The 144,179-nt window shown below is 30.8% G+C and overlaps 1 protein-coding gene and 1 non-coding gene across 4 annotated transcripts; both read right to left on the reverse strand.

The window, feature by feature from the left end:
- Nucleotides 1-1,541: 1,541 nt before the first annotated feature.
- On the reverse strand, nt 1,542-117,560 carry LOC129957647 (ETS domain-containing protein Elk-1-like). Of its 3 annotated transcripts, XM_056070084.1 has the most exons (3): nt 117,332-117,560; nt 51,396-51,452; nt 1,542-3,541 (listed from the first exon to the last, which is right to left on the reverse strand). In XM_056070084.1, the coding sequence occupies exons 2-3, from the start codon at nt 51,430-51,432 to the stop codon at nt 2,490-2,492; spliced, it is 1,089 nt and encodes a 362-aa protein (XP_055926059.1). In that variant the 5' UTR covers nt 51,433-51,452; nt 117,332-117,560; the 3' UTR covers nt 1,542-2,489. The 3 variants fall into 3 exon arrangements, with proteins under 3 accessions (XP_055926059.1, XP_055926058.1, XP_055926060.1); XM_056070083.1 differs by lacking the exons at nt 51,396-51,452; nt 117,332-117,560 and adding an exon at nt 29,955-30,148; XM_056070085.1 differs by lacking the exons at nt 51,396-51,452; nt 117,332-117,560 and adding an exon at nt 4,352-5,029.
- Nucleotides 117,561-131,775: 14,215 nt separating this feature from the next.
- Trnar-ucu (transfer RNA arginine (anticodon UCU)) lies at nt 131,776-131,848 on the reverse strand. The gene has a single exon. It is a non-coding gene; the product is annotated as a tRNA-Arg (tRNA).
- Between the last annotated feature and the right edge of the window lie 12,331 nt (nt 131,849-144,179).

Here is a 144,179-nt window from a genome sequence, read left to right on the forward strand (position 1 = left end):
CTGAATAGAAAGTTGTAAATTTTTACAAAGATTTCAGATTCAGCTTATTTTATTATCAAATATAGTGCATTTATATTGTTGCCAGAATACTCATGCAAAGAAATATTTCAAATTAGACAAATGATATTTATCTAACGTTTGTACATTTACACGTGAGCTGAATATCCAATTTTTTATACTTTTTTTTTTTTTTCATATTTCTTATTTAGTTTTATTGATTAATTTTTTTCTTCATTTTAAAACGTAGCAATTTTTAAATTAGCATATTAAAGATAATTGTCCAATCTTAAATACAGACAATTTCAGCACAGCAAAAATATTACGTCATTTTTTTTTTCTTTATCATATGATTTACAGAGTATGAAACCACCTGTGGTGATAAGAACAGCACAACTTTTTTTTTCACGAGTAAAAGTGAAAGGTTAACATACAATATTATTTCTAGACAACTCACAAGTAATTCAGAATAGAATACAAACGGAAAGTAACATATTGCACGATTATTTTAAAATCCCAGTAATCCAGAAAAATTATACTATGAAAAAGTATGATTGTATGAATAACTGAAAAATGAATTCTACAAAAAAAAAAAAAAAAAAAAAATCCAGTGAAAGTAATATTTTACACTACAAAAAGTGAAATATTTTCTGAAAATATTTGTCGGCAAATCCCTCTTTATAATGGCCCTCCTTATAACGACGTTCACATACATATTCTTTCAAATATTTAAAATTTAAAAATAAATGACATTCCATACAACGGTTTTTCCTTATAGCATCCAAGGCCATTAAAATGAGTCTATACTAGCATTCTCGCCTACATATATGATATACTGAGCAATTGTGATTTTAAATGCAGGTCCTTACAAAAGTATTCCATAAAGAAAAAGGAAAATCTTAGTTACTAATAAAAAAAAATCGAAAATACAGAATTCTATTTTTTTTCCAGGCACTTTCTTGATTATAGCTATCTAATCACTTGAGCAGGGGAAAGCCTGTGAGGTAGAAGTCAACGCCCCAATTCCATTCTTCTTTCACATTATTAAACCCCGATTCAAATTTCTATCAAAGTTGACAATGGCAAATAGTAACCGAAAAATCTTTAGCTTTTAACCAGTAAAATTATTTAACAATTTATCACAAATTATCGAAAATCCGGGTTAACTATCCGGAACCGGTCCGGATTATTGACTTACGCGGATATTCAAAAACTTCATACAACTTAGCTCCGAGCGAAAATTCCTCAGTTGGAAATTAAATGCTACACACCAGTAGCATTTGATATAATGAAATAAAATTATAAGGTGCTTTTAAAAATTCAGATTTAAAAATTTTTTGCAGTAGTTAGAACAATTTGCAAAAGTCAACTTAGGTTAAAATTTGAATCAGAATATACAGGAACTAATCGGGCACTGGATCTCACCAGCTGTACATTCTTGCATTAAAAAAAAAATACATATTTTGGTCCATTCTGATGAAAAAACTATAATACAAAGATATTGGATTTTACACCATTCTCTCCATTTTCTTAATGGTGGATGGAAAAGAAACTTCAGTTAATTAATCATTCTTTTTTTTTTTTTTTCACTTTACTAAAGCATTATCAACTGGCTAATGTCTTATTTCTGAAGTTCTTATTATCCTACCATCTAGTTCGACTAGCATTAAAAAAAGAATCCTCTGAAGAACAAACACCCCTGCCAATATTCGGAGGCCATGTAAAAAAAAGTGCTGAAAATAGTTAATAATTTTTTTTGTTTATTTTTATCACAGAATGATGACAGTTCTTGACCCACGTGTTAATAAGAGTAGAAAATTTTTTTCCCAAAAAATTTCTTGATCCTGAAAGCTCTGATAAAGTAAAGCTCAAAACAGTTAAAAGTTCCATTGCTCTAGTACATTCAGGTTTGATTTGTCGACATATTCCATGTTTGAATAATACTGTTTCGTTAGCTGGAAAGCAGTCAACAGTTCTAATCTGATGAATGAGAGATGGACGCGACCATCTTTTTTCCACTTATAGTAGATGCCTTGAACTGTTTTGTTGCGAGGCAAAAATAGAAACTTTTGTAGAATGGTTAACGAATCAAAAAATAGCTACTCAAAAGAACTGTGAAAGTTATTGGACGTGGCAAGAAACAAAGGCACAGTTTTGTATACCGTAATCTTTCGAGGCACTGTCAATCATGTAAAATAGATCCAGAAAATAAATGTTTTACAGATACAGTTGGAATCGCCAACAAAGATTATTGTGCTTTGTCAAAATGACGATGGATGGACAGATGCTTCGTTTAAATCGAATCTACGAGATAAGACCCTTTAAAGAGGAACCGATACAGAAGCTAGGCCCATGGTCCTCTGAGTTGTGCATGACTTTCTTTACCTTTAGAGTTCAACACTGAGATAATCCACAAGATACAAAAGCTGGGTGAGCTTGATGGTCTGTCACAGCCAGGAAAGTTGGTGCAGAGGCATCTTGGAACTATCCCTTCACTGCAGGACAGGAATAGACTTTCCAGGTGTCAACAGTATACTGGGGTCGAAATGTGGGAAATTGTGGCTCAGGAAAGGGCTGAGAGGTGAGTAGGGCAGACCCACAGGGGTAGTGGGAAACTGGAAGTGCGTACCCGAGGTGCTTGATGCAGAATAACCCCTTGGACTGGGCAAGGGCAGTGGGGTCCAGAAAGGCACCACGAAAGGAGACTTGTTCTGACCCAGGAAGGGGCTTGGAGCGAAGCTGATGATAGGTGTCTGAAGGGAGCTTAGGCTTCCTGAAGCTGTGGTGCTGAGGGGTCCAATCGGTGGAGGCTTGGGCTTGGGTCGAGGAATGGATATAGTTGTGCCAGACCCTGTGCTACTACCACCAATGGAAGGAGCAGGGCTACCACTGCCAGACGAAGCTGAAGGTGAATGACAGGAATCGGTTTCAGGGTCTGACTTGATCCTCTTAGATGATCCGTTGGTGGACAAATCCCGAGGTCCGTCACACGATCCTTCATCGTGATCCTGAAGGGATCCAGATGCATCGTCGTCGTCATCACTGAAAGATCGTTTTGTTTCTCTGCGAACAGCAGCTGGATGCCTTGATGTCATCAACCACAGACTAGCTGCTCTGGGTGATAAAGGCTCAGGTTTCGGCAGATAGTGAGGGCTGCCACTGTGAGCTTGAGGAGGTGGTGGGGAAGTTCTGAAGGCCTGAGGTTGCTGCGTGGCGGTTTTGCCTATAGTCTCCATCTTCACATGAAAAGGGATCTTGTTTTCCGTTTTCACTATTTCTGGGAAAGACACAAATCGGTACACAAATTTCTGTCCCAACACTTTTCGAATGATGTTCTTATCGTAATAATATCTCAGTGCTCGAGAGAGTTTATCGTAGTTCATGTTATGCTTATTTTTACGAAGGCCCCATAATCGAGCGACCTCCTCTGCATTGAGAAGCTTAAATTCTCCGTCATTGTTCGTCCATGTGATGATGTGTGTATATTGATTGCTGAGTAGCAACTCCAAAAGGAACTGCCAGAGAGTTATATTCGTTTCCATCCCTGCAAAGAATTAAAAAAATGGCTTTGTAAGACAAATAAGCAAGTGCATGATAAATTTCATTATTATGGTGTAATCATATATTTTAAAATGATGGATAATGAACAAGCAATTTGCCTGCATTTACTTTTTGAATATAGACGGAAATTTGGGGACAAACGCAATAAACATGTTTAATTAATATAAAAATGTATACGGTATAAAATTATATGGCATAAAATTTCAACACGTGCAAGCAAAAAAATACATACACTTCCTTAAAACATAGCCTGCAACAGAATGCTCTTTAAATTCATACGTATTCTGTATGTTTAACAGGAAAATAAAATTCGATATACACAAATAAATCATATATTTTCTTAATAGTCAATAAATTATAAATTGTATACTTAAGAAAGAAAATCATTTGAAAGATTTTTTATAAACTTAATTATGAATGCAAATTCACTCAAAAAAATGTAGGTTCGTCAAGCTAATTTTGAAAATAATATGAAAATAATTTTTAAAAGACGATGATGAAAACGACATCCTTATTATTAAAACACTTTAAAAGTAAGTGGAACTAGGAATAAAATGATGCAACAAGTTTATTTGAAAGAAGAAAGTATGAAACCATAAATTAAAAAAATGTTCGGAGAATTTAATTTTCTACAACTGAGTTTGCATATTTTCATATACATTCAATATACAAAAATTCATTTCAAAGTAAAGCCACTATAAAAATTATTCAAAATTATAACTTTTGCAAAAAAAAAAATTTTTTACAAAGGAAGCTGTAAACAAAGTTAAAACAAACAAACTTTATTTTTTACCTGCACTTTCCCACCACATTTTCTTCTAAGTTCCAAGAGATGCTACTCTCTGAATTCGTTTAACAAGACCTTTCTTTAGTCAGCATCAAACATCACATTTTATTATATTTCAAGATTAACACCTCACATTAGCATTCATCATGTACAAGTATCGATCGGATATCCTGTGCAGTATAACAGTTCCCGAATCACTCTTTGAAATACCAGTGATTCGACAGTCACTGAATCCTAAGCAGTCACTGGCAAGAAGTGCACCGCTGGAGTATCATAAACAGATGAGCCAGGGCGTGACATACCGTTAACGGAAAAGGACACTTAATAACCAGAACTTGTGTGTGTTTCAAATCAGGGTCTGCAAAAAGGCAGAGAGGAAGCGGCTGTTAATGAAATGCGCTTCCTGGGGTAGAGGAAGCTCTGGCGGGAAAGGAAGCACCCCATTACCAGTGGGGGATGTTCTCAATTGGAGCATCCTTCTGCAAAGAGTCCAGTCCGCGGTTATGGGGTCTTCGGATTTGCAAACTACAAGTGCGTAATTGACCATTTAATGCGACAGCATCAATCACCAGCATATCACGATGATCCAGAAGCAGGAAATCATGCACGAAGTTATATGAGTTGCAGCTGGACGCATTAAAAGCGTTCCAATCCGGCCACAAAATTAAATTATGGATAAAAGAGTGTGAAAACATCCTTTTGACGGTGAAAGGGCGGGGCGATTTGTGTCCGAAGAGGAATTCGGTTAAAACAATAGAAAGGACTATTCCATGGTCGTTTATACTGCTTGATGAACCAGATGACGTAAAATCGGGAGAAGGAAGAAAAACATTTTGGAAAGAAGGAAGAAGAGAGAGAGGTGGATGGAAGGGGTTTTATTAAAAGACAGTCAAAGCAAAGAGATTCTCCAAATCAATTCTAATATCAGCTGGCAAAAATTACATTGCTTTTAGAACAGATTATTAATTTTTTTTTTTTTTTAATTATTACGTCAATTTCATTTTCTTAAGTTTTTAAGTATGGAATAAATATAAAGACAGAAACCAAAAATTCTCTAAGATTAGATTATATATATTTTTTAAAAAAGGCAGATACTAATCCACAGACACGTATAAGGCTAAGTAGTTAAAAAAAATAATATATTTAAATATAACTGATTCACTTTTGTTATAGAATGTTTACACAAAATAAGTATTCCCTGCTGCCATCTGTTGAGAATATTTGTAAAGTTTTGCAGCATTACTTTAATATAATTTTATTCTTTAACAAATAATTTTTTCATTGAAAAAATTTTCATAACTTTGATAAGCGGTGTCAGAAATGTTACTGCTTTCTTGGCATATTCGCACTGAATTTCAAAACAATTAATGTATTTACAACATTTTTCATCTAAAGCTTGTAAATGAAAATAAATCATGTCATAAAAAAGAAGGGACAAGGAAATTATTGAAGAATTATTTTTAAAATATCGATTGGTTTTGAAGAAATCATTTTAAAGTACATCTTCTATCACGTAAAGCCATTTTTTTTAAATCATAGAAACCTTATATTCATTTAAAATTTTCTTATGAATTTATGCACTAAAGATGAACAATAAATATGTATTTGTTTATGTACTTAAAAAAAAATCTTAAAATCAGCTATCATAAATATATTTAATCAAGAACATTTAATTAAGAAATAATGTTTGATATAGTTTAAACAATTTGTTATAAAATATACATTTCCAAAACGCAGCTGATAGGTCGTGCTGCCATCTAATGGAGAAATAAATAAATTACAATACCATAATAACGAATAATTATTTGAAAGAATAATAAAGCAATTCGTTAAGTTATTACAGTTTATAAGGCTGAAAATAATTTATCAAATCAAAATTTTGGGATTTTTTCATTATTTTGAAATGCATTTCTGCATAATCCTTGTACATTCGACAATATAAAGAAATAATATTAACAGTTGAAAAATAGAAGACAAATCTGGACATAGAAATTAAAAACATAATTAAAGTTAGATTTTTTTTTAAATGTAAATGAAATCCATACATAAATATTTTAATTAAATATTTTTTATCGAAATTAAATCTGGAAACTTAAGAAATAATGAATATTATTTTAAGGAAGAAAATTAATATTAAAAATTAAATAGCAGCAGCTATTAAGAAGTACGTTCAAAATCAAAGTAATGCTTAAATAGCTTAAATGCTTTTCTGAACCCCAATATTCAATAATAGTTCTAATTAAGAAAATAATATTTATTTAACTAATGTGTTAATTTTTTTTATGGCGCTTCAAAAGATAGCCAACAAAAACAGAATATTTTTCCCACAGAAAGATTTTTCAATGTGCAGAAGAAACCAGTTCCAAGAAGTAAATTTTATATTATTTCTGAAACGTTTTAAGAGCGTTTTTAAACATAAAAAAATCCTAAACAGTGAAATAAAATATTTTATTAAACTATTTTCATAACTATTAACTGAAAACTATCTATTTAAGCAGATAATTTTCTTCTCTCGATTAAGGTTTTTCATTAAATTAAATAAGGGGCGAAAACGCTTTTCACTTCGTGAAAGTTCAAGCTGACAGTGAATTTATTTCACAAAATTAAATTTAGAGGAATCAAAATGTTCATACATATTAATATTAAACATTAAATAAATTAATGTTAAAAAAACGTCATTAACACAAAAGTTTCTACACTATGTGACGTCTTTGCAAAATGCTCAATAGATTCCAAAATAATATTAGCGCACCATTTTTCACGTGTGTCACGTGAGTTTGAATCAATTCTTTTTATTACACAATCGATAAAAGAAAAAAAAAATGGCGCCATTGCATTGATTTTCAATACAAATAAATTAATAACAAAGAAAAAACACAAATGCCGAATTGTAAAATATCATTATTACCCTTATTAAATGCTAAACGAGGGCATAACATATTTGCGAAACTAGTAAACAAATCCATGGTTTTGAAAATGATATTCTAAACGCACTATAATTGGTTAAATCCACCAAAGAATTAAAATAACACTATACCGATTAGTTAAGACTCATTATCAAATTTAAATAACAACATGGAAATGATTTGATCCGCCATTTTTTTCCTTTCCTTCATTAAACACCGCAAAGAAATTATTTTATAAAACATTTTCCTGTCCTCATCAAAAATATTTCCTGGTGGTTACGCACTTTTAAAAAAATTATTTATAGTAATCTCTTTGTCAGACGATTTTAGAGTTTAGTCTGCTTAGAGGAAATGATCTTGAACCTTCAGTTTACCATGACGTAACAAAAGACAAATGTCCACAAGAGGAAAAAACGTAGAGGAAGTAACTCGTTTTTAACAATAAGGTAAGGAAGATTATATGCGGAAAACAGAGTCGAAACTACGGCTCAAATGCAAAAAAGCATATACATAAATAAATAAAAACTCTTTCGTCAAGTACTTCGAGACAAGGTCTATCGATTGTAATGATGCATATAATAAAAGGCTATTCTGCACTTTAATTTCAACCATAGTGTGCAACTGTTTTTTCGTTAATGATATGTGTGAAGTTGATTCACAAGAATGGTATCAATGAAATTAAATACAAACTACGTTATCTAACCATTTTGGAAATGAAATTAACATATTCTGTAGTTTCAATGGCTGTTTTGTACCTCTTAGACAATGTTTAGCAAGAAGAGTTCTACATTTTATCTTTAAATTAAAGAATTAAGATTTAGATCAGACAAAAAAAAAGCAATGATGTATCATTTATATTAATGCGAGAACTCGTTTCAGTTTTTTACGAAAATGCGTATAGAATAAAAAAATGCATATAATAAATATTTCCATGTCTTAAAAATGTATATATTATGTGCTGCTATTTCTCTCTCTCTCTCTCTTTACATGTCTTTTAAGACCATTTAAAAATTTCAGCCATAAAACAAAAGCCCCCCAAAAAATGTATCAGATTTCAGTAAAAATAAGTTATGCTAAAACAAGAGCAACTATTAAACACTCATGTTCAAAATTTGTTTTTTTTTTTTGTAGTCGACAATTTAAGGAATCCAAGACTTAAATGAAATCGCATTGATGTCATACATCTTTTTCTGTTTAAATACAAGCTTTGAATTCGAGAATAAGTGATCATAAAGTGAGCATTTTTTCCAACTCACGCAACCACAGAAACAAAAAGACGTATATTTGTTTCTATTTTATGTCTTTCTTGTCGATTACATAAAATAAAATAAAAATAAATTTAAGCCAATGATCTAAACAGCGTCATTTTATACACAAATATATAATATTTATAAATTGATAATCCTACAAAATAAATGAAATTTATAGAAGCAAATAAACACTCTAAATATAATGAAGAAAATTCAAATTTGTAAGTAAATAAACCGAAATAATATAATCTGGTCAAGGGAAAACTTCGACACACACTTATGAACCGACACCGCTAAAGCTTCAAAAATATTCATTGATATTAAGCGTAAGCCTTTTAATTCTGTACAATTTATTAATACTTACATTCGCTTGATAAAGAGTTGTGTTTAAACATTATATTATATATATATATTCACAATGTACCCAATACCTAAACTTTAAATATTATGAGTTAAATACAAATTTTGATCATTAAATATTTTTATATTGTTATAATAACAATGAAACAGACAGTGAAAAACAGATTACTTCTATGAACAAACAGTGATTTAACAAATAAAAAATTTCGACTTAAAAAAAAACGTTCGGCTAAAAAAAATTTAAAAAAAGAAAACTATTATTAAATAGAAGAAAACCTATTAAAAAGAATAATAAAAAAAGAATAATAAAGAATTTTTAGAGAAATAAATACTCAAAATAATTTATCAAAATTTAAAATTCAATCACTCACTAAAAGTATATTCCAAGGAAAATTGAAATACAGAATAATTTAATGAAATGCATTCAGTTTACCTGTGCAAGCGCACTGCTATTGCGTACATTTTAAGTGAAGCAACCCAACGGAACATCAGATATGCCGAAATTATGTAATGCACTTGATTGTTTTTATTCACAGCATCCTTCCGGTGCATTACGAAAACGGAAAAGGTGTTCGCGACTATTGTTCGAAAGGAAGCAGCAATTGCCTAAACGGAATATTCTGCCAAACGGAAATCATGAGAAAATTTTCGATTCAGCTGAATAAAAAAAAAATCTCAAATATTTTCTTTTGCTTTCTTATATCAGCCTCATAATATGGTAAAATAAGAAGATGCAATGAAGTTTTGAATAAGAACATAATAAATTGGCTGTGTTTTTATCAATTTTTAAAAATAAAATTACGATATTAAGGTTTATAAGCAACTTGGTATATTAGGAATAGAAATCTATTCATTCATTATACCTATCATACGATCATTCTAAATTCCCAAGAAAAATGCAAGAAATTCGAAGAAAACAGATTTCTAAAATAAAGTTCCACAATTTTTTATTCCATTACATGCTGTATTATTTTAAATAATGAATAAAATTAATTCTCGTTAACCGAATCACACATTAAAATAAAATCATTATTTTGAAAACCTTTCCTCTTTTTATTATTTCAGCTAGCAAACGATTTTTTTCAGCAATATTTTTTTATTTATTATTACCAGGATTCTAAGATAGTCGGAAATATTTTCATTACCAGATGATTGGCAACATATTCAAAAAATTCCAAATCATTTGAAAATGACGTAAGCCTCAACAAACTGTATATATTTTGAAAAATTCTTTTAATTGACTATGTATTTAATTATCAGTTTATTTTATTAATCATTCAACTAACTTTGGTTTTAATGGAATAGAGAGGATAAAAATCTGAGCTATATGAAAATTCCAAAATGGGTCAAAACTAAACTGAAAATTCTTCATTAAACGAATTCACTTTTTTTTTTTGTTTTTTTTAAGCGAGTGATAGTTAAAATGCAAATAAAAAATATCGTTCTTTTTTTAAACCCGGTTATTTGAAGATACGTTACAGAACAATGAAATTAACGTAAACAATGCAATGACGGTTACAATTTTGGACATGAATCTAATATATATAGCTTATTAAGTAGCTTTTTTCCTTCGGCTGGTAGAACAAAAAAGAAAAGTTTCTTTAAAAAAACGCATAGCCCTGGGGAGATTGAGCGATCCTATCGAGCAATGCAGCTTCAAAAGAAGCGATGAGGCCTCGCAGAATCCCGGGCAAGGTCACGCGCGCCCCAGGAATCTGCAGAGTTCCGGCTCGAAATCTCATCCCTCCTCACTTTTTTATTTTTTCCCCCCTCAACTGCAAACGAGAAACGAAGTGGCAGAGAGGAGGGAGGGACAACTCTGTATGAGCTCAGCCGAATTTCCACAACCGAAAGGGATGAAAGCGAACGATAACCGATTACGACACGCCGATACGCAGAATCCTCGATCCGTCACAGATGTTTCTTGGAGAAGCAACAACTCAACTCTTTTCAGGCAGACGATAACTTCATCATCTAGAATACTAGATTATTTATGTTTTGATTTCCAGCATTTGGCTGTGAAACGTAGGAAATCGTCTGAATAGGGCAAATATCTTTTCTTTGGCTTAGAAAAAAATTGATATAAAATTTGTATAGTTCTAATTTTTTTAAAAATTACAGAATCACAATAATATATCTTCATGCGTTTTAAAAATAAGATCTTGTGCTTTTAATGACTCAGTTTTAATTCCAAAATTATGATTTTTTTAAAATCAATAACGCCATTAGTTCTGCAGAATTAAATATAAAAAATAGTTTTCTATTAATAAGCTATTAAAGTGAAATTATAAGCAGTACAATACTGATTCTGCAATCGATTTTAAAATAGTAATGAATATAAATAACAACAGTTTGCATTCGTGCCATAAAAAAAGATATGCAAATAAATCATTATGCGATAATTATTAGTTTACTTTTCATTTGAAGAGTTTCTTTCTCAGTAATGCACAATTTTTTTTTTCTATAAATTTTCACTGACTTTACTAATGATCTAAAGTAAAGAACAATGCAATTATTACATAACTGTATTTCAAAAATATTCTTGAGGTTGAATTTATTTTTTTAAAAAGCTTAACAAGAAAATATCAGTTTAAACCTTCACAGAATATTCTTTCAGAGTAACGAATTTAACAAATAAAATCTTGTAATAGTTAAAATAATTTTGATATATCAACGACTTATCTTTTTTTTTTTTCCCCCTTCTATAGAGCTGCATTCACAAAGCTTTATACGATTTAATTAACACATTAAACAAAAAAATTAGCTCAAAAATTTAAATGCTAATATTTTTGTGATAAGTGAATTAATTCTACGCATGATGTAATCAGATGTGTAATGATTTTAAATGCGTATAGTAAAAAAATGCTTTGAAAAAAAATCATAGTCACGTTTGCTTCTGATTGTATTTAACTGTCCAAACTAATATTTCTACAGCAATAAAAATATAATAAATTAATCATAGTTTGAAAATATTCCCAGCAATTTACTTGAAATTTTAAAAATCCTAATTATTGTAATCTATTATCAAATCTCGCAGACAATTTTACTGATGGCAGCACATTTGCAAAAAAAAAAAAAAAAAAAAAAAGGGTTTTTAGCAATTCAGTAATTTTACCAAACAATTTGAACAACTCATTTTTTTCTGTAACATAGACATTTAAGAGCAGAAAGGGATAGTTAGTATTTTCAATGTGCATTCGCAACGTATTATTGATTTATAGAATAATATAGGATTTATGCTAAATTATGCATTACAATGCATTATTTGTTGCCCTATCAAACCTATTAATTGTTGGTTTCAAAATGAAAATGTATTCCTTCAATGGAAATGAATAAACAAATGTAACTTTCTTTTTAGATAATGCATAAATAGTTTTGGGTATTTATAACAACATTAAAAAAAACATGATTATATATAAATAATGAAAGTCATAGTTTAATATTGAAGAAATCATTGTCATACGGATTGCAAAAAGGAATAAAATCAAGAAAAAAACCACCAGTAAAGTAACCCCCGCTTTAAATGAAATTGTAAAATCGCAATGTGCAAAGCTAACTCGCCAAACTCTAGCAACCCTCTCACCCACAGGCCCGGGACGAACCGGAACTGGGCTGTTTCCCCCTCGCAACTATTTCCGTTACTTCCGCCTATTTGGCCACCGCAATTACAACCCGGAGTCATCAGTGAAGTTCTTTTCATTAACGCACCACCGCCCGCGGCCATGACATAATCGGCCCGTCGAAGAGTCATCTCTCGCTCAACGATGACTCCACTGTAGATCTCGCCCGTAATTAATAACTGTAAACACAGACAAAAGGGAACATTTTATGGACCGTATCTCTTTTGAAATGAGTATCTGGCTATTGATATGAGGCGGAACTTGACGTCCTGCATGCTTGCACAGTGGAATATCATTGCCGATGCAAATTCGACTGTCAATCATGGAGTTGAATGCCATTGCACGTTTAGGGTTACGATAAATGGAGTTTTAATTTTTTTAAAATAAAATATCACAAAAGAATATGTATTAGCTATCTAAATAGCAAAATTTTAATATTTTTCTGCATCATAATGTTTTATTAAGTGGTCTCCAAACCAAATCGCCTTTTTTTTCTGTAAAATATTAAAAATTTCAATCAGAATGTTTTTTCGATATAAACAATATCTTTTTTTTTTTTCCTTTCTTTTTTTTATATTGATGTATTATTTTAGGTAGAGATAAACAAATTACACTATTGAAATTTACTATCGTTTGCGATCACTACGTCTTATTATATCATATACATCGGAAAAACGCTCACATCACACAAGAAGTACTTTGTTAAAAAACAAAAATATAATCACAGATTAAGTATATCTGACAGAGATTTCCCAAGATAATATCCTTAAATAAACACCCTTTTCGATGATGTTTCGTCAATATAACGGTATTTCGAATTTTAAATCATAAATAAGAATATTTGTAATATTACAAAATAAGAATTTTTTTTCAGGCAGCATTAATTATTTTCCCAAATTAAAATGGCAATACTTTGGAAAATCATTAGCAATGCAGCAATATAAATCATGAAATAATAGTGATGCAGCAATATAAATCATGGTGGCAGTTTTGACAATACCAATATTATTTAAAAGGATACCTTTATATAGTTATTTATGATTATTTAAAAGAATACCTTTATAGTTATTTATGATTATAAAGAATTACGATTTAGTAATTATATCGTCTTTCATCATAGATTTAGTAATCAATTCAACAATTAGTAAATTTGAAAATTTATACTTATAACTTCTACTGAATTATTAATATCATAAATTCTTATTCATATTTTCAATTTCTTTGGAAATTTTATAATACAAGTATTCTCATCAATCGAGTCAGAACACGATACTACGAAAAATATATATATGTTTCATATACTTTTCGTCTGTATTCTGAGAAATAAATTATTTTTTTCAACGGATTTACCTCATGAATTAGCAAACCATTAAGCAAGCAGAACGCGTATAATTTTGATGGTTGGAATAAACAAAGAATAGCTTCCTCGAAAAATTGCATAATTTCTAACCCTCTTGACTGCTCATTAATTACCGTTTCCAATGCTTGCAGATGTGAGTAAGCTTTCATGATATACTCAATAGAATAAATTAACATGAATAATGATATTTAAACCGAAAAGAACTTTTTAAAAAATGATATAGAAAAAGAAGCGATGAGTCGGTTTTTCTTCCTTTTAACGCTTCGTAGAGGTTAAGCAGCTGTTATCTAGGTTCCGGTAAAGCGATCACATTTTTCTATTTATTCTTTATTATTTTTTTTTCCTCCCCTTCCCTCTCCCCGTTATTCTTTTCATTCTTGGCTAAGAAGACAATTCGAAGTTATGATTCGACGCTTCGGAAACCGTCGCGTTCCTGTGCAAGCGATTTTATGACGTGAATCGGAATCGAATATTCGGGACGTACTTTTCAACGCGTCCCAGCAGAATGGAAAAATTTCGGAAGTTTGACTTTTTTTTTAATATTTTTATTGCCATTATTCTTTTTTTTTTTTTTTTTTATGCTTCCGCAACAATTCTAAAGCGTCGTTCTCGATGACTGATTGCGGATTTCGGCATCTCAAATGCACAAAATGCATTACATGGGTAGAAAGAAAAAACACAATTCTCGAATAATTTTTTTTCTTATGCTCCTTTATTCGCTTTTATCAGCGCTATGTAGATGATAATTTGCGCAATACTTGCCAGTAAATTTCAGATATTTCGGAATTCATTGCAGCTGTAAAATCATGCCGATACAATGCATAATCTTCATTTATTTGAATCATTTTTAAAACTGACAAAATACTCAAATAAAAGACTTCATGTTTTAAAATTTTAGCTGATACAATAATTATATAATGTTTAATTAATAAATAATGCAAAGAATTTTAACTTAAGTTTACAAAACATGTTACAAATTAGGAAATATTTGCAGAGTATTTAGTGGAAAATGAATCGACTATGTGCATCGGATACAAATGGCAATGCCAATGAAAATGTCTGCAATTATTTTTTATTTATTAAATCGTTTGCAGTTTGCATAAAAATTTTACTATAAAATGAGATTTAAATAATTGTGCCTTCTTTAGTGTTTGTGTGTGGGTTCTGAATAAAGGGTTTTTTTTTTTTTTTTTTTTCCCGTCTGAAAATGCCAAAAGGTGAAAAGCTATTGAGGCTATGCTTGCCAAACAAAAAGTAAATGATAAACGAGCTAAATAAATCATGAGGATAATAAAATGTAAATACTGATTAATGATTCTTTCCGTTCTTACATAAAGGAAGAGAATTTAAAAAATTTCGATGTGTGACTGTGGTGTCATTAAAGCAGATTAAAAAAAAACATAACCGCAACTAACAGTAAGTATTAAATAAAATTCTTTAATTTCAAAATCCAAAACTTACTGCTTCTGGTTTCAATTCTTATGAAATTCCTTTTATCGGATACACTCGACTTAGCTAAGGAATTAAAATCAATTTAACATTCAAAGCAAATAAGCTTACTTTATTATAAAAATAACAAATTCAAATTTTCACACTCGAGGCAAGTAAGCTAATAAATTCGTATTGCTTCCGATAAGAGTTTTGACATGAATTAAGTCCTTTTGCGTGCTTACAATACAAATATTTTTTTTTTTATCAGTTCCGTTCGCACATAACCATCGCATATTAAGATAAAAAAAATTTTTAATCAAATGAGGCCATTCTTTTTAAGGGTGACCTAGATTTTGAAGTTTATCATCTGTGGAACTGGGTTAGTGATAGCAAATTTCTCAAAACATTAAGGTTCTTTTGTTTCCTAAAAAGACCCCGAGGATTTTTCGATGAGGAATAATCTGGATTATTTTGGTATCTGCAAGAAAGCATGGATAATTATGGGTTCGATGCAGTAATATTCAAGCATAGAGATATAATAGAATGTAATGTCAAAATGTGATTTTTTTTAAAGCCGGTCCATAATGGATCAAAGCAACAAAAATTAAAATAATATAAAATGGAGATTGAAAAATGTAAATGCATCATCAAAAAGGTGAAAAAATTTCAGCCATACTAGAACTTTTGTGATGTTTGCATGCATCTGTTCACAATAAGTAGCAGGTCGTTATGCATATCGACGTTTCATTAATATTATACTTAGAATACAAATCCTTTTATTGTCAACTTATTTATTTTACATATGGCATACGCTTCTGAAGATTTTACAGAAAATATATTTCTCATACAGCAAATTTATAAAATGATGAATCAGCTGTTTGGATGTGTGATTCTTATACTGATCATAAGATAGAATTTCTCACATCCATAACTTATTTGCAAAGCTACAGAATAATGAAATCCAGACACAATAAACAGTACAGTATAATATAAAAAACTTATTGTATTGCAGTCATTACAGGCAAGATAAAAAAAAAATCCATAAATTTATAAAAATGTAGCATATTCTTTGAAAACTGACTATATGGGATCGATATGTTGAATCATTAATCATAACGAACAGAATTTTTTATATAAATGGACGGCAAAGGCAACGCTGCCTTAAAAAGTTGCTGCTATAAATATTTGAAACATCGTGCTTCTGAGAATTATTACTAAACTAGCCGCCTATTGCAACCAATTTGATCGCCCAGAATATTGGCTTTTTTTATATGTAGTTCAAACTTTTAGTATGCAATATATTTGTCAAAATTTCATTTTGTTATTTAATAAAACTGGAATAAAATCAATTTACAACTAATTACCACTTACACAAAATAAAATATCTACATTAACGTTAAATTACATAATTCATTTATTTTATAGAATTCTTGCTTACTTCATGAAATAGCCGATCTATCAGACATTTCATATAAAGAAACTTCATGATTTATGTTATTTCAAAGAATTTTTGTGGTTATTTCATGAAATACATTGCATAAAGTAACGGATTTCATGCTTTAACGATCATGTCATAGTGATTACTTGTATGGCGACGGTTAACTAAGATTAATTTTGCTTTGCTTCTGCTTGATGCTAGATTCTTGATTTCATTTACATTTCTTTCCTCTGACTGAACCCTTTTCCAAGCGATTCTAATAATATTTTATAGTTCCAATAATTAGCTAAACGAAGCATTAAATTAAATGCAGTTGTGAAAGTGTTCAGTGAAATTATTTAAAGCGTTGGTTTGTTTACATTTGATTGCTGCCATTCGCCAAAAAGTAATAAGGATCATTTCTATATCATGAATCGTTAACATATTATAAATATTTACATAGATCGATATGTTATTAAAAAATAGTGTGATCATATTATTAACATCATTCTTAATCGGATACTAAAATAATTATCAAAACAATAATACCAATCTCTGAGCCTCAACCACTGTTCCTATTCCCTGCATTTTTATTTCATTTGAAATCTCTTGACATCCTGATATGTCAACAATGGTCTGCCTCTTCCAGTTTCGAAACACAACATTATGTAGAATTACGCGAATCAAAAACTAGAATTTTAAAAATCAGAGAAAGAGGACTTTACTTTGAAAGATAAAAGTATCTTAATTTTTTTTAAATTATAATTTGCAAATAGAAGAAAAGGCTGATTATATGGCTATGATTGAAAATTTTGCAAGGGTTTTTTAATGCAAAAATTGAGTATTTGAAAATTTATACTCTTCTTATGCATATATATATATATATATATATATATATATATATATATATATATATATATATATATTATACTGTTATATACTACATAACACTATATACACTGTACGCTTATATTCATATATATTGCAAAATATTTTTTAAGTTCAGGACATAGGAATCAACAAAGATCATAGCGTCTCAGAATGAACGACCACAGGGCACCGTCCTGAACTCCAAAAATATTTTGAATTTTCACGATATACGCGGTAAGGGCGCATTATTTTGAAACTAGGGGGTCATCAACCTCTAACCCTGGAATGAGGGGGATGCTCCCTCTACACCCCCGATTCCTGGGGTTTACCGTCACAACACTGCGCAATGGATACCGCAAAAGAAAAAAAAAAGCTTCAAACAGAACAGGGGGGAGAGAGAGTTAAGAATTCGACATGAGATCGAAAACGCCGGGGAGAATATAATAAATAAAAATACAAGAAAAAAATTACGGCAACCCCGAAAGGGATGGGGGGGAGGTGCTCAATTCGTGTCGCTCGCTCTGACCCGAAGAAGTGACCCGGATGTTGGAGATTGGCGCCTCCCCAAGGCCCGGGCAGAATCTCAAGACCCGTTCTGCTACGGAAGGTTTCTTTTTTTCTTTTTCACGACTTCGCTGGCATTTTTCAGAGTTTTTTTAATCCCACTTTCGTGGTTCTTTTTTTCTTGCCTCTCATCTAACCCCTTCTAGGCCCACTACCACCAGATGAAGAATCTTATCCCTCTCCAACAGTCAGTGGTGGTTGCTTTCCTTTTTCTTATCTGCAATGCATTGCACACATAAGAAGTATTAAATTTATTTTTCAGTGCTGTTGAAAGCCTTGTGGTTTTACATTGTTAATTTTGCAGTTATTTGGTGCAACGATATCTAAAAAGACACAGTTTGTATCTAAATGGCTTTAAGACATTGACAGATGATGCAACAAATGCATTAATCTTCCAATCGTTTTAACAGCAATATGTTCAATTGGTATTTTATTAGTAACATTAACTTATTATAAGTAAATTGCTCTCAGAAAAATACTTAAATGTCTGATTTTTCGTTGAATATAAGGACACAAATTATTGCTTCGAGAAGTGAAAAATAAAACAACATAAATAGAATTTTTAATAAGAATTGATTCGTCACTTCTTAGAGCTCTATACGTAGGTATTTATCGCAATAAAAGAAATCAAGAAAAGCTAAAATGATGCACCATTTAGAATTGTCTTCATATGAGCTACCCGAGTGCACAAAATTACTTTTGTTACTCGAAACATACTTAACGCTGTTTTTTCCTCCTTAAGAAATGTAATTTTCTATTCAAATAATATGTATTATTTTGACAGTTTATTGTTTGTTTTCTTTCAAATTCTTTCGAATTAGGTAGTTTGATCGAATTTAGCTGACTTTTATGAACGAAGTGTAAAATTTTCTTAACGCTTATATTTCTTCAGAAGCAGTAATTTACCCCAGTGCCCCTCCCATTCAAAATTGTGTCCCTCATAAAGTGGAAGAAGTAAAAACGTACCGAATAATTTGGCTAACTTGGAATTCCAAATGAAATAAATTTCGGGTTAACAAATATCGTGAGCATTAACACACTAACTGCTGTGTGTATAATTTCTCGTTACCACAGAAAACATCATTCAATAACAACGTGGTCAAGAAAGGACAAAACGTGATCTTCGTGTTCCAGTGTTTTGGACACTAACTGTCACAGAAGACGTGAGGTAAAAGGGTCGCCGAAAAAAATTTCTCCTGAAACACTGACCCACAACGAAATTAAGAAAGAAAAAGAAAAGAAAAATACCCTCTACTTTCCTTAGCTGCGAACACTCGAAGACAATGGGAGAGACAATTGGCGAATAAATTGAACCTTCCTCCTCACCCCTAGCCCTGCAAGCGAAATTCGCGATTTTCTCCAAAATGCAGGAAAACGACGATCCATCAGAAAAACAATGCGCAGGCCACAGTAAATCACACCACGTACCTCCCGATCATTGCATGCACACAGCTACATGAAGATGACAAAAAACTCCGGTGAAAAAAATGCAAATAAAAAAAAGGCAAATAATAAACGATCCGCACACAATCTTCTCTTTCTGCAATATTCCACAAGAAATATTCGAAAATGTATGCAACCTGTTGAATATTTTTTAGATGTCCTGTATACACAAGATATTGCAATAATAAGATAGTAAAGGTGTCGGGGAAAAACATCTGTAAATAAATGTTAGTGTAAATCGGTAATTCCAACAATTTTTTTACAATTATAAATATCTTTATCCAGTGTTGTTAAAAATATGAAGAAAAAAAATCTGCACATCAGAAAGGATTCGAATTTCTTAATATTTATCGACTGCAACGTTCTTTAGGATCGTTCTATCCATCACATAGTTCGAAACTTTCGTCAATTCAACGAGTTATGCAAATGTATTTTCTACCATGCAATTACCATGACGATTTAAGTAGAAATACGTCTCGCCTCGAAGCCTAATTAGCTCCAAATGCTTATTCGGTAATGTCTTCAAATCCATTTTCTTTTTGTCCCATCCAAGCATCATCTCAGACACCCGTCAGAAGTCAGAAGCAATACTAACTAAATTAATATTATAATGTATAAAATGATCTTGTGGTTAATGATATAGGGGGACTAGTTTGACGCCTTGAGGAATCGTGTTTCTTGGGGGGGGGAACTCTTGGAAATACTACGAACTTCTATTCTGCATTCCTTAAAACTTTTGTTTATTTCATCACTTACTATGCTTTAATTTGATAGAAAATAGAAGAATTTTGTATATATTTAGAATCATGAAAATGCATTTTATCGTTTTTAACCTTTAAAGAACGGATTCTTACTAACATTTCACAAATATTAGGAGCAAAATAAATAAAAATTTAAAGAATTATGAAGCAGAATATTATAAAAAATGGAATTCGTCGTCAAGATGGCATTCGTAAAGTTCTAAAAACGGAAGTTTAAACATTCCTCCTTCACACCCTTAAACAAACCTTTTATGCACTAATTTCAGAACAATAAAACAACAATTTTAAGCCGGTTCAAATTTTAAATAAAACATTAAGGAACATGTTCGTATGCGATTTAATAGTCTAGATTAAAAATCTTAAATGTATGAATATTAAGAATAAACTAAAAGAATATGAAATAAGAGAATTTAAAGAATAATAATTACAATTCAAAATGAAATAAAAGGCCTAAATAAATAAAATACAGGAAAAAAAAGCTAGTTATTTCACAAAAATCGTTTGTTTGTTTATTCCGCACATTTCAATGATTCAGACGATAAAAATAAACAAAAACTATCAGAAAAAGTGATGAACTGATAATCGTCTGATCCATTCATCAGCGCTTAAAAACGAACTAAAGTAAGAATACCAGCAAGAAGAGGAAACGAAATTTCTGAGAAAATCAAAGTTTCGAAACATTTTTTTCTTCTCTGCAAGAGCGAATGCAGCCGTGCATTCATTGTTCTGCAGGGCGTAATTAAAGAACTCGCTTTTCGCTACAGGAAACACTTTCGCAAAATAACTCCTTTTCAAGGTGAAAAAAAAGTCCCAAAAAGTCGTCTGCAGAAATGATGACAGCGGATGATTTCCTGCACGAGAAATCGACCGTCCGGTTTCCCGTCTATCACTGCAACTGTGATTGATAAACGCGAATGCCATATTGGGTAATTAGAAGAAACCATAATCCTCGAACAAATTTTAGAATGTTCCTGCGGAGCAATGGAACTTCCTTACACCGCATTACGCGAACGTCATTATTCGTAACATCATTACATAATTAGCCTACGCAAAAGAATCAAAACATCTAACATACGATTATCTTATCAGTAACAAAAATCTGTAATCGTAAATTTTAAATTATCAGAAACGCTGAATCCTTAATATTTGAAATAGAAATATCGTTTGACGAATTTTATAGCGATTTTTGAGGCGCCTTCTAGTGCATACGAATAGATTAAAAATAGCAATAATTTTTTTTAATAATAAAAATAATGTAAATGTATTTTCTCTTTTTAATTCTGCATTTCTAGGAAAGGTATACGTTAAATGTTAGTTAATACAGCTTAAACTTCCGCCATTCTTAGTTTCTCGAATACGATGTGCAGTCATTATCATAACATTTCTGAATCAGGGGGGAAAAAAGTTTGGAATCATGTCTGTTGGTCTGTCTGTGAATCTGATAAAAGCGAAACGAATTACAAAGAAAGTAATTTGATAAGCAGTCTATATATCAAAATTCTGGATTGCAGCGAAGTTATGGTCAAAATCTGTCTACGTATAGTCTATCTGTTCTCTTGACTGAATATGAATGCGATTATCTTAAAAACACTAGAAGACGGATGTCTGTAATTTATCATATGATTTTATCACTGTAAATGCTGTTGTGTATGAAATTTTGTACCAGTAGCGTTAATAGGTTGGCCGTGTTCCAGCTTTTCTATTTGCAAATATGTGAAACAATAACTAACTCATCGACGAATGAAATTTGGGATATGCTTTTATCATCTGAATTATATATTAATATCAAATTTTGCACCAGGTCGTTCAAAACGTATTCCAAAATCAAACCATTCTTTTTCACAACAGAACAAATCACAAAACAAGCGATGTTGTTTATTCTTTTTACAATGAAACAACTTTCCACGACGTAAATGCTAAAAGCAGAAGATCGCCTACAATCGCCCGAACTGTCATTTTAGGGTCAAGCGTTCTTGTGAATAACACTATACATTTTTTATATTTACAAACAATAATAGTGACGTCAAATCACGTGATGATTCAATTACATAATACTTGTAATTGAGCAGGCCTTCTAGCTTATGTACTAGTTTGTCAGCTACTAGGTAATCAGAAATTCCAAATTTAATTACTTTCGTCGCAATACCCGTGTTTCTAGCGACTATAAATAAAATTTATTACATTTTAAAAGCTTTTGATTGACTTAAAAAAACTGTTGATAAATTTCAAATAATATAATTAACTTAAAATTTAACCACTGGTTGATTTACAGCATTTTATTTATACAAATCAAGATTCAATCAATCTTAACAAATTAAAAGTTGCTTCGAATCTCTTGGTAGTTTGGAAGATTGAAATTAGATAGAATTACTTAAAAGTTCATGTCGAAAAATATACTCCACATGAAACTGATTGGTTTTAACATGTAAATATTTGCAGATCATTATATTATATAAATTTATCACCAATACCTTACTTAGCATCAGCTAAAATTCCAAGTACCCGATTTTTTTTTAAATAGGTTGTCCCAGCAAACCTATTCTACATTGCACTTATTTTTTTTAAAGAAATATTAATCATGTGAGAACTTGATGTTATTTTGAAAACGAGAAATTTAATGTTCAAATATAAAGACCATGTCCAGAAAAAATTATTCAGATATAAAAGCCATAAATCATTGAAGTTATCGACTATGGGAACTGACTAGCACTCGAAACTATAGAAAACGTAATATAACATATAAGATTCCTAACTCAAAATGTTTGCCACCATATATTTATAATTTTAACCCCATTATTGAAAATACCTCTGCAGAAGGGTTATAGCTCTATCTACTTTTCTACAAATATTTCGGATGATTTAATTCATCAGTGCATTTCTTGTGGTCATATATGTTTTAGAAATTCCACTTTCGATAGTCAAAATTTATATTGGGAAAAAAGACGTGCTCACATGATAAATAGCAATTTGCAATACAGATTTCCTTTTTTTTTTTTTTTTCTTTTTTGTTAATAAATCGTTTGCGAAAATACCACATTATTACAAAAGACGCAATTTCTGATAAACGCTATCAATTTGCGAATAAACTGAAAAATGTCAAAGTCAAATAACATACATATTATTAAGAATTCACATTTCGTTTTACTTAATTCTTTCCAAGAACTCTGAATTGTTTTACAGGAACACGAGCTATTAAACTGTCCGTGAAATGTTTTCTAACAAACCACACTCCATACAGAAAGAAACTGGTGAAAAGAACCACAAATTAACCTTTTTTGAACTCAACCACATACACCACATATAAGTGAGTCCATATCACTTTCAAAAATAAAATAGCTAAAAAATAATAACCGCAGGAATCTAATTATCGGAACTAGCCCGGGACAATTAGTTGCTGACGTAGACAAAAGTCAACAGGTCACGTGCTGGTCGAAATCACATGATTCGTTAAGTGATTATTATGTTTTTTTAGCCGTGTGTTATGCAGTTCTCTCTATATTTGCAAATTAGAACTTAAAAAAAAAAAAAGCAAACTAGGGTTTAAATAAGTCAAATTTTCTAATTTTGCATATGAAACAGGAATCAAATACCATATGCATGGTGCACATCAAATGAGACGGTTAATTAGATTTAAATTTTTAGGCGAGGTCCATACAAATTTACAGGGCTATAAAGCTTCATGCCGGCTTTGTATTAACCCTTCTCAAACTTATAATCTGAAAATAAACCGTTCAAAGACATTGTAAGTCTATGCAGAAATTACAATTAAACCGTAAAGACCTCAAATTTTTGAAGGATTCTTAATTGAATTAGTAGAGCAATACATTCCACGGGAAGCGAAAACTAATTAGATAATTATAAAAAAACAATTAAAGTGCAAATTAAATTTGTCATAAAAAGAAGGCTAGTTTTGATAGATTTTAATTTAATTTAATATAATAGAACAAATAGAGGAAGACGCTAGAGCAAGCGTAATCTATTAAAATGCAATTAAATAATGGTTTCTTTAAATACAAGAATATATTCCGTGCAAAAACTGTAATGCATAATTTTTATTTTCTCCTTGCCTAAAATAGAAGGTTTGTATAAAAATAAATTTGTTATTAAATGTTGCCACAATTTTTCTTAAAACTACGAAGATTTATATTTATCGATTCAGATTCTTTTTAATTTTCATTTTGTTCAAATTAAGAAAAAGCATTTTTTTTTCTTCCTATAAATTTACAATAAGCGTTACTTTGGTCAATATTATTCTTACTAGTCATATGTGACAATCAATCTGCTAGCCATGGATATTACTTGTTCCATATCAATTATATCATAGATTCCCGCTTTTCAAGGCGTTTGAAGTTCCAGATCGAGTTAAATATTTAATATATCTTATTATATGTTCGTATTCCATGAACACCGATTAGTTGAATTTACATTATTTTCGAAACATGGACAGCAACAACAATAAATGTTAGGTTCCAACGGACATAGCAAAATTCCTAACGTCTTGAATGTTGCCATCAGAACGATGTAAAAATACGTTTTTATAACCATTTATAAATTGACTAAATTAAAATTTACATTATTTTAAAAGTATGAGCAATAACAAATGATGGATGTTAGGTTTCCATGGATTTCAGCAGAATTTCTTAAGTCTTGAATGTTGCCATCAAAATTATATAGAAATATGTTTTTATCATCTTTGATAAATTGACTGAATTAAAATTAATTTTATTTTAAAACCATGGGCAGTAACGATAATGGATGTTAGGTTCCAATGGAATTCAATAGAAGTTCTTATGTCTTGAATGTTGCCATCAGAATTATATAAAAAAGCTTTTTATCTCCATTAATAAATTGACTAAATTAAAATTTACATTATTTTAAAACCATGGGCTGTAACGATAATGGATGTTTGGTTCCAATGAAATTCAACAGAATTTCTTACGTCTTGAATGTTGACATCTACATTATATAAAAATACGTTTTTATTATCTTTTATAAATTAACTGAATTAAAATTAACATTATTTTAAAATCATGGGCAGTGACGATGATGGATGTTCCACGGACTTCAGCTAAATTCTTTTATGCCTAGAATGTTGATATGAGAATTATATACGAAAAATATTCTTTGATCATCATTTGCAAGTTGATTAAATTAAATATTTAAACAATGGTAAAACATCGGATGTCGGATTTGTAGTTTTACAATTCGAATTCAAGTTCTTCCAGCAGTACACAGATCATAGGATTTCTCGGTGACAGTTACCGAAAGGCACGTGATTATTAACTGCTAAATAATCTTCATTTCTCGCAACAAACCGATCACGTGATGGGACTAAACGATGTGCAAATGAGTGCGTGGATCATCACCAAACGACCTCGAAAAGGGGATGTTTGACGCAACGGGCGGGTGTTGCACACGCGGAGGGACACCAGGGGCGGGAAGTTCGGAGAAAAAGCTCGCGTCGGTGGTTGCCGCACGCCGAGAGCAAACGATACACAAAAAATCGTTCTTCTTTAAGATTCGGTATTGGTTAATTGGCTGGCTTTCTGCATGTTAATCTTGTGTCTCGGTTGACGTAAAAGGAAAAAAGGGCGGCGAAGGTGTTAAAGATTGCCAAGTTTTTGCACAGAGGGAATTTCACATGACTACCTCTTTATGGTAATGGGGATGTGACGGGAACTCCGTAAGTGGTCACAGATTTTCGTCAGGTGGCACGAAATGTTAAAGATAAGTATTAAAAAACGCAATACATTGAAAAATGGAATATATGCTTAGCTATAGAAATACAAAAATATTCGGAAATATTCTATTAATTCATATTGCATTGAAGACAAATCAGTTATTAAAGTGCTTCGTGATTTAGTTGGATCCGACCTGGGATACAGGTTAAGGACAATAGCGGATATACGACTAGGCAGCTACCTAAGGTAGGGCCACTAGGTCGAGAGGGAGGGGCCACAAGCAGGCTGATTTTAAGCCTTTATTCTCCTAGTTGCCGAATAAATTGGTACAAAAAATTCAATGAATGATAAAATATTAGGATAAATTAGGAATAAATAAAATATTAGGAAACTTTTATCAAATATGAATGGTTAGTTCCTACATATTTCATTACGTGTATATAGGTATGAGAATGTTATTAAAATCAGACATCTTTAATACTGCGTAAACACCAAAATGCACGGCAGTCTGAAGGGAAAATAAATAAATGTAAATATGTATTCAAAAAATTACAAAAAACTTTTTAACCTAAAATATATCCTTAAGATGTTAAAAGAGATGCTGCATTGTGAAGATAATTATTAATGGCCATATTACAATATGCATTGCCAATATTCGGTACTCATTAAGGGGAAGAGTACCTTAATTGTTAATTAATAAGCAAATACAAATAAATAATACATTGTAAAATCAGAGGAAATTAATCAATAAACGAGACTTCTTCATTCTGAAGAGTCGAAAAGCAGAATTATGTTGGTTGATCGGAGAAGTTAGATCACTTTTATACGTACAGCAAAAGATGGACTTTAAAATTAGCAACAACTTTTAACAAAATCTTCAAAATTTCGGCACAAACCTGGACAGACTATCAAAATTCGAACCAAATACCAGACATTTTTTTTTTTTAATCCGGATTTGAGAAAGTGAGCAAACAGTGAAAATTCCTGATTGAACTCGTTAATATGTCACGTCTAGTCCCAATATTCGTGACCTAAATCTTGGATAATTTTACATAAATGCATTGTGGAATATTTTAAATGTTTAATCCTTAATTTCATAACTGTACTGATTTATTTTTTATGTATTATTGATTTATTTTTTATGGTGCATTTAATAAAAAGAGAGGGAGATTAAAATTTCATTAACTTAAATTAAACTTACTTAATACGGACCTGCAAAGGAAATTTTAAACTTATCTTAAATCAGATTATAAGAAACAAATCAAATTAGCATCAGCCAAAAATCCTAGTTAAAAGAAAGGTGTTTTAAAGGATTAGAGAAATTTATTTTCTGCATGCATCAAATGCTGTGAGACTTTTAGAAAATTATCAAAATTATTATGTCAACTCATTATCTCATTAATTTTTTAAGGGGGGGGGGGAGTCCTTGAAATTTTAGAAGGTTTCATCCCTTATAGATTATGTCGTCGTTCATTGAAAATTACCAGAAAAAAAAATTTGCACTGAGTTGATGGATTTTTTTTTTTTTTTTTCTCGTTCCAACTCTTATAAATTGAAGTTCACATTGAACCAATACTCTGAACAAGCTTTATTACAATAAAAGATCAATAATTTTCATAACTGAATTGAGTACAAATGTCGAATTCACACATTAATCTAAAATAATTATTTTAGAATAAATTCTTTAAACACGGCAAATTAATATATCGACACACACACACATATATATATATATTCTGAGCTTTCAGTATTGCATTTTAAATTAAAGAATAAAAATATTACGAAAAAATAACACGTCACCTTATTAAATATAATTCCAAATTCGATGCAAATTTCTTGAGCATGCAATTCCGAAGTGTAACAGAACAAAAATTCGGAAAATTAATTCCGATTAAGTTCGTGCACTGAAGTGAAGAGAAAGATTATGCAATTAATGCACACTCCAGTAGTGGGCAAACGTTGTTCGAATACTCATAGCATAATAAATTATGCACCTGTCACTGATAACCTTGCAATAATTGCATGTAAAGTTAGGAAGTAAATAAACCTTGGGATGAATGTTTATTGGACGCTTAGCACACTTAATACTTTCCTGCTAAAACTTTGACAAAATATTTCGGCAATGAAAAATGCTGTCCAATTGAAATCTGTATCTATATAATTGATTTATTTTTTTTTTCAGAAATTTAACATACTTCTTTTTTTGGATTTTCCAAGTGGCAATGGGCTTAAAGGATGATTCGATTATTATTTTTTTTATCTTCATATATAATCCTGCAATTTAGATTAAATATCTAGCAAATAGTTTATAATCGAACATGAAATAATCCTCGCAGTCAATTAATCAGTCAGCTTGTTCTACTATTCTAGTTTCGGAAAAAAAAAAAAAATGTGGAACACTTTTCAACGTTCAATTTCTGCCTTGGGCAGGATGCACTTAATTCCAAAAGAATTGCTTCAATTTTATTATGATATATAACCTTATTTCCATAACAGTTTTAACGATAATTTCTTAATATATCTGATTCTTATAACTGTCAACAGCAATAAACACATAATGGGATGCAATTTATAAAAATTGTTATAATATTTAAGCTCGTATAGTTTCCATACAATGATACGGATATTATCTGGAAAGCTGGCAAGAATTTTAAAAATATGCAAAATAAATAAATAAACGTACAAAATGTATAGAAAAATGAAATTAAAAAAACATTATTTCAAAATCTCAATATTCGTAAATATATATTATTTGCAATTATTTATTTTTGTTTCAGAAATTTCAGATATCACTAACGTTGACGTTTGTGATCTAAAATATTACAGAAAACACTTCAAAATTTCATTATTAAAGTTTATAAAATTTTACCCCAATAAACATTTTCAAATAAGAACTAGACATGTTACTAGGGGGGGGGGGATATTGGAATTGCCAAACAATTGGAACAGCAAATTATTATGCAACGACAGATGGCACTTCGATTATTTACTAGCCCTTACGCAATTTAACAGACAGTAGAATAAAAGTACAATTCTCCCCCCCCCCCCGCTTTTGAATCGCATGTATAGAAATATTTTTTAACTAAAAAATCGCAATATATAACATTTTTGACATTAATATTTCTGTCAATACGAAAAACCAAAACCAAACATCTGCCATTCTTTACAACTAAAAACTTATTACATTATTGTTTTCCAATATTATTATCAGATTATATGCGGAATAATTTTTAAGTGCACTGAAATAAAAGTATTCGAATTAAAATTAAGGAATATACACACAGAATTTTCTTCTTTTTTTTTTTAAATTGTTTACTTTCAATATTCCTTATACATGATAAAAAATATTGCAAGAAATGTAGAAATGTAAGCATCGTATATTACATTTTCCGTATCAATTAAATAATGTTTTCAAAACTGCAAAAATAATAATAATAATAATAAGTAACGTCTAATTAAATTTCATAATTAAATAATATGGAGATGTGTAAGTGGATCAATTTTGCACAAGATATTTTATTTTCAATAATGACACTATTTGTCAATATAACATTGAAAAGGCCAGTGCATATAATTTGCAAAAGGCTCAAAAAAGAGGAAAAATCGACGAACTAAATAACGAAACAAAAATTCCAAAACCTTTTCCAACGGAATGGGGGGGGGAAATAGTTGGTCGGCGATAACTGCGTCAATTGTGACACCAATCTCTTTCATCAACAGGCTCAGTCAGTAAATAACGAGCAGATCGTCTTTTCATCCTATTCAATGACGTCAATTTGCCGTGACCTTGCTTGGCGAGTGAACTCGCCAAGGCCGTCGCCGCTTTGGCGACCAAAGCAGCTGATCCAACATTGAGCATTCCAAACATAATGAGAAGAGAAGCAATATATAGAGAAAAAAAAAGAATATAAAAATTCCTACTGCAAAAAATAATCATAATTCTTACCTTCGGACCGCAGATCTAAAGCTGCGGATTCTGGGCGATGCATTTGCGCTTTTAAGTTTGCAACAATCACTTATGTATTAATCCAAAATCACATTGCACTGGCAACACGAGTCCCCATGCTGTTTGGATCAGTTGGATTATCTACCTAGGAGCAGTAGCAGTAACGTATCCAAACGACGTTCCTTCGCGCTAGCAAATCGGCGTATGACGCTCGACCTAGAACTTCATTTCGACTCGTTGACTTTCTTTGGCGGCGCCATCTATCGGATGCTACCGTAATATAGGCAAAGGGAAAGCGGTTTCGGAAAATTGCAGCTAGTGTCCTCAATACTTTCATCACAAAAAAAGAACACGGTCTAATTACACGGAAAGAAAGAAAAAAAAAAGTAAAAACATCTTCTCTTTCCTCAATGCAATGAAAAATCTGTAATGTCTTAAGGGCGTGAACTTATTTTTAGTAGAAATGAGCCGTGAAGATCAAATAGTTGGTAGTAGAGGGGAAAAAATACGCGTAAAGGTATGCCCGATTATAGATTCGAACCTTCGGACAGTTCGGATTTAATGAGACACTTCCGAATTCATTGCCACGATACCAATATTTTAATATCTTTTATAAATCTTAAATATAAGTAGAAAGATCGGACATCGAATAGCCTAGCCTATTTGTTTTCTTTAAATTAACCAAAATTTGGGATTCATTGGAACGTTTCAATTTTAGAGTTTGAAAAAATATATATATATTGCGGTGCTGTTTCAATGATGTGTAAAACTTTCATGTTTTATGGTTTTAATAAGATAGTTCAAATTCATATTTAAAAAAAAAGAATTAATTAGATTTCTAAAAATTATTATATAAGTATCAGAATCTGTGTCAGCGTTAATTGAACATCAAGCACTTATGCTAATTTAAATATACTGCGTTATGCTTTTAATGAAATAATTCATAATCTTATTTTTTAAAAATATTTTTAGATTCAATTTTTAACAATTAACTTCAGAAAAATAGTAACCTGAAAACCTTGAAAAATCGCTTGAATTGTTTTCATACTTTTAATTCATAAAATTTTTGTGCATGAAAGTATGAGTTCTTATATATGAAGACTTGTAAAATTTTCATACATCAACCGTGCGCAGAATTGTTCGATGGGGGACGTGAAAAAAAAGTGTATCGTTTTTTTTTTTTATACTATATTTTCAGATATTTTTATTTTTATGAAATATAAACAAATGTCTGCTCACGGAACATGCGCACAATGCGGCGTGCTGATTCAGTTTTGGAATCCCTTGCAAAATATTCCGGAGGAAAGAAACATCAAACAACAGGTTGTAGGTAGCATACTCAAAAAAAAAAAAAAAAAAAATGACTAATTTAAGGAATTTTTTTTATTTGACTATTTTCTCATATATCAAGTATTTCTCTCTATTTAAAAACAAAACATTTTTAGAATTATGCCCATTTGTCAGTTTATGTACACGATAATTCAAAAAAGGAGCTAGCTAGATAGAGGAAATTTTGTATTTGGTTTTAAAAGTGAAATTGTAAATAACAGCAAAATTCCTATTAAATTTTGAACCTTGAAATAGACAAATCGAAGAGCAGTCTCTTCGTCTCTGTGCAAGCGAATGCTATAATTTAAAAATCCAATATCTACGTGGCTGAAATTCATTATATAATTTTGACTCCAAACTCTATATCTACTATATCAAAATTTGCACTCTTTTGATCACCTTAGAGAAATCTAAATGCAGTATGCATTATCTTTACGCGAAGATATACCAAATGCGGCACTTCCGGTATGCTGATGGGGTACATATTTATTCTTGGACCCAACCCAACCCAACCCAATTAAATTATTGTGTTGGGTTGAAATTAATTAAAGAAAATTATTAAGAAATTAAAGAAATTAATTTTTAAATTATTAATTAAAGAAGAATTTACTCCGGGTTACAAGTTGACTAATTTATTCGACAACTTTTCGGACATGACCAAACCGCAAGTAACGTAATGCATTTTCTTCAATTAGCCACGCGTACTGGACAACATTCCTTGAAGATTTTCCTCGCAGTACCTAAAGGGAAAGGGGGACTATTATTGATATAAAGGTGAAGGCGTTACACCCCGTTTCCTATTGTTGACGGTCAGCCAAGAAGGCGTGAGGGTGATCTGCAGGTATATTGTGTAGAAATAGCTGGCCGGTCTTTTGAATGCTGACCGTGGGAAACTCTTTCAACTGCAAACGTGGAAACGTTTCTACAAACTTGCAGAATCTTGAAGCAAAAATGAAAAGATTCGAGATTTAAGTCTAAATTATAGCAGCAGGATAATATTTTTGTCTAGATTCTTTTACGTGTATATTATTCTTTTTTAAATTTGTGCTTAGTTTTATAGCAGTAATAAAAAATACACACACAAAAATGTAATTAAATGTAGTCGCAAAGTGTATTTGCATAAAGTCGATAGCCGAAACAAAGAAAAGAATTGTAAAATATATTTAAAAATGCTTAAAAAATTTATCAGAATTATAGAAAACAAATCATAGGCTTGCTAAAATATTGTCATTGAAAAGAAGAAAAAAAATTAAATTTAAAGTGTTATAAAAGTTATTTTTATGCAGTACTATGCTCCAAAATTATTGAGTAAGAATTTTGATACGCATACATTAGTTTTTTCAATTCTTTATAAGAAAAAATTGAAAATTCTTTTTTAAATAGAAGGTATAAATGCCATTTTCATTCAGCTTCTCTGCGCTTTTGAATAACTATTTTCACATGAATGCAGACAGACAGAGAGACAGACTTCCCCAAACAGTTTTCGCTCCAAATTTGGCAAAAATTTTCACTTCTGAGGGGAAGATCATGTTCCAAATTTCCTCCGTATGTCTAGCTGTGTTACTGTATTCAAACACAGACAGAATTCCATAAATGGTATTTTCGTGTTCTGTAACACGGCTAAAAAGCGGAGATTCATCAAAATATATATCAAATACATCAAAATCAATTACAGTACTTTCTGTTTCTTTACTCTGTATAAGTTAAAATAGAAACTTCTTACATACTTCAGTTTTGCCACTTTATTTGTTTTTAATTAATATTTATATGCGATATCACAATGGACGTATTGCTACTATTATATCAAAATGCCGTATGTCAATTTTGCCAAAACATCTTATTGATGCAAATACTCGTATAAGTCTACTACATTTACTGTGTTACTGTATTTTGTATGTGATATGTAATTGTTGTATGCTGCACAAAATGCTGTATGTCGTTATTGCTTCCTACTGTTACAACAAAATTTTGCATTTTTTTGTTGTTGTTGTGTATGCATCATATGGCATGACATACGACAGTTTGATATAACAGCTATAAATAATGTAGCAATGCATGATATTCACATTAAAAACATAAACAGCATTAAGCGCATTTCATTTTAAAAAGACAAAAAAAAATGTAAGAGTCATGAGATATCGTGATCTTTTTTTATTAATGTTGTTGTCAAGCTGTTAATGAATCAATTTTATTTAGTTAATTCTAGCTTTAAGTATATTCTTGCAGTGACCACTGTGGTCAAGGGTTATATTTTTTCAATTCTTGCAGTGACATAATGGCCAAAGTAGAATGCAGCAAGTGGGGACAGAGGAGAGGTATAGTTAGTTACCCTAGGCTTTAATCCAGAATTATTTAAATATCATTCTTTTTTTAGAACAGGGTTCCTAAAATTGTGGGTCACGATTCAACTTTTTGTGGATCGCCACAAGATCTTAAAATTATATGCATCTTTTCCACAATTTGCAAAAAAATGCGAAGCGATTTGGAAATCTTCAATTCTCCACACATTAAAAATAATTTTATAAAATTATACTCAATAACTATTGATATATCAGAATTGCTCAGAATTGCTCGTGATTAAAATATTATCATGTATTTATATTTTATATAGTTTAAAATATTATTATGCATATATTTTTAAAGTAAAAACTACTTTCATATAAAATATTTTATAGAAGTCTTTGTTTTTTTTTTGTTTTTTTTTTTCGTTTGACAGACTTTTTCAAAAAAACTTTTACCTGAGAATATCAATTCAACCAAATGATTTTTTTAAAACGGTTAAATAATAGCTAATTTCCACCATATCAGTAAAAAAATTCAATAGTTTAATTTTATATAAATTGTTAACATCTGTTCTTAATCTTTTCTTAATGTGTTTTTCTAGAATTCTGCTTATATGCTGTGGCAATAATTCTTCAGTTTTTTTTCCCCCCTTATTCTTCAAGAACAAAAAATATTGTCATAAATATTACTCAAATTGTTTTTTTATACTCTGCTTAGATGTTTAAGAGATATGGAATATACATAACGACTTTATTTATAATAAAATGATATATATTTTTGTTCTTGTTTTATAAATGTTTATTTTTAGTCCATAAAACCTCTTTTAGAAAGAAAAAAAAAAAAAAAAAAGCGCGTTGTTCGTTTGTGAAAAAAATTCAGTACCTCAAAGATGAAATGAGCCAATATAGATTTAAATTTCTAAAAAGTGGGTCGCAATGTTTAAAAACTTGAGAATTCCTGCTTTAGTAAGTCAATATTTTCTAGGATTACCCACTGCGTGTCTATACAGATCACGCCTTTCCAGTTCCTACGCGTAGGTAGTTTCGAAATGGGGTGGGATGGGGGGAGAAGCTGTCTTGTAACCATTCATGAATAAGAAACATCGCTTTCAAATACTATCCTCTTTTTTAACTCCACCCCTTCTACGGTACTGCCTTAAAATAGAATCTTCTAATTGATACGGGTTCTACTTGTCGTTTAAGAATTGTTCTCCTTCTCAAAATTGAGAGCCCAATTGCTTTTTTCAAAAGAATATTCCTCCCGAAAGCCCAATTGATTTTTTCAAAAGAATATTTATCCCATCAGCATTTGAAAGTACCACTTTAATCACTTCATATTAAGACTATTTTTTGTTTAGTTTCGATTAAAATAGTAAGCAGTCCGACAGCAATCAGTAGGTTGCAGTGGAACGCAACAGTAAAATTTGTAATTATCAATTAATGAGCATCATAATTATCAATTAATGAGCATCATCAAACATAAATGAGCATCTAACATCTAATACCATAGTCTAATGCTTTGCTGTGATATCAAGAGAATTTTTCTCCGCGATGTGCAATGGATTTCAAAATTAAATTGGACTGCGCATTTGATGCGTATCATGTGACCAATATAACATTTTTAATTCCTGTTTATTTAATAGAGCTTTTTTTAAAAAAATTAAACCTGTGATATTCGACATCTTTTGCGCATTAAAGTGAGGATCGTAAGAAAGTAGAGGGGTTAGTTATTATTAATTAAAATTTTATGGCCAGATTTGGCAATGCAATCTCGCATATTTAAATGTTATTTTTATTGAATATTCGAAAATTTTAAAAATTTGGTATTATGTTTTGATAAACATAATACCAAAATACCTATGTTAAGTCGTATTCGCTTTTTTTTAATTCGATGTTAAAACTAAAATTTTTACAAAATTAGTTTTATTTCTTAACTGTTTTCTTTATTGCGCAATATCCACACCTTATGTCCTCAGAAATAATAAAAGAATAATTCTTTAAATCGCATAATTCATTCGAGGGCTTTATTGCTGCGCAAAATATTCAATTTCAAGAACACTAAAAAAAATCTGCTCTTTTCTTTAAAAAAAAAAAATATGTGCTAATTCTATTATTTATATATTTTGATATTCTGTTAAATAAATTTTGTGATCATTATACCAAATAGTGTTTGTTTAGTAAATTTATTTATAAAATGTATTTAATTTTCAATTGTAATTATTATTGTATTATTAAGATGACTTACTGTATATTTATTATGCATTATTTATTAATATAATTAAATACCAAAAATAAATATTTACTTCCATTTTTTAATTTAAATTCTTCACTTTTTTTCCTATCCAGTATTCCACTTCAGATAATATTTCGCAAAACAAATTTTGGATCAATCGAATTTTTACAGGGGTTATTCAGTTTGGAGCAGATGAAATTCCATTAAAGTGCAAAAGTAAACTAAAGTTAAAAATCAGAAATTAACTTGAATTTCCTTTAGTCAGTACATATGACGTTCTAAATATCTCCATTCGAGACGCATTTTTTATTTATTCGTTTACGAATGACAGAATGCGATCTTGACGAAGTATTTTGGGAAACCGAACAAAAGGCATTATTTTAGACCACTATTCCCGGAACAGCTCTTCAGAGGAATGTTGACTTCCAAAAGGGACTTCTAGGGGTGTATGCGGGAAATTTGCTCACACCTGAACAAACCAGGACCGTCTTGCACAGGTGTCCGTTGGCCTTAGGTAAGGAATGGCAAATGATAAATTGGGGGGGGGGCTGTTTCAGACTCGGACTTGACGATTTACGACACCCTTTTCTGCAACATACTACAGAATTTAGCAGAATACAGATTTTAAATCCTTCCGCACCCCACCCCGTTTCCGGGTAACCGCGCCATCCGACCGCGGTTCAAAATTACAAAGTCCGTCACAAAATAGCCCTAGTGTTCCTTTAAAACGGGACTTTAACATAACTATCTAATCTAAACTAACCAATATGCATTTTGTTATAAGTTTTTTTTTCCCCCTGCATTTTTACGAAAATAAGATTCTGCCTTTTTTTTTTTATACAATGTTTAAAAAAAAATTAACTCCCCATCAGCATTGCTGTAAGCAACGATTCGGGAAGAGGATATTTTCCGTGGTTTTTGTAGTTTTCCCTAATTGTCCACTATATATCCATAATTCCATAGTTTTCACCTAATTTCAGTAGAAACTATGAAAATTTCATGCCGTTGGAGAGTATGGGCATGGGTTAGAATTGACATACAGTACATTCCCGATTATCCGGTCCATGATTATCCGGCTTCCGTACTATCCAGCCTAATTTTCTTTTATCGTAATTAAAATTTGTGTAATAATTTATCAGTGAAAAATAAAACCATTTCTTTGAGTCTATTTTCTTAAGATTTAGGCCTAAGATTTGCCTTAACGTTTTATATATATTTCCTGCATTTATGTTAGACATTACAGAATTTATGTAAAAATGTGAACAGTTTATATCCTTTAACTTAGTTTTTCTCTAATGAATTCTAGAAACGTGCAATGCAGTATATAAACATATTTAAACTACCAGTTCAGAGTTTTCTATTTTAACTCGACGCGTTGCCGCGGCCGCGTTTTCACATTAGACATGGCTTGAGATAAATGAAAGGCTTAGTGCTCAATAAGAAGTGAAAAAATACGTATTATGTAAAACATTTGATATAAGAACTTGGTCTTTTGGTATTGGTCGGCAAAAAAATGAGTTCATAGAATCTCGGCCTATCCGGTTTTTTCGTTATCTGGTCTGCTCTTCCGCCACATTAAGCCGGATACTCGAGAGTGTAAACAGCGCTTCCAAAATATAGATAAATATAACATGTTTGCTTTCGATTTATTCGGATCTAATATATACAGTCATCGAAATCTAATCATTTTCTGGCGATTGCATTACTTTGATTACGAAAAAAGTAAAAACAGTCTAACAAGGCAATTTTTCTATTCAGTATCCTTTAGTCTCACCTCATACAACTCTTGAGAGATATTTCGAATGAAAAGATTTAAATAAAATGTATTATATTTAAAAAAAAAAAAAACCAATTGGCAAAACTATTAAAAATGCTACATGTTCTAAATTGTTTCCACTTCTTCAGACGTATTCCAAATGAAAAGAAAATTAAATTAAATGTATTATATTTTTTAAAAATAACGAATTGGCAAAACTATTAAAAATGCATGTTCTAAATTGCTTACAGAATTATATATTATGCTATTTCAGAGCCAATAAATGATTTCTGAAGAAAAAATTACGTCTGTATTTTTTACATAGCCCTCCCCTTCCCCCAAGTTCGTGTTAATTGTCCTTGTCCTCCGCTCATATCAACCGATTTAGAAAAATGCGCGGTTGATACTCAGAGTTAAAAAGTTTTTAAACACATTTTTTTTTAAGATTGAAATTCTGTTTTATTTTAAAAAATTCGTAGTAACTTACAAAAAAAAAAAAAAAAAAAAAAAGAGAGAGAGAGAGAGAGAGAGAGAAAAGAAGAACAGAAAAAGAATACATTCTCACCATCCAACTGACCTGGCACACTGTGTGTTCCTCCAATCCTTTAAATAAAACCACAATAACCAAAACAAAACAAAAAAAATCGTTTTCATTCGAATTCTTTCACCACAAACACTCGCACAGCTGAAAGAAATAAATAAAAAAAGAAGCAAAAAGGAAACGAATTGATTTTCGCAGAATCCGATCTCCCTGCAGGTGGTAGCGCTCGTGCCGCTGTTGTGAGAGCAGATCATTAAGTCCCAAACATGGGTCGTCTCTTGTTGGATCAGCTTTGATTCCGTTGCCCGAGGAATCCAGAGTGGTTACCTAATTGTTTGTGAACGACAGGAATTCTCCTGGATGACAACGGTTCTGGAAACAGGTTGGCACGAGTGCAGCATTTTTAGACTTTTTGGACTGGCAATTATGAATTTTCACCCAACTTCTGCAAATGCTTTGAAATTACTTTTTATTTGAAATTTCAACAGCGATCATACATGAAATCCATTTCAGTTGTGGTTCTGTAACTGTTAAAGTAGACATATATGCTTTCAAGTGTGCCAAAAAGAGAGAAAGAAAGAAATGCTTTGAATGTCTTAAAGATTTATATGTTAGGTTGTTCCACTCAATAAATATACTGTTTAAAAATTATGATGTCCATACATTTATACGCGTTTCAGCTCTTATTAGTCATATTCTTGACCCTAATATTTTAAGCAAAAAAAGTTAAATTTATCTACGACTAAAAATGATCAAATTACGAAGACTTAAAATTTATATATTTTAAGAAAATTAATAGCTGCCTTTAAGAATCGCCGTGTATTGTATTGATTTGTGCATCCTCCTAGAGTGACTACTGAAATGGTCTAAAATGGTTTGAATCTTATTATAACAATAAACAAGTGTTGCTATAAATTGTATTTAAAAAAATGTAAAAATTCATAAAGATTAAATTATTAAAATTTAAAAATTCAATAAAATAATTGAAAAATTCATAAAAATTAAATTATTGAAATTTAAAATTCATTAAATTAAATTAAAAATTCACTAAAATAAAAAAATCAACAAAATTAAATTATTGAAATTTAAAAATTTACTAAGTAAAATTACTAAAATTGAAAAATTCCTCATAGTTGAATATTTATTGAAATTCTATTACTAAAATTGAAAAATTCCTTACAATAATTAAAAATTAAGTTATTAAAACTTAAAAATTCATTAAAATAATTCTAAAATTTATAAAAATTAAATTATTGACATTTAAAAATTCGTTAAAATTGAAAAATCAACAAAATTAAATTACTGAAATTTAAAAATAAACTAAGAAAAAATTACTAAAATTGAAAAATCAATCAAAATTGAATAATTCATTAAAATTATATTATCGAAATTTAAAAAAATTCATTTAAATTAAAAAATATAATACCGAAAGTTAATATTTTAATATTTTTTTGTGCGATATTATGCTTCAAAGTTACTGAGGAAAATCATTTACGCATTAATTAATTAAATTTATCTATTCAAATTTTTGGAATACCTTTCTTAATGATGATTTAAAAAAAAAGGCCTAGAAATAGCAATAAACGAAATTTGGCAACTACCGAACTGAAAAATTACCCTATTGAGAGTTTCATTCTTAGCTTAACTAATTGTACATCAGACAAATTATATATATAAAAAAATGCCAACCTAAAATAGTATCAGGAAAAGGAAATTAAACTAAACCGGCATATACACAGAATTACAGTGAAATCGAAGCTAATATTAAATAAACTGTTTTAAAAGAAATTAATCGTTTGGCATTCCCCCATAAGGAATGACACTTGTTAACCGTGTCTCCGCTTCATCACAATCACTAGGTCTCTGGAGAAGACGCAAAGGGGGTGGCTGGAGTCTAATAAGACAAGACATGGGGGGGGGATAAGATCGAAGGGAGGATCTTCAAAGGATGAGCACAATGGGAAGGGAGGCACGAATCCTTTTTCCGTTCGGGGATCGGACTCCGTGGAACGTGTCGGTGGGAAACGGGTGTCAGCATCCGGTGCGAATCCGTCGAGTGGATCGAAGCGCAAGAAGATTCGGCCTTCTTCACCAGCCGACCACGGCTACCCTCCCACGCACCACCCCTCCCTCCCTCCCCACCAACCTCTTCGGACATATTCCGAAAAAGCTAGGTAATGCGCAGGAAGTCATCAAAGGGTGCTTAAAGAATATTCTCGGCAAAAGTGATTGGTCCATCAGATTTGACTATCTGTAGTACTTGGAGATGTGTGGCTTCGTTCGGAAAAGATGGAACCACATGGTGATGCGGTTGCGTAATGTAGGATTAGTCAGAAAAATAATTTTCACACATGATATTCTTTATATCATGTAAATATTTTTAAAATTGCTTTTAAATTTCGGGTTTATTACTATCAGATGACAGACAATAAATTGGGACAGTTAAGTTAAATCGCCATTATGTTTTAAAGCTGCAAAACTGCAGCGCCGGATTAAGACTTTTAGGGGTCCTTTGGAAATTCAAGTCCCAGGATCTCCTGTGCCCTGCCCTCCTCCCAATTTCTAAATACAAATATTTTTGTATTCATTTTAATTTTAATCTGTTTTACTAGTATATTGGCACTGACTTGGCACTCAAAAGTCCAGACAAACTTTGTATCTAATTATATAGAATTTCTTTTTTTTTTTTTTTAAGTTATGAAAAAAAAGTCAAATTTTGTCCCAGAGACCACTTGATACTGCTTATAAAATTCCACACCATACCAACGTAAGGGCATTTCATTCACGATAATAGATTTAACTCATCCTTTGGCGTGTTCTCATATGCTTTTGGTTTAGTACCGCGATTTCTCAGTTCACATGCTTTTTTATCATCTTCAGCGTCTTAATCTTTAATAACTAAATAGATAAAATACATTTATTATTGCATGAGTTATTTTATTTCCTTGATTCAGCAAAAATACTCTTCACATAATTCATTCTCATCACAAAGATCGCACTTCCCAAATGTTCGTCGTGAGATTTAAATTATTAACACTTGTCGAACCGATTTTAGACAAATAATTAGTATTTTCTCAAAAAAAAAATTATACACTATGTTAAATTCCTTTTATACTAAACAATTACAATAGTATATAATTTATAATAAGGAAATAAAATTACCAAAAATGAAGAAAATGCTGTGAATTTGGAATTTGATCTGAGCTTTTGGCGATAGGTGATTGAAGACTAAACTTAGTTAATCAATTTTTGAATGGCTATGGTAATAGCTAAAACGATGGGAAATTATCGCGAAATCATTTTCTGTGTATTTTAAAAAGTAGTTGGGCATTGTAAGAGATTTTCCGTGCCAGTCGTACAGGGTTAACTTATGCAAAGATCTTCATACGTAGATTTTTGTAAAAGTTAAGAATCTTCAATGATAACGGGGAAATGGGATTAAATTAATCACCAGAATGTGAAATCTTCGAAACATTGAAAGTGCCTTTAACCCCTTAAGCAGATTGTTCGCAATCCGGACATGCATCGATTTATTAAAAGACTATAAGAATACATAAATATCTCGAGTTCTTATGAATTTTTATTTAATTAAAACTTCCAAAACTTTCCCCAATAGTCCATCCATAAAGAAAACGAGCCATCTAATGGGTTAAATATATTAAAATAGCATTTGAATTATGTCAGTTTAATATAACTAAACCATTAATTGTTTTTTTATCATTAATTAGATGATATTTTCTGTTCCGGTAATATGTTGTTTTACAGATTTAATTAAAAATCCATAAATTACTTTTTGTATATTATGAGTAATTTTTATATCTAATTATAGTGCATTTTAATAATATATCAGCTTCTAAATTTGAAAAACGATGATTTGGTGCCCGTATCATAAATGGACAAATAAGAAGTTAAGAAAAATTTTAGATTCCATAGATTTTTATTATATATTGCTATTATTTATAACGGTTCAAGTCAGTTTCGAACATGGTTTTAAAAAAAGGGCGATTATTTAAAACATGTATATACTATATTTATGTCAATAAATATAGTTTTAGTATTATTAATAATAAAAATGACAGAATGAAGATTTTTTTCCCAGTACTATTAAAGAATTTGGGCGTTTTACTAATTTCCATGACATAAAATAGTATCATTTGAACTGAAAACCAATGGAAAGAATCTTGTGCTCTATTTGTTGTCAACTATTTTTAGCCATTAAACTAGTAAATTAGCCTAATTCTTTATTTTTTTCCTCCAACCTTAACGTTTCGTCTCAAATATTTTTTCATACTTTTGTGATGCACGATTAGCTGATGCATAGAGCACGCAGTGGCTGATTCAGTTTAGTTTAATTTAGTTATATTAATAACCTGTTTTTAAAACAAAACGAATGATGTTTTAAGAGTGAAAAAAAGCTGCATCTTAAGGTGATACTTGTTCTGTGAAAATGCATCAAACCAGTATACATGGCAGATGTTTGATAAAATCGGATTTGAACTTGTAATCCCCCCCCCCACACACACACAGGGTTACATTATAAAATAAAATAAAATAAATAATTAAATAGGAGTATATATTTGGAATTCTTTGTCTGTGAACACGATAAATCAAAAACGCTTTGAGCTAGACGGATGGAATTTGGTACATGATCTCTACTCCAAAATTGTAGATTTCAATCAAATTTTGATTGAAATCTACAATTGAACTGTCTACCCAACTGTTCGAGCAAAAGCGAATACGACAGTTATAAAACAAAAAAAATTAAAGAAAAAAAAAAACTTGGTACACGGATTTAACATCTAAAGTGCAGACCTTTATCAACTTTTGAATCACCTCTGTCAAAGGGTTGACCGTCTGTCTGTACTTTCACAATTATGTAAACATAATAACTCAAAAATGCAATGATTTAAATATCGGAAATTCGGTCTGTGATTTTGTTGCGACGATTGAAGTTCTGTACCAGCTTTTTGTTTCAATCGGTTGTAAAAAAGACACCCAAAATAACGTATTCAGGTTTCCAGAACTTGTATTTTAAATGCATCCCAGCGAATAATCACTAAAGATTGTATATCAACAGGCTCTTTCGCAATTATTTGCCAATCTTATGCGATTAACAATACACAACTACGTTTGTTAGAGAACATCCGAAAAATTTCGAAGACACCATGCACGCTGGTTTTTGGAATGAAATTTTCATACCAAGTGGTACAACATAAAAGGGGAAGAGGGGAGGGAGTAAATGGCCCGAGTATCAGTCTCAAAGAATCCCATAGAGATAGAATGCAAGTGCTTTTATAGCAATCTTAGTCATTTTTTTTTCTCTTTCTTTTGTGGGGAGATGTTGAAAAAAATATCGTACCCCGCGAGATTGGTTCAGCTATATTAACGTTCCATTTTAAAGCAACACTAAGGCTATTTTGGGACGGACCTCGTAGTTTTGAACAACGGTCAGATGACGATACCTGAGCTGGCATCTCCTCTCCAAAATTCCTCACCACACCAGCGGGAGGATGTTTGGTCCCGACGGATTTAACATGCACCAGACCCGCTTGCACGACGGTTCTTTGGTAGAACCAGGTCTCAAACCAGAAACACTCCAGTTCCAAATCCGAGACCTTACCACTAGACCACCGTGGCCCTAGTATCGCGCGAGAATTTTACACTCATGATACCACAAAGAGGGGCTGGGAATCGTGCTGTAACTTTCCACTATACTACTATTAGAACCACAAATCAGTATATCTTTAAAAAATATATATATAAGCAAACTTTTTCAGTTTGTAAACTCACTGCGTGAAATCAATCTTAAAATAATCACTCGTTTTATTTGACATTTTTTTTTAAAAATGCGACATCTAAAACTTGGAAAAATTGACGATTTCTTGCAAACCAATCAGATAATGAGTCAGTATCTGACAATGTCGGACATTTTATGAATCGTAAAAGCCAGTGTCCACTGTTTGCGCAGCGCCTTTCATAAGACTAAAATCGCTACAAGAAGATAAAATCGTGATACACGATGGCTTTTCAAATATTTACCCGCTGCCATTTTCAGTTAAATAATATTACCGAGATACTCACATAAAAATGGTGAAATTAAAAAAAAAAAAAGTTTTAAAACTCTTGCACAGATTCTCGCAATCCTTGAACTTAAACTCTTACCCTCTTTTACGGGATAAAAATCTCCGAGCAATTTTCATGAAAATATAATAATTGCTTTGAAGTCTTAATAATGTAATAAAATACATGCAGTGGAAGTGTATTCCCCTTTGCCACAACATGAGATGTTTTATGTTCAGCTTTGTCATATAATCGAGTAGGCCTTAAGAGCCTCTTCCCATTGATTAATTAAATTCAAAATCTGATATGTATCTACAATTTCTCGTTGCATTTCTACTTTCTTACACACGAGGTGTAAGTTTAGTTTAATTATATTAACGCCCGTTGTAAAGCAACATAAGGGCTATTTTGGGACGGACCTCGTAATTTTGAACCGCTGTCTGATGACGAAGACAACACCTGAGCTGGGTGTAAGAAAGTATAGTAATCGTCATAAAATTCGAACTCGAGATTTTGACGAATCTAAACGTTTTAAAACACCCTGAGTTCGAAGAACACATTTTTCAAAATGTCCATCCGTTTTCTATGACAAAAATAACTAAAAAACGCTTCCAGCTAGTTAGATGAAATTTCGTATATGGTCTTTCCATCAAATTTTTAAACTTCTATCAAATTTAAAGCAAAATCCATCTAGAGAAAGTCTGTCTGTCCGGCTGTCCCAATATATGTTAACACGATATTTACAAAACGAAGAGAGCTAGATAGATAAGATTCGGTACACAGATTTACCATCTACAGCAATGAGACACGAATATAGACACATATCAAATTTTGAGCCAAATCCAACAAGGGGTTGACTGTCTGTCGGTCTGTACTTTCATAAACATGTAAACACGATAACTCAAAAACGTACTGACTTAAATATATCAAATCTGGTGTGTGATTTCGTGACTTCAAATTTTGGTGTCAATCGTTTGGGAAAAACACATCTAAAATACAAATCTGATTTTCGGGTACTATTAATGGTATGCCATGGATTAATCGCCAAAAAAAAAAAAAAAAAAAAAAAAAACATCGTTCGGGGAAAGAAAATGCGTCCAAAATTCCTAGTTGGTACGTTATAGGTCTAAATCTATCCAAGGAATTCTATATACGAGCTAGATAACTTAAAATTTAAACAGTCTAGATAGGTTGAATTTGACATGAGATCTCTACAGACATGAGATTACATACCTAAATCAGTTGTTTTTTTCACCTGATTTTATAACCAGTGGTGTAACTGCAGGGTGGTAAAATAGGCAAAATACCAGAATACATCTTGGGGGGGGGGTGCTATAAATATTTAAATACTGCTACTTAGAATGGTACCCTGAATATTTGCTACGGAGATTCCATATTGTCTGTTTACTCTATTACTCAGAATATTTATAAACTTTCAAAATTCTTAAACTTTATGATCCAAACATTTTTGAATTTGATGCATTCTTAAGAGTTTTTTAGGCAATTCAACGATTATTATACTATTTTTAAAAAATGTGAGAAGAATGGCTGTGCGAATGGTTGATCACGTATTAACTTTACTTTCTCGAAGATTATTCTCGAATTCAATTGGTTGAAATGATTCAATCCAAAGGGTTGGGGGGGGGGGGCGTGAAGAAAGCGAAAGTAGGGGGGAGGGATGAATTCCTGCCGATCAGGGAGGGGTGACCGCTGTGCGCACGCGAGTGTGCCTAATCGGAGAGGAAAAGCGCATTTCCGATGGAACCTTTTTTGCTTCTTTTCCACCCAAATCATCCCTAGCACTGAAGCATTCCATCGGAATCGTCATTTTTGGCCCAAAACTACTTCCGTTCGTTTACGCCGACAACGACCGTAACCAAGGACTCAGACGAATTTTGGTAGCGCGAAATTAAGACGAGCAGCGGACGAGGAGAGGGGGGGGGGGATTGTCGAAGGGTTAAGAGTGAATGAAGTGGCCAGTAAGAGCTGCCGAAAAAAGTCATTATTTTTTTTTTATATAGATTTGTTAAAAAAAAAAGATTTTACAAATTATCTAGAAGCTTAATACTATTACATAAAATATTGATAAATATAATAGAGTTCAGATTTTACTTCAACTTTATTCAATACGATAAAATTAAACTGGCGCAGTTTGACAACAATGAATCTACTTTAACGCACTTATTTTGAGATGTTCATAATTTACTTAAACTACTAGCTAAACTAATAAAATATACTTAACCTGTAAAATGTAGTTAACCCCACAATGCATGACTTATTTTATTTTTTACAAAAATATATATGTGTGTTTTGAATAGCTGCATATAATTCAAAAAAATTATTTTATAATTATTTTTTTTGGTGAAATTAAAAAAAATTTAAATGTGCCTAATGATTACATTATAAATTAAACAATGCCCCATTGATGTAAAACACATTATAACAATTCTGCAATAAAAATTAAAATCCCTTTTTAACAATATATTTTTTACAAAGCAAAAAAATGTATTTTGATCGTATTTTTAACGGTAGAACTATTAATACAACAACCGTCCTGGTATTTTTCAGTTTAAATTTAATTCTAGTATCGCTACTATAATCTGTCGGTCTTTCCTACAAATTTTTATCAAAAAGCATTTAAAAAAGGATTTCCAAACATTCATTGTTGCCTTTTGGAACAGTTCATGCGAAATTTATAAATGGGGGAAAAAATGACACATGTTGCGAAATAGCTACGCGATGCACTGAAGAGTTAAACTTACAACAAATTGATAAAATATTACAAAATTTAAGTTTTCGTAAGTAATTATAGTATTATAATTAGTTTGTTATAGGAATTGTGAAATTAATTTTCAGATTTGTAAAGCAAACTGCTCAATATTATGTGCAGCTTAAAAGGGGATGGGGAGCCGAAATAGTAAAATAATAATGGGTTCCTAATTCCGAAAGAGTTTCAAAATTAAATATCAAGAATGACAAAATATTTCATTTTATACTGTTGCCAATAGAGTGAAATTTAAAAAAGCTTACTTAAATACGAAGAAAAAAAACTGTCACTTTCATTTAACACACATGATATGATTCAGCTCTAATAAAATTCAAGAATCAGAAAAATCGTCTGAGATTAGGAACGTAAGTTTTTTAAGTAACTTTTATGAAATATAGTTAAGAGATGTCATTCATTAAGACATCCATCCACTCAAAGAAGTTAACAGAACTTAAAGCAAAAATTTTGCCCCACAAAATGAATAATAATAATATTGAATAAAAGATAAAATAATCCCCTAGAAAGTTTGGAAAAATGAAAATGTAAAGTGCCTATCTTCCCTCCATCATACGTGTTTAGCAGTGACAATGGAAAAAAAAAAAAAACTTTGTACGAATTAATATATTATACTTGCTAAAACTGCTTTAGACACATCTCTTATTTTTATTATAAATATCATGGAACTTAAACACTTCTAAAAATAATATTTTAACATTAAAAATCGAAATTTTACCTTCAGTTAATAACAAAAAAAAAAAAAAAAGCATTAAATAGTGAATTAATAATTTTGTTAAAACAGACCATTTATTCTATCTTGATATTTAGAAGTAGAATAAACATGCGCGCGCTAATAAAAATTCTTAGGTATGAGAATGAAATTAATAAAAATGTCTTTAAAATCCGAAGAATAAAATTAAAAATATTATTTTTATTTTTTATTTTCAAAAGATAGAACATTCTATTGATAAAAAATCTAGATCTGAAGAATTATTAAAATAAAAAAAAATATTTATCGTTTGGTTATATCTCATTTAATTTTGAGTAACATAGTAGAATTAATGGTGATTATAATGAGTCAAATAATTTGAAAATGCAAGTTAGAAGTTTCCGCCATTAGATTTTTTAAAAAAATTTAACTGCGAAAGTACAAAAAATTATACTCAACATTTTCATCTAATGATTAAAATGGTATTCAACTTAAAAAATAATTGCATATATCTAGACGCTACAAGCGACTGTTGGATAAACATTTTAAAACGAGATAAGTCTTTTACTGGAATAAAATAAGCTAAAGTGCAACTTTTTTTAAAACGAAAATGAAAAAAACTTCTTACGCATTTGGGCATATTTGTGCAAAATAACTCCCCCCCCCCCCCTGCTTGTAAAAAGGATTTAGACTAAACAATAAAGACACCTTTTCAAAAATGGTGCTCGATCAAGGGCCAATTAATGCGCATGCGCATGGCTACAGCTTTTACTCTTCCGTACTATTCTACTCAGTTAACCAGTCCACCGTGACGTCACCATCTAGCGAATCCATATCGCACCTCCAAATCGAACAATTTCCAGTGGAAATTGGGGATGGACATGGATGGTTTTAAGATTTGATTGAGAGGAAGTGGGGGGTGGCGACGAAGGGTGGTAAAACTTTACTGAAAAAAACCTCTTTTTCAACTACTTATTATTCTCGGCGGGGGAGTTACAAAGACGAACAGCACAGGAAGACGACTTTTTTCTTTTATCTTTCTTTTCAAAGATTATGAGATTAGAGAAAAACACTAAGAAAAATCATATTTTTCCCAAATTTCGTTTGGCCTATATGCTTGTTTGAATTCGGTACGTAGATTAATTTTATTGCTTCGTTGGTTTTGATCAACAGCAACGGAAAAAATATACATTTAAGAAACCTAATATGCGTTAAATAAATAACTTTTAGATTAAAAAAATAAAGCCGCCAATTTAAAAAAAGCTTTAGAGAAACAATAATAATTATTATTAACTGAAACAGTGGCTGTGTTTAATTTTCTTGTGAAATAATATCGATGCATTAATTTACTCTGATTAAGGTTGCAGTATATGTTTATGCTATTACTACATTTTTGAAATATTTATTCAAATAATAATACATTAAATTCTGCATTTGTAAAGATTTTTTTAAAGTGCATGGTTTAATTCATTTTTATTATGTAATAATAAAAATCTGAATTTCTTTCATGGTTTTTTCTCCCTTTCCTCCATGCAATAGAGGGCAAGAAAATTTTTGGATAATTTAAATTAAAATTTCTAAATTTCAGACTTTCCTTCTTGAATCTTAATTTTTATTAATTCAGTCGTTCGCATTCCAAATAAGCAGACGAAAAAAATGCTTTATATTTAAACGAATCTCAAAGATAAAAAAATCAAAATGGCGATTTCATGATGATCTAAATGATGATAAAAATAATCAAATTATCATCAACAAAATAACTGATTCGATATAATTTGATTTATCAAGAAATTTTTTATTATTATGGAAAAAAAACTAAATTTTTATTGTGGTTAAAAAAATTAATTACCTTTAAATATTTTGATTGAATAGATTGAAGAAAATAAAAAGCAACAAAATCACAAAGATAACCTTTTGTTGCCATTATAATTTAAATAATAAGTTATTATTATAAAGTAAATAATAATTTATCATTAATATTGTTATAAAGTAAAAAAATAATTTTTATTATTATCACAGTAAATAATTTTGAAAATAAATGTTATAAATACATATGAACTATAGACAGTGACAATTCTAATAGACAATATAGCGAATGCTTCAGGATATATAATTATCCCCCCCCCCCCACTGAATGAAACAGTCCCAAATGTGATTCGATCAACAAAAACAGCAATTTATGTATTTGAAACGAAAATTTCAAATGCTATTTATCAAAATTCTGTTTATTAAACTCTTTTCAATAGAATTCCAATTATCTGAAGCACAATTATGCGAATTTTCAACTACCCAAATCCAAGTTTGGGGAAGGAAGAGGGAAATCAAAATCAAAAATTTTAAAATTCATTATTATTTGAAACGATACTGCTTTCAATATGTTATAATTAAAACAGAGAACATACCATATTACTCAAATTCAATTTTTATACATGTGTGTAAGTAATGAATTTTCATGCAATTTTTTTTTAAATAAATCTTAACGGTATTTACTAGTTTTCTTTGTTTTCTAAACTTAATTTTATAAATTAAAGTTAAGTTTTCTTCCTACTCCGAAGATTTTTAAAAAATTAATTTCTTGCCTTTATGCAACTATCCGAATTTTCGCAAATCCGAATTGACCCGATCTTCATTTACACCAAACGACTGGAATAATATTTAAAGATTTCATGTACGCTAAATTTAATTTCATGAATTAAAATTAAGCTTCTTTTATATGTTTTGACGTTTTTTTTTTATTAATTTTTGAGCTTTTCCAATTATTTAGACTGCCAGATATCTTAATTCGATCAATCAACGTTTAATTTGGATAATATTAGCAATATTTACAATATTCGATTATTTATATTTATTAAATTTAATTTAAAGAATTAGATTTAATTTTTTAATTTAAATATAATTTTCTGTTTTCAATTTTTGAAATTCATTTCTTGCATTATCCAGTCGTCCGTAAAGTTCTACTCTTTATAAAATAAAAATTGCATCTTTTCATAGAATTCTTTTTAAAGTCCAGAAACGCTTAGAAACATGTATTTTGCAAAGTCATGAACGATTTGGTCTTGCGCAGCTTATTATAATTAGTTAAAGGCACAGATTTCGGAAATTCGCTTTCTTTAAAAAATGAAAAAATGAAATTCTGTTCGAAGAATGTTCCCATATGTGGAATGATGTCGAAAAAGTTCCCGTTACAAAGACTTATTCAATCTGTCCTCGTGATTTCTTTGAACAACTGATCATCGAAAATATATAAGAAGTCTATTCTAATCGTGGCCCAATTGCTGATTTCTAAGCCCTTAGAGATAAGCATATACTTCTAATAGGAAAAAATGTTTTGAATGACGAAAGATATATGAAGGAATTATATTTGCTTAAATGAATTACTAAAAAATTAATAGTCTAAATTAAATATAAATTTTAAAAAAATCTCCATACTTTTGCGACCAGAAGTTTTAAATATGGCCGACCTATAAAGTTTTAAATTATTTTAGTCTAATCGTTATTTGCTTCTAGGAAAGGCCATTCATTAATCGGTGAATCATCCACCAGATAGTTGTTGAAATGGTCTCATACCTTCTAAAATAATTATATTCAAAGATTATAATTCGATTAGCTTATTTTAGAACATTTTTCCAATTTGAAGTATACGTCTGTTTCTAATGGTTTAGAAATTAACTTTCTAGGCTATGATTAAAACTAACGCAGTATATATTTGTTGGCATCGCTCTACATGATATAAAAAAAAGAAAAATAATAATAAAGAAATAACTTACCGGAATGTTCCATGGATTTTAGGTAAGTGAATTTCATCTGTCTGTTAAAATGGGAACCTGTTAAAATAAAAAAAATTACCATTAGTTTATGAAGAGCATATCCATAGTAAAATATTATGAAAATATTTAAAGAATATTAAAATGTTTTAATAATATATTCAAAAAAGAATGTCTCGTGAAAAGACAGATAAGAAGAAAAAAATGTTTCTCTTTTATTTTGTGTTATAACTACTTATTATTAATGATTGTTTATCTAATATTTTTTTTCCATCCTACAAAAAAAAGTGATTTAAGAAATAATTTTAAAAAATTATTCTCAAGGAATATTTAAATCTGTTTCCTATTTATAAAGAAAAAAGAATTCGGTCAGAAATCGCTTGGAATTAATAAGTTGTTTCTGCCTCATGCATCTGGCAATAACATCGAAATTTGTAGACTTTTTTTTTTTTAATTCTGAAAAGCATAAAATGAAACTGTTTTAAGAATTACAAAAAATTACGTTCTTGTAGGTCAATTAATTCCCAATAAAAAGCAATATAAGAATTTTTTTTCAAAGCTTCTCCAGGAATATTTCGATCTGTTTTCTATTTATGGGGAAATATATAACTCATTCACAAATCGTTTTGAATTAACAGATTGTTTTTATCTTTCGCACTTGGCAGCATTATCGGACTTTTGGGTCATCTTTTTGCATTTGGAAAAAAATCTAAAACTATCGTTAGAGTCTGATAAAGTTTGCTTTTTTTTTAATCTCTATATAATTTATTTAAATAAACAATATACGTTAATAAAAATTATTTTAGGAAGCAAATGCTTCCTTTTCTGCAATGAAAGTCAATAATTTCCAGATGTATCTCCATATAATTAGAAAACGAAGACCAATTAATCACATATCAACAGAAATTTAATTTAAAACAAATATGAAATAAATTTTAATGAAAAAAACATTTTAAATCAAATTAATTTATTAGCTGTTAATGGATGATGAAGGGTTTGTTAATCTTTAATACTGAATTTATTAATAATTTTACTTGCTAATGTGGTTCAACTTCACAAATGTTCATCCATTTAAAAAATCTTGTTTTACAGGATGTCTATAAAACACATTAATATTTTTATACGCACATCTTTAAATGTTGAAAATTTTAAATAAAGTTAATAAAACATGGGATTTTGAAATTCCAAATACCTATTTGAGGTTTTGCTGATAACAAAAATAATTGCTTTAATTAAAAAATTTGCGATTTATGCTTGAAATTAAATTTTTTTTAAGATTACATCAGAAAAAGATAGGTATAGGAAACTCTGAAAGTCACAATTTATTAAATACACTTTATAGTTATTTTGTTTATCTTCTCTACATTATCAATCTGTTATCACATAATAAAAATTCGTGAAAGTCATCTTGTTTTTGCGAACTAATTCCAATATTTTCCTTTTATATTTCTACTACAATCAGTATTTCCTTTTTCAACACTTTTCCATTTTTCTTGATACAATGGAACTTTGCTAATGCAAATATTTTCAATTTTTAATTCAAATTTATGGGAAATTCGATTATTTTACACGCATTTTGTATTTTCTATAATAAATTCAAATTCATGTATAATTCGAATTTATTTTTGGCTGATTCGTGGGCAAAACTAAAAAATGCATAAAATGGCGTTTATTTTTGAATATTTTTTTATAAGTTAAATAATTCTATTTTGTGTCCATTATATTTGTTATATTTTACGTGACAAAAAGCTTAGATTAAAAAAATGGCTTTAACTCTTTAAGACGTGAATTATATTATTTACGTGTTATTGTGCTGAAAGTTTAATTTTATTTATTACAATTATTTAATGAAATTATTGACTTATTAATAATGGTTATTTATCACGAATTTATTTAGTAAAAATTTATAAAATAAATTAGTGATAAATTACTATTAATAATTAATTATTATATATTAAAAATAATTTACAATTATTTAATGAAATATTATATATATTTATATACTATTAATGACTTATTATTGATAACTGATTATTGCTAGTTTATTTAATAAAAATATTTCCTGTTTACTTAATTAAATAATTTACTATGAATTTATTTATTGCATTTTATTTATAGAAACTTACTTTAACTATTAATACTTAATTAATTATTAAACTATAATTAACTTTAATTATTAATACTTAATTTATTAATAGTTAACTATTCATATTTAATCATTAAAAATAAGTATTTACTGATAGCTTTAGCCTTAAAAATATCATTGTTACGTCAATTTTCTCACAGTTTTTCTGAATTCAATCTTTTACATAAATCAAATCATAATGGCGTCTCCATCATCTTTGAATGTCGAATGTATCCATCTGAGAAATTCCTCGGCATTCTCAGCTGCATTCCAAAAAAATGAATGCATTTCTAAGCAGTAAAAGGCATTCAATGCACAGTGAGATTATTAATATATCGATCAAGTATCACTTTCGGCACAAAATAGCTCGAAAATTAGTTTCTTAAAAAATAACTCGTTTGACCGGATTTCCTGCTAACACAATTCAGAAGTTACAATTGTAAAGCACTAGCCGCTCGAAAAATCATAATACAGGGTATTTTCACTATAATTTACGTTTAATGATAACGAAGTTATATATATAATGAAATCACAAATCAATGCGAAGTAATACTTTCAACACAACATGAATCTCCCCCCAATTGAAGCGAGCCCATTACCAAGTCTCGAAAATTCTCCAAAACAAAGGTATATAAAAAGAAGAACCCATTTCCAACTCGTTCCTCTTCTATTAATTGCAAACGAATTATAGTGTAATAAGACGAACCGAATTTCAACGCCACTGTGAGCTGAATGACAACTCTGCCGCGTAGCGCTTCATTTTTATTTCTTTTTCAACTTCCATCTTTTGAAAGAAAAAAAAAAAACACCTGCGGAAAGTATTACCTGCCTTAATTACACAGCAATGGGTCTAGAAGAACAATAGAGGCCGGCGCCCTAGGGCCTAGGAAGGGCCCGGACAGGTGTAGGCCCCGAACACTTGCAGGTCATCTTTTTTTATAGAAAGCAGCAGAAACCTGTTCGATAAATCGCGAAGTAAGTAAGCTATATTGAATTCTTAATTGGGCTTGGAACAGCGGGGATGTGGTTCGAACATCATCGGCTCCAGGAATGGAAGCTGATTCGAATCGAAAATTAAAACATTTTATTTTTCGCCTACAGGTATTATGGTAATTAGGAAGATCTATTTCTGTTGGAAAAAAGCGAGATTGGGCAATTTACACTCAGGGGGAAAGAGAGACCTTAATTGATAGCTAGTCGAAAAAGATATCTGCTGTAAAAGTAGCAGCTGTAAGCAGATTAAATTAAAATGAAATTAATTATTATTGCTTTTCGCGACGTGGGTTTAAGTTCAACGAATCTAATATCTCTTCTAAAATAACAATCCGTGATGATGAGTTTATTTTCCTAAGAGCGATTGAAAATGTTTTAACATTTTCCTATTCATCTCCAATGCTGAGATCTTTTGACTAAAAGTTTTTCTTTACCACAAATAAATAAATATATAAAAACCAGCTGGAGTTGTCTCTCCAGAACTTCTTTGCATACTCTCTAATAAATTTGTCATGTCAGAAAATGTCTTACATGGCACTAGCGTACAATAGTTACAAAATATTAATTTTTATCCTGAATTTAGCAATTTCACTGAATCTATATTGTGATCCTTGGCGAGTTATTTGGCGATTAATCCCTGGCATGCGGTTAATAGTATCCAAAAATCGAATTTGTGATTTATACATGCTTTTCTCAACCGATTGAAACAAAAATTTGACACAAAACTGCACATGTAATCACTATTTCTTAGATCAAATTTTAAGTCAATGCCTTTTTGAATTAATTCGTTTACTTATTTCTGAAAGTACAGACTGACAGACAATCAGCCCAGAGTTGGATTTGGCTTGAAATTTGAAAGGTGCCTACATTATAGATGTTAAATCTATAATGTACCTTATCTATCTAGTTCTCTTCGTTTTGTAATTATTGCGTTAGCTTATATTCAAACAACCAGATGGACGGATTTTTTTCTTCGCAGATTCTACTCAAAATTTGATAGAAATATGCAAATTTGGTGTAAAGACCCTATGCCAAATTTCAACTGTCTACCTCAAAGTGTCTTCGAGTTATCTTTGTTTAAGATAGACAGACGGACATTTTCCAAAAATTTGTCTTTTGAGCTCAGAGAGGTCTAAAACGGGGAAATTCGTCAAAATCTCGAGTTTTTTTTTTTTTTTTTTGACGATTACAATACTTTCTCTATACTATGTATACAGAAAGTACCTGTTTTTAATCTTTTTCCGGTTTTACCCCCCAAAAAATATTTTTTTTTAACATGCAAGCAAATAATTTATATCTATTAAAATAAGCAAAATTTAATTTAAAACAAAAAAAAAATCTTTAAAAAATTATCCTTCGCATTTTTTTTAATTATTCGTAGAACATAGTCAACTTATTCTATATTTACAAAAGGAATAGTTTGCGTGCATCTCTGATGCATACAAATTTATCGACCTTATAGCCATAAAATTTGCGTGCTTCTCTCTGCATACAAATTTAGCCATAAAATTCGGTACACATATAGTCGTAATGTTGACGCAATGCAAACTGGATGGCCAGCTTTGAAAATTTAACATAGAAAAGTTTTATTTTATATGTTTTGTTGTTATGGATAATGTTCCGCACGCATTTACTTACAGCATCGTTTATAATGATTGCTGAAAAATAAATCAATGTACAATAAAAAAAGACAAATAATTATCCTACTACTGAAATTCGTTTTGATCCTCTGATGTAATTTATTGAATTTTGAAATTAAAAAAAAATGTCATATTTCCTAAAAAAATAAGAATTAATAATAAAACTTTTGCATCCGACATCCTAATTCCGTTATCCTTTTCAATTTTTTTTTAAAAAATTATTAATGGAACACCTTTCTCTAATTTAAAACAAGAATGATCAAAATAATTCTTTAGTGATTTTTAATTAACTGTCTTTCTGATGAATTCAAAAAAGAAGTTTTATTTCTTCGTTTTTTGACAAAAGGCTAAATTAGGAATTCCAAAATCATGAAAATTATTTTTAAGTAATTCATATTCTAATATTATCGTTTGCAGCAAACTTTCTAATTTTATCGTCTGCAGTTCACCATGTGATATTATCGTCTCGAAAAGAAGAAAAACAAATGTACATTACCAATATTATTTTTTTTACTTCGTTTTCTTTTATTTATTTTATGTTCTTATTGTTTTGATTTCGTTGACATTCATCCTGTTCGTCTTGCGAATTCCGATAGTAATAATTCTGATAATTCTTCTAACTAAATGAATAGAACTAAAAAAGAGTTTTTAAAAGTAACAGCAAAATATTAAGGTTCATGATACGTTAGCATTTCCTGCTAGATTTCTTTCCTTTTTTTTGGGGGGGGGGCATTATTTAAAAAATAAATAACCATATTATTGCTTGTGAATTTTCAAAATGATTTATATAAGATCCTGAAAATTTCTAATCTACATATAGTAACTTATTATCGTCGATATCGCATATTTCAGGATTCAAATTCAGAAAATCTGATCAATAAAAAATTACATGGACAGTTGCTGATTTTGACAATCGTTTTGAGATGTATGCTAGTTAAGTAACAATAGAACTGATTAAAACCCTTTCCTAATAAAATTAAATATTATTAAGAAATTAAATAATAATATAAATAAAATATTATCATAAATTATTAAAATAAAATTAATCTGCATTCTAGATGATCGAGACAAGAAAACCAGTCGAAAACAGGTAACATCTGCAAGCAAATATCAACATTTTGGAAAAATGTAAGATGGAATAAAGTCTTAGAAAAATTTGTTAAAATGAATCTACTAAGCTGCATTAAAGCCAAGAGAGAAAAGAAGGTAATTGAAGATCCATGCCGAATAATATAATATACTTCTAATCTATATGTTGTAACATATTATCGCAGAATTCGGATATATCTCAACATTTAAGAAGTTATTTATGGAGCATTTTTGACGAAGGGGTAATGGGATTCCAAAGAGGCAGGTATAGCTAATGAAAGATGCCGCCGTGATTTTGCATACAAAAGGTGCACTGCCAAATAAAACAACAATCTACATCCTATCAGGACACACTACAAAGGACTGTGCACTAGTGCTGTTGGCAGTCAACGATTACTTCAATACATGCGTCTCTTAGACATAAAAAGCGTTTGCCATAAAAGCATTGACCTCTGTGACATAACATCACAAGAAAGTGTCGTCTGTTTCTTGGCCGTTGGGTTCGGTATTGCACTCATCCTTCCCCCTTTCCACCCCAAACAGCGTTTTATGTATTTACAAGCATCGGGCAGACGGCTTTCTTCACAAAGACCGAACAGCCCTGATGAGGAAGTGGCTATTACGAATCTGAATGTCGGAAGGCCGCTGCGTCCTTCGCCGTCGAATGTCCCGGAAGAGGACAATTTGCGCCAATCTCGAACGCCGACCCCCGTCAGAAACAATTTGTACCTCTCTCGGATGGAAATTAATAGACCCCGGGGATCCCGGGCATGGTAATTGGAGACGCATCTTCGGCGGTATTTTTGTGACTTTTCTTTTGAGATAAGTCAATTGTCGCCGGTTTTTGAGTCGTCGGCGTCGCCACGGGACACCTACGAGCAAAACAGGACCGTAAAAGAAAGAAATCTATTATATGATGCTACCGATTGCCCATCTGCAAACAAAGATATTTCATGCTGACAGTGCTGATTGAACTCCTACTGAACTTTACTACATATCAATTTACAATACTTTCTAGTATTTCTAGTATATAAGAAAGTACTGTAACTGTCAAAAAATTCTAACTCGATATTTTTTGAAATCTTCATGTTTTAGACCTAGTACAGTACAGTGCTGACAGTACTGATTGAACGCCGAGATGTATTACTATATGTCAATTTACAATACTTTCTAGTGATTTTAGTATATAAGAAAGTACTGTAATATTCAAAAAAATTCTAGCTCGATATTTTATGAAATCTCCGTAGTACAGTACAGTGCTGATAGTACTGATTGAACTCCGAGATGTATTACTACATGTCAATTTACAATACATTCTAGAATTTCTAGTATATAAGAAAGTACTGTAAATGTCAAAAAATTCTAGCTCGATATTCTATGAAATCTCCATGTTTTAGACCTAGTACAGTACAGTGATGAGCAAAGAATTAATGACGTACTTCTTTAATGCAATTGAATATAATCAGAATTTACTAAAAGAAATATTAACAGAATTTGGTATTTTACATCAATAACCTATAATTAGACTAATAAGACTATATTTAAAATTAAAGTTGTTTATTTTTATAGAATTTTTAACGATATAAAAGGCAATAGGTGTCTGATACATATTGTAATATTTTGCTGTTACTTTTCTTCAGAGGCTTATTAGATGTAAATGACACTTTGTATGGTATTATTTACTTATATTTTCTTTTATCATTTTTGGCTTTAAAAAATGGCAGTCGTACTAATATCTTGTATCTATGGCATCCCCTAAGACCCATCCAAAAAGCAACTACTCGCCTCCCCACCATGTCGCTATACCCCTGGGAACTTTCTCCATCTCCATCTCCCCCCCCCCAGTAATACAAAAAAATAGTACCGGGAATATTAACTTTTGTAGCTCTCTACTCTTGTCAGATTCAGTTTATCTTTAATAATAAGAAATATATATAAAAATTTTTTTGAAATAAAGTTCTTTTATAAAATACAAAACGTAATCGATAAATTAAGAAACATTCTGGCAAATGAAAGAATGTGAAAAAAACCTTGAGATTAACACTTTGTTCTGTTTCACAAGTACTTTCGCATTTGATCAATTCTATTTCATCAGTGCGTCGTGTTTTTTTTTTTTTTTTTTTTCCCCTTCTTCTGCTTGTTTTTTTTTTTTTTTTTTCTTTAACAGTTGCAGCTGAAAGGTTAATTCGTGCAATATGAGTAATTTACTAATCCCTGAAAAAATTTGAAAGAAAAAAAAATTACTAAAAGACGCGTTCTGAAAATTTTTTATACGAAATATGTAAATAAATAAAAATTGCACATGATAGATAAATAGTACAGCAAAATAAATCTTTATCTTAAAAAATCGTAAGCTGCCATACAGTAATATGCTCTCTTGTGTTCCACCCCCCTTCAGATAAGCTATTGCCATCATTTCGAATCGAAACTCTTTGCCAAAAGAGTAATTAGAACAACATGCAACTAGAATAGGGATGGATATTGTGCTTATGGATATCGTAGGGATAAATAACTACACACCGCGTGGCAAAGAATAAATATCATTGCAATTCAATACCTCCAAAAAAGAATGTGCCATCTTGAATGGGTTAAACTTTTATGCTTCTCGCATAATTTGAGTACAAATCCAGGAATCTTCCGAACTGTGCAGATCAAAGATATATTTAATGATTGTTTTGGAAACGATCTACATTTATCAAGTGATTACTGAGGAATTGAAGATTGACTAATTTAAACTACTATAAATGGTTGCCCTGAAACACCTTTGAAAATGTCTCAACAATGACAAAGATCACCCAAAATTTGCGTCAAGCGCTAAAAATTTATCTGTACTAAATATAAAAGAATACGAGTCTCTCTGTAAGCACTCAAAAAAGCAAACCGTTTAAATTTAGAGCTACAACTTTGATACTAATGTATTTCGGAGAGTAAAAATGTGCACCCTCTTCGAAGTGATTCTTTTTTTTTTTAATGTTGATTAGAAAATTCACGCGTGCACACTTACTATTTATTTAAGGAATAAGAAAATGGAGTTACAGTGTTGAGAAAGACTGGAAGAAAGATTACTCAGACACCTGAACCTTCAATGGAAATATGACGTCATGACACTTCATTTCATTAGAAATATAAATGTACACAATAAATAGAACAGGCTATTAAAATAACACGATTTTAATGTCCTTCACACTTTGAACATAAAAGTACGTTTTTTTGGGGAGGGAGGATAGGATTGTGAATATCAAGTCATACACAAGAGATTTAAAGAAAATAACTAAATACAATCTATGTGGAAAAATGTATAAAATTGCAAAATTAAAAAAAAAATTTCACTTAAACATTTAAAATTTGTGAAAAAAATTTGATTTTGGTGCCTTTTGTCCTCTTTCCTCTCATTTGGGGTTGTCCGAGACTCTTTGATGTTTGTACATTTTACCGACAGTTAGCGGGAAGAAGTTACCGATCGATGTCCACGGACGAGAGTGGTCCTACAATGGGCCAGATGGCAGATTTACGACTATATCCCGGGCCATAGGAACGAACACGTTCAAATGGTGCCCGAGGCACAGAAGTACTCTATTGTCCCCTTATCATATTTGGCTTTAAAAAATAACATTAAAACAATAAAGTTTTATCTTTATAATTCATGGGGCATATATACCACTCATTGTTCTACTATTTACAGGAAGATACAATTACACGAATACTTTATCTCCTAATTCAGGAGATCTTAAAAATGATGACTTTTAAAATCCTTAAGTCAGATTTACTAATTACAACTGTTAATGCTCATTGCAAGAGAAAATAAGAATTATAATTTATGGCATAAAAGATTAGAACGAAACACCTAAGGCATCTTACTGACAAAGAGGATCTGTTTCACAAAACAGATCCAACTTTCCTTCAAAATTACACAAGAAGATCTGAATGTTGATTAAATTAGCTTCTAATGATCAAACGACGAGCTCATGATGCAATTACGTCTCAGACCACAACATCTTTTTCACACAGTCTGCCTCTTAGAGAAAACCACCCTGGCATTCTCTGGAGGCGCGGTCCGGCGAAGCGGCCTGTGAAGTTTGTCACGTGCCAGCGGGCACCGGTTTCGTCACCGGAAACCAGACTTCCGCCCCCGACAAAAGAACCGTTTCGGGCTGAGTTGTCAGGCGCAGGAAGCCTCTAATTGAAAGGCCATCACTGGGTCTATGGGTCAGGAAGACCCGCGCATCTCTACACAGAAGTGGCGCAATCCTCGTTTCGCCACTCTTCTTTTCCGACCAGATGGAATGTTACAAGACGATCCTTTGATTCTTTTCCACAATGAAATTATCAAATCCGTTCGAGAAAACGTACAAAAAAAATCGCTGGCGAAAGAAGGGTGTTGATTAGTCAGTCGTCGATGAGCAATGGGCGTGTGCCATAATGCGGCTCTATGCCAACTCTACAACTTAATGGAGTCAGATCACATGATAAACGTTACTACGCATATCTAAGGTTTAACAAATTAAGTATTCTAGGACAGAATATTGAGGAACCCCAACAAAACCGTAGCTAGGAATTCGAGCGCCAATGGCCAAAGAAAATATCTACTTAATTAAAAGGCAGGAGTGCAAAGTAAAAGTCACAGTGCATTTTGTAAATTTTAATACGGCATGTACAGGATGCTTATAGTGGTTTTTAAAACTTTAAGAATACATTAGGAATACAGAAACTAGCGATTTTTGGAACAGAACATGGAGTCATAAACGGAAGGTAGGGAGGGACTTGACAGCGAATTTTCAATGATTTAAGACAAAGAAATCAATGCAACAGATAAAATGTTAAATATAAATTTGATGGAACCCTGACAGAGTAAAACAAGAATAACTGCATGTTTACATGCAATTCGTATATAGCATAATCAGAGCTTTATTAAGCCTTCTAAAGGTTTTTAAGCAATGCAAATATCAGGTCCCTTTTCCTCTCAAAATTTTCAAAATCGAATATTTTTTATTGATTTTAATTTATTCTTTATAGTACAAGTAGTTAGTAACAAACAAAAAGCTTTCTTTAACTCTTAGCAGTTTAGAATCTCTTGTAATCTTAACTAAGCTACGTGTCCCGCTTACCCCACCTCGGTGTGCCACTGAAACCTGGTCTGCATTCTGACGAGGAAGCATCTTAAGAAGTGCCCAGTTGGAAGTAATTGTTCCAATCCATTAAAGATCGAACCTGATTGGGTTTAACCGTGATAAATAAATTAAAGTAGAAGAATTTCAGAAACGGTTATTATTATGGAAAATAATGATAGAATCTGCGGTATTTGGAAAATTTACTCTATTCTGAACATCCACTTGCATAACAAGAATAACAGAGGCGTAACAAGGATAACTGTGACGGAAGGTACAGATCAAAATAAATTAATAAAACTGAAATAAATGATCTTACATTTTATTGTCAAGGCGTTCCCAAAAGATAAACATCCGGGCATATATCATCTTACATCTCCTTCTTCATAAGTACGCCACTGCATTTCATGCACGAAACCCAATTTTAATGTGGAACGGTAGAAGGATAGTTAATCTTTTATTGAATATACCATCAAGGAATCTAAAGATTATCAAATAACACTGACAAGATATGCGTGCCGAGTTGAATTAAACTGCAGTGGCCTGCAGTGAGGTAAGAGAGGGTTAATCTGCCCGGGGATGTAGAATTCTTCTTTACTCTCCCGTCGTTATGCTTATGGCACTGTGGCTTTAAAAGCATAAAATCAGATAAATATTCCATCTAATGATGCGCTGTTCTACACTGGGGGCTGGAACATCGATATCTCCTCCTTCACCACGCGATACACTACTCAGGGGGTCTCAACATTAAACTCCAGGAGTTGGATTTTTGAAGACTTCAAAAACTTTTATTGCTGTTAATTAGATTAAAGCCATTCAAACAATTTCGAAAATATATATAAAGTGAACATGTATTTCGTAAATTAAATAATAAATTAAATAATCGTAATTTCGTAAATTAAATAATAAATTAAATAATCGTAATTTCGTAAATTAAATAATAAAATTTCATAAATTAAATAATAAAATTTCGTAAATTAACTAATTAAATAATAAACTTTCTTTTTCATTACTTTTCCATGTGCGACAAATACAATTTAGGTAACATTTCTTCCCAACTCTTGCAGTTGATTCTTGAGGATATAATAATTCATCATTTTTGAAGCTTTGTTAAAGTGTATTCACATGTTTTGCCTAAGTTAGTCCAAATAAGATACGAACAATCACCAGACTTTTCATTTCATCCAATAGCTTAATTTTAATCCCTTCAATCCTACCCATCCTGGTTCATACGGATATATGAAGGTGATAAATGTTATTATTTTAATTCATAACGCGGCATGTCTATTGTGCCGTATGTCGAGGTATGTAAGGCATGGTATGTCGCATGGTATATGTATAATATTTCGAGGTATGTCTATTTAGTTTAGTTTTATTGACGTTACATTTTTAAAAAATGTTAAACTATATTGGTGTATACTTCGCAGATTTGGACCATAGTCAGACAACGAGGATTATACTTCAACCGCACCAATTCTATTGAGGTGCAGACATCCCAGTAATCCATTATTCAAATAACAATCGCTGTTGTTTTGTTTAGAAAATGTCATATATATTTAACGCACCGAAATAAATAATATATTACTATTCATGATGCTAGGAAGGAGTTCGATTTTTATACATTTGCAAGATTTTCTTTGTAAGAACCATTACAGTGGGTGAAGCCGGCGTCCTGGCATAAGGGGAGCGCATCTTCCTCGTGATCTGGGCATCCTGGGTTCGAATCCCGGTTCGGGCATGGTTGTTCTTCTGTTCTATCTGTGAGATGTGTAAATATGCCCTCCTGTAAAAAGGGGTTGTGCAAGCGAATGAGTGATGCGTGAGTGGCAAAGTCATACTCTTTGGTCCTAGTTGGCGCTACTAAAACCAGAGACGCTCCCCATCGGCTTAAATCGCTATCTTCGTAACAGCGAGCTTGTCCATGGCAAGTGCCATAAGAAACAACAACACATTTAGCTGGAGCTATGAATTTCGATATTTTGTTTTAACATCAAATTTGTAAATATTTATGAAATTTCAGACAAAATCCATTGGGGAAATCTATGTACTTGCATTTGCTTATATACGAAAAATTATATACTTATTAAAAATTTTTGCAGTCTTTTAGATAAGTTTTGGTCAGCGCGGGATTTCTGACTCTATCACTGATAAAGTAACACGATTAAGAATATCTCTACCTTTGAATTGACAATGCCCCAGGGACCTCAAGAAACAATCATAATAATGGATTTAAAAAATAAGAGATTGCTTTGCGATAAGATGAGATAAGAATGAGATGAAACAAAGTAAACTCCCCCCCCCCAAAAAAAAATAAAGAATTTAAGGTGTACGTACACACTTAAAACTTCGAAAATCAACTCAGTGAGAACAAACAACACAGTGAGTGATGCTGTCCAGAGAGAAAAGCAGAGAATACACACAAACACGTAAAAAACCTATCTAAATGTATTGTAAGTTTACAAAAAGGAATTCCTCTGAACTCTAGCGGAATCAGCATTATTTTATATGCGTGCAGATTGAAAAGCAAGAGAGAAAGAAATCCTCTCAACTTAGAAATTAAAAGGAAAACTGAGTTCGAGAAATTATTAAATAATCATTTTCAGAACATGGGAAGTCTTTCTCTCTCTCTTTCTCTCTCTCTCTCACACACACACAAGATGATAATTTGTAATAACCATCTATAAATACCACAAAAACGTATTTTTATTTAAAAAAACTTAAATTCTAAAATTCATTTGAAGCGCACTACCTTCCAAAAAATAACCGAAAAGAATATTCAAGGAAATTTGATATGAAAAAATAATAGTTGGCATCTAATAATTAGTAGAATTTTGGTTGAAATTTTATGGTCCAAGAGCCAAGTTTGTCCATGCCGCGCTCAACACGTGACATGAAAAAATAGCGAGCATTGTCTCCCAGAAGCTTTCTGCATTCTCTCCAATAAGGGTCCTCTTTCATCGAACACGCATAAAATTATGGATCTTGGAAAATTCTTGAATGCTTCCTTTTCATGGCATTGGCGAGTAATATTTATGAAATATAGATCTTTGGCATGAATATGACATTTTTACTGAATCTGTATGAATATGCATTTTTGGACGTCTTTTTTCCCGAGCGATTGGAGCCAAAATTTGACACATAACTATAATTTAAGTTATAGGAGCAAACGTCGAATTTCATTGATTTAATTCACTGCGTATTATTACTGCGTTTAGATGCATGCGAAAGTACAGACAGACAGATGGTCAACCAATTGTCATATCTGGTTCAAAATAATATTCTACAGCTTGGTTGTTAAATCTGTACACCTATCTATCTATCTATCTAATTCTCTTTGTTTTACAGTTACCGTAACTCAGGCATACAGGCAGACAGACGGACTTCCTCAAAACGGATTTCGTTTAAAATTTGATTTAAATTTACAAATTTGGTGTAGGATCCATACACCAAATTTCCTGCCTCGCTCAAAGGATTTTTGAGCAAACCATTTCATTGATTAATAGACAGACAGACATAATGCCAAAAATGTATTTTTCGAATTCAGGAGGATTTTTGAAACATGAATATTCTTCAAATTATTAAGTTCGAATTGTTTTTTTAACAAGAACAGGACATTTTCTATAAATTCGTATTCGAGAAAGTAAAAAAGTTAAGAATCCATGACATAGACCTTGCATTTAACATCTCTTGAAGAAATTTACAACCCATTCTCGCCTCCTCAATTCAACAGGTATTGATTCCACCCGAAACCCTCCAGCGCAAGAATGTGGCACAATCGAATGAAATTCAGGCCTCCCAGCTATGACTCAGACCTTGGAATAACACCAAACGATTCTGCTATCCCTGGATGCCCCTCCACACACCTGCAGCGGAATTACGAGGTTGTCTATCGAATACATGAGAGGGCCTCAGAGACCTGCGGGGTGTGATACAAGAACAACACAGCTACTGTATAAGATATAAAAATAAAAAGGAGCATCGGAAGGGGGCGGATCCGATCACCTGCAGGGGAGGGTCAACAGGTGCACGGAAAACATTCCCGAACGAAAAGCTAAAAAGGGGAGGAGGAAAGGTTAGGGGGGCGTTCGATTTGGTGGTCGAGTGTTTGCAGTGTAATTAAGAAAAAGTCATTGTTCTTGGAGAGAAGTGGTCAAAGGTGAAATCTCGTAATTGAGCAAAACCGAGCTTTGCAAACGTTTCAGAGTTTCGTGAGCAGAATTCTGGAATTGTGTTCAGCGAGCGCCTCGTGTTATAACGTGATTAAACACGTTATACCCTGAATATGATTATGAGTATGGTAACATGAATATAATGACACGAATATAACAAGAATATGATAACAGGAATATGATAAAAATATGATAACACGAATATATGATGATACGAATACGATAACATGAATATGATGACACGAATGAAACACGAATATATGATGATACGAATACGATAACATGAATATGATGACACGAATGAAACACGAATATGATGCCCTGAATATAAGACGAATATGATGACACGACACGAATATAACAAGAATAGGATGACACGACACGAATATAACAAAAATATGATGACACGACACGAATATAACGAGAATATAATAACACGCATATAAAAAATATGATAACACGAATATATGATGACACGAATGCGATAACACGAATATGATGACACGAATGAAACATGAATAGGATGACACGACACGAATATAACAAGAATGTGATGACACGACACGAATATAACAAAAATATGATGACACGACACGAATATAACAAGAATGTGATAACACGAAAATAATAAAAATTTGATAACACGAATATATGATGACACGAATAGATGATGACACGAATACGATACGATAACACGAATAGATGATGACACGAATACGATACGATAACACGAATATGATTATGAATATGACAACACGAATATGATTAACATAAAAATTAAAAATAAATTAATAATAAAAAGTAAACGAAAAATAGTCTCCCCGAAGACTTTGGCGCGCATTTCCTCATTTCCCTCTCATAAAAGGGGGGAATAACATTCCCACTCAGAAGAGTGTATTCCCCTCTCTAAGAATTCTGGGCACTCAGTGAACACAAGAACTCTACAAGAGCTCAGATTTTTGTTTCGAAAGTCGCGCCCATAAACGTTTCTGAGGTTTATAGTGATTAAAACCAAGAATGCATTCCGGACACCATTTTTTTTTCGACTTAGTGAAATCAAAATTTGACACAGAACTGAAGTTTTAATAGCAGGATCACAAACTAAATTTCTTTTATCGACGTTTTGTGTTTCTGAGCACCCATGTTTACTAGCTTGTAAATGTCTAGACTGGCAGTAGAATCAACCTTAATGGATTTGGTTCAAAATCTTCTTCAGGTGCTAAATCTATGTACCAAATTCATTAAATTCTTTATGTTTGGTAGTAAGCGTGCTCACCTGCATTCGTGAACAGCATCTGTTCACACATTCCTGTGAACGGATTTCTTTCAAAATTTGACAGAAATCTACAGATTTGGTGTAAAGACCATATTAATAATTTTATTCTTCTAGTTTAAAATATTTTTATCGTGTTTGCAGACAGGCATAATTCTGTTGTTGTTTCTAATGGCACTTATCATAGATAAGCCCACTGACTTTAAAAATCAGTAATTTTAAGCCAAGGGTGCGTCTCTTGTTTTTTCAGTAGCGCCACCTAAGGCCAAGAGTACGAGTTAGCTACACATACATCCCCTCCTGTAGCTTCAAAAAAGAACGTCAATATAAATAACTTAAGCAAAACTCGTTTTATTCTTCATATATAAGACACTGAAAACTTGTGTGTATTCCAGATACCAAGCTGAGTACCAGGATAAACTTGGTGCCATCTGTTGCTTCAACATCTGAAAAGACGTGACAGCCCAGCACTATCTCCTTAACAAAACGAATTTGTTCGACAGCCTTTTACCACCCCACTGTCATCTTAGACACGCTCGCAGGGGGTCAAACCACAAAAATTACCACCTTCAGAAATGGACACAGCTGAGCGCTTACACGGTTGAAGTTTGGGATAAGAAAGGGGAATTCCTAACCCTTTTCACGAGCATTTTGGTCTGTCAGGTGGCAGATAGCACCCCTTCTGATTTTAGTTTTTTTCTCAACCAATGTTTATAAAAATACTTGTGTAGTTTTAGGACCAAATACTTAAAAGCTTTGTGAGTTGATATGTATGAAAATAAATTAATATGGAAAATATCTAATTTAACAATATCGCTAATTTCAGAAACAAGTTAATGGAATCAAAGCAAGTTAAGCAAAAAGCAATTAACTGGTAAATGGAATACATAGTTCGATATATTAATATACGACAATCATATGCTGTTGAAATATGGGCAGTGACCGAGAAAGATAAAGACTCTTGGAATTTTTGAAAGAGGAATTTTAAGAAGCATATTTAGTAGAATTAAATGTGATAATTATTGGAGAAGAAGAAGTATTAAAGAGCTCAGAAGTTTACAAAGTATTTAAAGAGCCAGATATTATTAAATTTATAGCAATACAGAAAGTTAAATATGTAGGATAGTCAATAAGATCGGATGACGTTAGGGCCAATAAAAATATCTTTTTGGCGAACTATTTGGTACCTCAAAAAAAAAGGGAGATCAGATCTTACGTTGACTGACTGCTTAGAAAAAGACTTGGAAGTTATTAAGATGATAAATTGAAACTAGCGGCAGTGGTCTTCTCAAAACTTTCTCGCGTAGTCTCCAATAAACTTTTCATGCCAGAGTACGTCTTGCATGGAATTGGGGTGCACTAGTTACGAAATATTTACTTTTGGCGGGAATTCAATATTTCAACCTCGGCGAGTCTTTTGGCAAATAATCCTTGGTGTACCATTAATAGTATCTGAAAATCGAATTGGCGCTTTAGTCACGTTTTTCGCAACCGATTAGAACAAAAATTTGACACAAAACTGCTCAAAATCTAGTGAAATATAATAAAAGGATTGTATGTATTATAATAATGTATACAAAATTAGTTTTTATATTTAAAAAATTATACATGAAAATATTGATGCTCCGAGGAAAATCGAGTATATCAGCTAAGAAATTGGATGTCTCTTGACGTCGAAGAACTCTTAAAAATCCCAGTCATTAAATCTTCTATAAAGGATATTTTGTCAAAGCTCTTGTCCTTAGTTCTCTTCTAATATAAAAAATTAACATACGTTTAATGTATTTTATGCATTTTTAATGTTTCACAATTTAATATGTAATATAAAATGTAATTTTTTTTCTGGACCAAAATACATTTTTTCTAGGGGGTCTTAAGTGTCGTTGTTCCTTCGTGCTAAGTTGAGTTGCTCTTTGACCATTCCATCAAGTTTTCCGCATGTCTTCTGGCTAGGTCAGGATATTGCTTGCATACTATATATCAAATAATCCATTTTATAAAACATGAACTGGACATAGCTACGCAAAAGTTATAACAAATTATTAAATTTAAAAAAATTATTAAAGTCGCAACTTTATAAACTTATCCAAAACAAATTAATAATGGCAAAATATTGTTTTCCAATAATAACTGCATCTAAATCCGTAATACCTAAACACTCTCAATACATTTTAGAATACCCAGGAAGAGTTACGCCCAATTAATCCTGCATTCCTAAATGATCGTCTGCAACAGAAAATAAATATAATCAATGGTCGGTCAGTGAGCAGGAATCGCTACTGTGGACAAGTTAGAAAAAGGACCAATTTAAAGAATCTTGAAAAGCCCACCACCTGTGAAGAAATCACACGATTTATCAAACTCACTGTGTGGGCATTGTTATCTTTTATTGCTTAATGACACATGACTGTCCCTGTGCCGCCATTCCGGTACCGAGGTCATTCTGTGGGGGGTGGGGTGAAGGAATCTCCTCCCCAAAACGAACTATTTGACTTCTCACCTGTGAGAATGGAATCAAAGATTTGCCGCCCCTCCGCCTCTACCATTTAGGGTTTTTTTCCCTTCTTTTTTTTTGACATAGCAAATTAAACATCTTGTCTCATGACTTTTATCACCCTTGAAGAATGTCGGAAAAAGTTGGAATGTCTGATGAAATGACTTCCGATAGCTAAATCGTACACCTTTTCGCCACCTGTTGAGGGTTGTCAAAGTAGAAATGTCAGGGAGGTGGCTTTCAAAGGTGGATTTTGCTGAAATTTAAATAACAGCCCTCATAAAAAGAATCCTCCTTTTGGCAAGATTGTCGGTGAAGTCATTGGTTTGTACTATTGTAGATAAGCAATATCTTTTGTAGCTAACAAGTTCTAAAAAATTGGGGAGTAGGATGGGGCTAAACAGGAGATGCAAAATGTGGATATTCATCAAAATGTCGAGGACAAATTTTTTGAAGATTGCTGTATTTTTTTTCTATGCATGGACCATATACCATAATGTAAAAGAGCTAAATAAGGATAAGCTAATGTTATATTATATTAATCATGAGTTTTAGAACAAGGACAAGAAAACGAAACAAGATTTTTTTTCACTCAAACTTCCATTTTTCCAAAGTTTTTTTGCTGTCTTTAAAAATTGTAAAATGCTACTAAATATTAAAAACACACACACACACACACACACACACACACACACACACACACACACACACACACACACACACACACACACACACACACACACACACACACACACAAATTACAATACCAGTTTATTGGGGCTTTATGATAACAAATGCCACTTATATTTATCTATAAATCAACAAAAGAAAACTATTTTACTGATTCTTATAAAATCCAATTTCTTTCCCGAGAATCTTTATTATTCTTGGCTACTTGGAGTTTATTCACGATGGCAAAGACAGTACAGGTTTAAGACACAAGATGAAATTAGTATTGGATACCTCTTTGAAAGCCAGATCTGGAATCTACCTATGACATGAACTGATTAGGTTTTTGTATTCTCTGCAATTCTTGCTTTTCTATGTTTTTCTCACTAAATTTGATTGGCTTTATTATAAATATGCTAAAAAAATTTCCAGAAAAGTAGCAAAGGGGTAGGCGATTTATCGAAATAAATAATGGACTTAATCAAAAAATTTTAATACCTCAAACATTTTGAAAGTACCTTTATATTCTGTTATATTTGTGCGGATAGCGATCTGATTTTTGAGAATAGTTCAGGTTTTTCCCATTATAATGAATAATGATTGAATATCTAATGGCGTCGTTGTGGTGATTGGATTTTGAATGCCCTTGCTAAATTTTTGAAGCAATTTATCTGTCTTATTGTCCTGTAGGACCAGTTTTTGTTTGACAGATCATTCATAAACCTGGTTGAATTTGCAGGGTTGGCTATTTCCAAGGGCATGCTAAACAATTTAGTCATTAGAGGCATGGTAGAGAGGTCTAGGAATAGTATCACATTCAGGGCACTATTTATATTCTATGCAATGGCTCATTTTGTAAACCACTAGGAATATTAACAATTCACTTTGACATTTATAATTTACAAAGTTTTGTGAGAAGTAGTTAGATTTTGTAAACTCCATTCCAGGACGATCCAAATATTGCGGGAATATTGCCAAATTGAGATTGTCTTATTACTCGGGACATTTAATTGTTTTATCGAGGACAATGCTACAGACTAAAATAGATTGACAATATTATATATATAAGGGAAAATAAGAAGAATCTTTCAGAAACTAATTTTTAAAAATTCAACCAAATGAATATTTTTATGCTTTAATATGGATATAGATTTTATACTCATTATTAAAAACAGGTGACAAATTATTCAAAATAGATACAAATCCAAAACAAAAATTTTAAAATCAGGACAATATATCACCACTAATGAACATCCGTTCTTGTTATACATATATATTAAATAAGTTGAATTCACATTTAATTAGCTATATAATATTTAATAATTATCTTTTTAAAAAACTGATTTAAATTAATTTATAAATTATTACTATTACTAATAACTTATGAATGGAATTCGAGACATTTAGCTCGAATTCGAAATAAATTAGGGTACTTTTTCGATCTAGGAGTGCACTTTTATCAATAATGTTTGGTTATATTAGGTAAAAGAAAGATTCCTGTCTAGAATTATCATGTAAGTTGTGGTAAGGATGATATTGACGTTGATTTGTAGCGATAGCATTGTTTACAAATTGATAAACAGAGAGGGGAAAACCCACTTTCAGATAATAGTAAAACCACAATTTCCGGTTAAAAGAGAATTGCAAAAGAAATATAACGTAAAGATATAGAAATTCTAAGAGCCTTTTTTAGAAAAATCCACCTATTTTTAGCTCTACGGTATTAGAGCTGTGGTGGTTTTATGGCAGAAAAATGGAATAGTCGTCTTATCCAATGGGCTGAATTACATAATAAAATTAAAAAGTAGTAATCGCAAGTTTTAAAAATCGTTTTTAATAAATTTATTAATATTAAAAATATTTCAATAAGTTTATTTAAAATCGCCAGTTTTAAAAATCGTTTTCAATAAATTTATTATTATAAATAATCCTTAAAATTAGAAAAACGACAAAAACTTATGATGTCATGGCGATCCTAAATAATGCTACGGTATTCATTTCGCCGTCTCTATTCATATCTTAAGATGCCGTATTATAAACCTGTCTTTTAAAAAGAAATAAAGATTTTTTTTTCGTTAAATTTGTTTTGACTGGTTTCTGTAATAAAAGAGATTATTTTTCCCTTGGAAATTACATAGCCAATTAGTTCAACGAGGAAAAAAAAACAAAAAAAAACAAACATATTTTTTTCACAAATATATATTTAAACTCTCTGAATCCTCAGACATGAATATTAGCCAGAAGCTAAAAAAGACTTGCTCCAGACAATTTTAACAGTCTTTTCTACAATTAATAGCGGCCATAAATGAATGTCCTTGAACCGGGAATAAAGGAAGAAATCTTTGTAGGTCAGATCAAGGTCAGTATTTTTTTCAAGAGCAGGTACTTCCGAGAATGTAATCGGAAGTCATTCTACTTTTTGGAATGTGGAACTGATTTTTGTCCCACATTTTATGGAATTCGGAATAATGTAGGGGAAAAAAATTTAAACTGGCAAACAGGAACGTTTATTTATTTTTTTTCAAAAAGCGAATCTGATAAAATTTTAAACATTTAATACTTGAATAATGATAAATACTTGTTGTATTATAAACCGAAGCATGAATTGGCATCTAAATCTTAAGAAATTTCAGTCTTTTTGCTTAATTTCAATGCTTTAATCCAACAGAAGAAAAAGAAAAATCATATTTTGTTATAAATTAATTCATTTTACTTCGAAAATTAAATTTTTTTTAAGAATAAAATAATATCTTTTCATTGAAAAGAATCTTAAAATAAATTAAAATGATATTTAAATATATTTTCTTGCTTAACACAAAAATTCGAATACTATTATCAAATACTATATTTTCAAAGATTTTTGTTAATTTTCAAATATTTAATTTTTTTAACTTTTCAGATTTTTATAATGCATTGTTGGTAGATTTAAAAATTAATAAATATAAATAAATTTATATATCAAATTATTATATAAAAAATTCTGACTTTTTTTTTGACAAAAGATTTTTTTTTCTTCTTCTTTAGAATAACATTCTGAACTTCTTTTTTTTTATTTATTTAAAATTAAAAAACATTTTTTTAAGTAATAAAAAGTGACAATGTGGAAATATTTCTTTTAAAGATGGAGAAATATATACTTTCAACATATTTTTATTCTCAAAATTAAAAAAATAATTTTATAATTCTTTTTTTTTGATAACTTTTATATGATAATTTAATATTGATGCCACTCGATTTAATTAACTTATACTTCCACTGGATTTAATTAACTTATTAGTTGGTCTAAAACTTTAAATGCTTTGTAATTCCTCAAAATGGAGGGAAATCCCAAAAAATAAAATAAGCAACGAACGTCGGTTTACGCAAAATACATTTATCGTTTGATAAAAGAATCATTGAATTCCTCACGGTTGCTCTAAAAATACTGTCAGACGATAATTGATTTATCTAAATTTAAAATCACTTAACAAACCACTTGTTTAACGAAGATTACACAAAGCGTGATTATTTTGTTGGATCATTTATCAGTAAATCGGTGAACGGCTTACAGTAAAAAGAAATTCGATAAGGACCACTAAGTCATAGAAAAAAACAGCAAAATAAATTAACTATTTCCGGTTCTCTGAAAAATTAAGAATTTAGTTCCGCTTTTGAGCATTTTTTTAATTCTCAGAATTTTTGAAATATACATTTTGATTAAAATAAGTATTGAATATTCTATACAAAAAAAAAAAAAAAAAAAAAAAAGATATGCCCCAATCTCTTAGGAAATACTTCTATTACATGTGATGTTTTAGAATATTCAAATTTTGTTGCGCTGTAAAATCTTACACTTAAAACAGACATTATACATATTTTTAGTCCGAACGTTTATTTTGAGATCAGTAATATGGTTAAACATGAATTTAGTCATTGAACAGATATTTTGAATTTTTAAATCGTTCTGATTATAGATTCCAAAACTAGCGCTAAAAAAAATATGAATTAATCCATAAATTTAAATAATATGCTGTTATATTTTCCAAATTTTATTTTATTTAAAAAAATTTTTAATTTATAAAACTATACATTTTAAATAAGAATAGCATTGAAGTAAATAATGATTTAGCGATTTGTCTGAATTTTATCGTTTTTGTCTTCATTGCATTCGTTTTGGCAAACGTCCAATTCGATATTTATACGCAATTTCATTAGTTTACATCGAATCTCATCAAATTACAAGATTTAATTGTTAGTTATTACATAAGAATTTTACAATTCTAATTTATTTTTTTACTAATTTACATATGATATAGAAATATTACATATAAAATTACTTTACAAATAAAATACGGAATTATTTGAGTAAAAAAAAAATGATTTTATACACTAATTATTTAAATAAAAAAATGACTTATTAAATTAAAATATGACTTATTATAATGAATAAACTTCTTCATTTATAATGAGTCATATTTTTAAGTGCTTCTTTTCAAAATATTTGATCATTTCTTTTCTGTACATTTAAAGGCCATTCAAGTAAAAACATTTCAATATTGCCAAAAGTTATGATTTTTTTGCGTTTTTATTTTTTGTTATTTATTTGAAAAAATAATTTATTAAATCAACCAATTCAATTCGTAGTGGACTTTATTTAAAAATAAATGATACAGAACAATTTTTTAAAATCAAAATGCTTGTTCTTACAACTATCGTAAATGAATATTTCAAAAAGCTATTTTAATTTTCTATTATATTTTATCATTAAAGTCGCTTTTAAAATTTCAGACATACTATCAAGATAAATAACATATTAATTTTATTACGCTTTGATAGATTTTTTTTTGTAATTAATCAGCTCATTATTTAAAAAATTAATGTTTAAACAATTGTTCATTTTACAACACTTATGAAAATAATTATGATGCACTAGTGCATGAATGCAAATATGCTAAAGGTTGCTAATAAGTATGCGATATAAAAGTTTTAAGATATATACTTTAATATAAAATTAGCACTTAATTAGGAAGATTTTAAATGTTTTTCTAAACATTGTTTAATTCTGTAAACGTTACTTCGTAACAAATTATTTTGTTCCAGTTTCAGTCTCTATACAAATCAGCACGAGCTCGACTTGTAAACAACATTTTAAACCGAAAAAAAAAAAAAGAAAAAAAAACTTGTCTCCAAACGATACTGTGCAGAGAGAGGGGAGAAAAACTTCTACCACAGCTCGACACTAATTCTCTGTTCGCAAAGTCCGAAAGCTGTGACGTCACTCGCAAACATCCGTGTCAAGGCCCGGCCGAAAGTTCCGGGATGCTCATCACAAGCTCCAATTCCACCCCACCTCCACCCTAACGCTACAAAAAGAGCGCCAAAAAGCGGCGACAATTGTTCTCATTATCGCGTTCAAACGGCATCCAATCTTGCGTGCGGAAACTGCACTTGGTTGTTATGGAAACGGTAGATTTGTTACCGTTCCATTATTATATTTTATTTATTTCATTGGCGTGTTTTATTAATACCAAACGATATTTTATCTTATACGAATGTGTCAGTAAAATATTAGGTTAAAATAGAAGAAACAGAGTAGGTGATATTTTTTAAATGTGTAAAATGAAATTTCAGGAGAATTAATAAGTTCTGATAATTCTTTCTTTTTATAATATTCTTTCAATCAAAAAACGCAAACGATTTCTGTAATATAATCTATTGTAATTATATTTTTTTTTATAATACTCTTTCAATCAGAAAACGCAAACGATTTCTGTAATATAACCTATTGTAATTAGTTCAACTAAACTGTGAAATTTTTTTAATTTAGTTCTTCGTAAATTTTTTTGATGTTACTCTGATTGTTTGCTATCGTTCTTTTTATACAAAAAAATATCATTTATTTATACCTATATTTTTAATTAAATCAAATTTTTAATGAATGTAATTGATTTTATTTGGCTTGATTAAATTTAAATGCAATTCAAGAAAGAAGAATCGCGCATCTAAATCAGCACATAATTAAAGCTTATTAAGGCTGTAAAACTATTTATAATTAAATAATATACAATATTAAATGCAAAGACTTAATTATTCAACCTTAAAATTTCATTTTAGATTATTGATTAAGCTTAAAAAATATTGACATTTGAAGCAAGTATTAAAAGTATGAAAAATGCAAAAATGTGAAACATTAATTTCTGATAAAAGTATGTTTACATTTTAAAGCAAAACAAAATTTTGTCAACTTTTATATTTGACTTTGGCATGCGACATTTCGCATACAACATTATCCAATTTTAAAGACTGAAAATTATAATTCTGATATTTAAAAAAAAAAAATAATTCAAATAATATCTTTACTCGTTATTGTAAAAAAATTATATATTTGGGAAGTTGAATATCGTCCTATTAACTGATAAAAGAAATTTCTGTCCCAAGGTTCTCAACGAATAATTTAATAAGATCAGAGATAAAATAAAATAAAAGTTTCAAAACTACAAAATTCCAAGAATAAGAGTTGCATATTCGGTAACGAAAACTTTTAAATTTAACTCATAAAAATAGTAGATTTTGAAATTAAAATAAAACGATTAATTAGTTTTATATTACGTGCATTCAGAAAGAAAAACTTTGCTACCCACTAAATTTATTATGAATTTTTTGTAATAAAAGAAACTTTTAGTAAAAGCATACATAAATACAAAGTGCATTGGCAATTAAGGTATATCTGCATGATTCTTTCATTAATGAAACATATAAACGATACGACAGTATTTAATGTACACAATATACAGTAAATCATTTTGTATATTGTGTTTTATTGTACGTGGTCGCTTCTAATATCGTTTGAAATTAATTTAGAGAATTTAACATGATAAAACTTGTAGGCTACGATATGCATCTGTAAACTACAATATACAAAAAAGAAAGAAAGAAAGAAAAAAACTCAACGTTCTACAGAGCAGACATTTACCTGGAACTATCAGTTTGGCTTGTAGTTACATGTGCAATATTTCGATTATAGGCGCTCAGAGCTCACTGTAAAAATGTTTTCAAATTTTAAATTAATTTTTTTATCAAAAATCGAAATTAACAAAATTTGTATCCAAATGTCATTTTTATATCATCTTAAAATTCAAAAAATAAACTTTCATAAACAGATTACAATTTTTCGCCAATTAAAAAAAAAATATTAAAAACATTTTTATTTTTCAATAATACTTTTCTTCATTTCAGTTACTGGATTTATACGCAAGCACGTTGTGACGATATTAATTGCATTTTTTGTTCTATAGTTAAGAGTAAATTTAAAAAATAAAATAAAGATACGTGAATAAAAAGCTACGATGTTTTGCAATAAAAATATTAATCTTTTTTTTGAAAATTTTTTAACAATTTTTAAATAGTTTTTATCTTACCTTTTTATTTATGCAATAAACGAATGCAGTTCATAAATATCGCAAACGAATTTGAACCAAACAACAAAATAAAATTTAAATGGGTGCATTCGCGAAAAAAGTTAAATAAAAGTCATAATTATAATTTTTTAACTCGTAATAACTTTTTCACTAAAAATATTCGAAGTGTTTTAAAGCGATCTGTACATTCATGTGCATTAAAAACACTACATTCTAATTCATGAGATTCATTCTAATTCATTCTTACATTCTTGTACATTCATGTGTATTAATACCTGTTTTGCTTTAAATACTATTCATAAATGAAGTCATAAATGAAAAAATTAAATAAAACTCATAATTATAATTTTTTAACTCGTAATAACTTTTTCACTAAAAATATTCGAAGTGTTTTAAAGCGATCTGTACATTCATGTGCATTAAAAACACTACATTCTAATTCATGAGATTCATTCTAATTCATTCTTACATTCTTGTACATTCATGTGCATCAATACCTGTTTTGCTTTAAATGCTATTCATAAATGGAAAAAAAAAAAAAAACATTTAATTTTAACATCAAAATTTAGTAGTCGTGTTCCAGATAAATGGTTTTATGAAAAGAAATTGTAAGAAAAGGAATTCTATCTCCCCTTTAAATGCCCCTTTCAGAATGTAAAGATTTTTTTTTCCAATAAAGCTGCAAAACATAATATCCTATTCATAATCTCTATTTCATACTTCTCTACACTGAAAGTAAAAACTCCACCAAGATTTTCTTTCCCCCTTTATTATTATCGTTTGCTGTTATGACAATGGGCCTCGAGCAGACGATTTGAAAAGTGAGCTTCTGTTGCCACAGATGCGGGCACGGGGAATTTGAATCACGTGAGCCGGATCACTCACATATCCGGAAAGTTGATAGGTGGGTGTTAAAAAAAGAAAGAAATCGTGATTTCTCTCCGCTTACATCCATCGCGCTGTGTTGGAAATACCACCTGTTTAGTAATCCGATTTTTGCTTCATGTTCTGAATTCAAATTCATCTCAATTGATTTTAAGGATCTTCATCTGATTCGAAGGATTTGGCTTTATGTATGTAACGGAGTTTGTACATTTACCTGAGGTCACAGTCACATGATACGTATTATTACGCAGGTCATCTGACACCAAACTCTTATTTTATCGTATGTTCTGCAAACAGGGGCAGATTCTAAAATAGGCAAAGAAGACAACAGAATAGGGACCCAGTGAGTTAGGGGGCTAGAGATTTATTCTGCAATATTTTTTATGCTTTTGTTTGTTTTTACTTGATTTACAAATACTGTGTAAGCGAACATATACAAAATAAAATTATGTATACAAATACAAAAATGATTCTTACGATTTTTCTTTTTTTCAAAATTTGTTTGCAAATTAAAACTTTATTAATATTAATTTTCAGTTGGACAATGATTCACAAACTAAAATATCTGGCAAACTCAGAATTAAAATCTTTATATTGAATTTAAAACAGCGCGAATGATCTTTTCAAAACTTTCTAGCATACTCTCTCATAAGGCAGAAAAGCCTTACATCGCAATGGCGTACAATAGTCCGAAATATTAACTTTTGGCGTGAATTTAGCATTTTTATCGAATCTATCATATTATGCTTGGCGATTATTTGGCGATTAATCCCAGACATGCATTAATAGTACCCAAAAACCGAATTTTTGTTTTAAACTCATTTTTCTCAACCAGCTGAAACAAAAATTTGACACAAAACTGCACTTCTAGTCACAAAATACCATACCAAATTTTATATCTTTAAGTCATTGCATTTTTTAACTATCGTGTTTACATGTTTCGTAAAGTGCAGACCAACAGACAGTCAACTTATAGTTCGATATAGCTCAAAATTTGACAGAAGTTTATCATATAGATGTTAAATCTATGTACCGAATTTTATCTATCTAGCTCTTTTCGTTTTGAAATTATCGTGTTAATTTATAATCGAACAGCCAGACAGACGAGTTTCCTCAGAACAGATTTCGAAATCTAACAGAAATCTGCAAATTTGGTGTAAAGACCACATTCCAAATTTCAAACATCTAGCTCAAACAGTTTTTGAGTTATCTATTGTCACAGACAGATAGACGGACATTTTCCAAAAATGTGCTTTGCGAACGCAGGGTGGTCTAAAACATCGAGATTCGTCAAAATCTGGTTTTCGAATTTTTTGACGATTGACATACTTTCTCTATACTGTATGTATACAAAAAACTAAAAAGGTCTGTAATTTTAAAAAAAATTTTGATTTAAGATTACTTTTAAAATTAAACTCTAAGTTATTTTTTCTCCTGAGAGTTTTTGTTGGTTGAATATTTGTTATTTACAAACAGCTTATATAAAAAATATACAAATATCTGGTTTCGGAAATTGGGAATAAAAAAAAAAAAAGTTCTTGCATTACTTAAAAGCCCCTAAAATGATTATTCCATTTCAGCTTTAAGATAGAAAATGGAGAATAGTTATATAGAACAGAAATATCAAACAGAAATATCACAAAAACTTCAGATTTCTTTAAAAACATTAAGAAATAATACGAATATTTTCTTTAGTTAACATTTAACCCTCTAACCGGAACATCTTTTGAATTCCCGGTTACTAAATATATACTTTAGCGATCAAAATGGCCGATAATCTTGGCCATAAAAAGGTTACTTTTAATAGAAACTCTTAAAATTCACGAGATCGAAATTTTGAATATTATAATATTTTTTTATGTGTGTGCCATCGCAAGTAAAAATTATATCAAATCATACATTATAGAATTTTTCAAAACTAAAACGACTGACTTAAAGATTGGAGAATTCACTATTTTAAAGCAATAAGATAAATTGAGTAACTAAATTTTGATTAATGATCTTTCAAAAATAGTTTGACATAAATGTTTTGCTTACATGTAAAAAAAGAAAGGAGCAATGAATTTAAAATCCAGTTTTAAATTGTTACTGCTTCACAATCTCCATATCATTTCTCCGACAAGTTTGCTTTCATGGATTGCACAACATGGGATTATGAAGTTAAAAAGTAAGTTGCAGTTTAAAAGAAAAATTAAACACAATATTATTTTACTCAGATTTTAAGTTATTATATATCTAAATAAATTTAAGATGAATGAAAAAAAAGTAGCAAATCATCATTAATATATGTTCTGCTGATAATTGTTAACAATCAACAAGAAGAATGCTACGACTTAGATCTAAACGCTGCTGGCTCCATCTATTGATATATATTACAACTCTACATTGTCGTAAGATTAAAGAAGCATGTACGTAAGATTAAAGAAGCAACCATTATTTATTTTCGAAAGTTCTCATTTATTATAACTCAGAAAACTTTTTCCAGTTGAATAAAAAAAAAAAAAAATAAGTAACACTAACTACATGTACTAAATTTTTTTAGTTTAAATTTTATTGAAGTTAGTTAATTCATTAACATTACACTAATTAATATAATTTTTATTAATTTTAAGCTAATTAATTAATTAAATAAATAAATTTAAGTATACAAATTTGGAATTTTATTCCATGAAACTCTCATTTGAATGAAAAATAGTTATGCTTAGCAATAAAAAATATTTAAGAATAATAATTCAAATATTTCAAAATGTGTAGAAAAATTATTTCATTCGGATCATATATGCTTCGAAGAAAAATTAAAATATATTTAAAAAAAAGTTATTTTTTATATTTTTAATGAATAATAATTAAAATGAAGCAGTATCTATCTTGGTGGTCATACGGAGCAGCGCCATACAAGTGATGGTTATTTTTGATGACGTAATTCACAGGAACATCACTATTTATATTGCAGACAAGAGCTTTTTAAAGGGAAACTGGCCCATATTTGTTCCACTTGGGGAAAACAAAATGGGATAAACAATTTATCTCTGAAAAACTGTTTCCCTAGAGTAGAGTTAAGATTCATATTAAGAAAATCATTTTTAATTGGTAATATACTTAATGGCAAGTGAAATTGACAATATGGAGACATGCGTCAATTTGACCAATTAAATAGTTCTAATTATGGTCATAATATGTTTAAAAACAATTGAAATACTCCCTTTAGATACGATTAAGTTTTTTTTTTCCAAAAGATAAAATAAAAGGAAATCAAATTAATATAATTATTCATGCAGTTTCAGTGAAATGCTTAAAGAGATCTTCTTAGCTATTTTTTTTTTTTTTTTTTACAAATATTGAAACATGTTAAGAAAAGTAGGCACTGTAATATTTGCAGCATCCTAAATTCTAAGTAACGATTTAGCCATAAATCCTCCATCTAAACGTAAATTAATCCTTAGATACTTATATAAATAAAATAAAGCTTCAGACAATTTGGTCATATTGCAAGATGTTTTCATAAAATCGATACTTTTAACATTTGTCTCATTATTAAAACAAATGTGATATAATCTAACAAGCTGATAAAAAATATATTGCAAAAAGCGCATTAGCTTGATTCTCAAATTTCTTTCAAAGTCATATAATGAAAAAAATATATATAAATGCATTACGAATGCCATTTTTCAATCCTGATATAAAACTATACTCATAATGATAATACAAAAGAATGTGATATTGCCCTTGAAAGGATAGATGGAGGCTTAAGGCAGCATGAAAATACTAAGTCCCAAATCAGAAATGACTCGCCGTTAGTGATAACAGCACTTTACCGGAGCGGCCACAATCATTAGATTTATATTATCTGTTGAGCATAGAATAGATATTTTTTTCTTTCTTGTTAAAAAAAATGCTTCACTATCAGTATCATTATTTATTCCTGGCTAGAATTATTTAAAATTATTTCAAAATCTTTAGAGGTTCGTTAGTCAATTCATCTGAACAAATTTCTGCTTTGGATTCATCTGAACAGGCCTCTTTTTACTGTTACTTTTTTCATTATTCTATCAACTAAAGATTTGATGTATACCTGATACTGTTGGATATTCTGAATCCTGTAAAATATCATGAAAATATCACAGCAATACTGTACAACCTCTTATGATATTTGAGTACAAATGATACGTTTTTAATAAAGATTATTACATATTTTTAAAAGTATTTTAAAATAAGCATAATAATAATAACAATTTCTATTAAAGAATATTTTTATAAATAATGCCTGGTATATCGGATTTTACTGAGTTAAAAATAGTTTAAATACTTTCATGTCAAACATTTATAGCATTTTAAAATTAATAGAATAATTTTCTCCTGCTGTTTTCCATTTCCTTCTCTTGCATCGTCTGACCCTTCGGCTAGCATCTGAACTCTCTTTTTTCCCCTCCGTATTTTGAACCATCTAACAGAAGTTTATCAACCTTTGATACTGTATTTATTTTCCTCTCAATCATAACTAATTTTAAATGTAATTTAAATTTATTGTTGACATCTGTACTCCTTCATAACTGTTAAATTTTCTTCTTTTTCTTTTATAATGTGTTACATACTTACTTCTGTAAGCCCCGCGTGATACTTTGTGGTGCACGGGGGATTTATAAATGTTCAATAAAAAAAAATCATAACTACGGTGATAAGTTATTTCATATCATGGTTTTATTGCCATGTTCTTAACTATCATTCTCTTCTTTTCTGTGTTTATGTGCCTGACCGCATAGTATTCGTTATCCCCCCACCCCCACCCCAAGGTTTTCGCTTTTTGGTGTGAATAGACTTGGTGGCATAATTCTGAATGCTTCTAATCATTGGTTAGAATCATTGAAAATTTTTTTAAAAAAATTAACATTAATTTTTTAAATTAAAAATTGAATAAACAGAACATTCCAAAACAATTAAACTTATGCGACCGTGTTGTTGTCCATGATTATTCAAAGATTTCATGTTATGAAATAAAAAGGTAAGTAAAAACTTGGGGTTAGAGTCCAGTTCTAACCTGTTCAGTTCTAGTTTTAATTCTACCCTGGAGTTAAGAGTCCAAATAAAGCAATATTTTAACCATACTTTAGATCGTTTGAGAGAAAGATTTGATAAATCGATAAAACTGGTTTGATTTTAATTATAACCACACACAAAATTGTGCTTAAAATTAAAAGTTTGAAATATTTTTTTTAAAATGACAGAAAAGTTGCATGACAATGAAGTTGATATTGTTTAATAATACAAATTGGATAATAATTTGTTCTTTGAGATGGTAAGTAATTAATGGAAAAAACACTGAAGTTGATTGAGATTTTGTGATTTAACTAAATATTTGAAGTAATAAATAGCCCAATTGTTTAAGAAACAAATTTTAAAATAACACGCACAAAAGTTTTTTTTTTTTTTTTTTTTTTTTTTGTACATCATTTTGAGAGAATTTTTGGGACAGATTTTCTCTTTTCTTTTATAATATAATACGGTTAATGAGATTAACTGGTTACTATTAATAATAAATGCGTTCAATATTAATAATTATAGTATCTCATCACATTATACACCCCAAAACATTTATTTAACGTTAATTTTAAATCCCCCCCCCCTCCTTTCAAATTACTATATGAATTGTCAACAGAAGTGAGTCAGCGTCTTCGGCAGGGACAGATTATACCATACAAGCCCCTCCTCGGTCCTTTCATCAACCCCCGAAGAATCAAGTTGTGATTCTTTTGTGATTCCTACGTGATCAGAGCTGGTTTCGCTCTCTCGCAATATAGTTATGCATTTTCTGTTCCAGATAAGAAAATTGTAAATACATTCATTACTAAAAGTAAAAGTAAATTATAAACTGTATGAACTGTCAACATCTCTGCTCAACTTACACTCATTTTTTTTCATTCATTACCAAACTAAAAAAAAAAAAAAAAAAAAAAAAAAAACGTTGTTAAATTTATTGTCGGGCATGTTAAAAGTCCCAACGTATGAATTATTGCTAGATGACGATTAACAAAGAACTACCCTTCGTTCAAAAGTTTATATATGTATAATGCTTTGCCCGTGTTATTTTGTAAACAGAATAACTAGAGTAATTTTGGTTGGATTTTAACTGGCTTGGAATATGTTGTTTGAAATGTAAAAGTCTCGGACAAGTTCATAAAAGGCGCATCTAGCTCAAAAAGAGTAGAAATTCTGAGGGCTGAAATTTTTATTAGGCTATAACTTTCTTAATATTGAAGATAGGAAAATAAATCCAATTAGCCAAATTAGAGCCTCAGTAAGACGAACAACTTTTGTACTTAAAGTGTTTCGATAACTACAATATCTTAGAAGTTAGGGGCGAAAAAATGATTTTCAAGTCCTAATTTCGACTGTTTCTAACATAAACATTTTATGTTGCCAGATAGTATCTCAGATGTAATGGAATCCATCTTTGTCTGTCTTCTACCTAGCTAGAGGAATTTTTTAAAAATTCATTTTATCTTTTTTTTATCAGCTTTTAATTAGAAATATAATGATAAATTGAAATAACTAAACATTTGATTTTGTTTCACTTTTTATGAGAGTTTACTTTTTATCTCGTGTATAAAAAGAAATCATATGCTAAAATAATTTTAAACAAAACGATGAAAAGTTTCAAAGCATTTTTTGATAAAATCGAAATACTATAATGCAAAGTTTTCCAAAGCTGTTTTCTTAGGAATCGGTAAATCAACTGAAAAAAGAAAAGCCTTGCTTATTTTTAACCATGAAAAAAATCTTAAAATTTTAATTATTTTAGATTTTAATTTGTATAAAATTTATCACATGGCTATTATCAATAAAAATGAAAACCCAAAATTAAATAACCTTGAAAATATCCGCAAAATAAATTTCAAGGGCGGTCCTCTACTTTGCCTATCGGACAAGCCGGTCTTATTTTACTTGCAAGAAAAGTCGTCTGATCAAAAATTAGAGTGTTTATGTTTACATACGTTACATTAAAATGTCAGAATTTATGCTTACATTTCTTTTAAATTAACAATTTCAAAATAAATGAGCAAGACAGCAATTTTATTTATATTTTCTTTTTCTTATCACTCAGAAAGGCACAGATGACAAGAAAAAAAAAAAGTACTTGTGCTTTATCTGGATTTAGCAGGTGTTTTTCCGTCCAAGGTTATCCTAAGGGCTGATCTTTGCCACGCGTTATCGTTGTCAATTGTGAATCTTTTCTTTCTTGAGGCGGAAGTCGCAACTTTATCGTAACAGGCAGACACTCCTACTTGCAACTGTCTCAGGTGGTTATATACATATGAAAAAAATCGCTAAGAAAAGAGGTTGCTTGTACGATAAAGGTACAATCGCTCGATGCTTTAACAAATATTAAAAAAATAATAATAATTTTCCACTCCCTTCTATTATAATATAAAGATTTCTTTCTTTCTTTCTTCTAAATTAATTTTAACTGTAAAAAAATTAAAATAAGAAATTCGAATCTCTTGTTCGAAATATTGCACCATGATAATGTTCTAGGCTTGATTTTTCTATTTTACCATTATTTTTCAAATTGACAGCAATTATATAATAGCGAAAATTTGCCCGTGAAGAATATATGTAATATCACCGCAATGTGCATTCCAGTAAAAGCAAAGATTAAAATAATTAGAAATATTGTTGGAGAATATATATACAAACACAGTTAAAAACTTATTAAAATTGGAGAAAAATAATTCTCCGAAAAAAATTAATATCACTGAAATGGTAATATTTGAATAACAAAAAAAAAAAAAAAAACATTGTAAAAAGTTACCGATGAAAAATATTGAAGGTTCAATAATTTTTAATTAATTAAAAATATATTTAAAATCTTAAGATCAACTCTTTTATAAGTGATGTAAAAATAACTTTTGGCATTATAATATGTTCTATTAGAGAGAACATTTTAAAATTTCAACATTTTTTTTAATCAAAGATAAAATTAATATTTTGAAGGGAAAAAAACCTCTAAAACCCTCTATTTTGAAGAAAAAAAAACTTTAAATAGTATATACATATGAACCATCTAAAAAAAGAGCAGAATTTTTAGCTCTTGATCCAAAAGTTTGAATTACACAGAGTTTTGAATAATTTTTGGTTCATATATGTCGCAACTTATCGATAGTATGCCAATTCATAAACATGATCATGCCAAACTTTTCTAATAAACTATTGACACATTATATTGACATACTGCTTGGTATTTCTGATTTGTGATCACAATAATGTTCGACAATATTCTACATTATTGCTGTAATACAATACAGAGTGCACTGCATTATACGATATTAAATGCAATATTGTATTGATTTTACAGGAAATTGGTCCACATTTGTGTTTCGTTTAGAGGAAACCTAAGAAAGCCTCTAGTAGCCGTAATGACTAAAAAAGAAAAAAAAATGCCGCTGAATAAGCCTACATCAGTCGTCTGGTTTATAAATAATGTTTGTAACGAGCGTACACCTCAACTCATTTTACGCACTAAATTCTTGAAAATAAATTATTGTCACGTAATTCGAAATGGACTGGTCAGGAAAACTATTGAACATTAAATTTAAAAACATAAGAAACTGTAGGCAAGATATTTGACATATTTTGTTTTATTATCAGAAATGGGCCCTTATTAACAATTTCCCTCTTAAAAATCTTAAACTATGTGCTGCGACTTCAATTATACTGCAAAAACAAGAGCTTTTGCAATTTTGACAAGATGATTTAAAGATCAGGTGAACTAGGCATGCGCCGTAGACCTCCGAAATTATGTTGTTTTTAAAGTAATAGATTTTTTTCCCGACATTTTTAAATGCATCTCCAGTTAACTTTTCATACAAACGGATCATTTCATTCATCTGATTGAATGTTGAGCTTTTATTTTTAACGATCACCAAATATTTTCTTAGTAATTTGACAGGTCTATTGACTATTGAATTTGAGGAAATTGAATAATTACCCATTCCCAACTTAACTATAGTTGAAAATCCATTTTCAACATGAGCTACATGCTTTCCAACTTTCTAACAAGTACATATCTCCACATCCATTTTTAACAAGTTGGGTGCGGTGAGTCAACCAGTTTCCACCCATTTCCAATGCACAATCTTTACTTCTGAAGTTTAAATTGCAATTATTACTGAGACTAAAATATGTAAAATTGTGAGAATTATTTAAAAAAAGTAATGAATGTCTATTAGAAATATGAATTACGTGCATACAACATTTTTAGAACGCTCCAAAGTTTCCAGCGCCATGGCCTTCCAACAAACCCATTTAGCCTTGTTCATAAGAAATCATATTATTCGTCATATTCTTCAATATTTTCAGTCAAAAATCAGCAAAACGACTAGATTTAAATTTTTACTAATTCTAATGCTTTGTTCTGTACATCTGGATTCACAAACTCCAACAAGTGCATCCCTTTATAGGCCCCTTAACAGGCATATATCTCCGTGTGCTCTCCAAAATCTTTAACGAGCACTTTCCTCCACATGTCCTCTAGCTCTCCAACAAGTACATTTCTTCACGTGTCTTCCACCTCTGCAACAAGCACATACCTCTACATGTTTTCCATACTCGTACCTCCACAATCCTCCAACAAGCATATACCACCGCAAGCTCCCCAAATCTTAAACCATCTCTCTCCATATGCCCTCTAGCTCTCTAACAAATGCATCCCTCCACATGCCCTCAAACACGCATATACATCTATAAACTCTCTAAATCTTTAACAAGCACCTTTCACCACATGCCCTGAAGCTCTCCAACAAGTACATTTCTCCACAAGCCCCCCAGCTCTCCAACAAGTATACAACTCCACATGTTCTCCAAATCATTAACAAGCATCTCCCTGCATATGCCCTCTAGTTCTCGAAAAAGTACATTACTCCACATGCCTTCAACTCTTCAACAAGCATATAACTCCACATGTTCTCTTTAACAAGAACGTCCCTTTATATGCCCTCTATCTGTTCAACAAGTTCATCCTTTCACATGCCCTACAACAAGTGCATAACTCCATAAGTTCTCCAAATCTTTAACAAGACCCTCCCTCCATATGGCCTCTGAATGGTCTCTGAAGAATATTTCTCCACATGCTTTCTAACTCTCCAACAAGCACATCACTATGCATGTTCGACAAGCAAAACTTACCCTATTCATAAGAATTCATATTATCATATTCGCCAATATTATCAATCAAAAATTGTTTGCAAACATCGCTGCCCTCTCTTTATTAGAATTCGCCAAGCATCTATGTTTTTTTTATATTCCATTTTAATGCTTTGTTTATGAACTTTTAATACGGGAAAGACAGCAATGTCTTTTCCCTGTTCGAGAAAGAACCCGCGTGTGGAATAAGTTTGTTGTTAACGATTGCTTGTGAAACTCAATCCAGCTTTTCGAACGAAAAGAGGAAAAGTCAGCAAATCGATCCGAATAAGAAGCCCTAATCCCACATCCCGAGCGAATCCTCAAGAAAAACCACGGTTCACCACATCCCCAACCTCATTTTCTTGCCGAAGATGAGCAAAAGTGAGTTAAAGAAAACGAAAATGCGTGTGCCATTATTCAAATGGGGTTGGCTCGGAGCTGCCTCATTCGGCATGCGGCCCGCGTGCCTGCGAGAGAGAGGGTTCGAAATAGAAAAGGGATTCGAGGTCGGGTCGATGAATCGTTTCACTTCGGTCTTGGGAGCCGTCGTCCGGAACAACGAAACCAGGGGACGCGGACGGCGCATCCTTTCGGATGTGTCATGCTTTGCTTGCTGTGGCCGAGAAATTTTCTTTTTCACCGTGAATCTTAAAAATAATGAATATTTATAGGACTCTTCGGTAACCAGCTGAACGATTGGCCTAGAAGCCAATCAAGGCATTTTGTTCACATGGTTTCCATATGAAACGAATTAATGTAAAAATCGTATTTAACAGTTTCTAACAATTGCATAGATTATGGCATTATGGATCGCTAAATCATTTGAATGATTATAGCCTAGAAACTAATCTTCCAACAGTATAGCTTGCTGATGCAGGAATCGTTTTCATAAATAGTGGAATTTTGCAAATTCGGAAATAATGAGACCCTTATTTCTCTCTAATTTATATTAAACTTTCAGTTTAGGCAAGGATTAAGAATCTTTCAATGATACGTCATTCTAGTAATGTGGTTTTCACAAATAATGGAAATTGTCTGATACATATATTCGAAAATGTTGTCTGATATCACAACATATTGTGATTGTCTGATATCACAACATATACGAAAATGTTGGAACCACATTATATTGAAAATTTGTCCAGTTACATGGCAGTTTGGTGATATGGTTTTATAAATGGTGGAAGTTGACTAATTCTAAATTTTGGAACCCCAAGACATTGAGAATCTTCCAATTACAAGGCATTCTGGTGATATGGTTTTTATAAACAATGGAATGTATCAAATTTGGAAATGGTGAGAACCACAATAAACTTTCCATTTAGCTAAGAATTAAAAATCTTTCATTTATACGGCATTCTAGTGACATGGTTTTCATAAGTAGTAGAACTTGGTTAATTTGAAGTTTTAGAATCGCAACATATTAAGAATTCTCCAATTACACGGCATTCTGGTAACATAATTTTTATTAACAATGGAATTTGGTTAATTTGAAAATGATGGGATCACAGCATATCAAAAATCTTTCTGTAATAATGCATTCTGGCAACATGGTTTTTATAAACAATGGAATGTGGCAAATTCAGAAATGGTGAGACCACAGCAAACTTTCCATTTAGCCAAGAATTAAGAAGCTTTCAATTATACGACATTCTAGTAAAATGGTTTTCATAAACAGTGGAACGTGGATGATTCGAAAATGTTGGAACCACAAGGTATTAAGAATTTTCCCAATTACATGGCGTTCTGTTGGTATGGCTTTTAAAAACAATGGTATTTGGTTGATTTTAAAATGATGGAATCACTGCAAATTAAAAATCTTCCAAAGATACAGCATTTAGGTAACATTATTTTCATAAATGGCAGAGCTTACCTAATTCGAAAATAATATGACTACAATAAAAATTAGAAATGAGTATCTCCCATCTCCTACTAGACAGCATGTAAAGTGTTCACAAATGGTGGATCTTGGTTATTTCAATGCCGGCAGGACAACGATAAAAACAATTATTAAAAAGCGATAAATAATATTAATAAATAAACAGCTTCCTTTCAAATGTTATTAATTAATTCTGAAATTTATTGTAATGAGACCTAGATTTTAAATTTTGTAATTATATTTTTACACCTATAAAAACAAAACAACTTAAAAGGAAATTAAAAAAAAATGGTAATAAAACAACGTAATTCAGACAAGCAATGAAAGATTAACCTACATAAGAAATATCGAGATGTAATTTTTGACAACGCTAACAAGAGTAAAATTATTAATGAGAATTTTCCTTTAAAAATTCAGGAAGGCCATAAAATGCTTCGCAAATAACCTCTTTTGAATTAATGGTATTAGATTAATTAGAATTGCTTATCTAAAAAGTAAAAAAATAAGTATGAAAATTTTACAATCGTAAGAATTTCATTACTACATCGTAGAATAACATTAATATCAAAATTCATAAGCAGCCTACAACAGCTCATTTTAACCTCAAATGCCTCAATTCAGCTTTTGGACGTTAATAAATTAAACATGTTTTTATGCTAATGAAAATTATCTGCATAATAAAATCTGTGAATATGATTTTTCTAACTTCTCTGATGGCCTTTAAAGACTTAATTCATCAGTGAGAAATACAATTACATCATAACTATTTTAATAGTCGTATATGTGACATCTTTATTGTAACCAATTTTTAAATTTTTATTTTTATTTTAATATGATTTTTTTTTTCTTTCACAAATACAAAAACACCAAACGATTTTTTTGGCAACTTCACATTATGAGAAGCATTTGCGTTTTTTTTTTTGTAATTAATTTTTTAATTTAATCTGATTCTTCTTGCTTTCTCATGTGCAAAAAAGCCAAACGAATTTTTTAACCGATATTTTGATGATTGCCAAGAAAAAATATTACAGTCAGAAAAAAAATCCGACATCTATATTTTAATAAATTTTCACGTTTCAGTATTCGCTGAGACCATTTAAAATCATTTTTGGAATTATATAAACATTGTAAAACTCAAAAAGTACTTTGTAATTCTGCTGTTGTGTTTCCTTTAAAAAAGATTCAACAGAGAAATAGTCGCTTAAAAAAAGGATTTGATAGATACTGTCTCTAGTATTAATGACTTTCCCTAGGAACATTTAATGGGGAACTAGTATTATTTTCACTTTAAAAAATAGACATAATAGATAATTATTCCGAGAGGACTATTACATAGGTTCTAAATGTACACAAGTCAATCTTTGGAATAGTTTATCTGTTAATCAGTGCATCAAATCGAATGCGGATTTTTGCAATTAGATTGTGTCTCCCGTAACACTATTTGCTTTAATGACAAACAAATATTCATTAAAAAGAAGAGAGAAAATCAACAATAATAAAGATTCTGTTATTCAACAAAGAATTGGTCAACAGAGGATTTAACACAGAATTTATTTAATAATGAAATTCGATCATTTAATAGAAAACCTAATTTTTAAAATAAATCACGAAATATAAAATAAATTTTGCTAAACTCAACTAGCCCTGTATTATATAGGCATCGAATTATCGCTTTTTAAACTGATAAGTCAATATTAATTAATCTAAGGTGTTTTCATTCCTTGCCAAAATTATGCATAATCCACTAACACCTCAAGTGTTTGATGGAATTTCAGCAGAATTGATATGGCAACACCATTCTCAAAGCGTAAAGTGTCGTCTAATTAATTAGTAGTGAAAACAAGGCAGTTAAGGGCTTAATAGAGGACTAATATTAGCTTCATTTAAAAGAGAACTTAATCGGATAATGAATTATGAAAGACTTGAAAAGAAGTTTTAATTGGTCACCACAAGCTAATTTTTGCGGCAGATGATTCGATCCCCAGTGAACTGATTCCCGATGAGATCATTAAACCGCGCGCCGAGTGTTGCAATTAGAGTGTGTCTCACGTCGAGGACCTTGCACTTGCGGCGGAGGGCATTGGACGGAGGAAGATTCGTTCAATCCCCTCCTGACACACTTCGCCTCTTTGTTTATGTCGGATGCTGCTCCCGATCGTTCTAATTGCGTGCTCATTAGCAGGCCGAGCAGGTAGTGACCCGAACAGCAGTAAGGATCGACCTCTGCTTCCTATTCCGCTGTGGAAATTTCGATTTCAAGTTCTCAGTGGGTCAGGTTGGCGATGGATTGCATGTCCGACCGTTTGGGCCCATATTAGCTCTTCATTAGAGTTGAAACTGTTTACATATTAATTAGCAGGAGTGTTGACTCTTCAGTTTCGCCGATATGGCGATATTGGGGCTTGGGTTGGTTATATAACTCAAACTATTCTAAAACTCATGCATCTATCTTGGTGAATTTCAGCATTGTTGTGTTAAGTCTTGTCTCTTCAATTTCGCCAACATGGCAAGTTTTGGGGGGTTTGGCTTGGTTGTATAAAATAGCAAGTTGAGCATGGAATTTAGAAGAATATCTCTTTTGATCTCCCTGTTTGATGTAGAATCTGGCAGTAGCACAGTTGATTTATAAAGATTTCATTCTAAAACTCATGCAATTATCTTGGTGTATTTCAGCATTATCGTGTTCATATACTCGTAAACTGTATAAAAAAGCAAATTGAGTATGGAATTTAGAAGAATACCTCTTTCTATTTCCCTGTTTGATGTAGAATCTGACAGTAGTGGAGTTGAATTATAAAGATTCCATTCTAAAACTCATGCAATTATCTTGGTGTATTTCAGCATTATCGTGTTCATATACTCGTAAACTGTATAAAAAAGCAAATTGAGTATGGAATTTAGAAGAATACCTCTTTCTATTTCCCTGTTTGATGTAGAATCTGACAGTAGTGGAGTTGAATTATAAAGATTCCATTCTAAAACTCATGCAATTATCTTGGTGTATTTCAGCATTACCGTGTTCATATACTCGTAAACTGTATAAAAAAGCAAATTGAGTATGGAATTTAGAAGAATACCTCTTTCTATTTCCCTGTTTGATGTAGAATCTGACAGTAGTGGAGTTGAATTATAAAGATTCCATTCTAAAACTCATGCAATTATCTTGGTGTATTTCAGCATTACCGTGTTCATATACTCGTAAACTGTATAAAAAAGCAAATTGAGTATGGAATTTAGAAGAATACCTCTTTCTATTTCCCTGTTTGATGTAGAATCTGACAGTAGTGGAGTTGAATTGTAAAGATTCCATTCTAAAACTCATGCAATTATCTTGGTGCATTTCAGCATTGTTGTGTCGAGTGTTGTCTTTTCAATTTCGCCAACATGGCAAGTTTTGAGGGACTTGGCTTGGTTGCATAAAAAAGAAAATTGAGCATGGAATTTAGAAAAGTACCTCTTTCTATTGTACTGCTTGATCTAAAATCTGACTGTGGAGCAGTTTTATTATAATGATTCCATTCTAAAACTAATACATCTGACTTGGTGTATTTCAGTATTATCGTGTTCATATAATCGTAAGCTGATACAACAGCAGAAAATCATTCCTAAGACAAGTTTGATTTAAAATTAGATACACACCTACAGTTATGACCATAAGCCGAAATTCATCGACATAATCTTCTTGGAGATTTGTCTTTGACATACGTGTTTGCAAATTTGGCGCAAATCTAAAATGTCGGATTGAAGACCACATATCAACTTTCATCTTTCAACACAGTTATAATGTTGAATTATTTTTCTCCCAATCTGTTGTTTGTGAACAGAAATATGTTTGCATTGAACATAAAGTTTGTAATTTTATTTCATAATGTAACCTGGGTATATACAATGTCATGTCTGGCTTATACATTGCCTTATAGAGTTTCAGATCAAATCTACAACTAATTAATAATTGATATAAAAGAAGAAAATAACTTCGGCTCACTTCAATTGTCCTTTAACTTCTATGTGGATTTATATAGTGAATGTTCTAAATAGGACGTTTTATTTAATTAGATTATATAAATTTGTATGTCTTATTTTGGAAATTAGAGTGTTTCAGAAGATGAAATTTGTTTCTCATACAGAAAATTTCACAGTATTGTGTAAGAAATTCTTATAAACAAAGTTGTAGTGGTGGCATAACTCTGCTACTTTCTCTTTTGATACAACAGATGGCGTTACTTTATTATCATCAAGGTATATTTCCCATGGTCCTTCTTGGGGGTCATTATTAGATTGCACTCTAAGTGAGTGTCATGTATTTTCGTTTTCGTGTTTGTTTTGTCTTGTGAAATGTAGAATCCAGAAAATAATTAAATAACCGTTCCTGAAACTCGTCAGTTAATTTCATCTAACTCATAATGAAGTTATAAAGAGTCTCGTTCCCCAACAAAATTAATCTATATACTTATAATAAAGCTCAATGTGTGTGTGTGTGTGTGTGTGTGTGTGTTGGCGCTCTACAGGCCAGACCGTTTGACATACAGCTACCAAATTTGGTACATGTATACCTTGGAGGTTGGGAATGTGCACCTGGGGTTTCTTTTTTCGAATTTTTAATTAGAATTTTAATTATTAATTAAAAACTAACTTTCCCGCCAAAAAAATCTTCCATTTTCCCCACCGCCAACTTTTCCGCCAAAAAAATCTTCCATTATATTCAGCGCCAAACGAGAAAGGCTTCAGTTTTTTTTTCTCCCAACAGTAATGAGGCTAGGGTTAAAATTTTTCGGCGGTTTATTTCAATCGGTTCTGTTTATTTTCTTAATGTTTGATGCATTTAAAATTAAACATTGTTAATGAATCAATCTTTGAGATTCATTCTGAAGTACTTTTGATTTAAAATAAAACAGAATAAAGGAAATTAAAAATTTCTAATCCGCATAGCGTTACCCCAACTGGCGTAGAAAAAATCACGTACTTGCGTTACGTAACCGGCGAAGAAAATTCACGCATGCGCATTCTGTTCTGATGGTTGCCATGACAACGTTATCAATGGATGATTTAAATTATTTTTGGGTTAGTTCCATGCTTTTGTAAGTAAATTGTATTTATGTTAGTTATATATTTTTTGTATATGCTTATAGTTTTAAGTATATCGTTTTTTAAGTAGTTTTTTTAAAACCTGTTTTCAACCGTTTATTTTAAACGATTCGTTTTATTTTCTTAGTGTTTGATGCATTTAAATTTAAACATTGTTAATGAATCGATCTGCTCATAATGAATCTAAAAAAATTTTGTTGACCAACTCTTGAGATATTACATAAATTTAAAAAGATATTCTTTAGTGCCCATAAAGTTTAAACGCTGAGTGACTCTATTTTCAGTAATCAGATTATAAAAAAATGCTTTGTTTCAGTAAAAAATATTATTATATTAATTGAAGATAAATTCTTTCCACTTTAATTTAAAGCATAAATTCTACCGTTTTCAACCGTTTATTTTAAACGATTCGTTTTATTTTCTTAGTTTTTGATGCATTTAAATTTAAACATTGTTAATTAATCGATCTGCTCATAATGAATCTAAGAAAATTTTATTGACCAACTCTTGAGATAGTACATAAATTTAAAAAGATATTCTTTAGTGCCCATAAAGTTTAAATGCTGAGTGACTCTATTTTCAGTAATCAGATTATAAAAAAATGCTTTGTTTCAGTAAAAAATATTATTATATTAATTGAAGATAAATTCTTTCCACTTTAATTTAAAGCATAAATTCTACGGGTGCTAACAGAAAATGAGAGAGATACATATTACGTTATGACTGAAGGCCTTTATAATATTATGAATGAATTATATGATAATGAAAATTTGAAGTTTTAAAATATTTTGATGAAGAAGCTATTAAAGTAGAAATTGCATAAAATATTTAATTATTAAAATTTTAACGAACATTAAGATTGGCGAACCGGCTGGTCGCCAAAGGCGGCTAGTTTAACCATAAAGAGAAAGAAATACAGAAAAAAGATTCCGGCTAATTCCAATGACATTTTCTGATTTCCACGCAAAAAATAATTTCACAATATAGAAACATTTTGTACTCTGTATCAGAGGAAATAAAGCCAAATTCAATAAAAAAAATAAAGCAAAAATCAAATAAATTCTGTTTATACTGCTGCTTGGAGCTATCTATATTCATAAGCTCGAATAATTAAATTATTGTTATAAGGTGTCGATATGCAGGGCATACACTCTAATCGTTATTTTATTAACTGATTTCTAAACTTTCATAGACAGATATATACTTCTAGCTGGAAAAAGACTTTAGAATGATATAATGAATTATATTTCATAATGTTCCAGTCAATAAATGCACTGTTGAATTACAAAATATAAATTTTATTCACTTCTGTTAATTATATTTAGCAAAATATTCTTGACAAATTAACGATTCAAATAAAAAAAAGTTTTCCCTCTTTTGCGATCCAAACTGACCGAGTTATGAAACTTAGAATCTCGTCTTTTTAAATTACCTCACTTCAATGACTGCTTCAAGAAATTTCAACTAATCCATGCACCTCATTTCCTCGAGATAACTGTTAATTGATCTAAAATAATGAGGAAGGACCGCGGTGGCCTGATGTCAAGGTCTCGGCTTCGGAACTGGAGGGTTTCAAGTTTCAGACCCGATTTCACCTAAGAACCGTCGTGTAAGCAGGTCTGGTGCACGTTAAATCCGCGAGGGCCGAACGCATTCCCGCTGGTGTGATATGGAAGTTTGGAGACGGGGTGTTCCAACTCAGGTGTCGTCCTTGTCATCTGATCACGGTTCAAAATTACGTTAAAATCCCAAAGTAGCTCTAGTGTTGCTTTAAAACGAAACCTAAATATAACTAAACTAAACCAACGAGGCTCAAAACGTCTGTTATCAACGAATCGGAATTGAAATTAAAATATTTATAAGCGTAAACTTGGCTTAAACTTGAAATTTGTAATTTGAGATAATTTGTATGTCTTGCTGTCACTAATCAATGACCAAATGGATCAACAAGTCGACCTACTAAACGTCATCATGAAAAATGCTTTCAACAATAATTGTAAAAACTTCGATCACTTGTTTTGCGTCTTCGGTAACCATCCAAAATCAATTAAACAAATAAAATCTATTTTGAAAATGCCATGCAGGAAATCATTCGAACCGAAGGAAAAAACAACCTGTTTCGGAACATAGATACTCTGTCATGGACCTCTTCACAGTCCATCAATTAACGCACACACCTGATCCTCCGTAATTGTGTCCTGGAGATTTAAGAATTCCAACGTTTTCTTCCTTCCCGAACAAGGGAAAGGGTGTTCCAGATATCGTCTGCCAGAGAGTGAGTGACCGACCCAGAAATTTCGAAACCGCCAGAAGGTGTTTTCATTGCCAATCTCTGCCCAGGGGTGAACGCCCAAAAACACCGATTCCACATTTTTATTATTATCGTTTCTTCTTTTTTCCCCTACACGCGAATATTCGAAACTTTTTGTGTTCCAGAACGTCACTGGAGCACGGCCTTTTCTCGTCCGAATCAATTCTCTTTTCTTTTCAGCAGGGTGATTGAAACTGATCAGGATTTGTTACATTTGTTCGAATCTCTCTCTCGTGATGTCGTTCCATCTCCCCTCGAATTGGAATGTCGTTTGCGTGATGTTCGAACATGAGACACGATGTTTGAGGTCACGGGCGGCGATAAATTGGGCTCACGTGATTCTGCTCTTATGACGACTATTATTTTGTTGCATACGTGAATTGATTATTTGTTTTATTTCAGCGTGTGTTTGCAAACATAAGCTGGTTTAAGACAATATAAGGGCATGAGGTTCCTTAAATACAAAATAAACAAACCTATGACGATCAATGCAACAACATTCAATATCGTTAAACGAAATACGTTAAAAAGGCGTTTTAAAAATCCTGTTATCTTCCACGGCTTCTTCACATTCAACGCCATAACAGCATTAAATCTACACTACTTTAAGCCACAATTCATCAATTTGAGAAATAATTATATAAAAAAACATTTTATTTATAAATTTAAATTAATCAAGTAGTTCTTCAACCCCTATTTCTGATATGAAAACGCCAGTTTCATTTCACATAAAAGTTCTTGATCTCTTAATATGCCATTAACAGTCCCCAACCCCTTTAATTACTGAGAGAAGTTTCAAAAGCTTTATTTCACTGAACATTTTTTATTGGGTAAAATCTTGACAGAATTTTTCAATGCACCGATTTTGCCAATTTTTACTGTATATGATAGCTTATAATTTCTAGATATCTCATCAGTGGTTACCTCCCTTTCCCCTGCAAAATCTAAAGTTTCGAAAGATAGCGTGAAATAAAATTTTTGCAGAGTCCCCAGTCTCGGCAACTATAGCGATTTCACCAATGTTATCAGCCTTCTAATTTCGATAATTTGCAAGCGTAGCAAATCAATGCTCTATGCTTATTCTGCAAATACAATTAAAAATGAAACTTTGGCAGAGTCCCCGGTCTCAGCAACTATAGCGATTTCACCAATGTTATTAGCCTTTTAATTACGATAATTTGCAAACATAACAAATCAATCAGAATGCTGTATGCTTACTGCTTACAATTTAAAATGAAACTTTAAATTGTTATAAGAAATAGTTCATAAAACTTAGCTGATATTGTTAAATTAATACTACTAATAGGGTCGACGAACAATTGTTCGTTGAAGATGGTAACTTTCTTGTTATTTTCAGTTTAAATAAATAAAAAATAATTTTAGAATATGAAAAATATTTACTTCATAATTTTTCATTTCATTTAAGGCTTACTTACATTTCTTGCAAATTGATTCTATTTTATGAATGCAATTTCCGTAAAAACGTTTTTTAAAATAACCATAATTGCTGTTCCGATTTTGTTGCAGTAACCAAATTTGACATTCTTTGAGTCTATTGCAAAATGCATAGTTTGAAATGCATCTGACTGATACACTGTTTTATATATATATACAGTGGAACTCCCACGCAACACACTTCAGTATAAATCCATATAGTTTGATAATTAATCTCGCATCCTGCGTAAGATCAATTACACATTTTTATATCTCCGTTTTGTTTGTTTGTTGAGTAATACAAAATCCAAACATCACCGAGATGAAGCCAAACGTGAAAAGATTGGCGCACAAGAAGCAACACATTTGGTAAGGAAAGCACCAAAGAAAGTAACAGACCGCCAAAGGGCAAAACTGAGGAAAGGCAACCAGTTCATTTACACTTAGGCGCTTCTGAAAGCTGAAATCCAAATAGTAGATAATAAGATAAAGAAACTATCTGGAATGGTCTTCCCGATACATTCTCGCATATTCTCCAATTAATATCCTCCCCCCACCCCCGAATAAAGTTATGGACTTTGAATAAAGCTGTGCATGGCATTGGCGAAAAACAGTATTGCCGAATAGTGATATTGGCGAATTAAAGATCTTTGGCTGGAATCTAATATTTTTCTGCTATTATTAATAACCGATTCATCACATCGGCTCATTGATAAGAGATAATTATTAATAATAATCAATCAAGGTGATAAATTGATCAATCATATTGACTGTTTATATACACTTACCTGCTGCTTATACTTGAAAATGAAGCTGACTATTAAAAAGTAATATCTCATTCGCAATAAAGCTACCATTCGAGACATCTTTGAACTTGTAATAATTCTTCTAATAATGCTACTTGAATCTAATACGATTCTCTCTTACATCGAATTTATTCACCGCTTTGTAAAATAATCCATTGGATGTTATAACGTATTTATACAACATTAAATTAATTAGTTCCATTGACGTATGTAGGCATTTCACATGCAGAACTTCATAAGAAACGTAGTCAGTAGCTAATAAATTGATCTGTAACAACTTTTATTTTATATTAAATACATAATAACAATTCTGGCAAGATTTGTATTGATGCCTTTTGATTGTGTTAAAAAGTTGGGGCAACTTTTCATCATTTTGGCATCATAGTTTTTAAATAGATTTTTTTATATGTGATAAATATTGATACTGATTCTCCCTAGTGGTGACTAGCAATTAAATGTTTTATTAATTCAATTTATCATTAATATCGATTTCATGGAGATTGCTTATAGAGAAATTAGATTAAAACCATACAAAACAATCTGGTTGTGAAAGTTGGGGAACTGAAAAGAGGCTCCCAAGCTTAAATTGACCAAGGGCCCTTATAATGGTTAATCCCATCTTCTTGCATCCTGGCGCTAAAACCCAAAAGGTTTCTATTAAATGCCGATAAAAGAATTGCCTGAAGCAGAAACTGCAAAAAGTTTCCTTCATATATAGAGCCGTGGAAACTTTTATAATTAAAATAAGGTCACAGAAGAAAAACAAAACAAAACAAAGGTTTAGGAGTCCTCCTTTATGATCTATGGACCAGTTGAATCATCCACGATATAATCGTAAAAGACTTTATGATTCCCATCTTTACGTGGCTACTTAAGAAAACAAAACATAAAGAAAAGATACAAAATCTGAACTTCACCATGGATATACGGCAACCCTTAACATAATCCTTTTATGAATCTGCCGCATACGATCCCCAACGGTTTCTTATCCGCTAAATGGTCAAACAAACAATCGCCTTCAATCCCAATCTCTTTTGCGATCTCCGACACGCGGTTCCGGTTGCCCTTAACCGGTTCGTTTAACTGACCGAGAACAATCGTCAAAATCGAAACCGAAGACCCAGAAACCGAGTTTCAAGTCCTCGACCTTGCCACACGAAAGGGTTCTTCCGCCCTCGGGGATCGACCCACTTCCGGACAAGGCATCTTCCACCCCTTTCAGTCCTCGGACAGCAGCCTCTTCCGTTTTGTTTACTCGCAACAGTGCCCTCGGGTACTGGGAGATGCCAGATCAGATCCTGAGAAACTCTTCTCAAAAGTGGCTGTAAAAATAAGAGCCCCATATCGGAATAACCTGGATTCCCACAGCCTTATCTGCAATCTGAATAATAGATTCATTTTTTTAGGGGTAAGGTGAAAAAAGATGTAAAATCGGAAGATTAATATTCAGCAGGATATACAGTTGATGGAGTTTTTGCTTGAGAACAAGCAATATTAACAAAACTAAAGGAACAAAAATGCGTGGTGGCAGATACCATCTACTCCATCTGTACTACTAATAAAGACGGATATGCGTGTTGGCACTCTACAAATCAGACTGTTTAACTTACAGCTACCAAATTTGACACATATATGCTTTGAGTTAGAGGGTGGAAATGCGCACCTGAGAGCGATTTTGCTTTTCTTACTGAGCTTTACAAATCAGATTGTTTAACTTACAGCTACCAAATTTGACACATACATGCTTTGAGTTAGAGGGTGGAAATATGCACCTGAGAGCGATTTTGTTTTTCTTTCTGAGCTTTGCAAATCAGATTATTTAACTTACAGCTACCAAATCTGGCACATATATAGTTTGGGATTGGGAATGTGCACCTGTGGGTGATTTTTTTAGAAATCTTAATTAAAATTAAGCTGAATTTCGGTGTTTTCCCGCAATAACTTTTTGTAATATTATTCCACAAAAATTAATTTCACATTGTTTTGAATTATCTTTTAAATGATAGTAGTTGAATAGTTGCTGATTTTTGGCATTTTTTTAAAAAAATATTTTTTTGTTCTAATTTCGAATTTATTGTTACTATGAATGAAATTGACTTTCATTGTTATATTAACGTCTGCGATATTTATCGCTGGAGTGCATATATGCTTTAGGGACGTATGTATTTCTTCAGGCTTATTCAGTCCCAGCCGTTTTTGATGACCAGCTAGTTCACCAGGAATATTATTCAGCTAACTTAATTTCAACTAGACCATTTATGTATAACTTGATGTTAAGGATTTTCTCTTCAAAATGTTTGTAAGCATCAAATTCTGAAACACATTAACGCCGACCTATTTCAATAGCCTTGCACTTATTCTGTTTATTATGTGGATGAACCTTTCAAATGAAGTCGAGTCTCGCAATGCAATCATCAGACTTCACGGGGTCATATAAACTTAAATGTGTGGGTATTCTTTTTCAAGCTGCATGTTGGAGTTAGCGGTAATATAATTAATTCCATTTTCTGATTTCTCATAGTATCACTTTCATAGAAATTCATTACAAACAATCTTTCTCAGATTCAATAATGGAAGAAAACTACAATTAGACTTTTGATGAAATAATGAAAATGGTTGAAATTTTATTGCAAAAAAAATTAGTTTTTTTTTTTTTTTTTTGTCGTAAATTAAGTAAAAATACACTTAAAAATTTGCAAAAATTCAGGAAAAATTTTCACGGTAAAAGTTTTTATAAAGTGGTATTATTAAAAAGATAAATTTAAAAAATTAAAAATATTGTGAAAGTTAATTTTGTCTGATAATTTTTTTTCTATCGTTATTGCGGTAAAACGCCAAAATCTCGCTTAATTTTTAATTAATTAAAATGGAAAAAACATCATTTCGAAGTGTATATTTTCACCTTTCAAAATGTATCTGCCCAAAATTGGTAGCTTTAAGTTACACGGTCAAGCCTTTAGAGCAGAATCATGCTGAATCACATTCATTCTCCTATATCGCTTTCGCGTATGCAAAATATATAAACAGAAAGTATTAAAATCATCAAAAAATTTGAATTGGGGATTTTGATGAATCACCATGTTTCAGAGCTCCTTAAATTTGGAAAACAAATTTTTAGGATTATGTCCGTCTAAAAAAAAAAAAAAAAAAAAAAAAAAGTTTTGAGCTAGATGTGTGAAATCTGATATAAGGTCTTTATATCAAATTTGCAGATTTTCATCAAATTTTGAGCGAAATCCATTTAAAGGAAGTCTCACGTTTGGCTGTACGATTACAAGGAAGCATTTTATATATATATATAAAACGTAAAAAGCTAGATAGATGAAATTGGGTACACAAATTTAACATCTAAGGCGCAGATTCGCATCGAATTTTGAATGATAGTCTTCAAGAGATTGACTGTATGTTGGTCTAACTCTAAAGTGCATTAACTTAGCTAAATTAAATTTTGCATGTGATCTTGTAATTAAAATTGCAATCATGTATCAAATTTTGATTTCAGTAGGTAAAAAAAAGGGGGAGGGGAGGGGTCTCCAAAAGTATGTTTGGTTTTCGTTATCATACTACGAATTCTGATGTGTCTGATTCTTGAAAATAAAAATTTGAGCACTCGTCGCGTTCCTGACCTTGTATCCAAGGTCTACAATTTCATACAGAGGATTAGGGGACATCAATTTTATCAAAGAACACGAGAGAAAGTTCCGGAGAAACCATTCCCGCTGCTACTCAGTTATGTTAATGTCCTGTGGATACAGTATAAGTAAAAAAAAACAGTAGCATGAACTAATGAAGAATGTTAAAAGAAAAAAAAACGAAAACTGATTAAATTTACTTTGGCTACCATCCATAATGTATCCCGACAGCCACATAATTAAGCGACCACTTGCTGACACCAGTTAACTGACCCATCAGCTTGCAGACTCGAACGGGCCCGCTTGCCGAAAACGCGGAAGCGCTGGCGGTAGCGGACCTCGAGGGGGAAAGACTGGGTGGCCAAACCTTGACAGACGTCAACAACCTTGCAGTCGACGACCCCGCCACTCGTTTAATTAACCGCTTCTTTTAATTGCGCCAGCTGTCCGCTCGCACCCCGGCACAGATTTATCGTCTGGGGTTTCCCTCGAGAATCTGGCTGAATGGATTTATGGTGTCGGATACGGACTGTTTCCGGCGTCTTGCTTTCAATACTTGTTTGGCATCAGCAAGAAGTGGTAGGTGGGGGTAAATAGAATGACCCTTTCAAGATTGGTGTAATGAGATTGAAAGGGCAGATATATCTTTTTTTCAACCAATGAGCACCCAAAATGGCAAATTTGACAGTAGTGTAGCGAGCTTATAAACAATGGTGGATTTCTGACAAGCAAACTGTCTAGGACATTTGGACTGATAGGGGATAGGGGTACAGGCACAGGAGAAGTAAAAATATATTACTCTATTGTCAAACAATTAAATTTGCAAACTAATAATAATAATAATAATCTAAGTATTTAAAATTTTTAACATTTATACCTTGTCAAGTATAATTGGCCGGATTCTTGCTGTTTCATTACTTGTTTGGCATTGGCAATGAAATATAGATAACTATGTGGGAAAATTCTTGTCAAGATTGGCGTAATGAAACTGAAGGACATATTTTTTTTTCAACCACTGGGCCACAAGAAATTTTACAATCTGCACTGGCATTGTGGATCATTGACAATAGTGGATTTCCGAGCAGTCATTTGCCTAGTTAAAACAGGATGGCAAATGTAGGGGAAGATGAGGAGGACGGTCAGGGATTGACCACCTGTGGCTTAGGACAACCTCTTCGAAGAGGATGCCAGTTCGGAGAATTTCTCAGTAATATGGATGGATTATGTTAAAGACAGCATTCGGCCACAACAAATCCTGTCGATACCGCCTCGTTCAGTTTTGGCGGGGTGGTCGGCTGCACACAACAACAAGTCATTTGTCTAGAAGAATTGATAGGCTGAGTGGGCCACAGGCAGACCAATTAAAAAGATATTATCAGTCTTGTTCCCCAGCAAATAAATTTGCAAAAATACAAATTAAAAAAATTTAAGAATATTAACATTTATACCTTGTCAAATATAATTGCCAGTTTCCTGTCTGCTTCATTACTTGCTTGGCATTAGCAATGGACTTTTAGATAAGTATGTTGAAAAATTCTTGTCAAGATTGATATAATGAGCTTGAAGGGAATATTTTTTTCAACCATTGGGCCACAAGAAATTTCATAATCGGCAGTGGTATAACGGATTATTGACAACAATAGGTTTCCGAACAGTCAGCTGCCTAGGATTGCTAGACTGAATTGGCTGCGGGTAGACCGATTAAAAAAGATATTATCAGTCTTATTCCCCAGTAAATAAATTTGCAAAAATATAAATTCTAAGTACTACAAAATATTAGGACATCTATTTTCTATATACAGAAAGTTTGAAACTGAAAGAGTTAATAAAAAATAGATATGATTTATCATGAACGAAATGCCTAATGTAAATAAATCAGAGATGCCTAATGTAAATAAATAAAAAAAAAATTGCAAAAAAAAATGATAAAAATCTTAAACAATTGATTTTTCATTCGCTTCTTCATATTTTTATGCTCGGTGAGAAAAATGTGGTGCCATTGCAAAGTAGTCGTTATTTGCTTGTGACAAGAACATAATGATTGGAAAGTCAACTGTTATTTGCCAATGAACCAGCGAGGTACAAGCTGGAAATTATTTGCCTTTTATGTCAACATGATGAATGGAAAGCCAACTGTTATTTGACGATTAACCACCGAGGTGCAAGCTGGACATTTTTTGCCTTTTATGTCAACATGATAATTGGAAAGGCAATTGTTGTTTAGCAATAACACCAACTTGGTGCAAGCTGGTTGTTATTTGTCAACGGTAAGCGTTATATGTCAGCATGATGATTAGAAATTCATTTGCTATTTGCTGATGACATCAAGGTCGTGCCATTTGTATGTTGCCATCAGAGATCACTTATGCTGTTCACATCAAATGAGAAAATCACAAATTTGATAAATAAATCTTTCAAAGTTGTATTACATTTCGGTGCTATTTTGCTAATTATCATAAAATAAAGTATTAACTAAATGCAGAATTTTAATAAAACGGAATTTATTTTATTTTTAAGTGAAGTATAATAAAAATATATATAATTAAACTGCAACATATCTTCATGTTTGTGAATCGTACAGACGAGAAGTTATTAAGCGATAGTTTTTAAGCTTTGTATGCTTGCTTGTGTATTACCGATAACCACACACTATTTCTCTACCATTGTCACTCTCATTCTAGTTGTTCAAATAGGAACACGCACAAGAATAATAGGAAATGCAAGCCATAAGAAATAATTAAAAACCCCGAGGACACTTAACTCTAACCATCTCACACCTCGCTCATTTGAGAGAGAAATCAGGACATGAGTTTGTTAATCTCATTTCCTGACTATTATTAACCTTCGTTTATGGTAATTAGAACCCAGTGGCTTATCAAGGTCTGCAATGATGATGATGGTAATCACCTGCGTAACAATGAAAGTTCTTTATCGATAACTACAGAATCCATATGGGTTGTGAATCTTAATCGGACTCCGGAGCCATTTTCTGACCCATTTTATTCGGAGGGGAAATTGGGAAATGGGTGCGTGGGAATTTGGAGTAAGGATTAAGTTAATGAACGAGTATAAGGGAATTTGGATTGAGAAGCTTAGATGAATGAAAATGAATGTTTTTCTTAGAATGTAGTAAAATGTTTAGAATTCTTATACGAATATTACAAAAACAAAGGAAGAATTTATATTGAGAATCTTAGATGAATGAAAATAAAGGTTTTTCTTAGAATATAATAAAATGCTTAGAATTCATATACGAATATTACAAAAACTAAGAAAGATTTTTTATTGAGATTCTTAGATGAAAGGAAATCAGCATTCTTCTTAGAATACAGTAAATTTCTTAGTATTCTTAGTCGAATACGATGAGAGGACAATTGTACTTGAAAATATGAGATGAACAAAAGTGAGCTCTTTTTTTAGAATATCAAAAAATTCCACAGAATCTTGTACGAATATGACAAAGAGAGAGAGAGAGAATTTTCATTGAGAAGCTTAGTTGAAAAAAATCAACATTCTTTTCAGAATACTTCGAATTCCTTTATATTCTTTTACGAATATGATAAAAAGGGAATTTCTATTAAAAATTTTAGATAAAAGGAAATTATATTCCTTCTTAGAATACAGTAACTTTCTTAGTATTCTTAGTTGAATATAGATAGAGGAGAATTATGATTGAGAAGCGAATTAAGATGAGCGAAATTAAACTCTCATTTTAGAATATAAGAAACTGCATAAAATTCTTTTAAAATTATGACAAAAAAAATAAAATAAAAAGATAATTTTTACTGAGAAGCTTAGATGAAAGAAAATTAGCATTCTTTTCAGAATACATCGATTTCTTTAATATTCTTTCACAAATATGATAAAAAGTGAATTTTGATTGAGAAGTTTAGATGAAAGAATATAAGTTCTTCTAATAAATCAAATTTCTTAATATTGTTAGCCGAATATGGCAACATTATAATTATGATTGAGAAGCTTAGATGAATGAAAATGGGTGCCCTTTTTGAATATTTGTATTGAGAAGTTTAGTTAAACGAAAATAAATACATTTTTTAAAATGAAAAGCTAATTCGATTTATCTCAAACCTATGCGGTTTTCAATTATTCTGGAAAAAATTTCAGCCAATTTTTAATAGCTATTTGTTAATTATCTGTTATTATCATTTAGTAATTATTTATAAGCATACACTAGACTGAGCCAAAGTATAAGAAAATTATATTAAAATAGTGCTGAAAAAAATATTTGAATAGTTCCCTCTCCTATGTATATCCTCCCGTAAGAATGTGAATGTAGTAAGTCAAAATTTCAAAGAACTAGACGAATGAAAATTAGTGTATAGTGTTATCATCGAAATTCAGATTCTTATGAAATTTTGGACAAAATATATCAGTTGGTTTGACAATCTATCAGTCTATAAATTGTGTTTATATGATAACAATAAGTCAAAAACACGCCATTGTAGATTGATGAATTTCAATAGGCGATGTTTACACCAAAATGGATGATATGTGTCAAATTTTGGAACCATTCAATCCTTACACCGAAAGTGATGATATGTGTCAAATTTTGTTACCATTCGATTAGGCGAAAAGTGTCCAAAATGCATACTCAGTTTTCTTCAACTTACGACAACATTAAAAGCCAAACTATCGTACTGAATATATAAGTAAGTCGAGTTGAGAGTATTCCTGCCAATTTAGAAGAAAAAGGCAATAAATATGTATTTTCAAAAACAAAGCGTGTTGAATTAAGATATACAACCAAAGCAGGAACTGTCAAAATTGGGCAATCTCGCATGGGGACGTGTTTTGTTATTTAAGAATTCCTATTTTCCCCAAAAAGTATATTCTAAACATTACTTGCTTTTATAGTTAAGACAAATCTTACTTGTCAAAGCTAACTGTCTACGAATTCAAGAGCAAACTTTATAAAATGAGCAAGATTGCGTCCAATAACTTGTGAAGACTTGAATGGCCAAGCACGATTAAAATAAACGACCTGTGTGCCTAATAAATTTATCATGAGTGACAGAAGATCCACGAATCGATACGGGTATTGAATCTTAATCGAAGTTGTGCTGATCTTCTGACCTACTTCATAGGTGGCAGCAGGGATGGGAAATTAGGGAATGGGTGCACGGGAATCCACTAAAGTAGAATGAGGAATTGTAATTTTACGTCGTTCTCTCGGAAACAGAAAATAGGTTTGGGAAAGAATAAATCAATGAAAATTATCTGTTTTTCCGTCCAAAATTCTATAATCAATGAAAATAATCCATTTTTAGGATAGGAATTTAAAAAAAAATATTTTTGAAATAAAAAAATTAAATTTATTATGTCGGTATTTATTCAAGAAGTTACAGTGAAAGAACTTCGCTTAAGAATATCATTCGTTTCCAGTCTTAAGCATAATGCTAAATCCTTATAAGCGAATTTTTTTCCTCCCCCCATAAAAATTCATGCAAAATAAGACAATGAGTTTCATGCCGAAAAAAAAAAAAATGGCAAAACAAATTTATACTAAAGTAATCTATTATTTATCATGCACGTTTCTTTTTTATTTGCGAGATAGTTGTTTAAGACATTTGTCTTAATGTTAGGCAAAAATGAGACGCAACATTAGGCTGATTTTAGGCTCAACGAATGGCGATTAATCCCTGACATGCCGTTAAAAATATCATAAAATCGAATTTATGCTTAAGGTACGTTTTTCTCAACCCATTGGAACAGAGATTTGCCATGAAACTGTACTTATAGTCATAAAGTCCAATACCAAATTTCATATATTTAAGTCACTGCGTTTCTAGATTATTGAGTTTACATACAGACAAAAGTACAGACCGACAGTCAATCAACCCATTGCTGTATTTGTCTTAAACTTTGACAAGTGTCTACACTATAGATATTAAATCTGTGTACCGAATCTCATTTATCTAGCTCTTTTCGTTTTGTAGCTATTGGGTTAGATCATATACAACCGGTCAGACGGACCTCTTCGGAATCAGTTTTATTCAAAATTTGATAGAAGTCTTCAAATTTGGTGTAAAGACCGTATACCAAATTTCAAATATCTAGCTCAAAGCGGATTTGAGTTATCTTTGTCACAGGCAGACGGAAGGACATTTTACAAAAATGTGTTTTTCGAACTCAGAGAGGTCTTAAAAGTGAAGGTTCGTCAAAATCTCGAGTTCGAATTTTTGGATGATATTATATTTTCTTTATACTATATATACAAGAAAATTAAGATTTAATTATATGTTTTTTAAGTTTAAATTATGCATGTGACCCAATGCCGTCCGTAGAGGTCTCAATGGAATACTAAGGGTCAAATTATTGGGTGTACACGGACTTCTCACAGAGTGATTTCGCCGGAAATCTGATAGAAATTTACAATTTTTGTTGTTGTTATTGTCATGCCCATGGAAATGCAAAAAGTGGGAAAGGAAGTCTCAGCTATTGTCAAAGGTCCGGAGCTTTGGTCTTCAGGACTGTAAAAGATCTCCCGAAGTGGATCCATCAATGGGAACCAGCCAAGCATCTGCGGTTATAGATGGGCCCTCGAAGATATGTCTCGGTGTGAGCTGAGTTTCCGGGTATCTATGTTTTGTACAATTTTTGTACAAAGCATATATATTAAAATTCATTTGTATATCTCGTAGCGTTTTAGAGTTTTGATGTTCAATGCTAGACAGGCAGATACAGTTCCAACACGGTTCGTTCTATTTATCAGTAATTTTTCCTTCTTGGATTTAGCGATACATTAAAAAATGTAGGAATCTCATCACTTAATTTTCTAATTGCAATATTTTTTTCAATTAAAAAATAATAGAATGACTTATTTACCAAATAAGAACTTTTATTCAGATTTTTCTCGGGCAATTCTCGCTCCTATTACAATTCTTTTTTTCTTTTTTTTTTTTTTGGTAATATCATAAAACAAACCGAAAAGCTGAGCAACACGTGTGGCGATAAAGTTTTTATCAGATGACAAAGGCGTCTCTTTAGTCAAAAGGCGGAAATGCTTTCAGATATCGACCACAATATCCGGAAACTTTTGAAGAGATGATGCATTGAATTCAATAACTGATAAACTTGGATCTTAGTAACAAAATGCCACAAGAAATATAGACACATAAACTTCAGATATATGTATAAAACAGAAAAATTGGAACCTGCGACATCTTGGTAAACTGCATATATAAAACTGGTGGAATTTTTCTCCCCGAAACTTTTTTGTATCCTCTCCAATAAATTTTTTACCCCACTAATCCCACATAAAATTATAGATCTTGGTTAAAGCCTCGAATTTCCTGCATGGCATTAGTGAATAGTTGTTACTAAATATAATTAGATCTTTGGCGAAAATCTAGCAGTTTGACTGAATTTATCGCGCCAATATAAAATTTGGCGTCTTTTTGTTGATTGACTGAAATCAAAATATGACACGCAACTGAAGGTATAGTCACAAGATAATATACCGAATTTCATTGATTTAAGTCATTGCGCTTATAAACTATTGAGTTTACATGCGTACGAAAATACAGATGGACAGATGATCATCTGCTTGACATATTTGTTTCGAAATCTCATATGAAGTTATATTTTAGATGCCAAATCTGTATGCCAAATTTTACCTATCTAGCTGTTTGTGTTCTGTTTTTATCAAGTCACTAATATTCAAACAGCCAGACAAACAGACAGACTCCCTCAGAACGGAATTTGCTCAAAATTTGATAGAAAATAAAAATCTCGTCATAAGTCCATGAGCCAAATTTCATCTGTCGAGTTAAAAGCATTTTTGAGTTGTGTTTACGGGCAGAGGTAGTGCTAAAAATATTTTTTTCGGACTGGGGAGGTCTGAAGTACTGTCTCTGTACTTCAGAAGTATTTAAAAAAATAATAAATAAATCGGGAAAACTTGCGATATTAATCTTCGAATGATGGATACATGAAAAAAAAAAAAAAAAAAAAAAAGGCTTGTGACATTAATCTTCATAGGATGAGTATTTAAAGCAGATGATCCATCTTAGATTTACATCGCTGAAAAAAACATTTCATTTAGACATCATAAGAATAAAATTGCGAAAACTGCTTCCCATGATAGGAGCGAAAAAATTGTAAAATAAGACTGCAAAATACATAAGAATAATTATTTGAAAGGGCAATAGAAAGTATTTGAGTTTTTTACAGTCTTAGAGACTCTTTTCTGATTTAAAATCTTGATTTGGAAAATCGGATGTATTTTACTCAGACAAAAAGGATGAAATAAAATAAAATTATGAATGAATAAAAAATAAGAAATCAACAACTGCGTTTAGAGTAAATATAATTAGATTAAATCAAAAATATCTGTTATGTGAATTCTCTTATAGCACTGAAATGTGATGACTTTCGTCTTCATTTTTTTATTTTCTACACGAAGAATCGAAAAGATTACTATTTCCAAAAATTTCAACATCTAAATTTTGATTAATCTTTATGTTCTAAACTTCTCTGATCGGGAAAATGCCATTTTTGATACCAAGTCTTGAAAATATCAATATCAATATTTGGAAATACCAAGTCTCTTTTTCTATCTCTGAATGCGATAATTTAGAAACAATGATTTAGATGTATGAAATTTGGAATACATTCTTATCACAAAAATTGTAGACATCATACAAAATTTGAGCAACAAAATCTATCATCGGGTTGATTATCTGTAGGTATAAATGATCCTTGGTTCATAAAAATGAAAAAAAAATTTTAAAAATAAACATTAGATGCACCAATTTTATAAAAATTGTCCATTGTCAAAATTGACAAAATTTTAGACCAAATAGATCTATGAGAAAAGACTATTACAAAAAACTTATATGTTCATTCTTTTTTTTTTTAATTCCATGAAAGTTAAAAGGAAAAACATACCATAACAAAAACGAAGAAAGCCATATCATAACGAAAATGAAACGAAGAAACGATAAAGGCAAGGGGTGAAAATGGTATCGTGTTACTTTTTACTCACTATATTAATTTTATCATTATTTCTCGATCTTTTATTTAATATCATATATTGTCTGACTGGCCAATATTTTTCTACTACAAATAAAGGAAATGTGTATGTGTATTGGCGCTGTGCAGAAAGGTCGGCTAACTTAGAGCTACTATTAAATTTGGTACAAATATACTTTGAAGAATAAAAATGTGCACCAAGAAAGTTTCAAAAAAACAAAATTTTAATTTTATTTGAAATTAAATAAGAGCTTGACGTTTTTGTACGAAAATATTATTGCATAAAACATTTCTAATAATTTGTCTTATTATGAATATCAGTTTAATTGCAGCATAATTTTTTAATGAGATTTAATTTTAAAAATAATTTTTTTTGACGTAATTTTCAGCAGCATTTCATTGTTAAGAGGAATTTCGAATCTCTTTCATTGTTTCATCAAATCTTTAATCGCACGACATTTTGCGTCGTTGAGAACTAAGGACGAAAGATTCTGCTTATTATCTGAGTTTTGGCATGAAAAATAAGAAGGTAAAGTTATAATATCGTGAAAGACAACGTGCAATTCGAAAAACAGACTACCCGGATAGTTATGCTTTTAATATCATTATGATGTTCTGGAACTTGACTCCAATAAGAAGGAGCATATATACAAGAAACAGATATAAAATGTTATTAAAATAACACAACTTTAACATCTATTATAATTTGATGCTTAAAAATAAGGTGTTGAAAGAATCATGAAATTTGTAAAAAAGATTTGTCTGAAACTAAACAAACATATTTCTGACGAACCAGCTGGTCATCAAAGATGACTAATTTTAGTAAAATTTATAAGAATTTTCCCACTATCTTTGGTAGATAGACACTCCAATGCGTTCAAGATGCCCCAGTTTTTTTTTTTTTTTTTTTTTTTTTGACCACACACTTTTTAAAATCCATTAACTATATACGCATCGACAAATAACAAATGTTATTATGCGATTATTATAAAAAATGAAGAAAAATGCAAAATATTTTATCCTTTCTAAAACGTAAAAAACTTTCTCAACATAAAATGTTAAATAGATTATGCTAAACTATAAAATGAAAATTAGAATAAACGGTTAAACTGTGTGGAATTTATGACTCTATAATCATTTGACCATGACATTGGTTTTAAAATTCATGAAAGATTTAACTTTAGAAAAGTGATTACATAAAAAAAAGTCAAACAATTAGTCAATTAGGAATAGTTTTATTAACTTTTTTAGTTAAATAATTAATCAAATAAACTTATCATTGAATCTATTTACAAGACAAGGTATGTGTAATGCTAATATAGAAGAAACAAAAGGTGAGTCATTAAAACAGATAAATATATGCAATGCAATATACTTTATAATTTCCCTTTATTAACGATTATTTAAAATTCAAGAATGTAGGCATAAAATTCAATGAAAATTATTAGAACAGGTGCTATTAAAATTTACATGGAAACATAGATGCTAAGTTTGAAAAGGTAGGGGAAAATGCCAAAAAATAGGAGAAGCCAAATTTATTTTATGAAGTCAAGAATATTTTAACTAATAAAATAAAAGTTGAAAAAATTTTATTTTTTAATCTGTTTTGTAAAGCATAATTATATATATAAGAATGTAAATGTTTTATATATAAGAATGTTTATTTTTATGCTCAGAAAGTTGAAAATACAGTTATTTATTTATTTGAATTTATAAAAATTGGTCCGAGTGTTTTTGCTTTAATAATGACATTTACAATAATCGTTATTTAAAAAGGATATGAAAACGTGTTCAAAGCATTAAAATGAAATACATAACAGATACAATATGAAAATTTTGATTATAAAGCAATGCAGTTACGCAGTTTGGAACTAACTAGCATTAAATGGTAGATTTTTCAAGTTCACTGTTTTGAATACGACTTAAGTGCATGTAATTTGACATACAAATTGAAACAAATTAAAATCTGTTGCAAAACATATTTCTTATAATGCAGCGATCAATTTTTAAACAATGCAATGTTAAATAAAAAATTTCTGTTGTGGTTTACAAACACGACTACATCTCTAAATATTTACTCACAATATAATAACTTTTTGCATAACTACTTCCAATTTGCAAGAAAAAGAAATCTCCAAAAAAATCGTTTGCTTTTAAAAACATGAAAAGGAGAAAAATTAAATCGTTATAACTTATTCCATTTAATGTAAAAAATAAATGTTGATAAAAAAATTAAATAATCTTTAGATTAAAATTAACAGTGAATAAAATTAACAGTAAAATTAAAAGCGTCATCATCAAAAAGTATCAAGCAATTTTCGCAAAAGTATGCAAAGTATAAAAATGTGTGACTTTTGAACTTTGACAGTTCTCTAATATATACTTATAAACTACAGATCTGTTTCCTGAAATTTCAGTAGTAACTGATTAGATAATATTTCTATTATTAAAGACTCTACTCAAGTGGTCAAGTGGGGATTTAAGTTCCACTTAATAAAGATTCAAAAGTTGTTTTAATTATTATGCAATAGGTGATGAACAAATAATAGATATTTTGCATGAATTTTTTGATCAGTGATTATTTAAATTAATGTTTATTATATTTTTAAGAAAGCAATATTAAATATTATACTAGAATAAAATAAATAATTTTAAATCGCTGTTAGATTTAAAACTTTTAGATATAAATAATCTGACTTTGTGCCAGTATATATAATTTTTTTCTGTTAATTATAAAAAAATTTGCTGTAATGTAAAATTTGCGAATCATATTAATTGTTTTAATTCTGGAATTACTGTGTATCCAGTAATTCTATCAAAATTAAAATTGATTGTTAGAAATTTTAGTTCTTGTTTGAGGTTGCATTTTGAAAGAAAACGATGCTACATTTTTTCAACAAACAGTGATTTCAGGCAATAATCTGATGTTGAGGCGTGAGGCATCTTTTTTTTTTTTTTAAATACGAAATACATAAGGATTTAAACCACATTTAGAATTACAAGGGTATAATAAAAATAGTCAAACTTGAATGTAGATGAATATTTAATAGTTTGAGAACATGTAAACATGTGTCCATCAATTTCTCTAAGAACAGGAATTATATTTACAAAATTTTTTATTTAATAATTAGTTTTCCACTTAAAAATAATATTAACTAGCTCATTCAAGTTTTCACATGCCTGCTTCGTTCGATGTTGATTAAAGCATTAAAACCATTCCTTTAAATCAAAGTTACTAAGAACACTCATTATTAATATCGTTTATAATTTAAGATTTACAGAGCTTTTTTTTGTTTGTTTATTCTAATGAGAGAATTATATCAAAATAATTTTATTCAATTTTGATTATTTACAATAAATAGCAAAATAATATACTGAATATGGCAAATAAAAATTTGAATTAAAAATTTACAACACGAATATAGAAAAAAAGTTATGATTTATTCACCACTGTAGGAAATTATAAAAATTGAAATAAAAAAACTACGCCCATACCACATTCTCCAATTTCCAGTGAATATTTTTTAAATATATTAATAATAAATTGTAATCTTTATCCTATAAAAATATTTATATTAATATAAGTTTATCAACGATATAAAGAATAATTATGAACCTCGAAATTTAGCTAATTTGTCAAATCTGTACGTTTTGTCGTTGCTTAGGTTTCTAAATTTTCCAAAAAGTATTCGATTTTTAGAATAAATTAGCAAATATTCGAAATTTAATTATAAATATTTTGCATTTTGCTCAATCAATCAAATGTAAATAAAAACTTACCGTTTGTAAAAGATTTAAATTATCACTCGATTTCACATATCACTGTTAACAATTCGAAATCCAAAGTCCGGAATGATTACGAGAAGCTGGCGCGACAAGCAATATTCAGTTCCGGGGATAGGGGATCGAAGCAGGCAGGGGGAAGAGAAACACCAGTTGACACTAGCAGACGATTTTTAACCCTTCAGTTTCGTTTTCCTTGCGGTAGCTTCGCAAAACGTCCGATCAAAACCGCTATTAGTTAAAGAGTGAAACTTTTCGCGGTCGAAAATCATCAGCTCGAAGGGCTGCCATATCACACCCAATCCAAGCACTGAATCGGCGCATTGCCAGATTTGGCCGCTATATTATCGTTTGGTGATTATTTTCCAATTTTAACGATTCGGCTTCATGCGAAGAAAAATTTTACATGGCTATTTCAAATGTAAGAATACTTTTATTTTTCGCATAAGATTTTTTTTTGTGCTGACTGATTATCTATTAGAATGCATTCTAAACTAAAGGAATTCTTATTTCGAAATAATTCATATAAAACGTTCTTAATTCTTCAAGCCATGTACAATGTCTGCATTGAATTTTAATGGTTTCCTTAAATAAATAAATGTGAAATAAAAATAAATAAATAAAATTAAATAAAATTAATTTTAAAAGAAATAAAAAATAAATATTTTCTTTTAGGCGCTTCCATTAAATTTTATCAACATGAAAAAGTTGTATGTTTCAGTAAACAGTAATTGGATGTATTCTGAAAAAGAGAATTAATCAATAAATACGTTTTTATCTATAAAAATTATCATTTATAAATATAAAATTCGTCGCAAAAAAATATCAAATATTCCATTTTTTTAATTTCTTATTCTAACGTTAATTCTGAATCATGTGATTTTTCCCTAAAAGAAAAAAAAACACACACACTTATTTTTAGGAAAATAATAAATATGTTATTTATGTTGTATTTCTTTAAGTAGAATATTCTGTAGCACTAAATTTTATCCGTGAGCAATTATTTGATTCTGATTTGTATATTTATAAAGCTGCAAATTATATAAATTATATAAATATATGAAATTGAATATATACATATACAAATAAAACTTAAAAATAATTAACAGTTCATTATTATTGAGTGATCAGCAAATATTCTTGCATTTCGCCAAAGGAATCAATCTGTCGCCATCATTGGCGAGTAACCCTGTTTGGCGTCGAAGCGTAGCATAGGTTTCGGTTTGCTGAGTTTTTAGTGAGGATTGACACAGATGCGTGTTGGCCCCGTTATACACTTTCCCTGCACATCTCTTCTATTAGCAGGTATAATCTACCTTGGCATCCCAATCAATCCCTTACTAACTATTTTAAGGCACTAATTAAAAATAAATATAAATCGTAATTAGTTAGATGATGATTTTCCTTGAACAAGTTAATGTGAAAGAGCTGCATTAAATATATGCAAATTAATACGCTGTTGAGTTGCGTTTTTTTTTTCTTTTTTTAAAAGGGGGTCTTTTTTGTTCTAAATATAATATTTACTCTCCACTTTAATTATTTTCAATACGTTATTAATAAATTTATTAAATTAAATTTTATGTTTGCTTTTAGAAAGTTTAAAGGCTAGGATTAAGGTATTAATGTTCGAAACCTGGTAATGCTTAATAACCATAGTGCCTGTGGATTTAAAACACATTAAATCTGCTATTTTCGATTAATTACCTTTCCGCTGATGTGGTGTGAAAATATGGAAAATGGGCTTGTTGTTCTTTGGAGTTATGTGTTCCTGTAATCAGGGTTTAATGTCTTAACTGTTTAGCTTTCTTTGCTACATAACTAAATTACATTTTCTTTTTTGAAAATCGTTATTCTCTTGGTTAAGTTAAGACTCCATAGAAAACTGGAGATGTTTGTGGATTATATATAATTTTAGTATCAAATTATGATGTCATCGAACGATTTAATTTTAATCTATAAATATGAGATGAGATAATCTTAAACACATATGAATCCCGAGTTTGACGGTTAAAGGGTTAAAATGACAAGCTGCACTTCATGAAAATTCTTATTTCATTTCCTTCTAATTCTTATTCTGATTTCATTTCATTTTATTCAAATTTAATTTCTAAATGAGACGTTAATCTAAGAAATTATATCAAATCACAAAGTATAATGAAAGAAAATTCAAAAGCAAAGCATTCATTTTTCATGTTTTGTGAATCAAGTATCTCAAATTCATAGTATCTAAAGCCAAGTAAACAAAGTCTAAGATTGCAAGGAAAAAAAATTAAATAAATGGATTTCCTTATTGATGATGTCGTGTCCGCGTTACCAAGGAAAGGGGGTACTGTAGCTTCTGAAGGTAAGGACACTTGAGCACCCAAGGGCAGATTTTTGACTTCTAGCTCATATGAAGATGAAACTCACATATTCGCTTGCACAACCCCTTTTTACAGGAGGACACATTCACACACCTCACAAATAGAACACAGACGAAGAACAACCATGCCCGAACCAGGATTCGAACTCGGGACGCCCAGATCACAGGGACGATGCGCTACCCCTATGCAAGGACGCCGGCTATTGATGACAGTATTTTTTATGTATAGTAGAACTAAAAATATTCCCAATACTAGTTATCTGTCTGTCTTCAGAGGATCACGGTGTTTTGGTGATAAGGTCTCGGCTTGTGAGCAGTAGCGATTCAGGTTCAAGACCCGATTCCACCGAAGAACTGTAGTGTAAGGAGGTCTGTTACACGTTAAAATCGTCAGGTCCAAACGTCCTCCCATTGGTGTGGTGTGGAGAGAGGGGTGCCAGCTGAGGTGTGGGCCTCGACATCTGGCCGTGCTTCAAAATTACGAAGTCCGTCCCAAAACAGCCCTAGTGTTGCTTTACAACGGGACATTAATATAACTAAACTAAACTGTCTCGCTTCAGGAGTTGTAGGTGGGGTAAGAAAAATGTCGCGAACACTATCTTTATTTTTAGAAACGAAATAAGTCAGTGAAATAATTTTCACAAGTGATTTTTATGTTTATATTGATATAAACATTGCTCTGAACTAACTCTATAAACTCTGATATTTGAATATAGTATGAAAATTGCAAAATGCAAATAATATTGTTTTTGTAATTATTATATTAACCCGTTAACTTCGGAATTTATTTTTTAAAGTCCCTCAAGTCCCCCTTTTTTTTTACTTTCTCATATATATATAGTAAAAGGAAAGTATAGTAATCGTTAAAAAAATTTGAACTCGAGATTTTGTCGAATCTCCACGTTTTAGACCTACCTGAGTTCGAAAAACACATTTTTGGAAAATGCCCGTCAGTCTGTGACAAAGATAACTCCTAACGCTTTGAGCCAGATGAATGAAATTTGGTACACGGTCTTTACGACAAATTTGCAGATTTCTATCAAATTTTGAGCAAATTCTTTTCAAAAAAAGTCCGTCTGTTCGAATATAAATTTAAACAATAACTACAAAGCGAAGAGAGCTAGATAGATACGATTCGCTGCACAGATTTAACATCAATAACCTGTCAAAGGATGTCAAAGTTTGAGCCCAAACCAAGACGGATTGATTATCTGTCCGACTGCTCTTTCAGATACATGCAAACTCTATAATTCAAAAGAACCATGATTTAAATATATCAAATTAGGGATTTTGTGACTACAAGTACAATTTTGCTTAAATCTTCGTTTCAATTTATCGTGAAAAATGTGTCTAAATCACAGATTCAATTTTCGGATACTATTCACTACATGCAAGGGATTAATCGCCAAATAACTCGCCAAGGATCACAAGACAGATTCAGTAAAAAAGCTAAATCCATGCCAGAAGTTAATATTTCGCAACTACTGTACGCCATTGGCATGTAAGGCATTCTCTGACATAACAAGTTTACTAGAAAATATACGAGAAAATTTTGGGGCGAACACTTTTGCTGGTTTTTGAGGAAATACACAAATTGATAATGATGTGTCCGCTTTACAACGGAAAGAGGGGCGCAGTAGCTTCTGAGGATAAAGACCCCTGAGCACCCAAGGGCAGAAGTCTGACTTCCGGCTCATATGAAGATGACACTCGCTTGCATAAGCCTTTTTTACAGGGGGGGGGGGGTTCACGCACCTCACAGATTGAACACAGGGTAAAGAGGAACCATGCCTGAGACAGGACTGGAATCCGGAACGCCTAGATCATACGGAAGACGCACTGCCTTTAGACTTGAGGGGGGGGGGGCAAATTTTCAAATTAATTTTATTTTATACTTTCACTTGACTTAAATAGATCCTATACTCGAACTTAATTCAAATTAAAATAAAAATTATTTTAAATATAAAAATATTATTTTTAGGATTTTTTTTAAAAATATATATATATATATTTTTTTTCCTTTCTTCATGTTTTGAAATTTTTTTGCAGACGTGTATGCTTTATTTTAATATTTATTATTTATTTATTTATTGCAGATGACTAAAGGATTAACAAATAATTAGTACTGGAAAATCGGAATAAAATAATTTTGTAATTTTCGTATCCTTTTGTTTATTCTGAAATTTTAATTTTGAAATTTTTTATACACTAGATTCTGAATTAATGATTTACTGTTAAATGTTTTGCTATTTCGATTGCCGTAATATTTGAAATTTAAAAGTTGCTTTTATAATAGATTAAGTCATATCACTGACTCTCCGACCCGCCCGAAGGCACACGGATAAAGAAAACTAAAGACCGGACCGCCGCTACAGCAACACTGGTGGGAACTGTGGTTGAGTCCTAAGGACCATCACAGGCCACGGTACAAAAATAAATAAAAATAATAAAATAATTTTCGTACCCTTTTGCTTATTCTGAAATTTTAATTTTGAAATTTTTATTGAACTGTGGTTGAACTGTTTGTTTTGTGGAACTGTGGTTGAGTCCTAAGGATCATCACCGACCACGGTACAACCCTTCCCGAAGGAAGTACGCCCTATCGTCGATGGGAGGAGCTAGATCCCCTCCTTTTTGTGTACCCTCCACGGTGGTGAGATCTAACCACCATACAGGAAGCATCTCATCCTCTTTTCGAGGTACCCCCGGGGGTTTTATAATAGATTCAATTAAAATTGATGAGGAAACTTTGGTTCTGGGTGTTGAAAAAAGCAAAGAAGAAAAGGAGGTAGGCATCTAGCATTGCATAAGGGCAAAATCTAACCTGGTCCTGAATTCATGATCGCTTTAACTAATAGAAAAATGCTACAAGTCTCCTTCATCACGAGTCTTATGAACCCGACCTGATATGCTAGATCAAGTGGAATTAAAGCCGCCTTGATAGACTAGATGATATGCAAGCTCTGAATTTTTTTATTTCCATATCTACTAATAATAAATAGGAATGTGTGATTATTAGTATGTTTTATAAATTATGTATGCTTTATAAATTTTAATGTATAAATATACAAATGTATGTTTTATAAATTTTAATGTAGAAATGTATGTTTTATAAATTATGTATGTTTTATAAATTATGCATGTTTTATAAATTATGTATGTTTTATAAATTTTAATGTATAAATATACAAATGTATGTTTTATAAATTTTAATGTATAAATATATGTTTTATAAATTATGTATGTTTTATAAATTATGCATGTTTTATAAATTTTAATGTATAAATATACAAATGTATGTTTTATAAATTTTAATGTATAAATATACAAATGTATGTTTTATAAATTTTAATGTATAAATATATGTTTTATAAATTATGTATGTTTTATAAATTTTAGTGCATCTCGGTGATATTTTTTTAAATTCTAATTAATTAAATGTAAAAGAGATGTTGGAGTATTATGAAGATAACTGAAAACATTACAACACTGAAAAATTATTACAGAAAATTAATTAATTAATTAATTAAATAAAAAAAAAATAAAAAAAAAAATTGAACATTTTTTGAACATTTTCGGAAATATTAAAATTTTGAAAATGTTTATTATGTCAATTTTATTTCCGCATAATATATTCCTTAAATTTATTGAATGTTGGAAAATATTATTAAGCAAAATTTGCAACAATACATTTTATTGTTACAATAAAATTCAAATCGTTTTCATTGTTTCATTAAATACGTAATTGCGTTCTTTAAATTAATTGTTAAAGTCAAGAAAAAAAGATTCTGATAAAAATATTTTCATATTTTTTCAGAATTTTAAGATGGATTTTGTTTTCTGATTTTCTTTCACTCATTTTTTTGTCGAATATATAAAATTAACTTATTGTAGCTTTAAATATATTAAAAAAGAAACCCCGTATACATTTCCTATCCTATAAATTTTTATTAGCATGTTTCAGTCCATTTAACATGCTACTGGATGGTCAGATGATGATCAACTGCTTCAACTGCGTCGCACCAGTTTAGTTTTGGAATCATTAAAGCAAAAGAGATAAACAAAAAAGTGAAGTTAAACTTCGCATAAGACAACTTGGTTATGCAGAAAGTTAAGATTTACATGACATATTGTCATATAGCTCGACTCCTTTAAGAATAATATGGAACACTAAGATGGGAGGGCAATAAAAATAATGTTGATTAAATTTCTACCCTAATTTGCAGTTTTAAAATAATTACTTTCTCGTATACATAGTATAGAAAAAGTATTATATTCGTTAAAAAGAATTCGAACTCGAGATTTTGACAGTCTCCAAGTTTTACACCATCCTGAGTCGGAAAAACTCATTTTTTTAAAAAAATCCGTCTGCTTGTCTATGGCAAAGGCACCTCAAAAACGCTTTATCTAGAAGGATTAAATTTGGTATACGGTTTTTACACCAATTTTAGAGATTTCTAACAAATTTCGAGTAAAATATGTTTCGAAAAAGTCCGTCTGTCCAGCTGTTCGAATATTAGTTAACACAATAATTACAAAACGAAGACAACTAGATAGATAAAACTCGGTACACAGATTTAACATCTCTAGAGTAGACATATGTCAAATTTTGAGTCAAATCGAATAACGGATGCACTGTCTGTTCGTCTCTATTTTCAAAAATAAGTGAACGCTATAATTCAAAAAAGCAAAGACTGAAATATAGAAAATTTGATATGACTTTTCTGACTACAAATATAGTTTTGTATCAAAATTTTGTTTCAGTTGGTTAGAAAATACCGTTTAAAACACAAATTCATTTTTTGGATACTATTAACCTCAAGTCAGGGATTAATCGGCAAAAAATCGCCAAGGATGACACTATACATTCTTTAACAAAGCTAAATTCGCACCAAAGGTTAATATTTCGTTATTGTCGCACACCAATGCCATGATGAGTTAACACCTTTATTAGAGAGTATGCGAGAAAGTTTTGAGAAGACCACTCCAGCTGGTTTGTTGAAGGAACAATAAAATCTAAATTAATATTTTAGTATACAAAGAGAAAAATCGAATTCGAGATTTTAGCGAATCACCTTGTTTCAAACCCTTTTGAATCTGAAAAACACATTTGCGGAATATATTTAATTGTTTAATTGCGAACTCTGTAACTAAAAACTTTTACAGCTAGATGGATGAAATTTGGTATACGGTCTTTCCACCAAATTTGTAGATTTCTATCAAATTTTGAAGGAAATCCATTCAGAAGAAGTTGTCTATCCGGCTGTTCGAACGTAAATTAACACGACAGCTACAAAATGAAGAAAGTTGGAATGAATAAACTTGGTGCACAGATTTAATATCTGAAGTGAAGATGCTATTAAATTGAAACCAAATTTGTCAAGGAGTTGGTCATCTGTCGGTCTGCGCTTTCAGAACCATGAAAACGCAATAACTCAAAAACATAATGAGATATATGAAATTTAATTTGTATTTTTGTATCTACAATTGTAATTCTGGGTCAAATTTTGGTTTCAATTGATCGAACAGGAAGGACATCGAAAGTACAAATTTGATTTTCTAGTGCTTGTGTATTAACCACATGCAAACCAGTGATTAAATACCAAAGATTGCACTTTCAAAATAGGCTCTTTTAGTACTATTGTATTCCAACGGCATTCGATTAATAATACACATGTGCATTAGAGAGTATACCAGAAAATATTAAAGAGATCCCTCTCGCTGGTTCAAAGAAGTATAAATGAAATGAAACACAATCAATATTCCAGGCGAATTAGATGGTCGCCAAAGACAGCCGGTTTGTTCATCTATTTATGTGTGAAGTTTTTGGCTCAGATAATTCCATCCAGAACCTTAATAATAGATATTTCAAAGATAATTTATTGAATAGCTGGTGTGCTAACCTATATTTTTTTGTATTCAAAAAGCATTAGTTTTCTTTCTAAAATATTTTCACCATGAGCATTTGCTTACTTCAGGTTCGGATACTTTGGCCACGTCGTAAGGCATCGGTACTGGGACTGATGAAAAACAGCATTATTCGCCCCCCCCTCAAATAACTGTGAACTTAGAGCCAGGTCATGAAAGCCACTTACACGTGAATCCCACCGGGGTCATTTCAGATTTGAGGATCAGAAATTTCAAGGATGAGCTTGGATCGCTCCACCAGGGTGGGTGCAGAAATCGTCAGGGGTCAAGTTCCCCTTGTCGATGATGGGGCGTGCTTCCCACGGGAAAGGTTGTACCGTGGCCGTGGATGGTTCCTAAGCCCTGTGCCCGGTTTGAGTCTGGCACATTTTCCCCTCATTCCCCTCTCTTGTAGTTTTATGGGGATCTTTGATGTCTGTTCATTTTGCAGACAATTTGTGGAAAGCTTCCACAGGCGAGGTTGGTCCAGCAATGGGTCAGTAGGCAGATTTATTACCAAATCCATAAAGCCACAAATCTTTAGAACGGGGCTTTGGAATTCAACCTTAAATCCTGCCAATGCTATCGTGGTGGTCCGGTCATTCAGATTTTATCCGTGTTCCTCAGAGCGAGTTGGACTGGTCAATGTGAGGTATTCACTCATGAGAGATGACTGTTTCGTAGTATAGCAAAGGTAAAAGAACATAGATTTTTAATTAAATGACATCGGTGAGCAATACTTTCAAAATAAGGTTCTTTGGCATAAATCTAGAGTTTTTACTGAAGAATGTTACTATTTTTAGTAGATCGAAGCGATTTTTTTTGGTGATTAATCTCTGCTATGCTATTTATACATTATTACCAGAAAATCGAATATTTATTTGGATCTCTGCTTTCCTACCGATTGAAACAAAAATCTGACATAGAACTACAATTGTAGTCAGCAGATTACAAATCAAACCAACATATCACCATACCAATTATATACCAAACGACCTCATATTCTAAATTTAATTTACTCGTTTGCGTTTTTAAATTGTCGCGTTCACATGCATTAAAGTACAGACTGACAGACATCAACCCCTTGATGTATTAGGTTCCGAATCTGATATGGCAGAATAATTTAGATGATAAACCTGAGCTTCAAGTTGTTTTGGCCCACGATAGCTCAGTTTTTAGAAAACTCAATCATATATAAATGAAACACAAACTCTCCATTGTTTTCTCTCAACACTCACAACACACACAAAAAAGGGTTATATCATTTCACCACTTGGTGGCGCTACAAAATTAATAGGTGGAGCGTTCTGCTGACTTATTAGCGCCAACACAAGTCTTAATTCTTTTCGAGCTGTCGTGATCACAGACAAAATTCCAAAATTGTGTTTTTTGGATTCGTAAAAATCTGGAGTTCCAATTTTTTTGAGAAAATAATACTTTCACATTGTATACTTCGTATGCGAGGAAAAAAATTACTTTTAATCTATGAACATCTCAAATGTTTTATGGATTTTTACTTGAATTAATATGACAATACATAATCAAAAATTTATCAAATGTTATCTTATTAGATAGAACAAAAAACTATAAAATTAAGGAAATCGATAGGAAAAAAATTAACTTATTTCAGGTTCTAATTTAATCAAGTTTGAAGTTTAACACTTTTTAAGAGATGGTAAGTACAGGCGTATTTTATTTAACGAGCACCTCTCATAAGGATTCATTCGCATACCGAATAAAACAAAATTTTAAAAAATTACTCGCTTAACAAGCGATGTTTCACAAAAAACGATATAACTCAACATCTATGCTGATCGCTTATTTGAAAAGAACCCTTATATCTACAGAAAAGAAATTTTTTCCGGATAGTTTCGTCGAACGTGATCCCGAGGGATTTGTGACAGTGCCTACGGAGTTTTAATCGACGAGATTCTATTTCTAGTTAAGATCATTGGGCAACAGGTGGATAACAAAACGGCATCGATAAGCTGGTGGAAAAACATAGCAAGAATTACCGGAACATTTACGTAGCTGCATTATGTGTCAGAGCAAAAAGTTGTGGTGGATATTTGGACAGGAGAAGAAAAAATAAGACTCAAAAGAGCAACAATTTTCAGTGAAATAAGAGAGACACTGACACCGTGGGAAAATATATCATCGTACGGTGAGTAGCATCGCCTAATTAGGCAGTAGCTAGACGCGCTATAAATTCATTTAGCGATAATGCTGCATCTCATTTTTGATAAATTATGAAGTGTTGTCAAACGTCTTAGAAAAACTCTTTTAGAAGCCAGCTGGAATGGTATCCTGAAAACTTTCTTACATAGTCTCTAATAAAACTGTCATGCTAAAGAATGCCTTGCATGGCACTGGCGTTCAACACTTACAAAATATGAATTTTTTGGCCTAAATTTAGCATTTTTTACTGAATCTATCGTGTATCCTCGGCTATTGATGACACGACAGCCAAGGATGGGCTTAATGGTATCCAAAAATCGAATTTATTCTTTAGACACGTTTTTCTCAAACGATTGAAAGATTTGACACAAAACTTCACTTATGGTATCAAATTCTCATACCAAATTTGATGTATTTATGTCACTTCGTTTCTGAATTATCGCATTTAGATATTTCTGAAAATATAGACCGACACACGCTCAACCTATTGTTGGTTTTGGCTCAAACTATGACAGTTGTCTATCCTATGTTAAATCTTTGTATCGAGACTTTTCTATCTAGCTCTCTTCGTTTTGTATTTATCGTAATAAATTAGATTCGAACAGTCGGACTGACGGTCTTCCTCTAAACAGATTTTATTCAAAATTTGATAGAAATGTACAGATTTTGTATAAAGATTGTGTACCAAATTTCAACCGTCTAGCTCAAAGAGGTTTTGAGTTATTTTTGTCACAGGTAGACAGACGGACATTTTCCCAAAATATATTTTTCGAACTCAAGGTCTAAAATGTGAAAATTCGACAAAATCTCGAGTTCCAATTTTTTAAAAATGATTACTATACTTTATCCATACCACATATACGAGAAAGTAAAAAAGCATGTCTTATAAATGATAAATTGCATTGTTACAAATTTATTTGATTATTTTATATGGATTTATGTGGAAAGAATTGTTTAGTTAAACGAGTATTGCGTATTACGAGCGATATTCGGGAACAAATTATGCTTAGTAAACGAGATTCCACTTACGCTTACCACCAAATACAGCAATTTTTATAAGCAATTATATAAGCTGGTATAATTTCTCACCAAATATTTCGACGTAACAAATGTATATGCAGTTAGCATTTCGGCTTTTCGAAATTTCTATATATCGAAATATTTTCCAGTCTGGTTGCATATTAATTCGATAGCAAAAATTTTTCTTAATTTGGTAATAAAAAGGATTCTATGTCAAAGGTTCATTTATACTTTAAGTTTGTAGTTTGTAAAAAAAAATGGCCAGTGAGAATTTAATGTTGGATAAATATACTGCAGCAACAAAATAAATTTCCTAATTTATATATTTCAGCGTTTTCTGAATATGTTCGAGAGAAAGATCCTTAGAACTATCTTTGGTACAGTACTAGAGAGAGGATTTTAACGAACTAGATTCAATTTTGAATTATACAAACTCTGTAGGCAACCACAAATAACACTCGTTATCCGCAGCAATAGGTTAAGATGGCTCGGCCATATCTGGAGAAGCCCTGAAAAAATCCACTTTTAAAAATACTATGGGATCCCGGGCCAGAGGAAGACCTCCAACTATAATAGAATACTGGATGATGTGGAAAGAGACCTGGAGTGTTCTGGGGATCAAGAACTGGAAGGGAGTTGCGGGGGATAGAAAACACTGGAAAGTGCGCGTGGTTGAAGCAGCCAAGGTCTGCAAAGGGCTGTTGTGCTCATGACGAAGAAGAACTTATATATATATATATATAATTACACATTATACAGAAACTTTAAAAATACATGTATAAAAGCATTCTCACTTATGTCTGATATGAATAACTGGCTACATTTAATCTATAAAAAAAATGAACAGCCAACTTTTTTTGTATTTGATAAAAATCCAAACTACCCAATAGATTTTCGCCAAATTTTGCCCCTAATGCAATGAAGCATTAGCAAGGTTTTAATAAACGTTAAAATTAATTAATTAAACACCTAATTTTTATTAACTAAAAACTGTATTTCTAGTAAGCAATTAATTATTACGACAGCCACTGAGATTTTTTTTGTTCTTGTTTTGCACTTAAATTTGTTTAAAAAAATAGCTGAAACAAAGGGAAAAGACCTTACCTTATTAATATTGAAAAAAGTAAAGTGACTTTAATTCGAAAATAGTTTTGAATATTCTTAATACTTAAATATTTATTCAGCACTTGATTATCTATTTTTAATGATCCATAAAGATTGAAATTCTCTGTTGAAAAAGACTGCTTTTATATTTGACGTCATAAGTAAGTATTCAAGTTGTCACTGACAGTAGGTAATTAAATTTTGTGTCATTCTTTAAAATTAATAATAAACGGTTTTTAAAAATCGTTTGGGACAATTCAGTTTTTCCAGAAACTATTAAATATGTATCATTAGTTTATATATTTAAAATTCTTTAGCCCAGCAGATTTTTTCATTTTAATTAAAAAAAAAATTGCAGACGACTGAAAGAGTTTGTTTATTATAATATTTAAAACTCGTTTGTTTACAGGCAAGTGCTATTTTAAATGTGTTTTTTTCTTGTGTAAGACATTTAAATTATGATTTTTGATAGCTCATTTGTTATGTTACAAATTTAATAATTGCTTGTGATATTTGTTGCATTATAAATATTTCAAAATTTACACATAAGTACTAAAGAAAAAGCATGGTTTGATTGAAGGTTATGTAACAATTAAATAAATATAACATTATTTCAAAAAATGAAGATAATTTTTCATTTTTTATAATAATGATAATAGATTATTATTATCATTATTCTAAAAAATGGAAATAATTTCATTCCGAGTAAACTTGGGACTATTAAGTAGTTTTTAAAACCTTAAAAAATATTATACTTTATACAGTTTAATGAATGTCTAAAAAATATTATTTGATGCCAGATTCTGCGTTACATTAAAATTCTGAATTATTTGCTGTCTTGACTAATTAATATACAAAATGAGGCTTTCGGGATTCTACAGGAGATCACATCACTCTTGAAAACAGTAAGAGATTGAGAATACTGTGCGCCATCTTGAATTTTTGAAACAGTAGCACAGAATTAGAATTGAATAGGTTTTTCTACAGCAAAATTAAACGAAATTAAGAATTTTTTGACTAAATGATTAGTTTTAGCTATAAGTTGAAAATTTTTATTCTGAGATTCTGTCCAAATTACATGAATTTAGCATTGTTACTGAATTTATTGTGTTATCCTTGGCGAGTTATTTGGCGAGTAATCCTTGGCATTTGGTTAATAGTATCCAAAAATCGAATTTGTGCTTTAGATACATTTTTCTCAACTGATAGGAACACAGATTTCATACAAAACTTCGCTTGTAGTTACAAAATCTCATAACAAAACTGATATATTTAAATCAGTGCGTTTTTGAATTATCGCTCTTACATATTTCTGAAAGTACAGACCGACAGACAATCAACCTGTCTTTGGACTTGACACAAATCTTGAAACGTGTCTACATAAAAAAAGAAATGTTCAATATGTGTACCGAATTTTACCTATCCACATCTCTTTGTTTTGTAATTATCTCATTAAATTATATCAAACAGCCGGACAAACGGACTTTCTCTGAACGGATTTTACTCAAAATCTGATAGAAATCTGCAAATTTGGTGTAAAGACCGTAACTAAATTTCAACCGTCCAGCTCAAAACATTTTTGTGTTATCTTTGTCACAGACAGACGGACATTTACTAAAAATGTGTTTTCGAACGCAGGGAGATCTAAAGCGTGGAAATTTGTCAAAATATGAAATTCGAATTTTTTAGACGATTTTTATATTTTCTCTATATTACATTTACAAGAAAGTAAAATTGCGCAATTGTAAAAGATAAAACACACTAAACAGCAAGAAACTCGGAATGCAACAGATTAACTACCAATCCACGGAAATGGTGGATAAGCTAATGGTCGATATGTTAAAAATAACCAAACAACTTTCGGCCTTACCATCCCTGCCGGGATTCGAACCCGGGACCTTTGGATTAGAAGTCCAACGCGCTATCCACTGCGCTACAGGGACCACATACAGCCGATAATTGTTGTTCAGGAATGCAGAAAATTCAGTTGGTCAGCGAGCCATTTTATCCTGTTTATGGTAATAAATTGTCCATTATCCTTTTATAGATTCTATCATGATTATTATAATTTACCACATTTATTTTTTAGAAATAAAAAACAGAATGGGTACATTATTAACCTTCTTAGTAAGATAACAAAACAAATGAGTCGACATACATCTTGGCTAATTTTATTGTTGAAAGTATACAATATTCATTCTCAATATTATATTTATATTTTAACTATAAAAGAATGTAAAAAATAACTCAGCTTTAACCATTTCATTAAACTAAGAATGATTTTAATGAAATGTTGGTGAAATATTTTTATGTGTTAACATTGTTCGTCTCGAATCAATGCTAAATATCACAACGATATTTTTCTTTATTTTTGTCTGTGGCTTTGAGAAAGAAGGGAAAAGGGACCACTTACTCCCGTTACAACCCTGATTGTTGAATTGACAAAACGAGATTTTTCGCTGCCATAAGCGATTACTATCATAACCAAAGTGTAAGGTGTCTAGAGATGATCAATTTTTCGACATATCGTCATATGTAGTTTCAAAAGTCAATAAATAAGCACTGTTATTTTGCTACCATATCCCCCACTCCTGAATACTGGCTCTCGAGGCATCTATATCATGCATTAATATATCTGTGTGTGAATATATGTATGTAAACATAATTTTGCAAATGCGTGGTCGAAGAGAAGGAACTTTTGAAATTTTAACTTCGATTTATTTCATCCAGGAGACATTCGTACAAAGGAAAAGTAATGATAAAAGTCGTCTGTTTATATGGCAACACAAGAGGAAAAGATCGAATTTCCCCATTAGTGGTTTTATTATGAGATGCCGAAAGCGATTTTATAGACGCGTGTGTCGACTTGGGAATGGGAATTTTAGGGATCTTTGGGAATCTTTGGTAACTTTTTGGCATAATGCGGCACGGATGCTTATCCCTTCACTCGTTGCAAGAGAGATAAAGAAAAAGGAATTATTTCTAGCCGTGTTGGCATTAAGAAAAAGAAGAAGAAAGAGGGGTTAGGATCAGAAAATAAGAGGAAATTTTAAAATAAATCAGCATGGATTAATTTAAGATAAAAAACAGGAAATTAATTAAGAATTAAATTAAATTAAAGATATATCATTACACACACACACACACACACACACACACACACACATATATATATATATATATATATATATATATATATATATATATATATATATATATATATGAATTTTTAATGCACAATTTTTAATTGAAATTTCTCAAAAAATTGCTTTGCTGAAAATATTTAATACTAGCGACTTTGAATCTTATAATAAAAATATAATTTTTGTGAGGTAATTGTTTTTAAAAATATGGTCATCAGTTTCCATAAGTAAGTCATAGCAATTACTTATTTGGAAATGCTTAAGCCTATTTCCATTTAACTAATAGATGCTTATTTCTTGGCTTCTTTTATATTTTCATTCCTCTGAATGGATAGACTTTGGTGACACAACGAATCATTTCCAGAGCATTTCTAATAATATTTTGCAGTTTAATTCTAAATGTTGAATTCAATGCAGTTACAAAAGAGTTCAATGAAACAGTCTAAAAGTCATACGATGGTTTACATCTGACGATTGTCAGAAGATAATAAGTAATAAAAATGTTTTCTATGACACGTAAGGTTGGTGTTTTATATACATAGAATTTATCTTAAGAGAGTGTGTCGTGAAGTATAAGTATTTGAAATTTCTTTCTGAAATGGAAGACGCTTTGTTTTCGATGGGGGGGGGGGTAAAGGAAAATTGATGGTATATTTAGAAGTAATGATCTTGTATTTAAAATAATTGCTGTAATTCATCCAGTGTTTGAGATTGAAGAATTGATTTTGCTAATTAATTTTAAAATATGGATTTCATACTTCGCTGGAACTGGGATAAAACTAACAAAAATAATATAAATAATCATTGTTCTGATAAGTGATCACTTCTATTACATAGTCACTCCAATTATTGAAATAAATACTCTTTCAGCTTTTTTCAAGATGTTTTTAACGGCCCAGAAAATTTTAAATAATTTATAACTTCTTTATGCAGCTGATTGTTTTCAAAACGCGATTCAAGGATAAATTGCATTTTGTCGTATAATGATATGTATATTGAATTATTTTTTAAAATTGATGTATTCATTAAAAACATACAATTCATTAATAAGTGACAGACGATTTGAGGAAAGAATTCTCTATTTATTTTATAAACTTATAACATATTAGTAAACAAAACTGGTCCGATTTGGGGCATATTTATTTCATGATTTTAATTTTATTTGTGTGTTTTAAATCGAAGATTAATAAATCTATACTTATAATAAAGCTCAATGTGTGTGCGTGTGTGTGTTGGCGCTCTACAGACCAGACCATTCAACCTACAGCTACTAAATTTGGCACGTGTATACCTTGGAGGCCGGGAATGTGCACCTGGGGGTTATTTTTTCGAATTTTTAATTAGAATTTTATTTATTGAAAAATTAAGCGAAATTTTGGCGTGTTTCTTCTATAACTTCCGAAAATATCATCGCACGAAAAGGATTTTTACATGAAGTTAAAGATCAAAAATTTATCTTTTAAATGATACCAATGTTTTAACCTTAAAATTAAATTTCTATTTTTAATGAAGTTTTAAATAAATATTTTAACTATATTTTTAAACAATTTTTTTCGTACAAAATAAAAATAAAATTTAAGCTGCATGAGCACGTTTAGCATGAATGGGAAAAAATTAGCTATTTTCAAAGTGTTGCCATCACATTGATTAACTCTTTAACATCCAAGCACTTTTCAAGTGGCACTCCCTTTAACATCCAGACTTTCTCAGCTTGTAAATAAATAAAATGAATTCTGCTATCGCAAATTTCAAGTTATCATTTGAGAACATTACTTTTTTTAAAGTCACGTGACATCAATCCAACAGAAAAACATCATGTTCTCACATGACTCCTATTTCGCAATCACCAAACATCTAGAAAAGCGATGGTTTTTAACCATTTCAAAATCAATCGAGTTCTAAATTTATTTATTTTTTCTAGATGCCAGAATCTTTTTTCTTGAAAAACCAGTTAAAACCGGTTTAAGTGACTATTAGATTACGCATGGGTCGATATTTAAAAAACGATGGTTTTTTTAAAAATCTCAAATTTGTTCGAGCTCCAAAATTTTATCTCGAGGTCAATTTTTTTTCCAAAAATCGTATCAGGATCAGAACACACCACACACATACACACACATACACATACACACACACACACACATACACACACACACACACATATATATATATTAGGGTGTCCCAAAAGTTTCTTTCTCATCACGCTATGAATGGTCTTATCTGGCTCTGCTTGTTCAAACATGCAGGCTTATCTATTCGCCGTCTATGTCATCGATTTCAGCCGTCCGAGAGCTCTTTTAGGTCTTCAAATGTCGCAAAGCCGAGACTACACTCCAAAATGATGGGATTAGAAATGCGTAATTTTCTACGAGCTCTTTCCTCAAAGTGAAACAATAAATTCTGCGAAATACTTTTACCAACTGAATCAATTAAAAGCCGCTATAGCAAAAAAAAAAAAAAAAAAAAAAAAAAATGGTTAGAATTAATCAACCGACGAGGCATTGTTTATCATCATGACAACGTTAGACCACATATAGCATTAGTCGCAAGAGAGAAGCTCTCACAGTTTGATTGGGATGTTTTAAGGCGTCTTGCATACTCACCAGATCTCGCTCCATCTGATTATTACTTTTCACTGTCCTTAAAAAATTCTCTTCGCAATAAGCCCTTTAAATCCATCAGCGAAATAAAAGCGCATCTCAATGATTATTTCTTGTCCGAAACACAACAATTTTGGAAAGAAGGCATAATGAAGCTTCCTGAGGAATGGAAAAAGATAACAGAGCAAAAGGGCTCTTATATAACAAAATAAATAATATCTTAAATAGTAAATATTGTGTATTCATTTCATATTAGAAATAGGAAAGAAACTTATGGGGCACCCTAATATATATATATATGTGTGTGTGTGTGTGTGTGTGTGTGTGTGTGTGTGTGTGTGTGTGTGTGTGTGTGTGTGTGTGTGTGTGTGTGTGTGTGTGTGTTTAACTTTCGATACCTCCCCTCGTTGTTTCGCAATCATTCCCCTTTTCTTCTCTGTGTTTCTTCGGGCGATAACGTTTTACGGCCCTGCCTTTTATTGGTCAGACAGGAGAATCGGGTGCGGACATTCGCTCCAATTTGTAACTTTTTGTTGGTGATAAGTCACCAAACGTGACAGTCTTCTTTATCAATTTCTAAAAACCTTACAAGCGAAAAATTGATGCCTCCAAATCGATAAATCACCAATTTTCAACCAGTACATTTTGTGGCTTCAAAAGCAGTGATTTTTACACGAGAACGAAAAACATAACACACAATGCATTGTATGATATGGTAACATCACAATGCACTGTATGGTATGATTCAAAATTGGGACTTTTGAATTAATCATAGTTCTGATCCAAGCCGACGATATTATAATACTATTCTACAGCAAATGATCAAAGTAAGCATAAAATACTTCAAACATTTTCAAAATATCACTTTCATGCTTAAATATAGAATTTAAAATCCTATTTGCGCTCTCCGCCCTAAGAATGGCACATATAATACAAGTCAAAACGAATAACTTTGAATATTTTATAATTCAGATCCATGCCAGCGATATTATAATACTATTCTGCAGCAAATGATCAAAATAAACACATAGAATATGTCAAACTTTTTAAAATATCCATTTCATCAGTAAATATTGAATGTAAAATCATATTACGCTCTCCGCCCTAAGAATGGCATACATAATACAAGTCAAAACTAATAACTTTGAAAATTTTATATCTCGGATCCAAATCAGCGGGATTAGAATACCATTCTACAGGAAATGATCAAAATAAGCTTAGAATACTTCAAACTTTTCAAAATATCAGTTTCATTATTAAATATTGAATTTAATATCCTATTGCTCTCTCCGTCTTAAGAATGGCATACATAATACAAGTGAAAACTAATAACTTTGAATATTTTATAACGCGGATCTAAGCCAGCGATATTATAATAGTATTCTACAGCAAATGATCAAAATAAGCATGGAATATTTCAAAGTTTTGAAAATATCCATTTCATTAGTAAATATTGAATATAAAATCACATTGCGCTCTCCGCCCTAAGAATGGCATACATAATACAAGTCAAAACTAATAACTTTAAATATTTTATAATTCGGATCCAAATCAGCGGGATTAGAATACCATTCTACAGGAAATGATCAAAATAAGCTTAGAATACTTCAAACTTTTCAAAATATCAGTTTCATTATTAAATATTGAATTTAATATCCTATTGCTCTCTCCGTCTTAAGAATGGCATACATAATACAAGTGAAAACTAATAACTTTGAATATTTTATAACGCGGATCTAAGCCAGCGATATTATAATAGTATTCTACAGCAAATGATCAAAATAAGCATGGAATATTTCAAAGTTTTGAAAATATCCATTTCATTAGTAAATATTGAATATAAAATCACATTGCGCTCTCCGCCCTAAGAATGGCATACATAATACAAGTCAAAACTAATAACTTTAAATATTTTATAATTCGGATCCAAATCAGCGGGATTAGAATACCATTCTACAGGAAATGATCAAAATAAGCTTAGAATACTTCAAACATTTCAAAATATCAGTTTCATTATTAAATATTGAATTTAATATCCTATTGCTCTCTCCGTCTTAAGAATGGCATACATAATACAAGTGAAAACTAATAACTTTGAATATTTTATAACGCGGATCTAAGCCAGCGATATTATAATAGTATTCTACAGCAAATGATCAAAATAAGCATGGAATATTTCAAAGTTTTGAAAATATCCATTTCATTAGTAAATATTGAATATAAAATCACATTGCGCTCTCCGCCCTAAGAATGGCATACATAATACAAGTCAAAACTAATAACTTTAAATATTTTATAATTCGGATCCAAGCCAGCGGGATTAGAATACCATTCTGCTGCAAAATACCGAATTAAGCGTAAAATATTTTCAGCTTTTCAGGATATTCATTTCGTTAATGAATTTTGAAATCAAAATCGACTTGCGCTATTGATCCTAAAAATGATTTACAAACATGGTTCAAAATTGATACTTTGTACTTAACATAATTTGTATCCATGTCAAATGGATTAAACACCGTTTCGACGCAAAAGAAATGCCCGAGGATAAGATTACAAAAAAAGTAAAGAAAAAGAAAGCTTTAAAATTCTACCTATTTCTCTTCTAAACACTAATAGCTATCGAATACTTTCTCAGAGTCATCTTTTTGCGAATTCCTCCGATAAGATGATACTTAATAACATAATACGATGATTAGGAAAAGGATAAAAGAATTTACAAATGGCTTTCCTTCAGATTTAATCATCATTTCTGCCATCAATCATTATTACGAAGTTGATTTGAATCGATTTCAATCTAAGTAGATCCGGAAAAAAATAGGATAAGTTTTAAAAAAAGATGTTTTAAATGTTTTTTAAAACAATTTTACTTTTTTAACTATTTTTATTTTTTATTAATTTTTAAAAAAATATAAGAAGATCTGTACATTTATAATGCCAATGTAGATGACACAGAAATCGCTCTTATTACTAATTACGAAATGGCAGCAATCAAATGCAAACATAACGATGTACGAAGGTTTCAGCAAACTGCTTTATTCAGTGTTTTTACAGCTGCGCTTAATTCAATACTTCGATAATCAAATAAAATTTTTATACTTCATTCAGTCAGAAGATATAAAAGAAATTAAGAAATAAGCATTAATAGAAAAACTTTAATAATTGAGAGCTAAAATTGGCTTAGCTATCACCATGGATACTTGCTATGTCTTACTTATTGAAATACATGGTTTTCAAAATTATAAATTTTCCAAAAGATTTTTGAATTAGCTTAAAACACAAAAAATTAGATCTTTAATGATATCGATTTCATTTCTGTACAGTTTTTTTTTTCTTTACTTAAATAATTCTCCAAATTTAATTTATAATATTAAGATGTTTTTAACGTTATGAAGTTCAAACTCATCCATCAAAATATTCAATTGCGTGCTTTTGCCAATGTTAAAATTAAGTTTTTAAAAAAAATGCTTTTTTTTATTGTTAATTCCGAAGCAGGATTTTCACTTCCACTGACTGATGTTTCATAATATGTTTTCATAAAACATATTGTAAGCTTAAACTGAAATTAAAAAAAAAATGCATTCCATATTATTTAATATAGGCTATTAAAATGCATTCCAGTTTAATAGCCTAAAAAGTCAATAATATTGGCTAGCAATCTGTTTTCCAAAGGTGGCCGGCTAGTTCTTAAAAATGCCTTTTATTAATGCATAAAAAATGCAATTTCTAAATTTGATAATTCGTCATCATAAATATTATAGAATTTTATAATCAGTTTTTCTTAACTTTCACCAACAGCTGATGGCGCACGCATGGAATAAAAATATAGCTAACTTAATCGATTATCCGATTACTAAGTTCTTAAAGCAGTATGAAATTGTATTGTCTTCAAGAACACACAAGCATATAAAATTGAGAAATATATTTCTTCTATCTCAGAAAGTGGATGAAATTTAGATAATAATATTTTATCTTTACAAATTTAGAACAAGTTAAATAAAAGTGAAGAGGTGGGGTGGGAGAAAGAAAGAAAGAATTTTAAAGAGTCTTAACTTATTTCAGTATTCTGGCCTAGTGGAGTCACGACCGGGGGGGGGGGGTATGAATGCTTCGGTCATCAGTCATAGTACATTGTGGACAAAACATCAGTATGTTTATGGTGCTTTTTAAAAAGAAATATCATGAGGAAGTGAAAAAATTACATGCCCCAGGCGCCATTTACCTTTGTTACGTCACTGCACTGGGTTAGAGCAATCTGACTCCCATCAGAATCGTAAATAGAAATTTTAGTGACAATGTCTCATGAAATTACTTTCATAATAAAATAATTAAAGAGCAAAAGAAAAAAAAAAGTGCAATTTCCTTCCCCCTCTGATTAGCGTCTCTTAATTTTGCATAACGATGTATTTCAAAAACAAAATTTTGTAAACTGGTTTCCATTCGCCAAATCATATGCATTAAATAATTTTTTTTGGTTCTAAATTAAAATTAACATTGTTTTAACACATTTTTAGGTGCCTTGAATTTATTGAATCCTCTGGTCTACAGTCTAATTAACGTATTGGATAACACGGCCTTGACAATAATTACACATAGTAGTATATTGTATAAAGGTATATAAGTATATTGTATTACAAGGGTGTATTATATCAAGGGTAAAGTATCATGTATACCCTTATTTCATTATTATTTTTATTTTTATATTTCCCATTTTCAAAATTTATTTTCACATTTATAAAAATTAAGAAAAACTAATCTTATATTTCCGAAAATTTTAGTAAACTTGTATCAAGTTCAAGGTTTTGAAGGGTTTTGATCAAAATGATCAAATATCTGAATTAACTGGGACTGTACCAAACTGGGTAGCTTATTCTTCAATTTTTCATTTGATGTTATTGACGCCTCTTTATCCAATGCAATATTAAACCATGAAAAATATATTGAGGCATACATATTTATTATAAGCTTCTCTAAACAAAGAAAGAAGAAGCTGCAAAAATTAAAGAAATAGTAAATATTTAAATTTCTGTTTAAATTGTACTGATTTTGACTGAATGAATTTTTATATTCTTCCGCCAAAGACTTTTTTTTTTTTTTTTAAAAAAAAGCTTTTCAAATAGATAGGAAAATCTATTCTTCATAGAATTTACAGTCCAATTTGCTGTGAAAATAAATTCTATAAATTGCAATATAAATGTCGGAAAACAAATCAACTTAAAAAAAAATTAAACTAACATTTTTGGCAAATACAAGCTGTTCATGTATCTCAGATGATTTTTTCAAAAACTAACAATGGTTTTAAACCCATTTACTGCAACCGTTATCATTTTATTAAAGTAAATTTTTCTTCTACTTTAAATTGCTCTTATCATGCACAATACGAAAAAAAAAAAAATCATAGTTTTAAAAATCTAATCAAATCTTCAATTTCTCTCTCTCTCTCTCTATATATATATATATATGTAATGATATTTTAACTCTAATTTCAATTTAATTAATTTTCATAGTAACTTCATCTTAATTTAGCCCACAGTAACTTCATTCTAAAATATTCTCTTATTTCGTGATCCAATTCCACTGTCTCTACTTAATTAATTCAAGAGAAGCTTTGTTAAATTGTTGAATCAGCTAAAATCTAACTTTCCCACACTACGCGTGAAGAGATAACATACCGCTGATCAAGCAAATTCTTTTTTAAAATCTCCCTTTGTTTCCCCTACCTTCTCGGCGCCTGTAATGAAAATCCCTATCGAAATCTCATAATACATTAGCACTGTGAAGAAATGTTTTCCCTATCAAAATCATAGGTTATATAAGACCAGGGATAAAATGTCCGAGAGCTCTTCCCGCATTCCTTTCTGTGTCGTTCTGTGTGCTCGTCGCTTGTACATATGCTTGCTTCTTCAAAATGAAATAAAACGACGTCACGAAATTAAAAGTATCTTCATTGTCTTCAAACTGCATTCTACTTCAAAAAAATAATATTACATATATATATATATATATATATATATATATATATATATATATATATATATATATATATATATATATATATATATATAATGAAAAGGAACATTATAGAATTTTAAGGTGTGTTCAAAACATAATATTTTTCTTTGCTCCTTTTTGGAATGCCGAAGAGCATTCCTGTTTATGGTTACAAACGGTAAGAAAACGTGGAAATACATTTCAGAAGTGTTGGGGAAAACCTAAATCACTGGTTAAAACTCGTCATTTAAAAAAAAAGAATTGTTAACACCTGTCTATACGTAATCTTTACTTCATCCGGCTATAAAAGTTAATGTAATCCATTTTCACGCTACATTTCTTTTCCTGTCAATAAATACATTAGAAAAGAATATAGAATAAAAGAATAAAATCGTGGGAAGAAATGCACTGGTAAAAGTCCTCTGCAACTAATGCCCATTTGAAAGAACTACTACCAATAAATTTTAATCCTACCAAAAACTTAACCTGTGGTCCGCTATAGCTTGTTAGCGAAACAATTCCAGTACAGCACTCTCAGCTGGAGGGAGAACGGTTCCTTTCAAGCCTTATATTTATTTATTTTCTTTACATCTATTAAAACGCAGAGCTAAAAGAACACCTGGTGACCTTGACAAAACTCTTTTCTATTTTTTGTGCGAACGTCGTGTTTACGACAAAAAAATGCCTCTTTTTTTACGACATCTAATGGGCAAAGTAGAAAAAAATAAAAAAAGAAGTGAAAAGGAAAAAAATCTCCGAATCCAGACACCAAATGTCCTGCCAGCAGCAAGCGTATACTATCACAATAGTCCAATAAATATCGCTGTGCCGCCAATTAGAGCAACGTCGCCACTAAATCACCGCCAAGAGAACAATTCCGAGGATTTTTTGGCGGAAAGCTTCGCCTCCGCCTCCTGCGATTACTAATGGCGCAAAAGAGCAACAAATGACAAGAAAAAAATAGAATGCAGATAATAAATAAAAGAGGAAATGGCGTAAAAAGCTACGCTCCATACAAGGAGGAGGATTGGCATTAGCAACTCTTTACTACATATAAACCCATCCGAAGACTAGTACATGTTGCCTGACAATTATAGATGAATAAATTCCGCGTGATGGCGCTACGGACATTCCTGAACCACCATGACAGTAGCTTTGATATTTTTTTATTTTTTTTTGTTTTCTTTCGTCCTACGTCTTTTCTTATTCGCATTATTTTTTCCTCATCCTTCCGCGGAGGCATAAATTAGTAGCTATTCTTTTAATACGAACAGATTTACTACAGATAAGTTCAGGAATTTCCATTATATCGCGTTGGAAGCGTTACATCAGAGTTGCAATAAAATAGCAGACGATATGAATATAGTGTCAATGCATTCGTTGCCGAATTGCGCAAAAAAAATCATAAAGAAAATAAAAATAATTCACTCAAAAGTTCAGATGTCGCTATTAAATATTTATAGATAAGTAAAAAGATCAGAAGTCAAAGAATATAATAAATTTATATGCAATAAAAAAGGAAATTTGAAATGTACTTAATGAAAATAAACTTTAAAAATCACTTATTTGTATTCTAAAATATATTTTTAAAATTGTTATTATCTTCTATTTTTTTTTAAATTTATATTTCATTACTTAATGGTTTTACCGACATTGCTTAGGCCTAAGGTTCACGTTTAATATTTTGAAAAGATAATTTAAACAGTTAATTTTTCGTTAACAAAAAAGCTTAATTAATAGTTATTTCTCATATATGTGCTTAATCATCCGTTTTTAAACATTTCTTCTGGTATTCTTCCAGAATTCTGATAGGGCATTCTGGCAACAATTCTTCGTATTACTTCTTACTCTTCAATAATAATGATAATAATAAAAATATTTACAAATTGTGTGTAAAATTAGTTTTGGAAATTTTATCAAATGAAGTACACAAATTGTACGGAAACAATAACTGAAAAGCAAATTTCATGAACTTTAATATGGCTTTCAAATAGCTTTTAAAATATAATATTTTCAGAAATATAGCAGAAAAATCAAAATTCTGTTTAATTTTTAAATAACTGAAATTTTTAATTCTCTTTGGGGTTTTTAAAGTTTTTTTCAATTTCAATATTACTTTTTCATTATTTCGTATAAGTTGCAAATACAGATGAACGTAGAATTGTTCAAAGTCTTGCCTAACAACAGAATATCTATAAATTTCCTTATTTCAATATCATTTGCATCTACTCAAAAGATAAAATTTGAAAAAGCAATAAAAATTAACAAAAAGTATAATAAAGCTGATATCATTGAAAAGTTAAAAGTTTGAATTTTAATTTTGCATAAAAATTTTTCTGGCGAGGTAATTGGTTCCGAATTTACTACAGAAAAAAAAAGGCCAAAAATCGATACATTTCTAATTAATTGAATATTTAATTAATTTGCACTTCAAAAAATTAACAACATTTTTTTGTCTAGTTTTAAAAAAATAAGTGTGCGAAATTTGAATGGATTCGCCTAATTTTTTTAAGAAAAGTTATAGAACACATCCCGAGGTAAGC

This window comes from Argiope bruennichi, chromosome 11 (genome assembly GCF_947563725.1).
Source record: "Argiope bruennichi chromosome 11, qqArgBrue1.1, whole genome shotgun sequence".
Taxonomy (NCBI): Eukaryota; Metazoa; Arthropoda; class Arachnida; order Araneae; family Araneidae; genus Argiope; species Argiope bruennichi.

What these genes read in the sequence shown, in the direction of transcription:
- LOC129957647 (XM_056070083.1), bottom strand. Translation starts at nt 29,997, where the DNA reads ATGCATCGCCCAGAATCCGCAGCTTTAGATCTGCGGTCCGAAG. An exon ending in TTTAGATCTGCGGTCCGAAG is followed by an intron (nt 3,542 to 29,954) that starts GTAAGAATTATG and finishes AATTCTTTGCAG; the next exon opens with GGATGGAAACGAATATAACT.